This window comes from Phacochoerus africanus, chromosome 10 (genome assembly GCF_016906955.1).
Source record: "Phacochoerus africanus isolate WHEZ1 chromosome 10, ROS_Pafr_v1, whole genome shotgun sequence".
NCBI lineage: Eukaryota > Metazoa > Chordata > Mammalia > Artiodactyla > Suidae > Phacochoerus > Phacochoerus africanus.
In genome coordinates, this window is record NC_062553.1 from 96,545,835 (window position 1) to 96,688,972 (window position 143,138).

Consider the following 143,138-nt stretch of genomic DNA (forward strand, 5'->3'; position numbering starts at 1 on the left):
GGGACCTGCTGTATAGCACAGGGAACTCTACCCTAAATTCTGTGATGATCTATGTGGGAAAAGAATCTAAAAAAGAATGGATAGGAGTTCCCGTCGTGGCGCAGTGGTTAACGAATCCGACTAGGAACCATGAGGTTGCGGGTTCGGTCCCTGCCCTTGCTCAGTGGGTTAACGATCCGGCGTTGCCATGAGCTGTGGTGTAGGTTGCAGACGCGGCTCGGATCCTGCGTTGCTGTGGCTCTGGCGTAGGCCGGTGGCTACAGCTCTGATTCAACCCCTAGCCTGGGAACCTCCATATGCCACGGGAGCGGCCCAAGAAATAGCAACAACAACAACAACAACAACAAAAAAGAATGGATATGTGTGCAGGTATAACTGAATTACTTTGTGGTACAACAGAAATTAACATTGTAAATTAACTATACTTCAATAAAACTTTTTAAAAATGGGAAAAAAGGCCCCCTGGGGAGGCTTATTTGGGTTTCAAGTAATATCTTCCTCATCCCCACCTGGTGCCTTTGATACTGAGGAATCAAGCACACCTTAAAGGAAGCTATGGCCCTTTCTTTTAGAAATGAAGTTTTGCCCAATAAGTCTTCCCACGTTTGACTCTGACTATTGGCATTTGATTCAGAATCATCAGTTTCCACAAACTGTATTTTACATAAAACAGAGATACCACCAGCTTTAGTTGCCATGCCACAGGATCTTTAGTGGGCTATAGATGGCAACCTCGTGTTGGCCAGTAATTTCAACAGACATGCCTCTAGCACAAGGAGCTGGAAGTAAGCAGAAGCAGGGATTCTGGCAGAAGTACTGATCCCTAAGAAAGGCATGGAGGTTGGGGCAGGAGACCACAGTCCAATGGACAGTATCTGAAATGAAAAAGGTATATCTGGGCTCACATCAGCTATCATATCTTGGGGATCAGGTGTCCTGAACAGATAGGCGACAACAACTGGGCACAGGCAGAAGTTTACCTGTGGTCAAGCCCCAACCTGCATCTCATTTCCAGTAGCTGGATCTCTATCTGAATCACCTACCTGGCATTCAAGTTTATTTAAGCCCTTAATCATCTCCACAGAGTTTATAGCTATAACTCTGAATGCCAGACCTGAAGCAGAGGACCTGCTTCAGACCCCCTTATACTGCATCCCAGCTTTTATCCTGCATCCAGCATTTCTCAAAGACTCCCATGTTATGGTTCCATTACATGTGGCAACAAGGTGAGGAAGAGGCATCTATACCAGCTGTGTGACCTTGGGCAAGTTACTCTTATAAACTTCAGTTTTCTTCATCCAAGGATGTTATGTGGATTAAATTAAATAACAAATGCAAAATAGAGTACCTGTCACATAGTAAGTGCTCAATAAATTTTAAGGATGATGAAGAAAACAAGGTGAAAGATGGATCTTCTTAACGCTGGCCACATGACTGGAATTCAACCATACCATAATGGTTCTCAGCCAGGGGTTATTTTGCCTCCAGGGGACATCTGGCAATGTCTAGAGACTTTACTTATTGCATTAATTGAGGGCAAAGGAGAGGCATAGCGGTGTGCTTCTGACGTCTGATTGGTAGAAGCCAGGGTGCTGCTAACCATCCTTCAAAGCACAGCACAGTTCTCCTGCCCTCAGCAAAGACTTATCTGGTCCAAAATGACAATAGCGCCAAGGCTGAGAAACCCTGCCTGCCAGTAGCAGCATTCCCCTGACTTTCCCCAGCCTCTGCTATCAATATGCCCCTAGCTGGTGTCTGTGGCTGATCTCCCAGGTCTGGCCCATCCCCCTGGCTCCTGAGCTCCTACTCTGTAGGCTTCTTTGTCAAATGGCCACCAGGCTTCGTTGGCCTGAACTGAGTCCATAACAACAGGGATGGGGAGAATGACCTGGCCCTCCCTCTGACCAGCAACAGGCGAGAAACTGCTTCCTGCAGGCCTGTGGCAGAGAGCCACATGCAAACAAGGGCAGCAGCTCGTAGAACGTTCCACCCAAACTGGCTCCTCACCAGGCCAGACCATGAGTCACTACCACATGCTGCCGCCTCTCACCGTGACCTTTCTTTATCCCTTCATTAGCTGTAAATCTTCAGGAGCAAAACAGCAGAGAACAGACTGGAAAGACCTTGGCAGAATATCATACCTGGCAAGTGCCCAAATCAAAATTCAGAGTTAAATACCCAGGCGCTGAATGAACGCCAATCACACAGCAAACCAAGTCTCCCCAGAGCCATCCCCATGCACCAGACAAGTGGACAAACGGAACTCCCTCTCTTGACATAATTTAAATCATGTGGCAGCACTGGAGCATCATCTCCAGGAGAAGGAACAGATGTGTTTAGCAATACCCAGATGGCTAGGGACAAATTGAAGGACCTGTGTAATGTTTGCCCATAATTCATGCTTGCACCAAACCACACTGCACCCCTAAGAAATCTTTCTCATGTCCCTGATTCCTCTTGTGTCAAATGGAATTAATATTGTCTTCTGTGCAGTGTTGTGAGAAATAATTAACAAAGAGCATAGGTTATTAAATAGTTCTTTGGCTCTAAATAAAGCAAAACTGGATTTTTTGTTTGTTTGTTTCTGCCTTTCCAGAAGCAGACCATCATGCTGGGGAAAATGCCAGTGAATGGGGCAGCTGCCTTCTGCAGGGGAATTTACTCTGCCCAGTCTCACTAGAGTCATCTTTCTGAGTGTATTCTGACCACCTGCATTAGAAGCATCTAGAAAATCTGAAAAAAAGCAGATTCCCAGGGCTACAGCGACAAGCTACTGAATTTCTGCAGATGAGACTTTGGAAGATATACTTTTAACAAAATCCACATTTGAGATTTATAACCACTACCATTTGAGAATTTTGTAACAATGACTAAACCCTGGGATAGCACAGCCACCTTCACTATTTCCAGAAGTAAGAAGACCAGGTCCTTTGCCTTCTTTTCTCTGCTAATGTTGCCCCATCTTATGTAAGCAGAATTTCTGGATGAGACGGAACAAATTCAGAATGATTCATCTGAACTAAACTGTCCACCCTCACACTTATAATACTGACAGCAACAAATTGCCCTTCTGAGTTTTGTAATTTCTCTCAACATTTTTTAAGTTTAAAGGGACTGAGTGATTCCCCTTTGCTATTGGATGCCTGCCACCCTGAGCAAATCCCCCTCCCTCTCCAATCACTTGTTGCTAGGGAACTGATCACATATAGATCTGACCCACAATCAATCAATCCCTCCTCTCCTCACGCTCGACAGTTGTATTTAGTATATGTTCCACATATTCACATTCATTGTCCTTACAATGATCTTGTGAGAAATTATCTCCATTGTATAGATGAGGGAACAAACCACCAACAGGCAACATAGGTAACAGAACTGGTATTTGACTAAGCTGTTTGACTCTAACCCCAATGCTCTTAACAGCTCAAATTGAATAAACCCAATGCTCTAAGCTACTCTGCCTCCTACTGTCTCTAGGAAATTATAACTCTAAGTAGCCATCAATTGAGTATAGTTGTCTAGAGTTTAAAATCTCCTAACCATACCATTAGCAAGCATGGACATGCAGACCAACCAAAGTGAAATTATTTGACGACTACTAGACCATTCAGTTTCATTCATTACAGGTAACTCATGAACTTTTGAGCTAATAACAACAGCTAGCATTTGTTAAGCACTTGCTACTGCAAAGAACTGTTCTCAGTGCTTTAAGTATTCTAACTCAATGAATCCCCTCAACCCTCCTCTGAGGTTGGAGATACCACCATTCTCTTTTCACAACTGGGAAAATGGCAGCACCGAAGTGTTTAGTAAGGGGTCTGAGGTCATGTAGCTAGTAAATGGCAAGGCTGGAAAACATAGCTAGATAATACGGCTCTGTAACAAATACCTTAACTAACCTACTTTACTGTATATTCCATTATTAACACAGTGAGAGCCATACCAATGCAGACAGTTGGGGATGCGAGGAGGACCTGCTTTTCCTAAAGATCTTTCTAGCACCCTAGAGAATTCATATTGTTTTGAAATGGTTTCTAAAATGCCACAGAAAACAGTGACCCATAAAATACTAAACAATATGGAAGATAAAAGCTCTAAAATGATGTGGGATTCTGTTATAAATAAAGTCCCAGAACAAGTCCAGGTCTGCAATGTGCTTTCAACTAAGAGAGGGAGGAGTTTTGTTATGATTATTACAATCTAATTTAAAGCTGAAGCCAGGCTGGAGAAAAATAAAAATAAAAATAAACTCTCTCCTACAGCTGTCATCCTGGCTGTGGTCTCCAACTGTTTCGATCACTAAAACTCTGTATTTAATGGTCACTTTTATAACAAACACTAGAGAAACACAAAGCTCTAAATCAGAATTTATTTCTAAAGAATAGAAAGAAATGTGTTGAAGTGCTAAGGAAGGCCACAGAGAGATAGTGCCATGGTGCTGGCCTTCCTGGTGGTGATTATGACACAAGCACCACGCAAGACCTCGAACTTCAAGCTGGGACATAACAACCTTACTCCTGCTTGAAGGAAATTGCCAAGCTGAGCCCATGTCATTCCCAACATCTCAGCAAGAGTAGTTCAGTCCATTTGACCCAGACCTGAACCAAATGCTTCAGAATGGCCATCTTTCCCTGTTAGGATGTATTTTACATGGTGTTATTGCTACAGGAAGTAAATACTGCGTGTCCCAACTGAAAGTTTCCCATAATCCTCTTTAACAAAATTCCAGAGCATTTATCTGCTAAGCTCCAAGGATGTGCTGTGTCTCTATGTATGACATCTTTTAAATTCTTGAGCTCGGAAGAATATTCCAGGGATTCTACTCTGGTCTAGCACTAACTGCAGAACCAAAAAACCAAATGCTAAAGACCATATTTGGCCAGATGATGTTTTCTAATATTTTTAAAGCAGTGTGATCAAACTAAAATCCAGTAAATATAATACCAGCAAAAGAGCAAACGCCTCCTTACCCTTAAATCTCAACTCAGGTGTTCCCTTCTCCCTGACTCTCCCAGGTCAAGTCAGTCTTTCCCTCTTCTGGGTTCCCATGACATTCTGATATACCTCAATTATGGCACTGAACACCTTGTGTTCTAATGATCCTTCTTGGGTCAGTCTCCCTTACTATCTACACTACAGCTCCCAGAGCCAGTGCCGTATCATCCTAATGTTCTCAGAACTTAGAAGAAATGGCAAGTAGGCACCCAATAGATATTCACTGGACAAAAGAATGTGATCTAAAACTACGGGCAAAAAAATCATGAGTTCAATTCAAAATGATCATAACCCCATGGTACCGGGTCAACATTTTTGTGGTTCCATTTTCTGACCTGGCCGGGCTCTTGCCCTGTTTCTCTTCCACCATGCTCCTTACACTGAGACTGTTTTGGATTAGATATTCTGAAGCTGATGTAACAGATACAGAAGCATATATGTTTACAATAAATTGACATACTATTTACCAATTTCTCAGAGCAAGAAAATAACTAATTAGTACAAGGGTGCCTCATTTTCCACAAGCAAATTGAGTATAATTAATCTAAAACTGTGTCTTTTCTGCTTACTCCATTGATAGGGAGGCAAGCCTAGGTGGCCACTCCCAAGCAGAACACAGGAAACTGGGAGCAGGAGGGACCATTATCTCCCAACTCTGCATCAATACCTGCAGCTCCATCTAATATAAGGGCATCACCACTCTACTCCCAAGTTACAGATGACATAAAGTTCCTTATTGTGAGGCAAGGGAAGTTTCAGTAAAGGCGAGACCAGAAGAAATAAGCTCTGACCTTTGCTGCAGCATGCCTGTGTGTATTCCTGAGGTAGAGCCACATTCCAAAGTTCTCTCCTTTTCTACTGTACATTAATCTACCTTTATTTCCTAGATGACAAAGAAGATTTATTAACATGGGAGAATTCTCCAACCCACCTGCAAGTAGAAGGACTGTCTTTGTAGCCTAGTTCATAAATCTTTTATGATACAGAATCAGAGAATGAGTAGTGGGAAAGAGGTCCAGAGAGGTGTAGAAAAAAGGGGAGACTCTAATCAGAGGAGCTTGTTCAGTCTACATGATAAAGAGCTGGGAGGTGGGGTGTTAGAGTGGGTAAATCTAGTTGTTAGTGGATATGTTGGTTAAGTAGTGAGTAAAAAAGAATTGAAAAGGAAAAGAAGCAAGATTTTATACTATGTGGCTGGAGGATAAAAACAAGACCCAAGCAAAGACTGAAATCACTTTAAAATTATTTTTGATCTAGGCTGGTCTTACTTATAGGGAATTCCCTACAGAGATTGGACCATTTGGGCTCTCAGCTTGTTTTAGAGTTATATCTACTAATGCCTAACCCAGTAACACATTTCCAGTTTGGGAAACTTGTCTATGGTGAAAATCACTTTTCCACACCCTTTCTAATATAATCCATGAGGGAACAACTTGGATCCACAAAGGACAATTACACTTGTTCACAAGAAAATATGAAAATAACTTTTATGTTATGTACCTGCTATTGGCCAGGCACTGTAAAAACTGCTTTAAATGTGTTTGCTCCTTTAATCAGTAATGAATTTTTTTTATCCCATCTCATTTCAGAAAGCCTAAAAAAGTAGCTTAGAGGAGTAAGTAAAGCACAATAACATAAGTTGTCTAGTGGTTAGGACTCAGTACTTTCACCACTGTGGCCTGAGGTTCAATCCCTGGTCTGGGAACTGAGGTCTCACATTGAACTGATGCATGCTGTTGCCAAAACACAAAAAAACAACACACACACACATACATGCACAATAACACACATGAAAAGTGCAAGCAATTTAAAAGTCAGTGGAACCAGGTATAAGTCCAACACTACACACCAGAATGATGTGTCCACACTTGGACCACACATTTGGCTCCAGGCTTTCCAGCAGATAGTTCAAAGAAAGAAAAATCATCAGTTATACAAATCACTAAATCCATAAGATTAAAGCACAGCAGGAGAAGTGAAACTGTTCTTATTATTAAAGCCAAATAAGAATTTCTCCAGTAGAAGAGAACACTGCATGATGGACAAAACAACTTCCTCTGTAGCATCCTTAAAATAGAATTTCAAACACAAATTTCAAACGCCATTCCTTTTACTGACATTTGAATATAAGCTGATGATTTTATAACTAACTAAAAGCAAGTCTGAGCAGAGCATGGTTATTTCATAACCCTCTGAGTTGTCAGGAAAGAGGAAAACTTCCCTCTACCCTTCTAGGTTGGCTGGTCTAGTAACTAAATCGACATGAGTCAGATTAATGGAAGAAAATAAAATTTAATTTTGTACAGGAAACCCATGTACATGACAGTAGAGACCCCACATACATGACAAGTTCAAGACAGAACAGTAAAATGAGGTATATATGCCATCTCAGCTAAGGAATGGGATAGGGGTCTGAAGTTTGGTAATCAGATATTTGCTGTGCCTATAGTTGTGTCCACCTTGATAAAATTTATCTCCAGTAATAACTCTTTTCTGGGAAAAATCCCCAATTTAAATTCTTCTAGGTAGTTCAGGGAGAGGCAATAATTTCTCTTGAACAGGGTCTCAATTGCCTTTAACTCAAAATAATCCTCATGCAAAAGTGGCACTGAACCCTTACAAAGTTACTATTATTCTCTAACCTTCTAGATAAGGAAATTAAGACTCAAAGAGGTTAGCTGATTTGTCCACAAACACATCAAATGTGGTGCACACTCAGGTTTAGGGTTTGTACAGGGCTGTCTGATTCCAAAGCCCAAGCTCTTTGTACTACCTCTACTACTCTAGCAAAGCCAAACCACATAACAAAAGGATTCCTCCCCTATTGAAAGTTATTTTTCCTCCATAACAGTACATAGAAAGTAGGGTTTATTTTTATTTTTATTTTTAGGCCCACACCTGTGGCATATGGAAGTTCCCAGACTAGGGGTCAAATCAGAGCTGCAGCTGCTGACCTTCACCACAGTCACAGCAATGTGGGATCCAAGCCACATCTGTGATCTATGCCACGGCTAGCAGTGCCAGATCCTTAACTCACGGAGTAGGGCCAACATCCTCATGGATACTAGTAAGGTTCCTAACCCACTGAACCACAATGGGAACTCCTCCATGACAATTTTTTTTCTTTGTGTCGCACCCATGGCATATGGACTTTCCAAGGCTAGGGGTCAAATTGGAACTACAGTTGATGGTCTACACCACAGTCACAACAATGCAGGATCTAAGCCGCATCTTCAACCTACACCACAGCTCACAGCAATGCCGGATCCTTAAACCACTGAGCAAGGCCAGGGATTGAACATGTGTCCTCATGGATACTAGCTAGATACTAGCCATGATGGGAACTCTGATAATTTTTTTATAATTATTACTGCTATTAACTTTGTCAACCTGATGGGTGAAAATAATATATAATTTAACTGTTTCTTTAATTATGAATAAGGTTGGACATTGTGAAATATGTTTAAAATTTGACTTTTTATTAATGGATAGTTATTTTATATTAAGAAGGTTAATCATGGAGTTCCTGTTGTGACTCAGCAGGTTAAGAACTTGACATAGTGTTCATGAGGATGTGGGTTTGATCCCTGGCCTTGCTTAATGGGTTAAGGATCTGGCATTGCTGCAAGCTGTGGCATAGGTCACAGATGCAGCTCAGATCCAGTGTTGCTGTGGCTGTGCAGCTACAATTCAACCCTTAGCCTGGGAACTTCCATACACTAAAGATGCAGCCATAAAAAGAAAAGAAGGAAGAGAAGAGGAAGAAGGAGAAGAATAAAGTTAATTGCTTTTCTGCCATATATTTTTCAAATAAATTTTTTCAGTTGAAAAAAAGGGAGTTCCCATAGTGATTCGGTGGTAATGAACCTGACTAGTATCCATGATGACGTGGGTTCAATCCCTGGCCTTGCTCAGTGGGTTAAGGATCCAGGATTGCTGTGAGCTGTGGTGTGGCAGATGTGGCTTGGATATGGTGTTGCTACGACTGTGACTGTGGGGTAGGGCAGCAGCTACAACTCTGATTTGACCCCTGGCCTGGGAACTTCCATATGTCTCGGGTACAGCCCTAAAAAAGACAAAAAAAAAAGTATTCTCCTCCAAAGTCATCATGATCATATGTATTTCCTTCTCAAAAACACAGAAAACAGATTTTCTCAGGAGATCATATTATAAGCCTCTGTGATAAGAGAAGCGCTTATCAACTTTAGGTGGTCTTTTTTTTTTTTTTTTTGAAAAGAAAAAAATTATTTTATTGATGTTTTATACATTTTTTTTTGTCTGTGCCAAGGATAGTTTTTTTTTAATTAAAATTTTAAAAATTAAAGTATAATTGATTTTTTGTCTTTTTCTAGGGCCACTCCTGCGGCATATGGAGGTCCCGGCTAGGGGTCTAATCAGAGCTGTAGCCACTGGCCTCACCACAGCCACAGCAATTTGGGATCCGAGCGGTGTCTGCAACCCACACCACAGCTCATGGCAACACTGGATCCTTAACCCACTAAGCAAGGCCAGGGATCGAACACACAACCTTATGGTTCCTAGTCGGATTCGTTAACCACTGAGCTACAACAGAAACTCCTGTAGTTGATTTATAACGTGGCGACTTCTGCTGTAGAGCAAAGGAACCCAGTCATACATGTATATATTATGCATTCTCTTTTTTATATTATCTTCCATCATCATGGTCTTTATTCCAATGTCAGTGTGTATGTGATTATCTCTTTAACTATAACTGAAGTAGATAGCATCCATCAACAATTACAAGGCTTCAAAAGAGGCTGTGCCCTGAGGGTAGTAACCAAAATCTTGTTATGTTACAGGTGTCTTCCCCAGTGTTCCCCCAGGACAAGCCATTGAAGGCATCTCCCTTCTCCTATAGGATAGGATGATAGAAAGAGAGGCTCATGGGAAGAGGACCAGGAAAAGGAGGGTGAGAAGAAGCCTGGGTCGTATTGACAGGATCTTCAGGGCAGGATTAAGAAGCAGGAATGTATTATCCTTACTCAAGCACCAGAGGACCCACAGCCCAAAAAGTCCACAGGAGCAAGATGAAATAGCTCTGTACAGGCAGGAACAACTGGACAGCAGTGTTGAAGTTAGAAAAGCACAAAAGCTTTCTGGAATCACATTCCCAGCCCTACCCCAGATTACTGAATGAGAATCCCAGGGCCAACGTGACCCTGGGTGATTTTGATAGGCAGAAAATTTGAAAACCACTGAGCTAAAATTTGATGTGAAGCTTAGTTTTTTAAACTCACAAATATTTATTAAGGGTCTTGTATGTGACAGACTTTAAGCCAGACACAGGAAAAGAGGGATGAACAAAAAGACAAAACCTGGTCCCCAGAGATTACAGCTCAGTGGAGGACATAGACATAGACAAATAAACATACACTTCCAAACCTACACCTTTCCCTCCCCCTAGAATCAAGGCCCACAGCTGAATACACTGAATTTCCCAAGACCCAGGAAATTCAGTCCTAAGTATAAGGAGCTGTATTTCAAAAAGGCATAACCTGAAAGGAGGAAAGCACCCTCTTGTGGCCCTGGAGGTGGTGGCACCTGAAAGAATGACCAGTTCTAAAAAGTAGGAGGTTGGAGTTCCCCTTGTGGCACAGTGGAAATGAATCCAACTAGGAACCATGAGGTTGCATGTTCAATCCCAGACCTCGCTCAGTGGTTTAAGGATCCAGCGTTGTAGTGAGCTGTGGTGTAGGCCACAGAGGCAGCTTGAATTTTCTGTGCCTGTGGCATAGGCTGGCAGCTGTAGCTCCAACTTGGAAACCTCCATATGCCACAGGTGTGGCCCTAAAAAGCCAAAAAATAAAAATAAAAGTAAATTTTAAATAAAAAGTAGGAGGTTGCCCTGGGTCAGAGACCCTAAGTAGGCAGACCTAAAGCAGCTAGGAGTGTCAGCAGACCCTGTCTCTCTTCAATATAGAATCAGATACTTCGTGAGAAGATATTTTCCTTGTGTTCACTGCTAAGCAGTTTTACTTCTGGCCAGCTGGGTTCTCTGATGTGGAATCAAGTGACACATTCTACAGCCAAGGCATCAAGCTCAGCCCATTTCCACTCTCCCCACAGCTCTAACACACAGCAAGGCCTGGAACAGGGAAGCATTCAATAAATATACAGTGAATAAATAAATGAAGTGCACTATCCCATCGAGTCCAACATTGCCTGCTTTGTGGGATCTTGAGAAGACTAGACAAATAATCACAGTGGTTGAGTCCCTGAATTCTCTGAAAATAAATGACTTCTTAAAATATAAAATATAGTCTATGTCCCTCCTAAGAGTATCTATGAAAAGGATAATATTCACAAGGGATATACTTTGCGCTTGGAGCTAAGCCTGGCATGGCTTAATTTGCAGTAGAGTAACATGTAAATTTATGAGAATAAATTATATTATTTAAATGAAATTATAAAAATAAGAGTCGCTCACTTATATTCAACTTTCATGAATGCTAACACTTCTTGAAGAACATGGAGGTCTGATTTGTATTCAGACCTGAATACAGTATGAACCACAAGTGCCCAGAGACTGCTGATTTCAAGTACGTAGATAGGAAGCCCAGTCAAACACCAGCACAGTATATTTAGCATTTCCAGCACGTCTCCACTCAAGAAGCTGTGAGGAAATCAGCTCAGTAAAGGGCTCTGGGTTATGAGGTGGTGCTGACAAAATCACTCAACACCATTTCACAGAGGTCACCAGGAAAGAAGGCCAGAACAAGGAGGAAGAAAGGAGTACATTACAGGGTGTACAAGAGAAGAATTAAGAAGACAGCCAGAGAGAGAAAAGCACAGGATGAAAAAATTAAAGATTTGCTACAGCACTTAATCCACAGAATCCAAAAGTAAATAAACCAGTCAGCAGCCTCTGAAGGAGAAGGGAATTGATTTTGAGACATGTTGATTATGCCTCTAACTCTGAAGCTCATGAAATACTCTCTTGAATTAAGAAATACCAGAGGCTGAAAAGCACTTCTGGCCAAAGAGTTCATCCATCTGAGTTGAAGAGATCACAGCCCACAGGAGAAGAGATGGTTGGTGAAAGAGTCCGTCACTGAACAGCCACTATCCCTCAATGGATCCTGCTCCCAGAGCTGGGAGTCCTCTGTCTACCACATCTGGCTGAGCTCAAGGAATCAGCTTCAACACCTTGCACATGCAAGATGTTTGCAAGGGAGCTAATGTTGACCAGAGAAACAGCTTCAGTCACCTCCAATTAAGCAACATCATTCCTTCAATGTCCATTTTGGAAACCTATCACTGAAGTTTGCTGCATGCAATAATCCTACATTATTCTCAACCACCATCCTCATAAAATATATGGGAGAAATGGTCAAAAATATTAGCTTTGGAGTCGGAGACTCAAGGGTTTGAACTCTGAGTTTGTCAATTTGTAGCTGTGCAAATTGGGGCAAGTTTATTTACCTCTCTGAGCTTTTGTTTCAAAATGCAGATTATAATACTATCTATCACATAGAATTATAGTAAGAACCAAATGACATAAGTAAATCTTTTAGCAAATGCCTGGAAAATAATAAGCTTTCAAATTTTTTTTTTAGGGCCACGCCCATGGCATATAGAGGTTTCCAGGCTAGGGGTTGAATCGGAGCTACAGCTGCTGGCCTATTCCACAGTCACAGCAACTCAAGATCCAAGCCATGTCTGTGACCTACACCACAGCTTACCACAACACTGATCTTTAACCCACAGAGAGAGGCCAGGGATGGAACCTGCAACATCGTGGTTCCTAGTCAGATTCATTTCTGCTGTGCCACGCTGGAACTCCATAATGTGCTAAATTTTAAAAGAGTCTTGTTTCATCTCTCCTAAACATTTCAACCTCTTTGGAGAAATAGTTATTAATCGTCATTCTCTGTTCATAAACATTCAGTTAGACTCACATCCAAATGTCAAGTGTTCAGACCTGTAAATACTAAAATAATTTTGCCAGTAAAATTTCATGAGTGTCCTCATAAAGTGTTTCAATTAACTCCATTTTGCCAGATGTGATCTTAATCCATAAAACAGTAATTAAGCCAAAAAATTTGGTTTTGGTTTTCTTTTTATTAAGATTAAAATATCTTTGAGGACAGGATTGTGGCTTCCATTTCCTTCATATCCTATCCAATATTTGACAGGGTATTAAACCTAAATAGATGTTTAATATCTGTCTGATCAGGTACATCCTTGGTATCACTAACACAGCTATCATAGTCTCTAATTCAGGAAAAGAAACAAACTGAATCTCTTGCTCAAACTAAAGGCTAGGACTACAAAGTTATACGAAAATTTTCAGATAGTTGTTTCCATCAAAGCAACCACCTTGACGCCACTGTGACAACTTAAGACTACACAGAGAGAATGAAACAGCCTCCCTGAGTCCCCAGACCCAACATTCTCACCAGTCCATATAGTAAAAGGAGAGAACTTTCATACCGCTAAAAATTACCATACTAAACACCAATACAATCTACCTTTCATCAGTCTGTAGGTACACGTGAGATATCATTGACGATGGTATCTCCTTGTTCCCTCATGGATTCTGAATAGGGAAGGACCTCAACAATGCCACCCTTCTCCAGCTTTTCTAGTTACATGGTAGCTGCTAGTTGTGCAATTGGGGACAGTCTCCCTGACCTTTACTCCGCCCACCCCTCATAGCACACTTCAAGTCACAGAATACAGTCCCTTGCCAGTCTATGAAAAGCCTAAGTCTTTGCCTAGGGTTCTGTGCCTAATGTTCACAAACCTATAACCCACCAGATGCCAGAATGGCACCACATTCCTTTCAGGGCTCTTCTGACCACAAACCAGTACAGCCCTCACAGTACAGGGGAGAATGCCACAGTTCTAGGTGTTCTCACTTACCATTTACCTTTATGTCATAATATTGTTGCTGGACACGTACTCTAGAGTCAGAGCACCTAGGAGAGACTCCTAGCTCTTATACTTAGCTAACTCTGTTAACTTGGGTAAATACTGAACCTGTCTAAGCCTCAGTTTCCTCATCTATAAAATAGGGATAATACTATTATCTCAAAGGCTTATTATAAGGAATAAATGAGATAACACTAAGCAGCCAGTATAGTATCTGGCACATAGTAAACACTCGATAAATGTTCACTACTGTCATACCCTGAGAATGAATCATCAGAGAACTATTTAATCACTGGCTGCCATATCTAGCAAGGAAATTTTATTTATTTACTTTTTAATTTTTTATTGTTTGAACTTTTTATTTTAGCCATTTTGGTAACTTTGTAATGATAGCTTACTGAGGTTAGCAAGGAAATTTTAAAAGTAAATCTTTTTTATTTTTGGCCAGGTATTATTCTGGGTCATATCATATAATTTAATATTCACAACAATCACTAAAGTAAATGTTCTTACTGTCTTTATAGGCTCATTGAAGTTATTTAACCAAAGTTAATTTGTCTACATTAAAAAAAAAAAAAAAAAAAGCCAGTAGCTGCCAAAAGCCCCTGTTTTTATCTACTAAGTCACAGTGTCTCTCATGCTTCAGAAGATATATGAGAGCTTTTTATTGGTGCCATAACTACACTGAAATCAGCAACATACTCATAGGTTTAATCTACAGTCGAAAGAGTTGCCTCACTCCTGCCTGTTTCAGTGTCTGTCCACAGTTCATAAGGACACAGCCAACTATACAACTATCAAATTATCACCTCTGAAGTTTTATTTATTTTGAACTCAACAAAGATGTGTTTTTACAAAAGTAATCAGACATGACCCCCAGGCATTAATGACCTCCCAGCAGGAGTCCAGCAGTTGATTTATCTCAAAGACTTTGAACCCTCGGTTTTTCCAAGCCTCTTTGCAGGGAAAGGCTCTAAATCAATTAATTCTTTCTGAGACCCTGACTTCCTGAACTGGAGTTGGGGGCCCCTTGTTTAGAGAAGAAAGGGAAGGGGCTGGGACAAGGTATGTGTGGTTCCTTTCAGCCTCTGGTGTGGAATACTCACTAAGGCTGAGAATGTGGAGAAATCAGGCCCATCACTCAAGACTCTATCTATTCTCAGTTCTGTGCTCAATTATACCCTCCTTTTCAGTCTTCACCCATCAGGAGGTGTCATCTTTGATACTTCAGAAGGCTAAATCCCAGTAAGACATTCCCTAAATCTTTACAGACCTGTCCACAGAAAGGCACATTCAAGGGGTGCTCTGAGAGACTCCTTAAGAATCCTGTCTTCCAATTTCTGTATCCTTACAAGGGCAAGATACAAGTTCTTTACCGATTCTCATTTCTGGAGTCAAAATGTGTCATAAAACAGATACATACATTTCATGTGAAAGCATCTCCTTTTTTCCCTCAAACATTGTTATTATTACAATTATGCATCAACATTTGCAAACTGTGGAGTTCCCTTCATGGCTCAGCAGTTAACAAACCTGACTAAGATCCATGAGGATGCGGGTTTGATCCCTAGCCTCGTTCAGTGGGTTAAGGATCTGGCTTTGCCATGAGCTGTGGTGTAGGTCACAGATGCTGCTTGGATCCTGCATTGCTATGGTGTTGTTGTAGGCTGGTGGCTACAGCTCCAATTCAACCCCTAGCCTGGGAATATCCATATGCCGTGGGTGCAGCCCTAAAATAGCAAAAAAAAAAAAAAATTGCAAACTGCTTAGAATTCAACCCAAATAAAGACAATACATTCCTCTGAGTTCCTTTGGTATTATGTATGTTCCGCTATTATTTTTTTAATCACATGTTTTCCTATCTGTCTCTGTTCTTAAGTCTATAAATGCCTTAAAGCCATTTGTTTTCATATCTGTCTCCCCTGCCAGTCTGTAAATTTCTTAAGGGATGGAACTTTGTTTTGTTTATCTTTGTAGCCTCAGCAAAATGCTCAGTCTGTGAAATATAGTAGATAATCAACAAATATTTAAATGGATGGAATGAGGGGTGGACAGATAGATGGAATCTCAGAGACTTTGTGAAGAAGCAGGTGCTTGACCAAATCTAACCTGAATTTCTTGTTTTTATGATGTAATCTTTTCACTAGATAACATATTGAGAGACTATAAAAATGACAATACAATTAACCAACTTCTCCCACTCCTTTTCCCCTTTGTAGTTCCACCTAGCCATTCAAAGGGCAGAAAAAGAATCCCAGGCTTCTGCATCCAACTATTTTCATTACAGATAAGCATGTTTCTTCAAAAGGATTAGTTAGTTTCAAGTATAGGGGCTTTTAAAAGTACCTTTTAATTTTCTCTTGGAGAGTCCAACATTTCTGACCATTGCAATACTGATAATAATAATAATAAAAATAGCTGACATTTATTGAAAGGTACTCCAAGCCAGGTACTGTTTTATGGTTTTACTTATACTGTTTCATTTTATCCTCATCATGGCCCTATAAGGCGCAGACAGGCTAAGGTGCCCACCAAGGTAAGACAACTAATAAGTGTCAGAGCCAGAATTTGAACTCAAACAATCTACATTCAGAGCACTACTTCTTTAATCTAGTCTCTTTGATAAAATCACTACATTTTTCTTATGTAGCTATTTTGAGGGCTTTATTCTTAATTATCAACCACTTTCATTCCATCACAGATGTGAAATATTTCAAATATGTTGATGCAAATTATTATGCAGGATATATTTAGGAAGTAATTTTTATCCCTAAATTAATCCCATGAAATGGGATAGACGTCTATTATGAAGAATCTTTGAAATGAGAGCTCAGATGGGAAATTGAACAGGAAAGCACACGGAAACCCAAGGTGCTGATTGTCTTTGCTGACTATGACTGTACTGGCCAGCAGTTGCCCCTCAGAGGGAGCAGTGACATCACAGGGGATAATCCATTCAGTGTAAGATAACAGTCTTGATTAAATTTTTAAAAGGAAGAAAAGGAAAGTGTAGCCTCTGTACTGCCTACTTGAAGATTACAACATAGGCAAGAGGTTGATATTTTCTCTCACTGGCTGTTGAAATGTATCATATAACTTGTGCCTATTTAGGAATCAAGTTAAGGAAGGGAATTCCTACCTATGAATTCCTGGTAGCTGGGTTTATTAACATCTTGGGACATTAATGTTCTTTCTAACCTAATTATTCATGCTATTTTCAATCACAGATTGTGTCACCACCAACTTAGTCCAAAGACTAAAGTAAAAAACAAGCCTTGGAAAATTCCAGTGGCATACTCATCAAAGAGGGATATGACCTTCAAGAGACTCACTGAAATGCTTCCTCAAAGTCGGAGCATTCTCTGTTCCTCACATGCAAACCCAAGCATTCCCAACTCGGACTATATTTGCAATTTCAAATTCTTTACTCACCCCCACCTGCTTGGCAAAAGACTTTCCCTACTGGAACGTGCCACAACTTGTAGAAAGAACGCCATCCACTTAAGAACACTGCATTGACAGTGGTCATGAATAAGTTGTGCCAGGTGTTCACATGTCATGAATACCAGCCATGTTTGGTTATTTATAACACAAAGTCAGGACAATGGAATGCTGAGTCTTATGGGCTGCTTATCTGGTTGCTGTGTTGTATTTTAACTCATATCACAGACTAATTAAAGGCACTAAAAAGTATAACCTTTGGCTCATATTTTCAAAGGGGAGAGAAAGAAGGAGTTCAAAATGTACTGAATATCTAGTAAAGGCTAGGCCTTGTGCTGGAAGCTTTACTTATGTTACCTCTCTAATTCCCACTACAATCATATGAATGAGGTATTACTGTCCCCATCTTGCAGATAAGGAAACATAACCTCTGAAGGATTAAATTTCTTGCCCAGATAAGTGGTAAAGCCAGGATGGGAAACAGGACTGTGAAAATGCAAATTCCATATTTATTTTCACTACCCAATCAAAATTTCCCCTACATTGTCTAGTCCAGGACCAGGAGCACGAGAATAATGGTTTAAAAGATACAGCTTCTGCAGCTGGGATTCCTGGGTGTTCAATTTGCTCCATCATTCTAGGTGTATGACCTCGTCAAGTTACTTAAGCTCTCTAAACCTCAGTTTATCTTTAAAAAATAGAGATCACTAGAGTTCTCTTGTGGCACAGAGGGTTAAGGATCTGGTATTATTACAGCAGCTTGGGTCACTGCTGTGGTGCAGGTTCAATTCCTGGCCTGGGCATGGCCAAAAAAAAAGTAGAGCTCATTATAATGCTACCTCATAAACTTCAAAAATTTGATGACAGGAGTTCCCATCGTGGTGCAGTGGTTAACGAATCCAACTAGGAACCATGAGGTTGAGGGTTCAATCCCTGGCCTTGCTCAGTGGGTTAAGGATCCGGCATTGCCATGAGCTGTGGTGTAGGTCACAGATGCGGCTCGGATCCCATGTTTCTGTGGCTATGGCGTAGGCCAGTGGCTACAGCTCGGAGTAGACCCCCAGCCTGGGAACCTCCATATGCCGTGGGAGTGGCCCTAGAAATAGCAAAAAAAAAAAATTGACGACAACTATGACTAGGGCCATTTTCTTATCTACAAAGCCTCCTCGCCTGCTAAATAGAATAATAATAAGAATAGTTAACATTTATTGAAAACTTACTATAAGCCAGGCACTATGCTGAAGGTTTTACATGAATTATCCCATTTAGTTCCAACAATAATCCAATTAAATAATAATAGGTAACATTTCTTGAGCGCCTAATATATCCCAAGATCTGTTTTAAACCCTTTACTCATTTTAACTACCAAGTACTAGTAATATGCGTATTAACTGAATGGGACAGGTAATATGGTTGTCCCAGTTTTGCAAATAAGAAAATGGAAAGCTCAGAGAGAATAAGTATATTAACCATGGTCAAACTGCTAGGAAAATATGAAGCCATGTTAAAAACCGAGGCATCCAGACTTATGAGTGCAGGCTTAACTTTTATACTCATGTTCCTGAACCTGGGCTAGGCCATAAAAAGTGTCTAACTATACCTGTGCTTAAAGAGCTCCCAAAGGTATTCAAGCTGTAAGACCTATACATTTAACAAGTGAGGATACCATAATAGTCTGTAGCCAAATGACCAAAATACACAAAATATACACTTAGGGTCTTAGAAGACAAATGAGAAACTGGGGATGGTGGCCTGTGGGTTCTGGGGAAGGCTTCCTAGAGAATTTGTGGTTTACACTGAACCCAGAGGGGGTCCAGTCAGTCAGGAGGTGAGGAAGAGGGGAGTGTCTCAGGAAGGAGACCCACCAAGTGCAGAGATGTAGAAGTGAGCTTTATGTGGAGAAAAATGAGAAGACTGGCCTGACAAAAGATGGGTTTCATATTGGACAAAAGAGATAAAATCAGACATTAAGTAAGAACAAATTATAAGATCCTTGACAACAGTGATGAAAAAAATGATGAAAAATGAGACATCATTTATAAGAGGAATTAGGAAGCATTAGATTCTTAAGGAGGAGAGTTACCTGCTAAGAGTGCACTGTGCAGCATGGCTTAGTGTAGGGAGAATAGACAGAGGCAGGGAGGAGGCTCTGGAGGTGCCCAGCACAAGGCGGTGAGAGCCCTCGCTAACTAAAGTGATAGCAGCAGGAGACGGAAGCAAGAGTCCAAGCAGAGAGACCATGAGGACAAAATCAATGGGACTCAGTAAGAAACAGATGAAGGGGACATTTAGAGAATAGGTCTGTGATGTCAGGATCTGTGTCCAGATCAGTCAACGTCATATCCCCACACAAGGCTCTGTGAGCGACTAACTGACACACTGTAGATGGAGAAAATTCATTAAATAAATGAGTCATCTAGCCCAGGCCCCGCATTTTGGACATGAGGAAACAGATCCTGAAGGCTATGTGAATTAACCAAAATAATATGTATCTCCAAGCAGCAGAATCTAAACTATACCCCCAGATTCTGACAACTACTCCAGAATTTTTTCTGCTATAAACTATTCTCAATTTACAAAATCCTGGAGACTATATTACTGATATTCATAATAGATGTTGAGATCTGGGTAGAGATTATTGGGGTTCTTAGATAATATTAATTTGGTTTTAGATATGTAAACACTGATGTAATGACAGAATTTCTAATTAGAAATGTCCTATAAGAGGTTTTTAATCAGGGACTAGAGTAAAAGTGAGAATTAATGACTAGAAATAGATATATTTGAGAATCATAAACAGAACTATCAGTTGAAGGCACAAGAAATGTATTTTTATAACATCATGAATAAGAAATGCTTTCAGTTTCCCAATACTTTAGTTAAATATTTTTTATTCTACTGAAGAATTGTTGAACAAGCAGTGCACTTAACTGCAATCAGTATGTTAATGCCATTGGAATCACTTAATGTGCCCATGTTATCTTGATTTACCAGCATATACAATGATGCAGGGACTTCTGCTCTGGCCAGGCTATACTGGTGCCCTCTGAAAGCAATGCCAGGGCTCCAGATCTGTCTCTGTGGGTCCTGTTGCCATCTTTATTCTGTACTTTAGTTGGATCTTGCCAACTATTATGTCCAAAGGCAAAGCAAAATAATCTTAAAACTTTTCTGAGGAGTTCCCATCATGGCGCAGTGGTTAACGAATCTGACTAGGAACCATGAGGTTGCAGGTTCGGTCCCTGCGCTTGCTTAGTGGGTTAATGATCTGGCATTGCTGTGAGCTGTGGTGTGGGTTGTAGACGCGGCTCAGATCTCGCGTTGCTGTGGCTCTGGTGTAGGCTGGTGGCTACGGCTCCAATTAGACCCCTAGCCTGGGAACCTCCATATGCCGCAGGAGCGGCCCAAGAAATAGCAAAAAAAAAAAACAAAACAAAACAAAACAAACAAAAAAAAAATTTCTGAGCTCACGTATCCCCTTATCAAAGAAGTTTTAGCAGAATCCAATCTGGGATCCTCTTACTTACCCCATTAAGCAGTCATTCCTTCACCTCCATTCCTTCAGTACTTTAAAAATGTTTTGGTTACAGGATATGGCCGGTTGTTTGTAACTGCTTCTGTGTACCTCTCTTCAACTGGTCAAAATGTGTGTCTGTAAAAATAAGCCTTTTAATCTTCCTCATCTTTATGACATCAGTGCTGGCAGATGGCAGAAATTCATAGTGGTTAAAATCTTTTAACATTTGGGAATCTGAAGATTCAGGGCCATTAAGGTTGACCTATGTTATTCAACATAGTTTTGGAAGACCTAGCCATGGCAATCAGAAAAGAAAAAGACAACATAATAAAAGCCATTTATGCGGCATACGGAGGTTCCCAAGCTAGGGGTCTAAGCGGAGCTGTAGCTGCCGACCTACACCAGAGCCACAGCAACACAGGATCCGAGCTGTGTCTGCAACCTACACCACAGCTCATGGCAATGCCGGATCCTTAACCCCAATGAGCAAGGCCAGGGATTGAACCCACAACCTCCTGGTTCCTAGTCTGATTCGTTAACCACTGAGCCAAGACGGGAACTCCAAGAATTAATATTGTTAAAATGACCATTCTACCCAAGGCAATCTATAGATTTAATGCAATCCCTATCAAATTACCCATGATGTTTTTCACAGAACTAGAACAAATAATCCAAAAATTACTATGGAACCATAAAAGACCCAGAATTGCCAAAGCAATCCTGAGGAGGGGAAAAAAAACCAAAGCAGGAGGCATAACTCTCCCAGACTTCAACCAATATTACAAAGCTACAGTCATCAAGACAGTGTGGCACTAGTACCAAAACAGATCTATGGATCAATGGAACAGAATAGAGAGCCCAGAAATAAACCAGATACCTACTGCTAATTAATCTTTGACAAAGGAGGCAAGAATACAAAATGGGAAAAAGACAGTCTCTTTAGTAAGTGGTGCTGGGAAAACTGGACAGCTGCATGTAAATCAATGAAACTAGAACACACCCTCACACCATGCACAAAAATAAACTCAAAATGGCTTAAAAACTTAAACATAAGACAAGACACCATAAAGCTCCTAGAAGAGAATACAGGCAAAATATTCTCTGATATAAACTGTACATATGTTTTCTTAGGTGAGTCTCCAAAGGCAATAGAAAAAAAAAGGGGGGAGGACCAAATCAAACTTACAAGCTTTTGCACAGCAAAGGAAACCATTAAAAAAAGAAAAAAAAGAAAAAAAAAACTAAAAGGCAGTCTGTGGAATGGGAGAAAATAGTTGCAAACAATGTAACTGACAAGGGCTTAATCTCCAAAATATACAAACAACTAATTTAATTCAACAACAAGAACAACAACAACCCAAATAACCCAGTCAAAAAATGGGCAGAAGACCTAAATAGATATTTCTCCAAAGAAGACATAGAGATGACCAGCAGGCACACAAAAAAATGTCCAACATCACTAATCATTAGAGAAATGCAAATCAAAATTACAATGAGGTACCACCTCACACTGGTCAGAATGGCCATCATTATCAAGTCTACAAATAACAAATGCTGGAGAAGGTGTAGGGAAAAGGAAACCCTCCTACACTGTTGGTAGGAATGTAAATTGGTATAACCACTATGGAAAACAGTATGGAGTTTCCTCAGAAAACTAAATATAGAACTCACCATATGATCCAGAAATCTCACTCCTGGGCATATATCCAGACAAAACTTTCCTTGAAAAAGATATATGCACCCCTATGTTCACTGCAGCACTACTTAACAATAGCCAAGACATGGGAGCAACCTAAATGTCCATCAACAGATGAATGGATTAAGAAAACATGGTGCATATACACATGGAATACCGTGTATTCCACAATGGAATACCCATTTGCAGCAATATGGATGCAACTAGAGATTCTCATATTAAGTGGAGTAAGTCAGAAAGAGAAAGACAAATACCCTATGATATCACTTATATGTAAAATCTAAAATATGGCACAAATGAACCTATCTACAGAACAGAAACAGACCCACAGACCAAAAGAATGGATGTGGTTGTCAAGGAGGAGGATGAAGGGAGAGAGATGGACTGGGAGTTTAGGCTTAGTATATGCAAACTATTACATTTAGAATGGATAGACAGGAGTTCCCATCGTGGCTCAGTGGAAACAAAACAGACTAGTATCTATGAAGATTCAGGTTCAATTTCTGGCCTTGCTCAGCGGGTAACGGATCCAGCGTTGCTGTGAGCTGTGGTGTAGGTCACAGACTTGGCTCGGATCTGGTGTTGCTGTGGCTGTGGGGTGGGCCAGTGGCTACAGTTCCAACTCAACCCCTAGCCTGGGAACTTCCACATGCCATGGGTGTGGCCTTAAAAACACCAAAAAAAAAAAAAAAAAAAGAACGGATAGACAATGAGGTCCTGGTATATATACAGCACAGGGAACTATGTCCAATCACTTGAGATGGAACATAATGAAAAAATAATAAGAGAGTGTGTGTATAGATGTATGACTGGGTCACTTTGTTGTACAACAGAAATTGGCAAAACAGTATAAATCAACTACACTTTAATTTTTTTTTTTTTTGGTCTTTTTAGGGCCACACCCAAGACATGTGGAGGTTCCCAGGCTAGGGGCAAATCGGAGCTGCAGCCTCCACCCACACCACAACCACAGCAATGTCAGATCCAAGCCGAGTCTGTGACCTACACCACAGCTCAAGGCAATGCCAATCCTTAACCCACTGACCAAGGCCAGGGATCGAACCCATATCCTCATGGATCCTACTCAGGTTTATTAACTGCTGAGCCACAAAGGGAAGTCCTTAATTTAAAAAAAAAAATAAAAATTTTAAATAAAAAAAGATCGATCTAGTAGTTCATGGGAAGAATAAGCCATGTTCACACAGATTCATCCCAGCAAGAGGGAGAAATTCTTTCTCAGAGAAAACCACATGAACGTGAATAGCTAGGGAATGAGAATGATCGTTAAGTATATGTGGAAGGAAAAAACTGATCTTACTGGAGCAGAAGAGCAGAAATGCAATAGGAGGCAGATAGGTAAGCCTCATGGAAGGTCTGTATATTAGGTTCCTACTGCTACTGTAACAATTACAACAAATTTGGTGGCTTAAAACAACAATAATCTATTATCTTACAGGTCTAGAAGTCAAAATAGGTCTTACTAGGCTAAAACCAAGGCTCTATTCCTTTCTGGAGGACCTAAGGGGAAATCCATTTTCTTGCCTTTTCTAGCTTCTAGAGGCTGCCCTAGAGTTTGGCTCATGAATCTCTTCCAACTTCAAAGCCTCCGATGCGCATTATTTCTCACATCGCTACACTCTGACAATTTCTTCTGCCTCCTTCTTTCACTTTTAAGGATGTTGTGATTACCTTGGGCCCACTCAAACAATTCAAGATAATCTCCCCACTTTAAGATCAGCTGATTAGCAATATTAATTTTACATGAAACTTAATTCCCTTTGCCATGTAACCTAACATAGTCACAGGTTCTAAGGATTAGGATATGACTTTGTTGGAGGCCATTATTCTGCCTACCATATTTGGTATGGAATGGGAAGCTTCTATCCAGCTCCTTAAACCATATAGGCCACGATGAAAGCATAGTGCCCCAGACTGAGCTGCCCTAAACTGCCCACTGAAAAACCTTGTATAAATGAGTCATCATGAGGATTTTTTTTTCTGTTGTGCAGAAAGAATGTTTTTTAAAAATATCAGATATGTGAAGTTCCCACTGTGGCACAGTGGGCTAAGAATCTGACTGCAGCAGCTCAGGTTGCTGCGGAGGTGCAAGTTCAATTCCCAAGCAGGGGCAGTGGGTTAAAGTTCTGGCATTGCCACACTTGTGGCATAGGTCACAACTGTGGCTCAGATTCAATCTCTGGCCTGGGAATTTCTGCAGCTGCTGTTATAAAATTTAAAAAAAAAAATAGCATATATGCATTAGATGCTTCACTCACATCCATATAGACAGATAACAAGAACATTTGACTCCTTCTCTGTGTACAGATGACACTGAACCTAAGAAATGGCCCTGCTGTCATATGGTGGGATGCCCATATGTATAATATTTGGAATGATTTTAATTCATTTAGTGGGATCTGAGTTCCTATTACTCTGGTGGGTGGTATGATTCCCATGACACTGATTGGGCTGTGTGATTTTTTTGCTTTTGTATAACACTAATTAATAATGATAATATAACTATCTTGAATGTAGTTATCTTTCTTAGAGCTCAAAGGCTTTCATAGAATTTATTCTTTTTCTTTCAAAAATATGCCTATAGGGTTACCAGCCAGTATCACTATTTGAGATTAAAATAAGAAATAATTTTCCAACATCAGTGACAGGTATAAGGAAATTAATAAATACAATGATCTGATTGGAAAAATAGTCAAACCATTTGTATTCATATAAGCAGACTATAAATTGAAAGATGTTTGAAGTTTTCTGAGGTTGACTATTTTTATCTTTAAAGTACAGGTGACCACACTTGCATTCAACCATTCACTCTTTTAACAAGTGTTAACTCCCAGCTACCAGATACCATCTAGGCTTACGGATTCAATAAAAACAACACAAGGTCATTGTGCTCAAAGAACTTACTGTTAGTAAGAGAGAGACCATGTACTTATAACAAACATATTAACAAGCACATTATATTTTAGGCATTGAAAAGTACTCTGAATAAAAAGGAAAAAAAAACCTGAAGTTCCTTGGTGCTCTAGGGGGTTAAAGATCCAGCGTTGTCACCTCTGTGGCCCAAGTCACTGCTGTGGCTAAAGTTTGATCCCTGGACCAGGAAATTCCACATGCCATGGGTGCTGCCAAAAAAAGAGAAAAAAAAAATCAGAGTGGCAAGAGAGAGAAAGAGAAGAGGAATGTTATTTTAGTTAGGGTGGTCAGGAAAGGACTGACCAGATATTTGAATAAGGACCAAGCCATATGAAGAAATGAGAAAAGGGTAGCATGCCAATTTGATTCAATGAACAAATGTTAATTAAGTATAGGCTATGGGCCAGGAATCATTTATGGTACCAAGGAGAAAGCACATATAAAGATTCTGCCTGAGGCAGGACAAACCTGAAGAGATCAAGAAACAACTAAAAGTATATGTACAATTGTTACATTAATAAATGTCTCTCCCAAATGCATTCACGTGGTAATTATTCATCAAGTGAAATAATTACCAAAAACACAAAATCTTAGTGGTAGAGGTCAAACCATTCCTCTTCTAGATTACTGGCTTTTAAATTTTTTGTGACTGGATCACTCGCTTAAACAGAGTCTCATGAAATTCCACATATCAAACAAATAAAAGTAAGCTCTTCTGTTAAAGGATTTGTGGCTATCCATAGCTCTACTTATTCTGCCTCCCTGTAACAAGAGCACCATCCTTGTTATGCGGTGATATTAATTTCTTAGTTTTGATAACCATACCATGGTTGTATAAAATGTTAACATTAGGAGAAGCTGGGTGAAGGATATATAGGAGCTCTACATATACTTTTGCAATTCTTCTGTAAGTCTAAAATTATTTCAAACTAAAAAGTTCAAAGAAAAAAATCCCACTACCATCACTACTAGGCAGCCCACTTACGTACAGGGGCCATCATATGAAGCCATCAACCCTGCTGACTAGCCATGTCTTGCTGACTTAGCCTACCTATACAAAACCTTCAGAAAAGGGCAGTTCCTTTCTGGGTAGCCTATTTTAGTTATTAACCATCTTTCACACCAGAAAATACTTTCGTATGAATCTTTAAATCTTTCATACTCCAGGATAAACCCACTTTTTCCAAGTTTTGTCATCAGCAGATAATGAAATTGACTTTTACAAAATAATACTTTGTGATATATTTACTGACCACATAATTCTCCATCCACCTTCTTTATACAAATTAATAGCAAAGCCTTCATCTTTTCTCATAGGTCTTCTTTTCCCACATTTGAATCATTCAGTGGACTTGCCCTAAGTTCTTTTTGACCCTAAACTATGATGTACTTACCTTATTAACATTATTATTAGACTTTAAAAAATAAACAAACAGAAATAAAATTGAAACAGAAGCCTGACAGTGTCAAATACCTTGAGAGAGAGGGGTGTATTACCACTTAGACCTTATATACAACATTCCTATTTCGATATCATTGCTGTAACAACCTCAGTACATTACCATATTTTGTTTTTTCTTACACATTTTTTCACACCACTTATGACAGTTGTTAAGTCAAGTGCCCTAGGCATTTGCTCTTAACCAATGAACAGCCAGACTGGGAACTTCAAGTCTTTTAGGGAGTCAAAACTGCCAAAAATGTTCTCTCACCAGGAGACATATTCCCTGAATTATATAAAATAGAAATTTGTTCTGAAATCACTCACCTCTTATCAATGGACAACCAGGTAAGTAAACCAGCTAACTCTGTGACCCTGACTATTGGACCTCATTCCATGCTTTAGTTCCCCGTCTAATAAGTGAGGATAAGTGTTTACCAACTTCATGCGGGTTTTGCAAAAGTTGATTAATACTTATGAGGCACCAACTGATGAGAGGCCCTGGCTGTACCACCCAAGTCATCATAGGCTGTGGAATGCCTGCTTCCCACAAGGGCACTCCCTCGAAGCTTGGTACCATGACTGTAAGGAGACTTGCTGTGGCCCACAACTAGGTTGTGACCCAACTGTACTTTCAGACATGCACACTTAAAGCCAGTAAGGCTATCACCCCAAGCTGAAAAAGAGTTTTTCTAATGCTGCAGCCTCATGCACAAGGCACCAAAATAGCACTAGAAATACTATACCCATATTGCTTTATCCTAGACATCTGACACTTATAAAGCTGATGCCAAATTTCTTGTCACATATGTGTCTGGAAGCCTTCCGGCTGAGAGGCATTTCTTATCTTCTGACATTTCAGAGAGCTGCATGGAGCTAGACAAGCACAGATCCTCCTTCAAAAAGGCTTGAGGCAAATGCAAACATTCTTTTCAAGTGACCTCCACAGCCCTCATTGGAGGAGATCCAAGACACCCTTAATCCTTAGGACCTTCCCAATGTTTGAGTGTGCTTTTTCTAGTGACTAAGAACTGAACCACCCTGGTTTTCCAAGGTCATCTGATATGCCCATTAGCCAAATGAGGAAATGCTACTGCAGGCGAACCAACCAAACAAGATCAAACAATCCTCAGGGATCCAGGAGCCCAGATACTCTGTCTTTGGCGACACGGGCCACCTTCATCTATTAAAATCAGGCATCAGTTGGCTCTAATTGCAGTTGTGACTGACGCCCCCCAAACAGAAATTAACTAAGATTTTTGCACAACACAATAGTAGATTATTTCTAGTGCCTCCCTTCTCTTCTGAATTTGCCTCTACAACCTGCCAGACAAAGCAAGTGCCATGGAGACCCCAACCCCAGCTATTAAGAAACAGGGGTTTCTAATAGGAAAGTCCCTAAAGCAACAAGTGTCAGAATAACCTGGCTTTAAATGCAAATTCCTAAGGGCTCTATTCTAAACCTCTGAATCAGAACCTCTGGCAAATACGAACCAAAACATGCATTTTTAACAAATTCCCCAGACACTGTTTCTTGCTCTTTTTCTTTTTTTTTTTTCTTTTGTCTTTTTAGGGCCGCACCCATGGCATATGGAGGTTCCCAGGCTAGGAGTTAAGTCAGAGCTGCAGCTGCCAGCCTACACCACAGGCACAGCAACACCAGATCCAAGCCATGTCTGTGACCTACACCACAGCTCAAGGCAACACTGGATCCTTAACCCACTGAGCAAGGCCAGGGATCAAAGCCTGTGTCTTCATGGACACTAATCAGATTCATTTCCACTGAGCCACGATGGGAACTCCCCCTCTTTCTTTAACTTACATTTGCCAAGATTATTTTTATGCACGCTAAAGTTTTTAAAGACTGACAGAATTTTTAAGTAAATTAAAACTCACCTAAACCCTCGGCTCATTTTGGGAGAGTTTCTGGCCACAGGCCTATGGTTTAGTAGTCACTAAGTCATCTACTCTAAACCCACCCATAGGCAAACTACCACTGCACTCAAGAGGAAGGAAAGCATTTCATGATCTCCTCTTTTTCTGAGCTTCATTGTTCTCACCCCTTCTTCAGAATCATAAGCATTGCTATGTGATGATTCTGGCACCAGTTGGCTTTTACTGCTTAACTTTTTTTTTTTTTTTATGTTTTCTATTCTGCCATAACAGATAATACAAACTTGGCACAAATTTATTATATTACGGTTCTGTAGGTTAGAAATCCAACATGTATCCTACTGGGCTAAAATTAAGGTGGTTCCTTCCTGGAGACTATAGGGGAGAATCCATTTCTTTGCCTTTTCCAACTTCTAGAGGCTGCCCACAATTCTTGGCTCACAGCCCTCTTCCTTTATCTTCAAAGCCAGTAATGCTGCACTTGTCTGACTATTCTTCCTGTTTCCTTCTGACTCTCCTCTTCTGACCCTGCACTTTCACTTTTAAGGACTCTTATGATTACACTGGTACAATTCAGGTAATCTGAGATAATCTTCCCTTCCAACTCAAGATTCTTAATATGTGATTAAATCTGCAGGTTGCCATGTAAGGTAACATTTCCACAGGTTCCAGAAACTAAGATGGGCATCTTTGGGGGCCCACTATTGTGCCTACCACACTTTTCATCTATAATATGAAGGACATCTTCATCTGAGTTCCCCCAAAGCAGATCCTAAGACTAGGATTTGAGTACAAGTCCCAGGAAGCCAAGTAAAGGAGTGAGCAAGTCAGGCAGTAAGGAAGGAAAGCAAATGAGTTAATGAGCTAGATATCACTGCAGGCCACAGACTGAATACCTCCGAGGACTGTGTAGAACAAACTTTAGAATAGTCCCACAAAAGGGCAAAGAAACTGGGGCATTTATCCACCAATCCAATAATCTATTAGTTAGGAGTCATATTAAATCCCTGGCACTCCTGGCACTTCCCACCTCCCTGACTGTGGAAGGGCTCTGCAGCTACAGAATGACCTTGGCAGACACACACTAGAGGCTGTAAGCTTGTTCCATCCAAGGGGCCTCCAGAGTGAGCCAAAGGGCTAACAGCATCTGAATTAAGGGTTTGGTTTTCAAGGGAAGTGTAGCATTATGTATCAAAAGTTTAAAGATTCATATCCTTGGACCCAGCAATTCCACCTCAAGGGAATTTATGCTAAGGGCATAAATGCACACATAGACAATGATTATTTAAAATATTTTAAGGAATTGAAAGTAATTTAAATTTCCATTAATAGGGGATTGGTTAAATAAATTACAGTGATAAAACTGAATACTACTCTATAATTAAGCATAATGATGTCAGTGTACATTTATTGAAAGAGAAAAAAAAAAGAAAAAAGAAAGAGAAGCCATTTCCTGACATACTTATGAGTGAAAAAAGGCAGGTTACAAATAGCAAGTATATTATAAATCCATTTATGTAAAATTATGTATGTATAATATATGTGTGTGTGTGTGTGTATGCATAGCAAGATGGCTCAAAGAATGTTCATCAAAACTCTAACAGTAGTTATTTCTAAGGAGCAGATTTTCTCATCCTTTATACTTTCTGCTTCATATTTCTATGTATTACAAAACATTTTAGGGTAAACAATGTATTACTTATTAGTCAATCTATTACAAAGGTATTTTCCATTAAAAAAAAAAAGAATTCAAGTTGTCCTAAAAGCTAAGTATCTTTTTAAGTCTAATATGATAATGTTCAATGTGCTTATCTATACTTCTCCATTTTAAAACTGCATGATGGAGTTCCCGTCATGGTGCAGTGGAAACAAATCCGACTAGGAACCATAAGACTGAGGGTTAGATCCCTGGCCTATCTCAGTGGGTTAAGGATCCAGCGTTGCCGTGAGCTGTGGTGTAGGTCACAGACACAGCTCAGATCCCCTGTTGCCATGGCTGTGATGTAGGCCGGTGGCTACAGCTCCGACTCGACTCCCAGCCTGGGAATCTCCACATGCCGTGGGTGCGCCCCTAAAAAGACAAAATAAAATAAAATAAAACTGCATGAGGCCAGGGACCATGCATTACACAGAATGTTTAAGGCATATATATATATATATATATATTTGTCTTTTTGTCGTTTAAGGGATATTTTGAACACAGCAGGTACTTAATAAATACTTACTCTTTAATTGATTTTCATCAGTATGAAATTCAGTAAAACAACACACTGAACAAACTGGGTCACAGTGAAATTTTCACAATGCATAGAGATGACTCCTAATTTGCTAAGAGTCATGGTGTGGCCTTATCAGGCAGAGACTGGCTGCTGCAGGCAAGGGCAGGCCTGTCACTGGCTGGACACACCCACATCATCCCAGAGATAATATGAAGAGCTGCATTCCTCCTAGGCAGGAGTGAAAACCAAACCAATATGAGTACAGACTTGCGTTGTTACAGCACAAACAAGACAAGTAGGATTTGTGTCGATTTGCAAGGAATTGATTCAACAGGTTGTCCCCTAAACTCTAGGCCTTCCTCAGAAACTGCACTGCACTCCTATTATGCATGATGGCAGAGTTGAGTGCAAGCACAGAAAAAAAAAAAAGAAAAAAAAAGTGGGCACCAAGACATGGTGTATCCAGAGTGCAACAGGAAAAAGAATAGTTCGGTGTGAGACTTCAGTCTTCCCTCCAGACCTCACATCCCCCTTGCTAAAGGGGAAATTAATTTTCTTACTTGGTCAGGTTGCTCTTGGACTTTCTTTTATCACTTAGAATCTGAATAAGGAATAGACAGAGAGAAAATACAAAAATGGACAAGTCCCAGTTGATATATGTATTAAAGGGCTGAGAAAAGTGGCAAGAGGAAGAAGGATGGAGAGAGACCAGGGAATCACATAACATGGGTGTCAGGGAGAGTCTGCAGGATTGTGAGATGGTGGTTGGAGATACAAAGCTTTGGAGAGCACCTGATATCCATGTGGGAAGGGAATGATGATGATAGTGAAGAAGAGAAATTTTAAGGTGCTCCTTCCATATTAAGAATGTATAACCCATACTAAAATCTATTAAATTGTAGGCTTTGGATGGGTGAATTGTATAATGTGAATTGTACACAGAAAATGCATTCCCAGAAAAATGTGTATCCTCCCAGATAAATGCATACCCTACCTAGGCATTTTAGTGAGAAATTTAAAAAAATACTTAAATAACTCTAATTACTTTCTGGGTACCACATTATTTCTTTGAATTATTCTTGCACAGATACTAAGCCATGTGGGCCTTCAATTATATTTGGGTTATAATGAGCTAGAAAAAAGATCCTCAGATCCTAGAGGATCTAGTCCAAGCTTGCACTTCAAAAGTGAGAAAATGCAGCTGGAAAGGTAAAGTTTTCATTGTCACACAGTAGTAAAACTGGGAATACGATAGTAAAGTTGGAAACTATGGAGATCTGATTGCAGGTCTTTTGAAATCTACCACCCCACCTCCATCTAACACTCTTCCCACTACTGTTAACAGAAAGAAGCGATTTGAGGATAAACATGATTAGAACATAAGGTCACTATGCCCATGGCTCGACAAAGTTTTTCTGCCCTTTAGATGAATCAGTTAGAATGGTATCAATCCAATCAGTTCTGCATTGTCCAGCTAACAGTCCATGAAGACTCAGCCTTTCTGGCCCAAGCATGGAGAATAATCATTCCTCATAACAATGTTGCCTTCATCTCCCTTTGAAGAGCAACAGGAAAATGACAATAGGTACCATTTATTTAGGCACTTATCTATGTATCAACTTGGGCAGGACAGTCAGAGCCCTATGACATTAGAACTTGGAGAGTTCAATTTTTAAATAGGAATTTTAAAACCACTAGATGCCACTAATGTAAATAACACCCATCTGTGAATTACATCAGAAATTTACAAAGTTAATTATGGGATTGCATCTCTGATGCTCTCCCAGGATGGCTCTGGCACCTGCTATGTGCTAGGCGCTGGTCTAGACATTTTACATATGGCATCTCTTTAATCCTCATAATAATCCTATTACATGAGTATTAATCACCCCATTTTGCAAATCAAAAAACTGAAAATGTGATGAGAGCAGGACTAAACAAGTAAGAGACAAGTTCTGATGTCAATATAATATTCTTATGCCTCAAGAAGGATAGAATTCATGATGTGATTTAACCCACTGAGTGAGGTCAGGGATCAAACCCACATCTTCATGGATCCTAGTCGGGTTCATTAACCACTAAGCCATGAAGGGAACTCCCACACCTATAAAAATTTAAATAACCTATACATTAATCAGAGTAAGCAATGCTATGCTATAGAATAAACTGGAATCTCAGTGGCCTGACACATTAACAGTATTTCTTGCTCATGCAAAGTCTGAGGCAGATATTCAGAGTCCTTTAAGAGGATCAGGGATGAGATAAGGTGAGCATGGAAGATGGATAGTGCAGAATGTTTTCGATCCAGAGCATCAGATCATGCAGCCCTACCAAGGGAATACAGCACTTCCACCCACATTGTGCTGGTCAGAACTCAAGTCCCGTGGCCACCCTAACTGCACAGGCAGATAGGAAGTAGAGGAAAGCAAAAGAGTGGGCGAGCACCATACTCCCCACCTAAAAGAATTGCAGCTTTGGTTCTTATCTGTCAGTATATTAGTTAAGATTTAGCAACAACAATAAACACAAGTATTATGTAAGGAATCTCTTCTTCAGGACAGAACCAGAAAGGAAGAGACAGAAAAGAACCAGTGCAGAAATAAATGTACTTACCTTTTGTGTTGGGTTTTACCCAACTTGAAAGATCTGTCTACTAAACCTCATAGTTTCTCCAGCTCATTGCCCATGCTTCTAAGGGCTTTGGCTGTGTTATGAGTTAGACCTTATATCTTACAAGTATAAGTTCTCTCAGAAATATCAGAATTAAATCTGTTTGTTTTACTCATAAAAGCAAGTAGGCTGGGGAGGTAAAACTAAATTCTTTCCTGACAAGTTGACTGTAACAGATATTAATAAATTGACATATTTTTCCTTTATATGTACCATAAAACTCAATAGCAACAAAACAATGAATTACTCCCCTCAAAACCCAATAAATAAAATTTAAGGACGCTAAAAATTTTTAAATCATATATTTTAAGGAAAAATGATAATTTATTAAAACATTAATAACAGCTATTGGTACAGAACACAATTATTCTAGAAGTCTGGCTTAAAACTCTCCTCTTCACTCAGTCTACTGCTACTGTATTTGATTTTATCTCCAAAATCTCTCTTGAGTTCATCATCTTCTCTTAATCCTTCTATCCACATTGTGGCTGATTCCAACTTTCTCACCTAGAGTATCACATCACCTCCTACATGATCTCCTTGCATTCAATCTTGCCCACTTCCTCAATCCCACCTTAAGAAGCAATGAGCTTTAAATTGTAGGGTGCAAAGGAATCCTTTTAGAAGCTGGTCAAATACGTTGATTCCCAAGTTTGCCCTCAGAAATTCTGATTCAGTGGCTCTAAGGTACAGTTCAGGGCTCTGAATTTTTAAAAAGCACTGCAGATGGTAATGTGTGTGGTCCTAGGAGAAATGCTGTTCCATATAAAATCTCAGCAAGAATCTCAAATCCTCTGTTTAAAGCAATTCAACAACTTATTATTTACTACCACCTAGATTAAGTTCCAAGCCCTTTATTATGGAATATAAAGCCTTCAAGACCTAGGCCTTCAGTATTTTTCCAGATTCATATTTCACTATTCCTCCTCAAATCTCACACTTTTAGAACCACTAATGTCAAATTATTTGTATTTCCTGAGCACGCTGTATTATGTCATGACTTTATATTAGTCCATGCTATTCTGGCTACCCAGAATTTCCTTGTGCATTGTCTTTCTGATAAACCAGCATTTACCTTCCAAACTGAGCTTGAGTCATTTTCTTTGTTAATTTCCTTTGATATGCCATTAACTCTGTCAGAGTGAATGTCTTCCTCCTGTCTGATCCTGACTTTTTATGACTTCTATGACTGCACGTATTTGTTTACATTCCTCTCATTCCCTATCTTTTCATCATCTCACCTCCCCGCTTCATCTCTGCCTGGCCCATAGAAGGTACTAAATAAACATTGTTGGATCATCAGTAAACAGAATAATTGAGCTTCTTTGGAGATAGCAACACATAAAGATTCCTCTTTGGCTTGTTTGTTTCTTTAAGTTAAATATTTTAGTTCAATTTATAGTATTTTTTTTGTTTCCTACACTATTCAAATTAATTCTATGAATATTTTTTGAAAACCTACCATGCATGTCATCGTACAATAAAATAGTGCTTCCTAAAACCCTATGTTTATATACTAAAAACTGTGAGATTCAGGCTTTCTGTGTCTTTTATCCTCTACTGGTCTTAAATTAATTTTCTTATTTAACAAATGTCTTCTGTCCCAGTTAAGTGAGCTATTTAGCACTTTGGAGATATATTTTTTGAGATATTTATGCTACTAATAAATGTTTCACTCTAAACAAAGCTAAAATGTCTTTCCAATAGTAGAATATCGGGTAGTATTAAAATATTTCCATACATTTTTGGTTCTACCTAATGGGTTTTTTGGGGAAGTGCATGAGAAAGTTAATAGCAGCCTAATACTTTACCCACATCCCTAAGCAATCAATAAGTTATGCTGTTGGCTTATTTTAAGTGAATGACCTAAGCACCTAACTCATATCCTGACGGGAGACGGTTAAGTAATAGAATGGACAACTAAGGTTATCTCTGGATCTTTGTACTTAACACGAAGATTACCTCTAAATTCTGAAAGCTGCCTATGGCAGTTGAAAATGCCTTGATCACCTCCAGGTGAACTAAACAACCTCTTTTACATATTTTTTCAAAAGTTTAGCTCAGGATCTTAAATCAGCAAATAACAATGTATTTAAACACTGCTTCTTTATACAACTTCTTATACATTTTATTGTGTATATCTGTTTCTCAAAGGAGAAAATATTATCATAAAATAAAAAGCAAAACTCTTAAAGTCCCCAACATTCTGCAGTCTAAAATAATTTTCTAACAAGAGGAAGACAGTGCTTATTTTCAGTAGAAATTACTACTAATGTACTCTTTCTGACATCAAAATAGTAAGAATAATCACTTATCCTATACTTGTTGTAACAGAGTTATCTGGATGTGGTAAAAATAGCTCTAAGAATAGTTTTCACCCTAGCCATGAACCTATAAATTTCCCCTACAAAGATGAAAACTGTCCATAGCAATCAACAGCAACACTCCAAGTCTGACACTCCCAGACACCCAACTCCGTGCTGAGTGGCGGAAGAGTCCTGTTAGCATTAACCAGGAAATCACACAAAGCACCCACTCCCTCCTTCCAAAGGACAAATGTCCTTAATGCAGCAATGAACCAAAACCCAAAGCTGTCCCAGAAAATGCACAAATATGCTGCAAATACGCCCCTTGGAAGAATAAGCTTTTATAACGTTTAAAATCATTTGTAAGGTAGTTATATTACAAAAAATACAAACAGAAAATAAATGTTAATAATGTTAAGAACAAATTGGAACTTGACTCATACATTGCTAGTGGGAATATAAAACAGTTGACACTTTTAGCAGCTCCTAAATAAGTGAAACATAGAATTACCATATGACCCAGCAATTTCACACCTAGGTATATACCCCAAAGAATCAAAAATAAGGACTCAAACTGACACTTTATACATGAATATTCATAGCAGCATTATTCTCACCAAAGGGTGGGAAAAACAGAGATGTCCCTGAACAGGTAAATAAATAAGCAAAATGTAGTATATAAATACAATGGAATAATATTCAGCCTGATAAAGGCACAAAGTACTGATACAGGTTACAACACTGATGAACAAAAAGACATTATGCTAATAAAAGAAGCTAGTCACAAAAGGCACATATTGTATGATTCCATTTACATAAATTATCTAGAATAGGTAAATTTATAGACATTAAACAGATTAGTTGCTAAGGGCTGTGGAGAGGGTAGAATGGATGGGAGTGATGGTTTAATGTTTCCTGTTTCCCTTTGGAGGGATGAAAATGTCCAGAGCTAGATAATGGTAACGGTTGCATGATACTGTTAAAATGGTAATTTCATATTACATGAATTCTACCACAATAAAAAAAATTATTTGGCAACTAAATAAATTTTAAATATGTAATAAAGTTCTAAGAGACTCCACAGTAATAATACTTTTGACTAAAGTATACTAATTAATACAAGTATTTGTAAATTGCTTGAATTATCTAATGTCAGCCTTAATTGTTCAATTTTTAAGTAAATTTATAATTACAGTAGAATTTCAAAGAATCTTAAAAATAGAAGATATTTGGTCAATCTTTGTTGTATTAAAATGAAAAGTACAACACTGCAAAATCAAATAACATAAACCACAAATTCATAGTATTTTTGGTACTGTAAGATGATTACAGATATCTATGATTAAAAGCCTAAAAGATTACAAATTCTCTGAAATCTGAGAAAAACTAATGTTCTATTTTGAAAATGAATAAATGCTCAGCATGCCAAAGAATAACCTGCCTATATCATTACTCAGCATCATGCATAAATATGAAGATTCATCAACAGAATTTATGCTGAGTACTTATTATGTGTAACACACTATTCTAGGCATTGGAAATATGAAATTTATTAAGGCAAGGTTCTTGCCCTGAAGGGTCTTAAAAGTAAAACAAAACCCATGCATGTTTTACATATTGCAATTTTACCTATGCCAATAATGTCACCCGGAATAGCAGAGGGATGAAAAGGCAACCAGACTCAACAGTGAGTACAGATTAAAAACTTATTACTATTATCTTCTTAAGTGGTTTTTAAAGCAAAGCACCAATAAGTCAGCATCATTATGTGTCATCCAGACAACTGCTGAGAAATATCATATTTGAGTTAGATATTTGAGTTGGTAATCACTTTCTCCTAAACTCCGAAGCTCTGTTTTATTCATGTTCTGTCTCCTCAATCAGAAGAGTGGATAAATGTTAGGCTGTTATCATTTCAAGAAAGAAATTTTTGATACACAGAACCCTGTACCAGGCACTACAGATTACTCAGAATGCAATTACTTTTGTGAAATTTGCCATCTGACTGGGTAGGCAAAATACCCATCAGAACTATTTAAGAGCAATTATAGAGTGACATAAGATCTAAACACATGTGAGTCAATATAGTACAAATCAAATTTCCAACTGCTGTGAGAATGTGAAGCATGAAAGATACAACTAGAGCATTTACCTGATAGCCACTGCCCTTCTGACACATCAAGGCTATGGTTTACATGCTCTGTTGAAGTAAAAAAGCAATCCTAATCCTGACCTATTTTCTTCATATCACATGTAGGGGTCAGGGAGAGGAAATCCAGGACTTTAATGTCTTAATGTGTTGTCCAGCACTTTGGTAGGCATTTCTACTCTTAACCTCACAGAAACCCAAGCTAGATCATCATTGCCATTTTTCCTATTTAATATTGCCCAAGATCATGCAGTAACTAAATGTGATGGTTGAGGAAGAGTCGCTGGACTTAAGTATGATTTAAAAGACTATTTTTTCCACACTGTTTTGCTCCATGATGCCACACTCGTGACACCATACTCTAAGAGTTGTTACCCTAAAGTAATGGCTCTTTTTCAGAGGTGCTTCTCAGAATTACCCCAAGAGTTTTTTCAAAATATACATACTGAGAGCCATATCCCAGATGTATCAGTTAGAAATTCTAGGGCTGGGGCTTGGGCATGTATATTTCTAAAATTCTACCAAATAATTTTATACACCTGTCTGATTAAGAAGCTCTGCCTTCGGAGTTCCCGTCGTGGCGCAGTGGTTAACGAATCCGACTAGGAACCATGAGGTTGCGGGTTCGGTCCCTGCCCTTGCTCAGGGGGTTAACGATCCGGCTTTGCCGTGAGCTGTGGTGTAGGTTGCAGACGCAGCTCGGATCCTGCGTTGCTGTGGCTCTGGAGTAGGCCGGTGGCTACAGCTCCGATTCAACCCCTAGTCTGGGAACCTCCATATGCCGTGGGAGTGGCCCAAGAAATAGCAACAACAACAACAACAAAAGACAAAAAGACAAAAAAAAAAAAAGAAGCTCTGCCTTCAAGTATGCTGCCAGAGTAAAACACAGATTATATAATTCAAGAACATTTTAGACACTGAAGAACATGAATTTATAGATTAAAAGGTGAAACAAATGCCTGGGCTAACTGATGAAAAAAGATCCACATCAAGGCATATCATTATGAGATGTCAGAACACTGAGAAAATTAACATTGAAGAGATTTTTTTCTTTATTTTTGGCCACACCTGCAGCATGTGGAAATTACTGGGCCAGGGACTGAACCCATGCCATAATTGTAGCCAGCACCACAGCTGCAGCAACATCAGATCCTTAACCCGCTGAACTACAAGGGAATTTTTAGATTTTTTTTCTTAAATCATGTGTAAAGAATATGAAATCAGAATGGTTTTAGACATCTCAACAATTTTAGAAATGAGAAGTAAAGGAACAATGGCTTCAAATCAAAAGAAAACTATCTCCAATCTAGAATTTTATGCCAAGACAATTAGTCACAAATGAAGGTAATATAAAAAGCATCTTCAGACATGCAAGGCTCAAAAAATTACCTCGCACACCCTTTTTCAGGAAGGAGACTGTGTTCCACTAAAGTGAAAGAGTACCAAGAATGTTTTTTAGAAAAAATAAGACATGAGATACTTTCTTTTTTAATTTTTTTACTTAAGTATAATTAACATACATTATAATAGTTTCAGGTGTACAACATGATTCAATATTTTATATATTGCTAAATGATCATTACAATAATGCTAGTTAACTTCCATCACCATAAATAGTTGCAGAATTTTTATTCCACAATGAGTCTTTTAAGATTTACTCTCAGCAACTTTCAAATACAAAATTTAGTATTGTTAATAGTGACCATGCTATATATTACATCCCCATGGCACAATTATTTTGTAACTAAAAATTTGAACCTTTTGTTTGTTTAGATTTCACATGTAAGTGCAGTCATACAGTATTTGTCTTTCTCTGACTTCTTTCATTTAGCATAATGCCCTCAAGGTCCATCCATGCTGTCATGAATGGCAAGGCTTCATTCTTTTTTTTATGGATGAATAATATTTCATTGTGTGTACACACACACACACACACACTACATTTATATACTACATTTTCTTTATCCATTCAATGAACACTTCAGCTATTTCCATATCTTGGATATTGTAAATAGTGCTGAATGAATATAGGGGTGCATATATCTTTTCAAATTATGGTTTTCTATGGATACATCCCCAGGAGTGGAATTGCTGGATCATACAGTAGTTCTGCTTTTAGTTTTTTAAGAAACCTCCATAGTGGTTGTACCAATTTACATTCCCAAGAAGGCAAGAGGGCTCTGTTTTCTCCACATTCTCTCCAGCATTTATTGTTTGTAGACTTTTTGATGACAGCCATTCTGATTGGTGTGAGGTGATACCTCATTGTAACTTTGATTTGCATTTCTCTAATAATTAGTGATGCTGAGCATCTTTGCATGTGCTTTTTGGCCATTTGTATATCTTCTTTTAAGAAATGTCTACTTAGACCTTCTGCTCTTTTTTTCATTAGGTTGTTTGTTTTGATATTGAGCTGCATGAGTTGTTTGTATATTTTGGAGATTAATCCCTTGTTGGTCATTTCGTTTGCAAATATTTTTTTCCCATTCTGTGGGTTGTCTTCATTTTCATAATTTGTCTTTTCACAATTTCATAATTCATTGCTTAATTTGGGGATTCATTTGTTCTTCCTTGCCTAATTCCTTGAGGTTTAAAGTTATATTGGTTTTTTCTGTTTCGTTTTGTTTTGTCTTGTTTTTTGCTTTTTAGGGCCACGCCCATGGCATATGGAAGCTCCCAGGCTAGGAGTCAAATCAGAGCTACAGATGCTGGCCTATGCCACAGCCACAACAATGCAGGATCTGAGCTATGTCTGAGACCTACACTACAGCTCATGGCAATGGCAGGTCCCCAACCCACTGAGCAAGGCCAGGGATTGAATCTGCATCCTCATAGATACTAGTCGGATTCATTTCCACTGAGCTACAATGGGAACTCCCAAAGTTATATTGTTTCTTTGAGATTTTTCTTATTTCTCGAGGTAGGCCTTTATCACTATTAACTTCCCTGTTTGAACTGCTTTTGCTGTATCCCATAAGTTTTGGTATATTGTATTTCCATTTTCATTTGTCTCAAAATATTTTTATTTTGCTTTTGATTTCTTTGTTGATTCATTGTTCATGAGCATGTTGTTTAGTCTCCACATATTCGTGAATTTTCCAGATTTCTTCTTGTAATTGGTTTCTGGTTTCATATCATTGAGGTTGGAAAAGACTTGATATGATTTCAACCTTCTTCAATTTGTTAAGAACTGTTTTGTGGCCTAATGTGATTTAGCCTAGAGAATGTTCCATGTACACTTGAGAAGAATGTCTATTCTGTTGCTTTTAGGTAGAATGTCCTGAATACATCTTTTAAAGTCTATCTCACTTAATATGTCATTTAAATTTTACATTTTCTTATGAATTTTCTGTCAGGATGATCTATCCACTGATGTAAATGGGGTATTACAGCCCCTTATTATTACTGTATTGCTGTCTACTTTTCCCTTTACATCTGTTAATACTGCTTTATATATTTAAGCGCTTTAATGTTGGGCACACAAATCTTTACAAATGTTTTATCTTCTTGTGGCACTGACCCTTTTATCAATAATGCCCTTCATTGTCTCTTACTAAAGTTTTTGTGTTAAAGTCTCTTTTGTCTGACATAAGTATAGCTACCCCAGCTTTCTTTTGGTTTCCATTTGCATGGAATATTTTTTCCATCTCTTCTCTTTCAGTCTGTGTATGTCCTTACATGAGAACTGAGTCTCTTGTAGGTAGCATATAGCTGGGTCTTATTTTTGATCCATTCAGCTACTCTACATCTTTTGATAAGAAAATTCAGTCCCTTTACATTTTAAGTAATTGTTGCAGGGTATGTACTCATTGTCTTTTTTTTTTTTTTTTCCCCATTGTTTTCTGGCTGTTTTGTAATTCCTTTGTTATTTTCTTCTTATTTTTCTTTCTTTGTGGTTTGGTGACTTTCTTCAATGATATGTTTAGGTTACTTCTTCATTATCTTTTGTGTATCTCCTATAGATTTTTGCTCTTCAGTTATCATGAGGCTTACAAATAACAACTTATATTTATGAAAGTCTGTCATAAATTGATAACAATTTAAGTGTGAACACATTATAAAGCTCTACAGTTTTACTAACCCCAAACACAGATTTTTGTTTTTTATCCCATCTTTTGAGACCACCTTTTTTTTTTTTTTTCTTTTTTAGGGCTGCACTTGCAGCACATGGAAGTTCCCAGGCTAGGGGTCAAATCGAAGCTGCAGCTGCCAGCCTATGCAATAGTCACAGCAACGCCAGATCCAAAATGCATCTGCAACCTACACCACAGCTCATGGTAATGCTAGATCCTTAACCCACTGAGTGAGGCCAGGGTTCAAACCCACATTCTCAGAGATACTAGTTGGATTCATTACCACTGAGCCACAATGGGAACTCCTACTACACCATTTTACATAAAGGACTTGAGCATCCATAGGTTTTTATATCTGTGAAGAGTCCTGGAACCAGTTCCCTGCAGATACCAAGGGATGACTATATTACACTGTCAATCTAAATTTATGCTGTCCTTGTTAAGCTCCACCCTTCAAATTTAATAAATACGTAGGAATCTGAGGCCAACAATACTATGCATATTTATTTAGGAATTTTCTCAGAGAGAAAAAATGATGTAGTAACCTTTTAAAAAGAGAATAGACAATAATCTGGTAATAAATCTGTTGTGTCAAGGATATAAGAAAGAGCTCAGACCTTCTCTTTACAGTAAGTAGGAGATGCCACCTAACAAGACACCTGTTTTCCCTTTAGGACTATATGTCCATGTGGCCTTAGGTAAGAACGATGGTTCCAAGAGATTGATTAGAGTTGAAAGAGACAACCATAGCCACCAAGTTCTAAGTGAAATACTGTGGCTCAGGGAGAACTGCAGTGGGAGTATAAATATGTAGATTATAAACACTGAGAGCAGACAAGCTGATTTGTGACTGAGGCAGCTCCTAATAAATTTCTAGGTAACTTTTGCAACCTTACCAAACTAGCTGTTCCAAACACAACAGCTGTGGTGTCTGACTTAAACAGACTAAGTGATTAAGTCTTAACAAAATGAGGAGGAGTTTCTGCCATGATAACAAGCTATGGAACACAGTAAAAATGCTGGTACGGGCTTAAAGCAAGTGTTAAAAGGAACATGGAACACAGGGTAGGTATTCAGAAAGAAGCTGAACTGAATCCATGGTGAAGAATAGATGATATTTTCATCAATGTATTCAAGGTCAGAAAAATAATTGTAAACTTTAGGGCTAGAACAAGAGAGTACCTAACCCAAGATTCTCTTATGAAATATATAAAGAAAATGAAACCCAGGAAAGTTGTTTCTTGCCCAATATCTTATGAGATTTCTTTATTTCCTTTTTAGATTCTTTCCACCAGACAATTTGGCCTCCTCTAAATGAGTTTCTCAAGAACAAGGATTTCAGCTTTCTAGACCCTCCTTCCATTCTATCTCTGTCTAGAGATGGCTTTTGTGGGTATAAACTCTGGCCCCTTAGGCTTTCTCCCTGCAAGTCAACCCTTTCCTTACAGTTCCCATATATCATTCAAAGCAAGTAAATACTAATGCAACATGTTTCTCCCTTCATGACTTTACAGAGGAAGTAAAAAGCAACCAGATCTACCAGCAAATCATTTTGCTGCTCCAAAGATGAAGAGTCATATAAGCACCCCTTAAGGAGATTAAAACTTACTCCTCGAAGAAGATGAAAATATGATACACATGCTACAAAACAAATCTACCAAACCAGGTCTGCCAGTGGAAGAAAAAGCCCACACTGTATCATTGATAAATATTTACACTGAGTCTCAGGTAGGTGATTCACAAACATCAAGTGAGGAATTACTGTGAGAAAGTCATATGGATAATTTCATCTCATTTTTCGTAATATAAATGCCCTTCACTCTTCTAGCAAATATTTATTAAGCTTCTACTTTGTGTCAAGCACTGTTTTAGACACCAAAGATTTTTTTGATAGAAAAGCCAAAGTCCCTGCCATTAGTCACTCAAATACAAAGTCACAGTCCTGAGCATTTCTTCCAGGTCCTTCTATTATTCAGTATGCTACTTCCTTTCAGATGACTCTTTTATCCCTTTATCGCCTTTATGTTTGTTTCTAGAGCCAGCACATTGAGCTCAGGCCTTCATCACCTCAGCCTATACCAGTTTTTGAACTGATCTCCCAAATCTTCTTTAAATCCAAAATGTATATCCTGACCAGATTATAGTTTTGAAAATCCTGATTAGTTCTGATTAGTTCAATTCTCAAATGCTTCAAATGGCTCCATACAGCCTCCCTCAAATTCTGAGACTGTCATGTCTCAGTCTCTAAGTTCTGGTTCTACCTCTTCTGTCCAAATTTAATCAACAGGAATACTATTCAAAAGCAATTTTAACTGTATTAATCACATATCCTATACGGTTTCAAGAGAGAAAAAGATTTGTGAGACAAGCAATTCGTTCATTTATGTCGGTTAATTCCCTAGAAAAGTTATTTTAAATCAATATAAAGTAAATAGATTTAAAATTTCCCACAGAAACAATGTTATTACAAATATTTTCACTCCTTTCTTTTTTTTTTTTTCCTGTCTTTTTAGGGCCACACCTGTGGCATATGGAGGTTCCCAGGCTAGAGGTCAAATCAGAGTTGCAGCTGCTGGCCTACATCACAGCCTCAGCAATGTGGGATCTGAGCAGCATCCACAACCTAACCACAACTCACAGCAATGCCAGATCCTTAACCCACTGAGCGAGGCCAGGGATTAAATCTGTGTCCTCATGGATACTAGTCAGAGTCATTTCCACTGAGCCATGGCAGGAACTCCTATTTTCACTCTTGACTAAGAAACTAATGCCCAACAATTTTATTAAAGTCAAGATAGTGGGAAAAGTACTTCAAGTCAAAACAATGTCAGTAGGATTTTCTTTTCTGTGGAAATAGCTATACTTCTAACCAAGCAGCACCTTTTTATGGAACTGACAATCACCATTTATTGTCAACTATAAGTCACCTGCAGGACTCTAATTGGACCCCTAGCCTGGAAACCTTCATATGCTGCGGGTATAGCCCTAAAAAGCAATAATAATAATAATAATAATAATAAAACCACCCAAAGTGTGGTGTGCAAAGAAAAACCCAAAGAACGCAACACTAAATTTTGTCATGACTCAGTGGTAATGAACCTGACTAGTATCCATGAGGATGCAGGTTCAATCCCTGGCTTCACTCAGTGAGTTGGGGATCTGGTGTTGCTAAGAGCTGTGGTATAGGTCACAGATGAGGCTCAGATCCCATGTTGCTGTGGCTGTGATGTAGGCCGGCAGCTGTAGCTCTGGTGGTTCAAACCCTAGCCTGGGAACTTTCATATGCAGTGTGTGTGGCCCTTAAAAAAATACACACACACACACACACACACACACATCACCTCCATGTGCAGTAAAATATAAAGATTTATAAAATGCAATGGGAGCAATTCAGGTAATACAATCATAAGAATGCATTTAATATGATATGCTATCAAAACTTATACCATTTCTTTGCTTACCTGATAACTTCCACTTTATTTTCACTGCAGTAAGTCACAAGGTGAAAGACACCTTCTCCAAGGACACAGAAATTAGGAGGCTTACTTTGGGTCAATTCTGACAGCATCTTCAAGAAAGAGAGATCCAGGGCTACTTGTGACTTTTTTCAGTGATACTGACACAGAGAGACCTAAATTGTTGGTGTCCCCCTTTTTTTTCTCTCTCAGGAAAAATTTTCTTGCAATAAACTTAAAAGCTTAAGCATTAGAGATTAAACTGAAGGTCTTTGTGTCTTTGAAAATTTTCTTGAGTGGCAGTATCACTAGCATAATCACCTTATAATAACTAAAAGTAAGCCTCAATTAAATTTTCATTTTTTAAAATTTCTTGCCACTACTTACTTCACAGTGTTAAAAAAAAAAAAAAAAAAAAAAAGACCCAGAGTTCCCATCGTGGCACAGCAGAAAATAATCCAACTAGGAACCATGAGGTTGCAGGTTCAACCCCTGGCCTCACTCAGTGGGTTAACGATCTGGCGTTGCTGTGAGCTGTGATATAGGTCGCAGATGTGGCTCGGATCTGATGTTGCTGTGGCTGTGGGTGTAGGCTGGCAGCTATAGCTCTAATTGGACCCCTAGCCTGGAAACCTCCCTATGCTGCAGATGTGGCCCTAAAAAGCAAAAAATAATAATAATAATAATAAAACACATAAAATAAAAAATAAAACCACCCAAAGTGTGCTGGGCAAAGCAAAGCCCAAAGAACTCAGCACTAAATTTTATTTGAACCAAGTCTGAACCAAGCAAAGCAAGTTTCTCCACCTGGGTCACGACTGAGCTGTAGCTTATAGTTATGGAAGGCAGCCAGCCTTCAACATCTAATCAGTCATTTGGGTGAATTTTAATAGATATTGCTAGTGGTTAATTTTTTTGACAAATACGTAGAACTGTTAAACACAAATGTTTTTGTTCCAGTGTGTATCAATAGCCTTTAAAATGTGTGTGCCTATGGATCAGTAGCGGATTTGGCAATTTCACTTATAGTAATTCTTTTTCCTAAGGAAATAAGCATCAAGTAGGCAAAGAGGTATTTATAAGAATGTTCACTGTTTAAAACAATAAAAAAGAAAATAATCTAAGTGTTAATTAATAAGGAAATAACAACTAAGGATACATCTAGGCAATGTAAAACTGTCCTAGACTGGGTTCCAGCCAGAAAGCAGAGGCCAAAAAAGTTTGTGGTGAGGAGTTCCCTTGTAGTGCAGCAGGTTAAGGATCCTTCATTGTCTCTGCAGCACCTTGGGTAGCTGCTATGGCAAAGGTTTGATTCCTGGCCTGAGAACTTCCACATGCCAAGGACACAGCCAAAAAAAGAGGGAGGGTGGGTCTTGTGTTTAGATAGTTTCTTTTGAGAAGTGAACCCTATAGGAATATTAGTGAGGGAGCAGAAGGAATGGGAGGAAAGGAAAAAAGAAAACCCAACATAAAGGTGAATTATCAAACCAGAAACTATGAGAAACTAGAGCTTGATTTGACTGGAGGCCTCTAAGGAAGCATCAGAGAAAGAATCAGGGAGCATTTATCCACGGCTCTCATCCCCCACTGATAAAGGTTTTCACATGACCGACTAACATCCTCACACTTCAAGTCCACCCATGCGCAAGTGCTAAACAGATCCCCACAGGTAAAGGAGGGGTATGAAAAGCCCAGGGCAGACGGAGAAATACTTGGTACAGATAAAGCAGATACATGTAAGGTAACACCTGTGTAAGTTGTGGTGACTAAATTAATAAACATAAGAAATTTTTCTATAAAAAAGGTTGGAGTTCCCGCTGTGGCACAACATGATTGGCTGTGTCTTGGGAGTGCTGGGACACAGGTTCAATCCCTGGCCAGGCTCAGTGGGTTAAGGATCCAGCACTGCCACAGCTGTGGCTTAGGTCGCAACTGCGGCTCAGAACTTGATCCCTGGCCTGGGAACTCCATATGCCATGGGGAGGCCAAATAATGAAATAAAATAAATAAATAAATAAAAATAATTAAAATAAAAAAGGTAAAACCTGTGCAATGGCTGGAGTAAAACTGGGCCTGAGAGGATATGAGGTATGAGAGCTAGAGGTGTCTAACAAAAATACCAGGTGCCATAAGAGTGATGATTTTGTTCCATTATCTACTGATATGAAAGATGTCTACTACTGATAAGAGAAAAACAAAGAAACTATAGCAACTTACAAAATATATACTACATATACGGATCATGATCCCATTCATTTTAGTTAGTTAGCTTTAGTTTCTACTAACAGAGTCCCTCAAGGTAGATTTTAAAGGGAAGGGGGTGGTTTAATGGAAGAATCATTGGAGCAATAAAGGAAACAGGGATCTCCAAGGTACCATGGTACAGACAGCCCTCAGGGGGAAGGAAAGCCTCTGCACTTGTAGAAGCTGATACTGAATTCTCTCTCCACTTCCCTCTCTCCCACTCACAACCTAGTTCTTCTCTTCCCTCATTCTCAACTAGCTCCTTCACCCTATTCTTTGTACCTCTGAATCTCTGCTTCCTCAACTAAAACATGGCTTCTCTCTCTTTATAGCCTTTATGTCCCACTACTATTGTACTGGGCATTTACAGGTGGCATCCACTCTGACTGGTAGATGAATATGCCATATCATTTGTCACATATTTTCAATATCAACTCTGTATACACACAGGCACACACACACACTTATGTAATATGCATTTATGGAAGAAGAGAAGAGACATGAAAGGAAACAGAGAAGAAATCATCAGAGAGAAAAGAACCTGAATCCCAGCCAGTGGAGGAAACTATAACTGTCACTGCACACAAAAATACACAGTTTATGTATACAGCAGCAAGACACACACAGAGGAATTTCCTTCAACCCAATGCCAGAAATAACTCTTTCTCCTTTTAGCCTATATATAGAATACAGTTAGGAAAAGGAAGAGAGAATATGATGAAATTTATTCTCTCCATCTCCAGAGAATGTGTATTTCCCTGGTTAAAGGTGAGGAGAAAATAGCTCATTAATATATCTTTCTACAACTTATCGAAGCAGTCAGGTACTCAGACTCTTATAATTAAGTATATGAGAGCTAGGAAGCATTAAGCTCTTGGAGTTCTCGTTGTGGCTCAGTGGATTGAGAACCTGACACACTGTCTGTGAGGATGCGGGTTCACAGATGCAGCTTGGATCCATTGTTGCCATGGCTGTGGCATAGGTCTGCAGCTACAGCTCCAATTCGACCCCTAGCCTGGGAACTCCCATATGCCACAGGTGCAGCCATAAAAAGGAAAAACAAAACAAAACAAAAAAAAACCTTTCACAGTAGCCTCAACTTTAAGAATTAGATGATGTCCCAAGTTTCCTCATAAGAAATCTGAAGGAAAAGACCTTTCTTATTCATCTTTGCATGTCCTAGCACATAGTAAATAGTCAGTATTAGAAAATAATCTATTAAGGAGTTCCCATCATGGCTCAGCGGAAACAAATCTGACTAGGAATCATGAGGTTGCGGGTTCAATCCCTGGCCTTGTTCAGTGGGTTAAGGATCTGGCGTTGCCGTGAGCTATGGTCTAGGTTGCAGACTCGGCTCGGATCTGGCATTGCTGTGGCTGTGGCGTAGGCTGGCAGTTGTAGCTCCGATTAGACCCCTAGCCTGGGAACCTCCATATGCCACAGGATGCAGCCCTAAAAAGACAAAAGACAAAAAGAAAACAATCTATTAAAATTTCAAATACTTTAATTAATAACTGGTATCCACTGTGTTGGCCCCTATATTCATCATGAATCTCCTTAAAGGAACTACCTGCCCACCAATTTCAGCCACATGGTTTGAATGACTTGTCATCACCTTTAAATTTAGAGTAAGGCATGACTAAGTTAATCAGCAGATTCAATCTCCTTTTTTTTTGTCTTTTTTTTTGCTATTGCTTGGGCCGCTCCTGCGGCATATGGAGGTTCCCAGGCTAGGAGTTGAATCGGAGCTGCAGCCACCGGCCTACGCCAGAGCCACAGCAACGCGGGATCCAAGCCGCGTCTGCAACCTACACCACAGCTCACGGCAACACCAGATTGTTAACCCACTGAGCAAGGGCAGGGACTGAACCCGCAACCTCATGGTTCCTAGTCGGATTCGTTAACCACTGCACCACGACGGGAACTCCAGATTCATTCTTCTTACACAAAGTGATTAAAGAATGAGTAGATGACCTACTTGAGGCACTGAGAACCAGACCCAGGACTTTTGGTCATCTGCTGAGAATGAGAGGTCTTCTCCTCCCCAGTAGACTTAAAGTCTTGGCAACATGAAGCCTTTGGAGGCTGCAGTCTTCTTCCAACTATGAAGGAAGATTCTGTCTAAGAATGAGGCCTATATGTGGAAGAAAGAGAGAAGCTGAGGTAAAATACTGCCCTGGAGATATTTCTGGAACACCTGTGTCAAGCAACAGGTAAGCCAGTCACTGCACTTTACCTGCCAGTTACATAAGCCAGTAAATTCCCTTTTTGATTAAAATCATTTAGGTTAGGCTTTCTTCACTTTCAACCACAAGAAACTTAAGTGATACACATTTATACATATAGACAGTGATTCGTTTCTATGATTTCTTCCAGGAATATATATACATCAGATTCAGTCAGAAATAGACCTTGCCAATAAAGTATTCTGTAAGAGGGCCTTTTTTTTAACCTTGTTTTGAACACTCTGGACCTCTAAATTTTGAGTTTAATCAATTAAATTGGATCCTTACAGTATAGATATTTATTTATAAAAAGACCCTACATGATCTAAATTTAAGAATTTTATAAAGACAGATTGATTGAGAACAATAACTTATCTTTTGGAATGAGGCTTATAAACAAAAATGAGCACACTAAAAAATATTAACTAAATTTGGCTACCAAAACAGTCTACATTTTTGTCCAGATTTCCCTTTTCTTTCATTGTCCAAGCCAAATCTCTTTTTCATATTAGGTATAGGGTAGCACATTACTTCTTGATATCAGGACCCTTATTCACATCCATTATGGTTATTTGCAGTCTCTGGCTACAGTGCCTTTACATTCACTTTAAAATACCAAGTCCTTTATTAATAACATTCTTAAAGAGGTCTCACCAGGCCTTCCTAGTACTTCAGACAATTTTTAGCTCTATGGTTCTTCCCAATTTAAAAACAAAATGAATTTCACAAACAGAATTGAAATGTCAAATTTTACTACCATCTGGATTTAAAGACTATAAGAAAAACTAGGTTTGGGTTGTTTTATTTTTGTAAGCCAAAGTGAATGTATTACCGTACATTTGTTTTCAGATCATTTACCTCTCAATCCTGCATTTTACTCCAGGGGAGTAAGGTATTCAAATGAAAAAAAGAGGAGACCATCCAGAAAATTCTAAGAGGGAGCCTATAAAACTCAGTAGTTGCATTTGATATAATGGAAGAAAAATCTTCCAACTCCTCTTCATCATCATCATAAGGATAAACCCGATCTGCTCAGAGCACTGAATTTAGAACCATGAATGCGAGCTAACAACTTGGCTCTGCTCCTCTAGGGGTTACAGTCTCATCTAAGTACAGACATAAAGGATATATTATAGGGACAACTTAACAAAGGCTTTATGGTCCATCTTTTAAAGCATAATGCAGCTCCAGTGCCTCCAGGGAAGGAGAAGAACAGCAGCAGCTGAGATACATCAGGAGGGACAGATCTGACAATGGAAGAGAGACAGGTGAGTTTAAGTCACTCCTGGCTTGAGCAGCAAAAACATTATCTCAGGGGAAGAGCCCAGGACTGTGACACATGCAGAAAGTAGCTGAGTAATCCCTTACACTAGAATAGCTCCTACAAAGCACATCATTTGATTCTCTCCAGAACCCCAAAAAGACGCAAGTTGAGGACTTGTGGACAAAGAATGCTGCCTGCCATTTCAGTAAACAAAGGATATTGCCTCCATCAAGCCTCCAGCCACTCACAAGGTTATACCCTGAGGGGAACTCAGGACTGAGATAAACACATAACTGGCCTGACACTTAAGGTGCATATCAAAGGAACAGCTTCAATAGACCCAGACTCTTGCATCTCCCCATACATAGAAAAGCACTAAATTCATTAACTAGAGATGTCTGGTTTTTAACTAGCAGTAATTTTTTGATGTTCAACTGCCTAATTTGGTTGGTGGGGCAGGCGTGGGGCTTGCTTTTTGCTTTTTTTCAAAAACTCTTATACACCCTGGTTCTTCCCTTATCTCTTTGGAACAGTCCCTCAGAGCTATCTGAGAAGTTGTAACCCAGGCTTAAGTCCTCAGTAAGGAGGGCAAGAAACTGTCTGAATGCACAGAAAAAAAATGAAAAGGAAAGGTGATGTGTATAGAGAATGAATTGAAGTCTACGAAGACCTGAACAGAGAAAGTAGCAAAAAGGTAATCTAAACTGAGCAGGGCCCAGATTACACAGAGCTGTACACTGTGCTAAGACTATGGTTGTTATCCTAAAGCAACAGAAAGCCAGCAAGGGTTTTGACTAGAAGAGTGACATAAACAGACCTACTTTTATGAAAGATTATCCAACTCCAGAGAAGAAAACGAACATAAGGGAGGGAGGGCAGGCCTAGAGTAAAGACCAATTGAAAAGATATGATAATAGTGGGGCTTGATTCAGAAGAAGTTGTACTTATAAGAACACTAAATAAAACTTACCCAAAAACTCCATCTTGGGAGTTCCCATTGTGACTCAGCAGGTTATAAACCAAACTAGTATCCACGAGGATGTGGGGTCAATCCCTGGCCTTGCTCAGTGGGTTAAGAATCCACCATTGTCATAAACTATGGTGTAGGTTGAAGATGCTGCTCAGATTCTATGTCGCTGTGGCTGGCAGCTGCAGCTCTGATTCAACCCCTAGCCTGGGAACTCCCGTATGCCACAGGTGTGGCCCTAAAAAGCAAAAATAAATAAATAAACAACTCCATCTTAACTAAAGGTAGAAACTTATCCTCTCATAAAACAGGAAGGTCCAAGGAGTGGGCTTAGGTGCAGCTGGACCAAGGGATTCACATGAAGTTAACAGGTCTCCCCTTCATGACACAAATCTATATTGGAAATACATCATTTGTGCCTGCCCAAAACCATTCTCATATTCTTATAGTTTTCCACATTGTGAATCCTGCCTTCCAAAAGTAGAATATAAAAAATTACATTTACCAGACTGCTTTGCAGCTAGAGTAAAAGCGTATGACCTAGGCTTTGCTGAGCAGATACAGCCATACAAGATTTGAGTGTAGCAGTGCTGGCCTTGTACTGGGGGACTGATTTTCTGACTATAATAGTGGTCAAGTTTTCTTATTCTTCTGGGGCATCACTGACACAGATTTTGCCATCATGTTCAGGGTTGGGGACATGTTAAGTAGCAGAAGGTAGTAGGAATGGTGTTTCTGGTAGAATAATTTTTCAATGAGGTTAGTCAGTGTTCTCAGCTATACTATTCCTGGTTGCTAAGTACATGGCAGTGAAATAACAAGCATGTTTTCCAGTCATCATGGAAATTCTTCAAGCTATTTAATATTTTTAATAAATCCATTTTGTTTAATTTAGCTGGACTATTGGAATTGATTTTGATGTTCACAACCAGGAATGCTAACTATTATACCACTCACTTCTTGGCTACTTTTATGTGTTGACCTCATTCTTCTAAAGCTGACTTTCTCCACATGGCAGAGAAAAGGACCACCAGAAGCTATTAATTGGCATGGCATTTTACAGCTCCATGACTCTAAAAGCAAGTCCTTTTTCACTTTAAAACCAAATAAATAAGCAAGGGGAATAATAATAAACTGCCATTAATATAGCACATTAATATATATCACTAATAAAACAGATATCCTTCAAGATATTCTGTATATATTAATTCATTTAATCCTTACAATATTTCTAGGAAGCAAGTACTATGAGTTTCCCTCATTTTTCAAAGAGGGAAATGATACAGTACATTTCCAAAGGTCATTTCTCAAGGTCATACTTCAAGGAAATGACATAATCAGAATTTGAACCCAAGCAATTTGACTCCAGAGTCTATGTTCCCAATGCTGGGATGTTCCAGCACAGAGGTTGAGTAAAGAACAAGGACCAGCAAAAGTCCAAAATTTCAACCCATGTGATAAAAGGAATATCAGAGAAAATCTGGAGAAAAATATGGTGGTTTATAGGAGAAAGAGATTCCAAAAGGCAGGAGATATTTATCTGCTCCACCAAGAATCAGCAGTTACTAATCAAAATATGTCATATATTCAATTATATTTAAGTGAATTATCAAGAGATCTTCATGTAGTCACAGCATAGGTTAACCGGGTTTCACAAGGCTGGGTCTTTGCAAATGAGTTCTATGGAAAGAGAGAGGGCAATGAAGTTCAGCTTTTCTGCAAAGATGTGTTATTACAATGCCAGATTATGGAAACTAGCTGAGCAAGAAGGAAAGTGACAATATGAAGATGAAGGGAAATTAAAAAAAAAAAAAAATAGGGTCAATGGCTTGAATGTCCCTACGGTGTCAGAGAACAGTTCCAAAGGAACTGGTAGGAATGAGACTGATGCTCAGAAGGTGGTGATCAGGGAATGGGATGATGCCTGCTGTCCAGAGATTTTTGAAGGAGGAGAGGCTACTGGTAAAGAATAATAATAATGTTACCGTGTAACAATGAGAGTGGCAATATGGGCTGTAGTGGGATGAAGGAAATTACTGAAGTTGAAAAGTGCAAGAAAGTAAAAGACCAGAATCTTGAGTAGATCATCTACAGAGATAAGAAAACTAATTGTAGAAATAAATAAAGACAGTAAACTATATGACACAGTCACCAAAGTATGACAAGAGATGGCAAAGATATTCTCGAAGATGATTTAGGAGAGATGTTAGGTGATAAATCTAAAGACATGAGCTCAATGAACTTGGGGTCTTCAAACAGATGGCTTAGAAGGATCAAAAGGAAACAAAAAGACACCCACTCTACTACAAGTCCTGGGGCAAATAAGAGGTGAAAGAAAAGACATCTTCCATTTGAAAGGGACAGCCAGGTTTCAGCTAGAAGAAAAAGGAATGCAAACACTCAGAGAAGAGTCTGGGACATAGGATAGCAAGCCAGAAATTCCAGAGAGTATAATGAAGGAATTGGAAAATCATGGGAAATATTAGGGGATGGAGTCAGATTAGGGAGGTAGAAAGTCGTATGTCAAGATAAACAACAGGTGGTGATGATCTGGGAGGTTGCTAACTGAGATAACTAGGATATGGGGTCTCGTTGGGAGTAGTCCTGAAAAACTGAAGGAAGGTGAGTAACCACTGTCGTCCAGAGTATTTAGCTGGGAGGTGTGGAGTCATTATTTAGTGTTTCATCAAGGGTGTTTGGGCCTGGGGAATAGAAGAGGGACTCCTTTGGAAACAGGTCATTTTAGGCAGTAAACTGTTCAATGAGCAGTGCTAGCTGGGGAAGGAGCAGTTTCACCGGGAATACCAGTTGCTCTTGAGACCTGCAGACTCTGTTCTCCCCCTTCATTGCACTATTGTCACAACCTGAGCACCAGTAGGCTGATAGTTGCTCCCCCAGATGGGAGATGCAGACAGAAGGGCCACAGTCTATCTCAGGACAGAAAGTTCTTTTTTTTTTTTTTCTTTTTAGGGCCACACCTGTGGCATATGGAAGTACCCAGACTAGGGGTCGAACTGGAGCCATAGCCGCTAGCCTACAACACAGCCACAGCAACACGGGATCAGAGCCTCGTCTGCAACCTACACCACAGCTCACAGTAACACCAGATCCTTAACCAGGGATCTAACCTGCATCCTCATGGATCCTAGTCAGATTCATTTCCACTGAGCAATAACAGGAACTCTCAGAAGAGAAAGTTCTACAGCAAATGGAAAATGAGGCCAGGTGAGGAGCTGTAGCCACTAGTTTCTCTTCTTCTGAAGAGGTAAAGGAGAATAACCGTTTTCTTGTCACCAGGAATTCTAGCCTTCAGCATATAAGTATAAATGATCTGCCTACATGCAAAATGTCAAATGAACTTCAATGATATTTAAAACTTTAGATAATTACTCCTCCCTTATAACCTTTGCTCCCAATCCCATCAAAACAAAACAAAATACAGGTAGACAAAGACCCATGATAGATAGATAGATAGATAGATAGATAGATAGATAGATAGATAGATAAAGAAGGAAGGAAGGGAGGGAGGATGGGACTGGAAGGAAGGAAGGAAAGAATAGGATAAGCAGACTGAAAGATGGATGACAGATAATAGATGAATGAGAAGAGAAAAGGAAGAGAACAGAAAAGAGGGGTGGGGGGAGGAGAGAAGTGGGGAGGGGAAGATAAGTAAAGATCTAGGTAATGCTTTGAGGGCTAAAAAAATATTTAGCTATTCTTTGGATTAATCCAGTTCCATAATCTTGTGAAAAGGATAATCTTATTTAGAAAGCTAATTAGCAAAATGAAAGCTAATTTCCTAATTCCTCAACATCCATATCTAAAAAAGCAGTACAGGAGTTCCCATTGTGGCTCAGCGGTAACAAACCCGAGGAGTATCCATGAGAATGCGGGTTTCATCCCTGGCCCTGCCCAGTGGGTTAAGGATCTGGTATTGCAGTGAGCTGTGGTGTAGGTCGCAGACACGGCTTGGATCTGCTGTTGCTATTGCTGTGGTGTGTGCCGGCAGCCACAACTCTGATTAGACCCCTAGCCTGGGAATATCTGTATGCTCTGAGTGTAGCCCTAAAAAATAAAATTAAAAAATTAAAAAATATAAAAATAAAAAAGCAATACAGCTTCCAGACTAAATGTAGATTTGAAGTATGAAAGGCCTAAAGGAAGAGTTAGAAGGCCACTCTGGGATTGTCTTCCTAACCTCTGAGTCAGAACTGATTTTAAAATTCCTGAGCTAAAAGAATCAGTTCAGAGGCAAAGCGAGAGAGTGCTAGTCCAAAGATCTGCTATAAATAGAAATGAACTCTGCTCCTGCCAGGAAAGCAAGATTTCTAAATCAGGGTTAATCTCACTATTATGACAAGGAACTGGCATTGCGTCTCAAGAAGGATCAGCCAGTGGATTGTGGCAGCTCAAGAAGGAAATCAGGAACAAGTTTCAAGGGCCACACCGAAGGCCCTGCAGTGAGTTGATTTTCCCAGTGGCTCATAAGACACTCCCTAATCTCCTGTAAATAAGCACTGCAGTTTTATTCTTGGTTATAGAACCCTTATGACATTCCAGAGACCCAGATGAGAAAGTAGACATATCCTAGACCGTAAGTTCTCACACTCTGATGTACCTCTGAATTCCCCAGTGAGAAGTGTCAAAATGGTAAACTCCTAGCACCCAGCCCTCAAAGTCAATGAATTAAAATACCTTACCTCACTTCATCCTTGTGTTCGATCTTTGGGGAAGATGTTGTTCTCATCCCATCTTACAAGTGAAGAAACTGAAGCTGATGAAAGTTAAGTAGCTTCGACAAGTCACTCTACTAATGTATGATAAGGCTGGACTTATGTGCAGGATCCTGTGTTGTATCAACTATGCTTACAACCATGGGGGGGATGGAGTCCTGAAATTCAGAAGAAAAAAGTTGATTTTAAAAGTTGGGTGGACTTCCTCCCACTGATCAAAGTTGCTTTTTTATTAAACACTACACTCACACACAAACATACACACAAAACTATTCTGCACTTTTTTTGTTTTGTTTTGCTTTGTTTTTGTTTTTGTTTTTTGTCTTTTTGCCATTTCTTGGGCTGCTCCCGAAGTATATGGAGGTTCCCAGGCTAGGGGTCTAATCGGAGCTGTAGCCACCGGCCTACACCAGACCACAGCAATGCAGGATCTGAGCCACGTCTGCAACCTACACCACAGCTCATGGCAATGCCGGATCCTTAACCCACTGAGCAAGGCCAAGGATTGAACTCACAACCTCATGGTTCCTAGTTGGATTCGTTAACCACTGAGCCACAACGGGAACTCCTATTTTGCACTTTTTAAAGCAGAATAACAGGTATCCCCCCAAAATCAGAACTTGTTAAAAATTCTACAATATTTAAAAGAAAGTAAACTACCCCCAAAAAATTGTGACAATTATTCCTCCTAGGCACAGAATTATTTATGTAGCTACCACAACTCTTAAAACAGTGCTGGTGCAGGGTGACATTTGCTGCATTAAAAAGAGGGAGAACTCTCCTGACCCTCTCAGGTTGATTATTCCTTGATTAGTCAATCCAAAGTAAGCATTTCAGACACTATTGCACAACAGCTCCATTGTGTATTCCAAAATATTTGTATGGCATGACACACTTGAGCTACAGTTACTTATGTTAGGTTTAGATCCACTTTAGGGCACACATGGAACTATAATCTAGCCAGAATTCCAATTAGACTTTTTTAGAATCCCCCATCCCCTCCAGCCTCTTCTCAAATGTTTGTTATCCTACTTCCTCTCCTTTCTAGCATCCTCCAGCATTTTAATCCCCATCCAAATGTACTCTAGCTATCAACCATCTTATTTCACTTAATCTATTTCTTTAATGTCTCTAATGTGAATAAGCATTCTTTATGCTTTAAACCTCACATACTGACTGTCCTGTTTTCTAAAACTTTTATTTAATAACCTCTCCTAATCTCAGGTGAAGCCCATTTGATTTCCCCACTATCTGCTGTCCCTCTTCATAGTTGTCTGTAGACCTAAAGGATCCTCCCCAATTGCTTCAGAATCAGGATCCATATTTTCTTTCATACCCAGTCCTCCACCAACATCCTTGGATCTTCCTATGCAGGTGGGAAAATTTGTACTTATTGATGACCCTGGCAGGACACTGGCTTCCCTATTCTTCCATCCCAGCAAATTGTTTTCATTCTATCTCAGCTTCTTCTCAAAGGATTTGACTCCTATAGTCAAACCTTAGTTTTCTTTATCATTCATACTATCCCATTTCTAAATTCTTTAAGTGAATTTCAATTCACCCTTTAAAATCATAACCTGCCATCTCATCGACTTTCCTATTCTTTCATCACCCTGCCCTTTGAATTTCATAATAGCCCCAAATCCTATAATCTATGTTAGTTCAGCTTGATTTGCTTTCCTATACAGGCTTGTTCCATGGTCACTGCCTCCCTAGAATCCCCTGTTCCTTGGTCTCCTACCCTTCCCACTTTGTCAATCACTGTCTCTCTATCCCCGTGTTTACTAAACTATCTCTGTCCAATGCCTCAATTTTTTCACCCACTTATTCCTTAATTCTAAAAAATCTGGCTTCAATACACACTGCTATGCTGATGCTACTTTCTTCTTATTTTTCTGTAATTCATCTAACCAACTCACCAAAAAATTGAGAGACGTTCATTTTTCATATACTTGCTCATTCTGCAGCATCTGACATTGTTGGCAAGATAAATATTTCTTCCTTCTAGTTCTACTTCTCTCTCCTCTTCTGCGAAATGATGCTCTCCTGATTTCTTTCCTCCCCCTAACTGAACTTTATCTATATTCTTCTGGGCCTTTTTCCTCTTCCCCTGACTCTCCAAAGCTTGGGTGTTTCCCTAGATTGTATCTTCATGTTATTTTCACCCTATAACTCTTCACATATGGACCTAATCTCTCCCTCATTTCCTTATGCGGTAAGACTTTAAGTTCTTACTAGAATAGGACCTAGCACACAGTAGATGTTCAATAGTGAGGAGATAAATGCACTGTGAGAACATGAGCAAACCAATTACAGTGCTCAGTTTCACAGTGCTGCTATGTGAACTGAATGGTGGTACAATATATAAACTTACCTAGGAACTAGAAAATAATAGGCATAAAGATACAACATTAATACAAATAAATCTGTTGCATTTCTTTATACTACCAATGAAATATCAGAAAGATAAAAATTTTTAAATCCTATTTAAAATCACGTTTAAAAACACTAGGAATAAATCTAACCAAGGAGGTGAAAGACCTATGTGCTACAAACTATAAAATACTGAAAGAGGAAACTGAAGAAAGAGAAAGACAAATACTATATGATACCACTTATATCTAGAATCTAATATATAGCACAAATGAAACTTTCTACAGAAAAGAAAATCATGAACATGGAGAATAGACTTGTGGTTGCCAAGGGGGAGGGGGAGCGAGTGGGATCGACTGGGAATTTGGGGTTAATAGATGCAAACAGTTGCCTTTGGAATGGATAAGCAACAAGACCCTGCTGTATAGCACAGAGAACTATATCCAGTCACTTATGATGGAGCATGATAGTGTGAGAAAAAGGAATGCATATGTGTATATGTGACTGGGTCACCTTGCTGCACAGTAGAAAATTGACAGAACACTGTAAACCAGCTATAATGGAAAAAAATAAAAATCATTTTTTAAATTTTTTAAATAAATAAATAAAAGAAATGTGTAAATTGCTTAGCACAATGCCAGGCACATAGCAAGTGCTTGGTGAATTCACCAATATAAGTTAAATGGGATCTATTTTCAAAAAAAGTAAATATACCCTGAGAACACTAAATAAACTACCTTCCACACGTTATGTACCCAAGTACGTCCTCAGGCAGCCAGGAAGTAGCCCTGGACTTCTGAAGGCAGAGGTTATAAACTGGTAGCTCACAAGTATTTGCCCTATGAGTATAGTTTCTTGGTATAAATAGTGTTGTTGTTATTGAGTCAGTCACTACATCTAAAAATCAGGATTTCACGGAGTTCCCGTCGTGGCTCAGTGGTTAACGAATCCAACTAGGAACCATGAGGTTGTGGGTTCGATCCCTGGCATTGCCCAATGGGTAAAGGATCTGGCATTGCCATGAGCTGTGGCGTAGGTCGCAGACGCAGCTCGGATCCCACGTTGCTGTGGCTCTGGTGTAGACTGGAAGCTACAGCTCCAATTAGACCCCTAGCCTGGGAAGCTCCATATGCCGCAGGAGTGGCCCAAGAAATGGCAAAAAGACAAGAAAAAAAAAAAATCAGGGTTTCACATTTCTAGCTTCTTTTGAAGAACTGGAGTATCTGGTAATAGTGAACTTGCCTTCCTGCATAGCATCAACAACTAAAGGTTCCCCTTACTGTTCCCATCACTCTCTATTATCTTTATTCAGTCTGTTCCACTCATTTACACTATATCCCTCACCTCTTTAGGCATTTCAGTTTTGACCCCTGTCCTAGGGGATAAGTACAGCTCTTCATCTCCATTAAAGAAAGCCTCTACTTTCCCCACCACATATAGAAAGCCTAAGAAAGAAGTAACAGAGAGAAGCGGAGCTGAAACATGGAGTCAGAGGAGACTTAATTACATCATTTGATCCCTTGATCCAGCTCTTCCTGAAACCCCTTCATTGTTAGACCTCCCAGTTAAACAAGCCATTAAATCCCCCTTTTTATAAGTATATATGCATATATCTGGATATATGAATATACATATTTATTTATTTATTTTAAATACCCCCCCCTTTTTTTTTTTGGCTGCCCTGAGGTATATGGAGTTCCCCAGCCAGGGATCAGATCCAAGCCACAGGTGTGACCTAAGCCACAGCTACAGCAACACCAGATCCTTAACCCACTATGCCAGACTGGGGACTAAAGCTGGATCCCAGCACTCCCAAGATGCCACCAATCCTGTTGTGTCACAGCAGGAATTCCTAAATCCCCTTTTTTAAAACTGAGGTGGTTTTATTTGGATTTGTGTCGCTTGCTACCAAGAGACATAGTCATTTCTATGACTAAGGTAGCCAACTCATCCTTGTTTTATCACTGGAAGTCCCACATCCCTGGAAAACTCTCAGTCCTAAGCAAACTGGGATGGTTGATCAGCCTAATTCACAGCAAAGCTATGGTTCAAAGTCATTCAAATAGCTGCTATCAAAGCCTATGCTCACTACCTCTTCGCATCTCTCACTTTCATTTCCAAAATTATTATATTATCAAAAAATGGACCAGATCTTTGCCTTCTAATACCATTCTCCTACAAAAAGAACCATGACTCCTTGGAGAAATGGCTGATTCCAAGGCTGGAGCAGAGACTACATAAGATAGCCTGGAGCATCCTCTAGTACTAGAAAGAAAGGAAGTGCCCAAAAAACAAAAATGATGGAGGCACATCAGAGACACAGCAACTGAAAGAGTTCCCAATGGCCAAAATTCGAACAGTTTGAGCAACAAAACAAATAAGAATTTTATTATAACCCAATGTATAAAATAAATATTAATGGGTTCATACTGATATAAATAAATGATTGAATAAATAAATGAAAAGAAACTAATCTCCCTTACAGAAGAATTCCAAATAATTTATGACAGTCCCCCTTCCAAGAGGTGAAACTTAACTTTCCACCCCATTACTCCCTTTAGTGTAGGCTGGCGATAGTGACTGGCTTCCCAAAGGTAGAGTGTGGAAAAGAAGGGAAAAGTAACTTGCAGGAGAGCAAACCCAATCACTTTGGCAAGGTTAACATCAACATAATAAATCATGTTGACAGTATGTAACCTTAACATAATGTAATGAAAATGCTGTGCTCTTCTTCCCAAAAACCCTTGACCTCTGCCAAACTATGAGGAAAACATTAAAGAAATCCAAACTGAGGGAGGTTCTTCCAAAAAACACAACTAACACTTCTAAAACTGTCAAGGCCATCAAAGACAAGGAAAGTCTGAAAAATTGTCACAGACCAGAGGGTGCTAGGGAGATACATTAAGTAAATGTAATATGGTGTCCCAGAACAAAGGGAAGGTCATTAGAGGAAAACTGGTGAAATGTGAACAAGGTATTAAGTTTCGTTAATAAGAATATACCAATGTTTATGTTTACCTTGTGACAAATGTACGAGTTAAACAATAGGGGAAATAAGAGGTGTATATAAGAGTTCTCTGTACTATCTGTGGAACTTTTCTGAAAATCTAAAACTGCTATAAAATTTTTAAATTATTTTTAAAATAAAAGACCAATTCATATTCTAAAGAAAAGCCCCACTATGAAGAATGATATAGCTTCATCCATTTCTAAAACTTAACATAAAAAAATACTTTATAAAACATGGATTTTATGTATTTTATAAATTTTCTATATAAAGTAACAGTCTAGTGTCATCTGTCTGGACAACTTTTTTCAGTATAATCTCAAGTTAGTCGTACCATAAGATTTGATTGACCTCCTTACAGTTTTGGTTCTTTTTATACAGATGGCCAACAAGCACTTAAAACAATGCTCAACATCTCTGATTATTAGAGAAATCCAAATCAAAACTACCATGAGATACCACCTCACACCAGTCACAATGGCCATCATTAATAAGTCGACAAATAACAAATACTGGAGGGGGTGTGGAGAAAAGGGAACCTTCCTGCACTGTTGGTTGGAATGTAAGCTGGTACAAACCCTATGGAGAACAGTATGGAGGTACCTTAGAAATCTATACATAGAACTACCATATGACCCAGCAATCCCACTCTTGTCTCTTTATATCCAGACAAAACTCTACTTAAAAAAGACACATGTACCCGCATGTTCACTGCAGCACTATTCACAATAGCCAAGACATGGAATCAACCCAAATGTCCACTGATAGATGACTGGATCAGGAAGATGTGGTATATATACACAATGGAATACTCCTCAGCCATAAAAAAGAACAAATTATGCTGTTTGCAGCAACATGGATGGAACTAGAGATTCTCATTCTGAGTGAAGTAAGTCAGAAAGAGAAAGACAAATACCATATGATATCACTTATATCTGGAATTTAATATACGGCACAAAGGAACCTTTCTACAGAAAAGAAAATCATGGACTTGAAGAACAGACTTGTGGTTGCCAAGGGAGAGGGGGACGGAGGGGATGGGACTGGGTTCTTGGGGTAAATAGATGCAGAATGTTGCCTTCAGGATGGATCAGCAATGGGATCCTGCTGTGTAGCACTGGGAACTCTGTCTAGGCACTTATGATGGAACACATAATGTGAGAAAAAAGAATGTATACATGTATGTGTAACTGGGTCACTATGCTGTACAGTAGGAAAAAAAAATATATATATATAAATAAATGATAAAAAAATAGGAAAATTAAAAAAATTGGTTCTTTTAATCATTCATTAAACTTACAAACTAAATTAATGCTTATTCTTACATGTCTTGGCAGAACAAATTAATACTATCTGAACAAATTAATAACCTTGGCTCCTAATTCCTGTGATTTTGGCAGGCTATACTTTGAGTTTCTAAAGCCTATACACAAAGGAATCCTTAGGGAGGGATGTGCTCTCCTATCAATATACAAATGGAGTTACCCTTAATGAGTGTTAGAAGAATGCCCCAGAGGAAGAGCAGACCTCATCGCACCTTCTTGTCAAAGCAATGAGAAGCTGGCCCAGTGCCCTAGTAAGAGACTTGGAGGAAAACACAAAACACAATCCTCACAGTAAGGAAGCAAGTCATTCACTCAACAATGCTTTTCTTAACACCTGAGCTAAGAATACGGAAATGAAAGAAAGTAAGGGTTTCCATTCTTACTTCAGGGGCAAAATAGCAACACGTTAAACAGGAGGTATAGAGATGTTAAAGAGATGAAACTGAGTTCTTGAAATATGCAGCTGAGCATTCAACTGGCACATCAGAAGCAGGCCTAAACATGCATTTCATGAACAAACACTGAGTAGAAGGCCTAAACATGCATTTCATGAACAAACACTGATCACATTCCTCCCATTGATTGCCTCTTTTGAGCCCAGCAAAGGTTGCAGAAATGATTAGGACACAGTCCATGCCCTCCCCTGGCTGTCTGGTAAGTGGGATAAAGGAAGTACACCATTTTCTTCCTTACAAGTACAAGCAGGAAGTAGAAGTTATTATGTCCCTCAAGAAAAGTACAAAGTGTTCCTGGAGGTCAAGGAGGAAAACATTAAATCTAGTTACAAACAGGGAAGTAAATAGCATTTTGAAATAGGCTTAAACTGTGGTACAAACTAAAAAGGTTTGAATGAGAGTATTATAGGCAAAGGTACAATCTCAGCAAAATCACTCAAGTTTTCCTATTTACTTAGGGTATATGTAACTCTCGACAAATGCGGCTTTTAAAAGGAGCCAAGATAGATACTAAGTCTGAAGGGAAGAGTAGGATAAGGTGCATATTTATGTGCTCTTAACACATCTCCCCTCAGGTTGCTTATCAATTGTAAGGGGGAAAATAGTAACTATACTGTGGAGAAGTTAGATAACACTTTTTTTTTTTTTTTTTTGGTCTTTCCAGGGCCACACCTGCAGCATATGGAGGTACCCAAGTTAGGGGTCTAATGGGAGCTGTAGCCACCGGCCTACGCCAGGGCTTTGAAGTTTTATGGAGTCTTTTCTCTAAGAAAAGTTTTTATTTTGAAATACTTTAAAACTACAAAAAGTTGCAAGGATGATGCCAAGAACTCCCCCCCACCCCCGGCTCCTATCCCCTTTACTTGTAGGCACTGATTTTTAACATCTTGCTACATTTGTTTTATTACTTGCTTTCTTTCCCTATAGATGTACATATTTTTTTTCTGAATCCTCTGAGCAAGTGGCATACATCATGCCCATACACTCTCTGATTCTTCAGTGCATTTTTCCTAAAAAACATGGATGTTCTTTTGTGTAATTTCAGTAGAGTTATTAAATTCAGGAAATTTAACATGTATATAATACTTTAAATAACATATAGTCTATATTTCAATTATCCATTGTTACAACATTGTCCTTTTCTAGCATTACCTGCTCTAGTTCAGGATTCAGTCCAAGACCATGTACTGTGTTTAGTCATGTTGTCTCTTTTAGTTTCCTTTAATCTGGAAGAACTCCCCATCTTTCTTTATCTTTTATGACATTGACATATATGAAAAACATGGGCCAGTTATTTTGTATTATATTCCTCTGTTTGGATTTGTGTCATGTTTCAAGATTATATTCAGATTTCTTCATGAGGAAATTAGATGTCTGGCTAAGAAACTACAAAAGAAATGTTGTGTCTTGGAATTCCTGTAGTGGCTCAGTGGTTAACGAATCTGACTAGCATCCATGAGGGTGCAGGTTTGATCCCTGGCCTTGCTCAGTGGGTTGGGGATCTGGCGTTGCTGTGAGCTGTGGTGTAGGTTGAAGACACAGATCCTGCATTGCTGTGGCTGTGACACAGACCAGCAGCTACCACTCCAATTTGACCCCTAGCCTGAAAACCTCCACATGCCATGTGTGCGGCCCTAGGGGTTTTAGAATAATTCTGTGGAAAGAAGTAGTCTTCTACTGCTTTAGATGTCAAACTTATATGGATTGAGATTCACTCAAGACAGAGGACGTTTTCTATACTTTAAAATTTGGAGTAAGTTTTGAAAATTGTTCATCAACACACTGGTACACTGCCAGACAACAGTCTCTCTCTTTCTCATACACACACACACAAACACACACACACACACCATTCACCAAGCCTGAAGAGAAAGAAAAGGATGCACAAGGAGCCAAGCTGACAGACTATAGCTGTGTTGACTCACTACCAACTCAGTTAAAAAGCTTTTCTAGTTAACACAAACCACAGCAGACCAAACTTGCCCGTGCTCAGATGCACTGGTTTTAGCCAATATGTCTTATTCTTACAGAACTTCCAAGATTTTAATATAGAAACTGCTTAGTTTAAAAAGATATGTATTTTGACTCTAAATATGTCTGGGGCTTGAGCATCAAACAACTGAAGAATAATTTTGTATGTAATGATAATTATGTCAGGCTAAAGACCAACTGGAGCAAATGATTATTAACAAGGAACACCAATTAGTAATTTCAGTAATTAGGAACTGGCTGTAAAGGATAAGAAGAAGAGCATGTGACTTTGTGAAACCTTATTTCAGTTTTTAAGGAAGCATGTACACTCTTACACATGAAGATGTATCTTTGCTGAGAAATGGAAAGTGTATGGATATATGAAATGTGAGATTTTGAATTCTTACTAATACACACTAATGAACAAGGGTAAAGTTTTCAAAGAGTTTCCTAGCACAAGGGAACGTCCAGGGGTGAGGGAAATTACATCACATCTAAATAATATATATGGCTTTGAAATTGGTTACATGGGTACCTGCATTTGAAGAAATTCACAAAGTATTCACTTAAATATCTGTAAATTACTCCATGTAAGACATGCCTTGAAAAAGGCAACAGAGGAGTTCCCATCGTGGCTCAGTGGTTAATGAATCTGACTAGGAACCATGAGGTTGCGGTTCAATCCCTGGCCTTGCTCAGTGGGTTAGTGATCCAGTGTTGCCGTGAGCTGTGGTGTAGGTTGCAGACTCGGCTCGGATCCCGATTGCTGTGGCTCTGGTGTAGGCCGGCGGCTACAGCTCCGATTGGACCCCTAGCCTGGGAACCTCCATATGCCACAGGAGTGGCCCAAGAAATGGCAAAAAGACAAAGAAAAAAAAAAGAAAAATGCAACAGAAAGCACACAAGATCAGCAGAACTACTGTCACGAACTAGTTCTGTGTGCTTAAGCAAGTCATATAACCTCAGTTTCCTTATTTGAAAAACAATTGTGTTAAATGATCTCTTTAACACAATCACTAAATTCTTTACCAGCTTTAAGAGTCTAATTGATAATTTTTTAAGTAGCAACAGTTTATGGAAATTAATAACTGACTGGGGACTTTGACAATTTCAACTTTAAAAGTTTCAATTACATTAATACATGAATACATTATCATTATAAATGGAAGTTCAAGTAATATAGATAAATGTTTTCTCTAGCCCTTTCTCATAAGCCTAGAGGCAACCTGTCCTGCCAGGTTTTAGTGTTTTCTATGAGGTTTTTTTTGTTGCTGCTGCTACAGAGGTAGTAAGGCTCTCCAGCTAGGAATGAAGACTGTGGAGTAGTGCTGCCCAGGTCCACAGCCCAGCAGCACCAGTAGCCAGGGAAGACCTTGTTGAAGTCACTCATATCAATGAAAAAAAAAAAAAAATGTTGCCTGCCAGTTTAAACCAAGGATGATGCAGCCCTCAGCCACTGCAGCCACCCTCAACGATACACCCTGAGGAGACTCAAGATGAGAAAGCACAGGATACTGGCTCCAGATAGCTGAGGAATGAAATCATTCCTACATATCAGAGGAATGATTTTGGTGAGCCCCAACTCTTGCATCTTTCCATACATGAAAAAGCACTAAGTTTCAGAACTTGAGATATCTGGTTTTCTTTAATTAACAATAATCTTTTGATGTTCTGACTGCCTGGTCTTTATTAAAAAAAACTCCTATATATCCTGCCTCCTCCCTTACCTCTTCAGAGCTGTCTCTCAGAACTATTTGAGAAGCTACGTCCCAGGCTTAAGTCCTCAGTTGTGTCTGCCAAAGAAAACATAATTCTCAACGTTTAGATTGTGTATTTTTTTTTCAATCTATATCCAAAATCCCTGTGCTAGGATAGAAAGTCCAGAAATAAACCCATGTACTTAAGGTCAATTAATCTATGACAAAGAAGGCAAGAACGGAGGAAAGACAGTCACTTCAATAAGTGGTGCTGGGAAAGCCGGACAGCTACATGTAAAAGAATGGCTTAGAACATTCTCTAACACCATACACAAAAATAAACTAAAAATGTATTAAAGACCTAAAAGTAAGGCCGGATACTATAAAACTCCTAGAGGAAAACATAGGCAGAACACACTTTGACATAAATCATAGCAATGTCTCTTTGGATCCACCTCCTAGAGTAATGAAAACAAAAACAAAAATAAACAAATGGGACTTAATTAAACTTTAAAAGCTTTTACACAGCAAAGGAAACAATAACAACAAAAAAAAGAATGGAGGAAAATATTTGCAAAGGAAGAAACCAACAAGGGATTAATCTCCAAATTACACAAACATCGCATACATATCAAAAAAATACACAACCCAATCAAAAAAATGTGTGGAATATCTAGGAGTTCCCGTCATGGCTTAGTGGTTAATGAACCTAATTAGCATCCATGAGGACATGGGTTCTATCCCTGGTCTTGCTCAGTGGGTTAAGGATCCGGCATTCCATGAGCTGTGGTGTAGGTCGAAGACAAGGCTCGGAACCTGTGTTGCTGTGGCTATGGTGTAGGCCGGCAGCTACAGCTCCAATTAGACCCCTAGCCTGGGAACCTCCATATGCCATGGGTGTGGCCCGAGAAAAACGGAAAGACAAAAAAAAAAAAAAAAAAAGGATGTATTATACCACAGAGGGAATTAAAGTCAGTATTAAAAACAAAAAACAATGGAGTTCCCTGTCGTGGCGCAGTGGTTAACGAATCCGACTAGGAATGATAAGGTTGTGGGTTTGATCCCTGGCCTTGTTCAGTGGGTTAAGGATCCGGCATTGCCGTAAGCTGTGCTGTAGGTTGCAGATGCGGCTAGGATCCCGCGTTGCTGTGGCTCTGGCATAGGCCGGTGGCTACAGCTCTGATTAGACCCCTAGCCTGGGAACCTCCATATGCCGCAGGAGCAGCTCAAGAAAAGGCAAAAAGACAAAAAAAAATGTATGGAATATCTAAATAGACATGGCTCCAAAGAATAGGGACAGATGCCCAAAAAAGCACATGAAAAGATGGTTGACACCACTAATTAACAGAGAAATGTAAACCAAAACTACAATGAGGCATTACCTCATACCAATCAGAATGGCCATCATCAAAAAATCTATAAACAATGAATGCTGGAGAGGGTATGGAGAAAAGAGAACCCTTCTACATTGTTGGTAGGAATGCAACCACTATGGAGGGCAGTAGGGAAGTTCCTTTAAAAACTAAATATAGAATGACCATATGATCTTATAATCCCATTCTTGGGCATTTATCCAGAGAAAACCATAATTCAAAAAGATATATGCATTCCAGTGTTCATTGCTCCACTACTTACAATAGCAAAGACAGAAGCAACATAAATGTTCATCCACAGAAAAATGGATAAAGAAGATGTGATGTGTGTGTGTGTGTAATGGAATATTACTCAGCCACAAAAAAAGAATGTCATAATACCTTTTGCAGCAGCATGGATGAACCTAGAGATTATCTATCATACTAAGTGAGATGAGTCAGACAGAGAAAGAGAAATATCATATGTTATCACTTATATGTGAATTCTAATTAAAATGATATAAAAGAACTTATTTACAAAACAGAAACAAACTCACAGATCTCAACATCAAAACTTACAGTTACTATAGGGGAAACCGTGGCTGGAAGGGATGAATTAGGAGGAGGGAAATAACATATACACACTACTGAATAAAGTAGATAATTAATAAGAACCTACTATGTAACACAGGGAAATCTACTCAATAATTTGTAATAACCTCTATAGGAAAAAATGATGGATATACGTATAACTGATTTTCTTCGCTATAGAAGACCTGAAACTAATACAACACTGTAAGTCATCTATACTTCAATAATTTTTTAAAAAAAAAGAAAATTAATGGACCAAAAAAGTTTGATGTTTTGGTAGTTTTAAAGTAGTATTAAAAAAATGTTCAAAAAAAAAAAAAAAGGAGTTCCTATCGTGGCGCAGTGGTTAATGAATCCGACTAGGAACCATGAGGTTGCGGGTTCGATCCCTGCCCTTGCTCAGTGGGTTAACGATCCGGCGTTGACGTGAGCTGTGGTGTAGGTTGCAGACGCGGCTCGGATCCCGCGTTGCTGTGGCTCTGGCACAGGCCGGTGGCTACAGCTCCGATTGGACCCCTAGCCTGGGAATCTCCATATGCCTCGGGAGTGGCCCAAGAAATAGCAAAAAAAGACAAAAAAAAATGTTCATGGAAAAAAAATTTTTTTTAAATCCCTGTACTTCAGTTTTCCCAACTCAAAACAGCATCAGGAGTTCCAGTTGTGGCTCAGTGGTGGTTAACAAACTCGACTAGTATCCATGAGGATGCAGGTTCAACCCCTGGCATTGCTCAGTGGGTTAAGGATCTGGTATTGCCACGAGCTGTGGCATAGGTTGCAGATGCGGCTTGGATCCCACATTGCTGGGAACTAGCAGCTAGAGCTCTGATTAGACCCCTAGCCTGGAAACCTCCATATGCCTCGGGTGCAGCCCTAAAAAGACAAAAGACAAAAAAAAAAAAAAGACACAATAAAAATAAAAATGAAATAAAAACAGCAACAAAAATGGCAACCATTCATTCATAATAAAATATGTACACTTGGGAGTTTCCGTCCTGGCTCAATGGTTAACGAACCCAACTAGTATCCATGAGGACGTGGGTTTGATCACCGGCCTCGCTCATTGGGTTAAGGGTCTGGCGTTGCCATGAGCTGAGGTGTAGGTCGCAGACACGGCTTGGATCCCACGTTGCCATGCCTGTGGCGTAGGCCAGCAGCTACAGCTCTGACTCGACCCCTAGCCTGGGAACATCCACATGCCGCAGGTGTGGCCCTAAAATGACAAATAAATAAATAAATAAATAAATAAATAAATAAATATAGTTGAAGAACAAGTTATTTATTTATTTATTTATTTTGCTTTTTAGGGCTGCACATGCAGCATATGGAAGTTCCCAGGCTAGGGAATAAATCAGAGCTGCAGCTGCCAGCCTATACCACAGGCACAGCAACATGGGATCCAAGCCGTGTCTGTAACCTACACCACAGCTCATGGCAATGCCAGATCTTTAACCCATTGATGAGGCCAGGGATTGAACCCGCATCTTCATGGATACTACTAGTCGAATTCATTTCCACTGAGCCACAATGGGTACTGCAAGAACAAGTAATTTAAACACTCTAACTCAAAGTCACTCAAAGAGCTGCATTAAATACAAAGACACTCAGGGAAATAGGTGTCTTGGAATATTTAATCATTAGTCTTGAGCTAAAAAATTTCCTCAGTATCATTCAGTGCACCTTGTAGATGGAAATCAGGCCCATCAAAGTTCTGTTACCAACATTTCAGATTTTTCTTTAATATGAAAAGGACTAAATGGGTAAGGGTGGGATGAAAAATGAAATTCAACAGAGCCACATCCAGTCTTTTCTCTGCAGGTCTGTTCCATCACTAAAAATCACCAAGTAGTCATGATACCTGAGGAGCCAAAGACAGCCTAAAATGTTGCAACTCACGGCCTAATGAATGACTGAGCTTTGTACCACAAAATGTCGCAACACAGGGCCCAATGAATGACTAGGTTTATTGGAGGAGGTACAATTTGCTTACTCTACTATTCACTCTGCATTTATACTGTCAAATTTTTTCATTTCCTAATGCAAAATCCTTTAATGAAGGAAAAAAGCCTACCTGGTCAAATTCAAATTTATTATTTCAGTGACAAAGACAGACATGGAGACTACACTTTCAACTGACACAAGCAGGAATAAAGTACTACATTTTCTTCCAATCAATTTTTCACCTTTATACATCGTGATAAAATCCTGTGCCAAAGGTTCTTGATTCTATCAATGTGAAAGTGCTCTGACGCACATTTAGTCCACAAATCAACAGCCTTAAATATCAAAAATGCAAGGACCCTACCTATGGATTTGCAAAGCTCCCAGCTATTTGGGACTGTTTGCTTCCATGACAATCCACCCTGCACAAAGTGTACCCATGTAGTGCCCTGCTAGAGATAAGAGAGACCAAGGGGGTGGGGAGAAAAGCCTGGTCTTGTCCTTTAACCAGAAGCAAGCATGCTTCCCTGACCTGAACACCATATCACTGTGTTTCCAAGAGCAACAGCTGACCTCGGATAGTAGAGTGAACTATGGCCTTTGTGGTGTGATTTAAAGATCCCTTTGCCCCAAATTTGCCCTCGCTTTGGTTTGAAACTGCCTGAAAGGCGATATTTGAGACTTATTCCTTTAAGACACATTGTCTTTGAATGCCAATATCCCTGGGACATTTTGTTAATGCAGTAAGTTATCAATTAGTCATTCCCAGGATGACATGTGTTCATTTCATCCATTACTTTCTTTGTACAAGCTGGCTAGTAGCGGATCTAACCAAATCTAGAGGATCAGTTACTGGGTTATGCTTTGTTATTGCCATTCTATTTCATCTTTTGACTCAGAAGAAGAATTTAAAGGGGAAGCAAAATGATTTTGGAGCATGGGGCTCTGCCATGGAAGGAAGGGGAGAGAGAGGAGAGAGAGCGGGCAGCTGGAGGACAGCAGGAGGGCCCTGATGGCACAGGGTGAGCAGAGTATTCCAGGAAGTGAGTTTAAACTCAAAAATCCCCAATATTTCCCAACTTTGGGACCAGCCTACTTCAGGGAATACTATTCCAGATCTGGACAATGACCTACAGTTGCATAAACTCTGCTTTTCTTTCAAATTAGTGCCACTGGGATTAATGAAGAAGCAATTTTTTTGGTGCATAAACTGAATTTTAAATAACCCAATTGCCACATGGAGAAAGCACAAGGAAAATTTCTAAATGCACACGCAACCTATCATGTATATAATTATTGCAATAAGGAAGAATTTTGAAGTTTCAAGTGACACAGAGAAAATAACCCCATCTATACATTTCTTGCCCTTCACTGAGGCAAAGGGCTGTGGCAGTCTTCTGTATGATGACATTGGGTGGGGAAGATGATCTTCCTACACTGGTCTGACCTCCTGTGCTACACTTCATCCAGTCATTGCCACAGCTGTATTCAGAGTAGAATAAGAACAGGACCTGCCTGGCTGCTATTCTCCTGAAGACGGAATTGCCGGCCACCTCTCTCCAAAGGTGGGCTAAGCAAATGTGTGAGTCGACAGCTATGAATTTGCTTCAATAAACTATTGTTTCCCAAATCTGCCAGGATTGTAGAAATTATCCAGGGTACTTGTTTAAACCAAGCAGTCCCTCAGATTCTGATTCAATAGGTCTGGCAAGGACCCAGAAAATTGTGTTTTTCACCAGCATTTCAGATAATTTTTACAATTAGGCAAGTTTTATAAATACTAAGATAAGAAATCTGCAATTCCAGAAAGAAAACTAGGAAGAGGGAGAGGTCAGAGGGAGTTGTTTCTCCATTGAGCTTGGAAATGAACACTGTTGTTCCTTTTGGAGGATAAAGTAGATTATTACTCCAGGCCCTATCCACTGCCTATTTTGAGCTGAGAAATTTTTTTCCTCTTTTTTTTTTTCTTTTTAGGTTGGCACCTACAGCATATGGAGGTTCCTGGGCTAGGGGTCAAATTGGAGCTATGGCTGCTGGTCTTCACTAAAGCTGCAGCACACACCAATAATATCTAAGCCCAGATCTGAGCTACGTCTGCATCCTACACCGCAGTTTGCTGCAACACCAGATCATTTAACCCACGGAGCGAGGCCAGGGATCGAACCCACATCTTCATGGATACTAGTTGAATTCTTAACCCTCTGAGCTAGAACAGGAACTCCTGAGAACGTCTCCTAATGTCAACAGTACATAAGAATCCAAGACAAATAGGAGACTTCAACTCTTATGTGTAAATGCCTATTAAAACCCACAAACCCACTACATACAATGAAACATGTAATGAAAACCTAGTCTCATGCAGCTATCCTTCTAGAGGCTGGTGATAAAGTCATAGCCCACTACTACCATCAAACAAAAACAGAAACAAAGATGCATCTCAATACAATAATGGTGTGGCCAGAGTTTTGAGATAACAGATTAAGCTTGCTAATACAGCAAGTTAAAATGTAGGTACTACTAAGAGCAAGCTTGAAGTATAATCCTCAAATGGGACACAACTTTTCACAAGAATTCCTCTACCACAGAACTGCAATAGGAACACCATCTGGTAGCTTCACAAACACATGGCCTAGGCCTGGAAGAGAACACAGGAAGATAAAAAACAGTAATTATATGGAGTGGTAGAATTATAAGCAAAGTTTTTCTACATGTATTTCCTTGTTATTTTAATGTAGATGTGATAAGAAACTAATAACTGTTGATTCATACTTGTTATTAAATATTCTTTAATCACTATTTTGTCAAAAAGCAAATTTAAACATTCCCTAATGAAAAATGAATCAGTTTACTAATTGCTTCTGTTAATGGAGATATTCTATCAACATATTTCTTTGTTATAAACTTCATTTTCAGACAGAAATAACATGAGGCAATGAGAGTTATATCCCAATTTCAGACAAAGTATTTAATACAGTATGAAAACAGAATTAAATGTTTATTAAAACAGCACTAGACATTCTGAAAAACATAAAATATGCAACAGAAGTCTCTGGGGCAGACAGAAGGGAGAGGTTTAGTCAAGGGGATGAAGATCCAAGCGAAAAGAGTAGGAAGGACCAGATACATAGGAATTAACTGCTACAGTGGCCAGGGTCTTTGCTGCCATCCTCACTGGCTCAGGCGGTGGGGAGGGGAGCCCAGGTCTCTGGAAAGTGCACTGTGATCAGGCCCAGGCATCTTCTCCAAAGGACACCAGGGCTCTCTGGCAGAAATGTACAGCTGGAACCTCATAATCTGTCTATGTTTTGATAGAGAAAGAGGGGGAAAGTGCCTAGAGGTAGGAAAGGGAGAATTATCACAAAGAGCATCCCAGGCTTCTGAAAAAATAGTTTGGGGGCCTAAGAATGAGGAAACAACTGACATCAGAGACTAGCCCTGTGTTGGTGGGGAGAATCATGGCCAAGAGAGGGAAATGGCAGAGAGAGGAAAAGATATAGCTCCCCAAAGAGAAACTGTGAAGACTTGCAGCCTTGCTGCTCTGCAGCTATGTACAGACAGAGAAACTGACATACAGCTGCTGCTGTCGGAGGGTCCTCAATGAGGGAGCTCTCAGGCAGGCCTGGCTGAGCTTGTGCTCTCCTGACTGGCATATCATGAGGATTTTCTTGTTTGACCACAGCTGACTATCACAGGATCTTTGCTTCCAGAAAATTTGTTAATGGAGATATAACCATTTAAAAGAAAGACAGGTGGGAATTCCCTTCGTGGCTCAGTGGTTAACGAATCCCACTAGAAACCATGAGGTTGCGGGTTCAATCTCTGGCCTTGCTCAGTGGGTTAAGGATCCGGTGTTGCCGTGAGCTGTGGTGTAGGTTGCAGACGCGGCTCGGATCCCGAGTTGCTGTGGCTCTGGCGTAGGCCAGTGGCCACAGCTCCAATTCGACCCCTAGCCTGGGAACCTCCATATGCTGCGGGAGCGGCCCAAGAAATGGCAGGGAAAAAAAGACAATAAATAAATAAATAAATAAATAAACAAACAAACAAACAAACAAACAGACAGGTGCTCCAGTCCAGGCCAATGGGAAAAACTGAACTTACACATCTCTCCCAAAGTTTAAAAATATGACATCTGAAATTTGTACTGAAATTCAAGGTGACTTTTTTAAAACTTAACTTTCCAAGGAATGGTGGGAATCCTAGATGACAACTTTTCTGATTAATATTTCCACTAAAAAGAATTAAGTTGGAATCAACTAGAAATTTCTCTTTTTATACTTTGGTTTGAGGTTTGATGTTCTCCTTATCTTGAGAATAATTATTGAGTTTTGCCTTACACCTAATGAAAAGAACAAAATCTATTTTAATTTTAGAATTTACTCTGACCCAAGAGTCAGTCAGATTTCTCCAAACCCTTATCTAGAATACATCTTTCAGTTTTAAATGAGACTTTTGACATCTCCTGGCAAGGTTGACACCTTAGGTCAAATACTACCTCCCTTGGTTATACTTCCCTACAGTTGCCTTTAGTATGGTAATCAGCAGTTTGGGAAACAAAAGAATTGTAGAAGAATTTTAGAAACTAGAAAATCTAGATAAGTGGTCAATATCTGAGGAGATAAAGAGAATCTAAGTCCATAAACTCGAAGATACAAAGTGATTTTATGTTGTTATACATTATAAAATAACAGCTCTCATGTACTGAATGCTTATGCTGTGCTAAGCCAATGTCTATATAATTATTCTAAATGATTTCATCTCCCAATTCCCATAACCACCTGTAAATTTGATGGTGTCACCTTATTTTACACTTGAAGAAATAAAGGCCTAGAGAGACCAGATCAAGGCCCATGGCCACAGAGCTAGAAGGTGGCAGAGACAGGATTTGAATACCCCTGACTCCAGAGTCTATTTGCTCAGCACCAACCCTGCCCCATCAATGTAATATACTAGACACTCCAGGACTGTCTTCTCCAAGGGGCCTTCCTGGGCAGCATCTTCACCCCACCTCCTCTGCTCTGAATTGCATCCTGTCCTGTGTGTTTTCAGAGCCCTTTACCAAACTGTCTCCCAATAAGGACTGCACATTTCTTGAAGGCAGGGTCCATGGCTTACTTATCTTTATACCTTCAGCACCTACCAAAGAGATTGAGAAAGAGCAAGAGCTTACAGGATGTTGAAATAAGAGATATCTAGGGAAGATGCCAGAATTAAACATTTATTATCCTCATGCAAAATCTAACAGATTTATACTTTCATTTTATACAACTGGCATTACTAGTTATTCTTTTTATAATGCTGATAGTTTATATACAGGTATATCTCATTTTATTGTGCTTTAATTTATTGTGCTTTCCAGATATTGCATTTTTTCACAAATTGAAGATTTGTGGCAACCTTGCATTGTCAGATGAAGGCCAGCATTTGTTTTGTTTGTCTTTATAGGGCCACATCACAGTATATGGAGGTTCCCAGGCTAGGGGTCAAATCAGAGCTGTAGGTCTACACCACAGCCACAGCAACACGGGATCCAAGCTGCATCTGCGACCTACACCACAGCTTACGGCAATGCTGGATCCTAAACCCACTAAGCGAGACTGGGGATCATACCTGAGTTCTCCTGGATGCCAGTCAGATTCGTTTTCACTTAACCACGACAAAAACTCTAATGAAATATTTTTAAATTAAGGCATGTACATAGTTTTTTTAGACATAATACTATTAAATACTTAATAGACAACAGTATAGTATAAACATAACTTTTACATGTACCGTGAAACCAAAAAATTCATTTGACCAGCTTTATTGAGATATTCACTTTATTATAACAGTCTAGAATCAAACCCACAACATCTCTGAGGTATGCCTGTAAATGAGTTGATTCTATTTGCAAGTAATTCTGCTACCTTAACAGCTGTAGTAGGCAACTGTAACAGTGAAGGCATCAACAGTGGCCAAAGGAATGAATAAAAAATAAATATACATTGTATATTAAATAAAGTGGAACCAAATGCTAATTGTTGATTAAAAATGAACGCTAAGATGTAACCAACCACAATGAATTTTTTTTTTCTTTTTTGGTGGTGCCTCAGCATATGGAGTTCCCAGACCAGAAATGAGATCAAATCCACAATTGCAACTGAGCTGCAGGTGTGGCAACACCAGATCCTTAACCCACTGTGCCAGACCAGGGATCAAACCTGTGTCCCAGAACTCCAAGAGGTTTGTGCCACAGCAGGAACTCCTGAAAAGGCCTAGAGCATTATGTGACAGTGCACAAGAATTCATATTCTTCCTATAAATGTCTGGTTCTCCTGCCCCTAAGTGTTTCAGAGAGTGACAGAGAAAGCTCTAGCTTAGAAGAACTGTTTTGTCAAGTAAAAAATGGCCTCAAAAGTATTTACAATTCTCATTTGCTCATTCTTACTATTGAAAAACAGTGAAAATGCTCATGAGGACTTTAAATAAAACTTTCATTACATGCAAAGGAAATGGTATAAGCTTCACATTAAATTGTCTAGTTTCTTAGTTAAGTAAAGTAAGGAAGTATTCAAGATAAGGCTGACACACACCCTTCCCAGTGGTGATCTGCCACTCCCAGATTAAAAACAAAAACAAAAACTGTAATCGAAGCCGATCTTAAGCAAAGCAAGGTCCTGGCAAAATGCTCCATTTCCTCCTACAAATATCCACAGCAGGGCTGTACCAAGCCATTTCTGCACCAATAATTTTCTTGGTCATTAAAGTATTTCCCTCTCTCAGGCTCATGGGCTCCCTCTCTTCATCTCTCTCTCTCACTCTCTCTTTCTCTTCCCACCCCTTCTCCCTTTGTCCCTCGCTCTCTGTCTCCATCTCTGTCTCTGTCCCTCTTAACAGCTTTTCATTCACTTGACATGTAAGCCCTGCTATAAGTACCTAGACACCTAGCAGTAACCAACTCTCCCAGCCATGCCTCCCTGGCAAGTTTCCAGATAAGAAAGAAAGAACTCCTTTAAAAGACGATGGTGAAGACCGCCAGAATGTCCACCTAACGCTGAACATTCCAGAATTCTTGAAAGTACAGCTGACCCATGGAGTTCCTGTCATGGCACAGCAGAAACGAATACAACCAGGAACCATGAAAGTTGTGGGTTCGATCCCTGGCCTTGCTCAGTGGGTTAAGGATCTGGCATTGCCATGAGCTGTGGTATAGGTCACAGACACGGCTCAGATCCTGCCTTGCTATGGCTATGGTGTAGGGCAGCAGCTACAGCTCTGATTACACCCCTAGCCTGGGAACCACCAAATGCCATGGGTGCAGTCCAAAAAGACAAAAAGAAAAAAAAAAGACAAAGTACAGTTGACCCTTGAATAACACAGATTTGAACTGAACAGGCCCACTTATATACTAACTTTTTTTTTTCCTTTTTATGGCTGCACCTGCAGCTTAGGGAAGTTCCTGGGCCAAGGGTCGAACCAGAGCTGCAGCTGCAGGCCTATACCACAGCCATAGCAACACTGGATTTGAGCCACATCTGCAACCCAGGCTGCAGCTTATAGCACCAGATCCTTAACCCACTGAGCAAGGCCAGGGATCATACCCACATCCTCACAGAGACAATGTCAGATCCTTAACCCACTGAGCCACAATGGTAACTCCTATGCAGACTTTTAAAAATAATAAATATTACTGATCCACAGTTAGCTCAATCCACAGATGCAGGATAGCTCATATAGACAAAAAGGATATAGGGAGAGCTGGCTTTAAATTAAATGTAGATTTTTGACTGTGCCAGGATGAAGTCCCAATGCACCATTCCCCCTGTTCAAGGGTCAACTGCTATATTTAAAGAACCAAAAAATGTCAAACTACTACAATTCTTCTGGTAGTGCTACCCATTGTGTTGCCATTTTAAGCTAGACTAAGGAGAATACTTGAAGAATTCTAAATTCTAGCTCCCCTAAAAATGTCCATTGGTCTAGCATCCAAATTTGTTATTATGTCAGAAAGCCATTGCTTTGGCAGCTATTCTGCAGCTTATGTAAAATGAGTCAGGGTGCTCAGTCCAGTTCCAGACAACTGGTGTACAGGTCATATATCACCTGTACTGGGGACAGCTCTGGACTCAGAGTGTCCTCCCTGAGGCTTGGTGGGTGACAAGATAGGCCAGAACAAGGAGACCCAAAACCCTGCAGATATAGACAGAGCCCATAGGGAGAAGCGTCCCAAGAGGGATGGCTGGTCTGGGAGATTCATTTGTTTATTACAATAAAATAATTGAAAGTACTGTTGAACTAGAGGAATGACTCTATGTGTTTGCAGGGTTGTGGGGAGACAGCAAGGCATTAGAGTCTGACAGGAGGGGACCTTTAAAAGCTGCACAGATCCTGGTATTTTCCCAGCCCACAGAAAAAGATGTGGGGTCCCAGGTAGCACACCAAGCCAAGGAGGGACCAGCTGAGGCTTGGTCACAGAAATGGCAAAAAAAAAAAAAAAAACTAAACAGTCATTGGTCATAGTGAAATGAGCCACATCAGAACTTTAGACTCTTTCTTTTTTTCTTTCTTTCTTTTAAGTGGCCGTACTCGCAGCATATGGAAATCCCCAGGCCAGGGATAAAACCACACCTCTGCAGCAACACAGGCTGCCACAGCAGGGTTCTTAGCCCACTGTGCCATGGCAGGAACTCCACATCAGATCCTTTCAAGAATTAGTGGTGGTATGGATAAACAAAAACATAAAACTATATATGGGAGAAAAACTCCAGTTTAGAAATTATAAAGTCGGGTATATTGTTTCATGTTTACCCCTTACAATTATGTGACCTTTAGCAAATCACTTGACCTTTTTTCAGCCTATTTCAGCAATTTTAAATAGAGACAACAATCATTATACCTACTGCACAAGGTTGTAAGAATGTGATAAAAGGACAGATGTGAATGCTGTTTATAAACCACAGTGCTCTAGACCTGTGACCCACCTTCTTTTCTCTTTTGTTGCATATCCAAGGGATGCTCCGAACTTGCAAGAGGAACAGTGGCTGACAATGCTAGCATTCCACCATGGAGGGGAGTGAGGAAGCACCTGTGCTGGGTTAATATCAGAATCTGTGCAGCTCTTAAAAGCCCCCTCCTGCCAGACAGTCCTGCTGTCTCTGCTCAGCCCTACAAACACACAGTGAGATTCAGTCCTCTAGGCCAACAGTATTTTTGATTACTCTATTGTCAATAAGATATTTGACTAGTCTATTTTAAGTTGTAACTGGAGACCTAGAGATGCCAAGGCCCACAGATGTGCTTTCCTTGGCCTATAGTGTGTACCTCTGCTCCCTTCCCCCCCCCCACCATTACATATATTCTTTAGTATTTAATATTTAAAAATCATATAGCTCCCATGAAATTTTAGTTTTCTAGCTTCCCTCAAAAAATCAAGATCTAGCAACACTGGGTCTGGATTCCCACAACTCTCAAACTCTAGGGAGCATAAGAATCACAGGAAGAGATTGTTAAAACATAGACTGCAAGACCCCATCCTCAGAGTTTCTGATTCATTAGGTCTGGAATGGAACCGAAAAACTGCATTTCTCACAAGTTTCCAGGTGATCTTGATGCTGTTGGCCAGAGATCATACTCTCAGAACCCCTGCACTAGATTCTCACCTGGAGATGAGAAATCCTGTTAAACAGGGATGCACACTCCAGTTTGCCAAAGGCCACACCACCTCCTATTGTCAGTGACACAAATATTCATTGTCAATTATTATGCTTACTCTGTTTTTTTCCCTTTACAGGCAAAGCCACTTAACTACTAACATGCCTGGCCTCTAAAGGCATTCGAGTTAACAACCTCCACTACTTGAGGGCAAAAACTCTGCTTTCTACCCTCACTTCTCCCTCTTTCACCCCTAGTTCTGTCTCTCTCTCACACATACACACTCACCATTCCACACAGTGTCTTAAACATGGCATTATGTTAGTTGATTTGAAAACTTGCATAAAGTCTGAACTTTTCAAGGCCGGAGCTTGAAGGGACAGCAAGACTATTAAGCTAGGAACTGGTCTAGGCCTCCTTGCTGTTGTCTATTGGATCCAGATCTAAGAGCAGGTGTATGCCAGCTCAAATGTGGAGGTGGGAGGCAGGAATGAAGATGATTACCTAGGGTCAGAAATAAGTTCTCCTGGAGTTCCCGTCGTGGAGCAGTGGTTAATGAATCCGACTAGGAACCATGAGGTTGCGGGTTTGATCCCTGGCCTTGCTCAGTGGGTTAAGGATCTGGCGTTGCTGTGAGCTGTGGTGTAGGTCGCAGACGCAGCTCGGATCCTGCATTGCTGTGGCTCTGGCGTAGGCCGGTGGCTATGGCTCCAATTAGACCCCTAGCCTGGGAATCTCCATATGCCGCAGGAGCGGCCCTAGAAAAGGCAAAAAGACAAAAAAAAAAAAAAAGTAAGCTCTCCTGAGCACTACTTCTATTTAACTTCTCAACCCCAGTACTTAGCCCCAAATCTAAAATTAGTTATCATCCAGGAATACTGTCAGTTGAGCAATTCAACAAACTACCTTCACTAATTGGTTTCATGATCACCAGCTTAAGGGCAGGGGACAAGCCTGGGTGATAAACCTGGATCCCTCTAACTTTCTTCTCTAAGAGCCCATTAATATGACCTGGAACAAAGAACAAATTCTGTGAATTCCTTTTTTTGTTGCTTTTTTTTTTTTTTTTTTTGCTTTTTGGGGCTGCACCTACGGCATATGGAGTTTCCCAGGCTAGGGGTCGAATCGGAGCAGTAGCTGCCGGCCTACACCACAGCCACAGCAATGTCATATCCAAGCCATGTCTGTGACTTACACCACAGCTCACAGCAATGCCAGATCCTTAACCCACTGAGCAAGGCCAGGGATCAAACCCACAACCTCTTGGTTCCTACTCAGATTCGTTTCCGCTGAGCCACGACTAGAACTCCCAAATTCTGTGAACATTTCAAAATCCACCAAAATGCAGGCCAGCCTCTTCTCCCTAGTGTCTACCCCCAACCCACACATGTTCTATCTTGGATCCTTGGTCCTAGGCCAAGGTTTGTGTAAAATGGCCTCAAAATTAATTTCCACTAAGAGTTTAAATGTCTCTCTTTTCAATAATGAAATATGTGCATTCATTCCAGAGAGCTGTAAAGGATTTCAGTCTTTAAGGCCAAGAAATTGTATCCTTTTTTTACAGGTTGACAGCTAACAAAAAGAGTTTGTTTAGCCAAAAGGGACAGCGAGGTAATTTGTGAAGACTTGACCTCATTAAAATATTCTTGAAATGTGACCAAAAGGGGAAAAACATCTAAATTAACTGTTAGAGGCCTATCCTGTGTCAAACTCAGAGGAGTATTATTATCACTTCCATTTTATGGAAAAGGGCCCTAAGGCTTATAACAACCTCGCCAGGATTCTACAGCTGTAATCAAAGACAAAATCAAACTCACTCTCAAGCCCACACCTTCCCCATTACCAATTTATCTTCACTATCCATGTAAGTGTTGTATCAAGGGCATATCTTCCCTCTAAACTGCCTCTCAAAAGCTTAAGAACTCAGAGGCTGAAAATGGCCCGAAACTCAAAATATAAAATAGAAGATCCCATGGTGATTGCTTCTTAAAACTAGGAGAAAGAAACAAAATTAGCCAATAGTAAATCAGAGCAAAGATATACAAACAAACTTTTCTAAGTGATAAATGACTGCCAGGCCAGTAAGCCTTTGCTTAAATGTAATAATAAATCTCAAGAAAGAACAGATCTCACAGAAGGAGACTGAGAGGAAGTAGCAAAGGTAAAAGAGCCTGAGACAAAAATCATCAAAGCCCATCAAGCACCCACCAAAGAGAGTCTTTATTTATTTATTTATTTTGCTTTTAGGGTCGCACCCCGTGGCATATGGAGGTTCCCAGGCTAGGGGTCAAATTGGAGCTACAGCTGCCAGGCTACACCACAGCCACAGCAATGCAGGATCCAAGCCACATTTGCGACCTACACCACAGCTCACAGCAACACCGGATCCCCAACCCACTGATCAAGGCCACAGACTGAACACACATCCTCATGGATATAGTCGGGTTCATTAACCGCTGAGCCACAAAAGCAACTCCACCAAGGAGAATTTTGATCTGCTGTTCCAGTCCTTAATGAAGAAATGCCTAAAACCTGTCAATTTCAGGAAGGCCAAAAGCCATAACAGGAAAGACCAAGAGACTTGAACACATACAAATTAAACATTTCTATAAGGTTAAGGATGCTTTTAAAAAATTAAAAACTGGGAGTTCCTGTCTTGGCTCAGTGGAAACAAATCTGACTACCACCCATGAGGACTAGTCTCTTGCCTTGCTCAAGTGGGTTAAGGATCTGGCGTTGTCATGAGCTGTGGTGTAGGTTGCAGACGCGGCTCAGATCCCTCGTTGCTATGGCTGTGGCACAGGCCAGCAGCTACAGCTCTGATTCAACCCCTAGCCTGGGAGCCTCCATATGCCACGGGTGGTGCACCCTAAAAAGACCCCCCCCAAAAAACTATATTAAAAAGTGAATGAACCAAGAAGAGGAGAAAATATTTGAACACATGTCAGAAAAAGGGTTAATATTGCTACTACCATAAACATTCCCCATCTCCCCCCTTGCCCTCTCCAAAATAATGATCAAGAACAATCCAACAGAAAAAAATTAATAGGAGAGGAAACGAATAGACAAATCATGGAATAGGAAATGCAAATATCTCAAAAACACAGAAATATTCTCAGTTTCAACTGTAGTCAGGAAACATGCAAATCAAACAAAGGTACACTGTTTCTACTGACCACAGTGCCCAAAAAAAACCCCAAAATCTAAAACTATCAGTATCATTAGGATTAGTGAGGATATAGGGAAATAGACACTGGCCCATGTTTCTTGGGGGTATAAGAATGCTGTATAATCCTTAAAACATAATTTGGCTGTACTGTAATAAAAATAAGTATGCCCTTGGAAGTTCCCTCAGGGTGCAGAGGATTAAGCATCGGTGTTGTCACAGCTATGGTGCGGTTTGCAGCTGTGGCATGGGTTTGATCCCTGGCCCAGAAACTTCCACATGGCACAAGAGCACCAAAAGAAAAAAAAAAAGTACGTTCTCTGACCTCAAATCCCACTTTGGAGAATTATATACTGAAGCATTTTAAGTGGCAAAAAACAACTTCAACATCCATTAACAGAGGGATGATTGAATAAATTCTGGACATCCATATAAACAGTGTACAATTATTAAAAAGAACAGGAGAATTCCCGTTGTGGCAAAGCAGCAATGAATCTGACTAGAAACAATGAGGTTGCCATTGGATCCCTGGCCTTGCTCGGTGGGTTAGGGATCTGGCTTGCCATGAGCTATGGTGTAGGTCGAAGACGTGGCTTGGATCTGATGTTGCTGTGTCTGTGGCTGTGGCCGGCAGCTACAGCTCCGATTAGACCACTAGCCAGGGAACCTCCATATTCCACAGGTGAGGCCCTAAAAAGACAAAAAAAAAAAAAAAAAGGAACAAAAATAACATTCATTATTTAGAAGACAGTAAAAGGTAGCGGACTTGAGAGCCACAGTGCTCAAGTTCAAATTGCTGCTCCCATTATCTGTGCAAGCTTGGCAAATTAATAACATCTGAGATGCTCATCTATCTACTGAGGATAACAGTACCTACTTCATACAGTAGTTGTAGGCTAAATGTGATAAAGCATAGGGCCTGGCATCCAGCAATACTGGATATACTGCTGGGGGAGTGGGGGAGAACTGTACAAACTGAAGAGCAGAGATCTACTTTAGTTGAAGGTATATATATTTTAAAGCACACTCTGTATGTATGTGTGTGGTGATGAGAGGAGAGGAGAAAGTTTTAACTCCTTCTTTGCATATCTCTGTGTTGTTTGGCTTGTTGCAAAGAACATGTATTGCTTTTATAGCTTGGAAGACTAATCCAATAACATTTTTTGAAAGTGGCATGTGTGAGAGTGCTAGCAGGAGTGAGGGGTACTAAAGCATAATTAAAGACTGGGAAGTGGGAGTTCCCACTGTGGTGCAATGGGTTAAGAACCTGACTGCAGCAACTTGGACTGCTGTTGAGTCACAAATTCAATCCTCAGTCCCTAGCAGTGGGTTAAAGGATCCGGTATTGCTGCAGCTGCAGCATAGGTTGCCGCTGTGGCTCAGAGTCAACCCTGGCCCAGGAAATTCCATATGCTGCAGATGTGGCCACAAAAAAAAAAAAGAAAAAGAAAAAATTGGGAAGTGAGTCTGGAAGCTGAGAAGTTCAGTCGATCTGAGGCAGAGCATGTGCAATGGAGGGCAAGCAAGTATAAGGCTGGGAATGGGTAAAGGAAGGATAATGTGTTCTTGGAAAAGGACTGTGGACTTTCTCCAGATATTCATGGAAATCCTTTGGAAGAGAGGAATACAAAGTATTGGCTGTACTCTGGTATGATGAACTCTGCCCCTCCACCAAATCAGAAACTTTCAAAAGCTCTGTTTTACTCTTTATATATGGATAAAATCCAGACCTACTTAGGTCCGTGAGTCTGGTAGCCAGGATTCTTATCCCTCCTTGTCCCAGTCTCACTGAACGACTTGTACATAGAAAGCTCTGCTCTCTCCAGCTTCCAGACCTTTGCTCAGGCTATAGATTCTGATAGCAGTGTCCTTCCCCCATACCTTTCTTGTTCTACCTAGGTAACTCCTCAGAGCTCAGCTCAAACACCACATCTCTTGGGAAGCTCACCATGATCCCCCAAGGCTCAGTTTCCCTTCTAGATTCTCCTACATCAACATGGCACTAAACTGAAAAAAGTAATTGTGTCACTGATTTGTAACTGTCAGTTTATTGTCTGCCTCTCCAACTAAACTACAAATTCATAAGGGCTGGAACTTAATAGTATTCAGTTCCTAGCAGAGAACACAAAGTCAGAAATCACAAATATTTGTTAAATAAATGAATGTCTTGAAACACACAAGCCATCTCTTTCCTCTTTCTTCTATCACTGTGTCCCCAAAAGTTTCTCATTTAGTTCCATATCTTATGCATGTCAGCCCACAGGCAGAAAATCCACAAGAGATCATATCACTGCAAGTCTGGGTCCATGAGACAATTACATTGCTCACTGAAAACTAATAAACTGGCATAGGGGTTTTATATGTCAATCTTATACTTTGGTTAATGCAAGTTCTGTCCTGGAGGGAAAAAACCTCCATGTGCTGGCAAAAGCTGAAATGTGACCATTTAAAACAAAGGGTCACAACTGTGAACTATGGCAAATTATTATTAAGGTAAAGGCATCTTGGGGGGGCCTTCCTTGGCTACATGTGGACCTTGACTCACTCACTCATTCAGCAAGTATGTAATAAACCCTCACTAAATGGCAACCTTCGTTCCATGCTCTGAGAATATAACAAGGAATAAGACAGCCCTATCCATCATTCTACTGGGGGTTAGCAGAGGGACAGATAATAAACATGCAAAAAATAAAATACTTTCAGGCAGTACTAAATACTGTGAAGAAAATTAGGCAGGATAAGGAATAATTAGAGTTAGGGAGAAGGGGTGACAACTCTTTAGATGTGTGGTCAGGATAAGCTTTCTCTGCAAGATGAATATTTGAGCTGAGACCTAAGTAATGAAAATGAATCCGCCATGAGAAAATTAGGGGAAAGACAACTCCAGACCTGAAAAAGAGCAAATGCAAAACCTCTAAGGTAGGAATGAGCTTGGAGCATTGACACAAAGATAGAGAATCAATTTGGTTGAAGCATAATGAGCAAGGAAGGTAAGTTGAGAGCAATCGGAGGGTAGGTGTAGAACAGATCATATGGGTCATGATAAGGAGCTTGGATTTTATTCTAATTGCACAAGGAAGATATTAGTGAGGTATAAATTGGAAAGTGATAGTCTGAGTTCTACTAAGTGGTTAATGATAGAGAATCAACTCTAGGAAGGCAAGAGGGGAAACCAGGAGCCAGACAAGAGGCTACTGTCATGGTCTAAATGAAAGCTGCTAATAGTTTGTACCAGAATGACCGCAGCAGACATGGTGAGAAGTGGTTGGTCTAATTTGGTTGTTTTGGGGCTTTGGGGTTTTTTTGTTTTGTGTGTGTGTTTGACTGCACCCACAGCATATGGAAATTCCCAGGCCAGGGACTGATTTACACCATAGCTGCAGCAATCACTGTGCCAAGTCAAGGATCAAACCAGGGACCTGAGCCACTGCAGCCAGATTCTTAACCCACTGCACTGCAATGGGACTCCCTAATTTGGGATAGTATTTTGGAGGTAGGGTCAACTGGAGTTGATCTTAGATTGGATGTTGGAAGCAAAAGAAAAGGAAGAATCAGAATTGTGATCTTTCAGTTCTTCTAATCAGAAATTCCTGCACCTGCTTAATGTTAAAAATCTGTGTTCTGGAGTTCCTGCCATGGCACAGCGGAAATGAATACAACTGGTATCCATGAGGATGCAGGTTCAATCCTTGGCCTCGCTCAGTGGGTCGGGGATCCAGCATTGCCATGAGCTGTGGTGTAGGTCGCAGACATGGCTCGGATCCCAGGTGGCTGTGGCTGTGGCTATGGCTGTGGTGTACAATAGCAGCTGTAGCTCCAATTCGACCCCTAGCCTGGGAACCTCCATATGCCTTGGGTGCGGCCCTAAAAAAGCAATAAAAAGAAAAAAAAAGTCTGTGTTCTGCTGAAGAACTTCCTTTCAGTAACCATAACAAAGTCAAAGCCAATCAAAATTTCCACTAAGTGTATGACAATATTTGAATTGTGCATGCCAATTTATTACAGGATTCGAGAACAGTTTATTCTGCATTAAACTAAAGCTTTTAGTTCCTGATTATTATTTTTAATTTTTGCAATCGAAAAAGCAGCTTATTTTCTAAAGACCCAAGTACTTACAAAAACAAAGATTTGTGTCCTTTTAAAAAGTGCTACCCCAAGCAATCTACAGACTTAATGTGATCCCTATCAAATTACCCATGACGTTTTTCATAGAACTAGAATAAACAACCCTAAAATTTATATGGAACCATAAAAGACCCAAAATTGCCAAAGCAATCCTCAGGGGGAAAAAAAAAAAAAAAAGCAGGAGGCATAACTCTCCCAGATTTCAGACAATACTACAAAGCTACAGTAATCAAAGCAGTGCTGGTACAAACACAGATATACAGATCAATGGGACAGAACAGAGAGCCCAGAAATAAATCCACACAACAATGGTCAATTAATCTTCAACTCAAAAGGAGGCAAGAATATACAGTGCAGGAAAGACAGTCTCCTTAGCAAATAGTGCTGAGATTGGAACACACCCTCACACCATTCACAAGAATAAACTCAAAATGACTTAAGGACTTAAACATAAGACATTATACCATAAAACTCCAAGAGGAGACCGTAGGTAAAACATTCTCTGACATCAACCATACAAATAGTATCTCAGGTCAGTCTCCCAAGGCAATATAAATAAAATAAATAAATAAACAAATGGGACTTAATCAAATTTACAAGCTTTTGCACAGCAAAGGAAAACATTAAAAAAAAAAGACAAACTACAGAATTGGATAAAATATTTGCAACAATGCCACCAACAAGGGTTTAATCTCCAAAATATACAAACAACCCATACAACTCAACAACGAAAAAATAAACAACCCAATTGAAAAATGGGCAAAAGACCTAAAAAGACATTTCTCCAAAGAAGACATACAAATGTCCAATAGACACAGGAAAAGATGTTCAACATCACTTATTACAAGAGAAATGCAAATCAAAACTACAATAAGGTACCACCTCACACTGGTCAGACTGGCCATCATTTAAAAGTCAAAAAATAGGAGTTCCCATGGTGGTGCAGTGGAAATGAATCCAACTAGGAACCATGAGGTTGCAGGTTGGACCCTTGGCCTTGCTCAGTGGGTTGAGGATCTGGTGTTGCCATGAGCTGTGGTGTAGGTCGCAGATGAGGCTTGGATCCCATGTTGCTGTGGCTGTGGCATAGGCTGGAAGCTGTAGCTCCAATTCTGCCCCTAGCCTGGGAACCTCCGTATGCTGCGAGTGCAGTCCTAAAAAGCAAAAAAAAAAAAAAAAAAAGTCTAAAAATAGCAAATGATGGAGGGAGTTTGGCAAAAAGGGAACCCTCTTACATTGTTAGTTGAAATGTAACTTAATGGAACCATTATGGAAAACAGTATGGAGATTCTTCAGAAAACTAAAAATAGAATTACCAGATATTCCAACAATCCCACTCCTGGGCAGACACCCAGACAAAACAATGATTCAAATGAACATGCACCCCAATGTTCATTGCAGCACTAGCTATTCACAATAGCCAAGACCTGGAAACAACTTAAATGTCCATCAACAGATGAATGGATTAAGAAGATATGAAACATATATAAAATGATATATTAATCATAAAAATGAAATAATGCCATTTGCAGCAACATGGATACAACCAGATTATCACACTAAGTGAAGATAGAAAAAGAAAGACAAATACCATACAGTATCACTTACATGTAGAATCTAAAATATGGTATAGATGAACCTATCACAAAACAGAAACAGACCCACAGACATGAAGAACAGACTTGTGGTTGCCAAGGGGGTGGAGAGGGAGTGGTATGGATTAGGAGCCTGGGGCTAGCAGGTACAAACTGTTATATTTACAATGGATAGACAGTGAGGTCCTCCTGTACAGCAAACAGAACTATATCCAGTCTCCTGGGATAAACCATAATGGAAAGGAATATTTTTAAAATTTTAAAAATAATGCATAGGGAGTTGCCTGGTGGCCTAGTGGTTATGGATGCAGCGTAGTCACTGCTGTGGTGCAGACTCAATCACTGGCCTAGGAATATTTGCAAGCGATGGGGATGACCAATTAAAAAAAAAAAAAAAGAATGTATATATGTATATAACTAAGTCACTTTGCTATACAACAGAAATTAACACAACATTGTATATCAATTATACTTTAAATAAATAAATAATTTAGGAATTTTTTTAAAGTGCCATTTCCTTGAAATATTAGAGATCTATAGGCCCAGAGCTTCTACTACAGTTGTCACATCTTTATTTTGCTTTATAACCATAACTTATTTTCTCATATAAGGGCCATATTTTATATCATAGTTTTATATATATCAAAATCAAGGCTTAACAGGCCAAGTACCTTATAACTCAGGAAGAAACAGAATGGCAAACTTCATTTCCTTAGAGTCAACCCCCTAATATAGTCACTCACCTTTTACAAAAATCTGGCAATAGTGTCTTTTTTTTTTTTTGTCTTTTCTAAGGGCCACTCCCATGGCATATAGAGGTTCCCAGGCTAGGGGTCTAATTGCAGCTGTAGCCACTGGCCTACGCCAGAGCCACAGCAACATGGGATCCGAGCCACGTCTGTGATCTACACCACAGCTCACAGCAACGCCAGATCCTTAACCCACTGAACAAGGCCAGGGATTGAACCTGCAACCTCATGGTTCCTAGTCGGATTCGTTAACCACTGCGCCACGATGAGAACTCCCCACAATAGTGTCTTGAAGAACTAATTGTTTAAGGATGTGGAGCAATTCTCTTTCTCCTGAACTTAACTCTTCTGATTTTTTTATATGTATATTGACCAGTAATAGTCAATATACATATAAAAACAAACTACACTCATTACTGTAGACAAATTTATGAAATAGATACAAAATATTAGGAAAAACATGCAAGACTGAATATAATTTCATGGCTAAAAGAACATAGGAAAAGTCACAGTAATACTTGTTGTGTTAATAGTCATAGCACTGTTAAGGGCTGAGAAGGCTTAGGAGACTCAGTAAAGCACATCCCTCTTCCTACCAACTTGTGAACCAACTGAAAAATAGGAAAAAGAATAGACAGCTAAGAACTATCACTCTTACTGATAAAGCTGATGCTGGAGACAAAATGGTAGCAATGGACCTCCCAACACTAACCCCAAACCAGGCAGACTTACCACTGAGTTGCTAACTGACAGAGCAGGACAACAGAGACTCTCCCTTCCATTCACTTCAAAAATTCATCCTTACAAATTTTGCAGCATAAAGGTACAGACCAAAAGTCATGATTCCTGATGGTAACCTGGTTCCCAAAGTAAGACTAGCCAAAGGGCTGAGCTTTCTCTAGATGGTTTCTCACTATCTAGTGTCTTACTCGATGGGGAAAAGGTAGGGCTGGCCTAAGAGGCCCTGAGTGTTAATAGAACCCCCAACAATTATACCACATTTCCCAACTAATTTTTGTTTTTCTTTTTACGGCCACGCCTTCAGCATATGGAAGTTCCTGGGCTAGGGGGTGAATCAGAGCTGCAGCTACAGCCTATACCACAGCCAAAGCAACACAGGATTGGAGCCACATCTACAACCTATGTCACAGCTTGTGGCAGTGCTGGATCCTTAACCCACCAAGTGAGGCCAGGGGTCAAACCTTCATCCTCACAGACACTGTGCTGAGTTCTTAACCCACTGAGCCACAATGGGAACTCCCTCCCCACCTAATTTTATCCTCTTAACCTAGCAATCTTTAAACCAGAATTAGTTTGGGATTCTACAAGTACTTTACAAGGGGAATATAAACACAGATAATTTTAAGGAAATCATTCAATTTATTCAACTTTCATCTACTCTCCTAAAACCGAGCGGTCTAAAATATGACTGAGGTTGAGATGTCACACAATTCAACGTATCCAGTTCTCTCTCTCTCTCTCTCTCTCTCTCTCTCTCTCTCAGGCTCGCTTGCAGCATGCAGAAGTTCCCGGGCCAGGAATTGAACCCATGCCACAGCAGTGACAACACCAGATCCTTAACCTGCTGAGCCACCAGGGAGTGTCCCTAATTTTCTTTCATTATGTTTTTTTTTTTTTTAATGACTGCATCTGTGGTGTATGGAAGTTCTCGGGCCAGGGACTGAATCCAAGCTGCAGCTGCAACCTATACTGCAGCTGCATCAATGCCAGAGCCTTTAACCCACTGTGCCAGGTTGAAAATTAAAGCTGCGCCTCCGCAGCTACCCAAGATGCTGATGCTGAGTTCTTAACCTGCTGCACCACAGCCAGAACTCCCCCAATTCTCTTGTGAAATCATTCTATCATCACTTATAAAAGACAGGCAATCTCTCACGTATTCTAGATCTCCCATGTGCAAAAAGCCTCTAAGTCACCATATAAGGGAACGATTCTAAATATTGACGTCAATATTTAATATAACCAAGGTATGATAAGCAGGAGGATTTCCTGGCTATCCTTATCTTAAATATATTTCCATTAAGAGAAAATCATGGCGGGGTTCCCATCGTGGCTTAGCAATTAATCAACTTGACTAGCATCCATGAGGACACAGGTATGATCCCTGGCCTCGCTCACTGGGTTAAGTATCTGGCATTGCCGTGAGCTGTGGTGTAGGCCGCAGACGCAGCTCAGATCCTGCGTTGCTGTGGCTGTGGTGTAGGCCAGCAGGTACAGCTCCATATGCTGCAGGTGCAGCCCTAAAAAGCAAAAAAAAAAAAAAAGAGAGAGAGAGAGAGAAAAGCATGGTGCTAGAAATTGGGTATGTTGGTCTTTGTTGGGGTTTTTTGCATGTTTCAGATGATTGCAAGGAAAAAGAAGTTTAAAAAATTCAAAATTTTCTTCCAAAAGATCAATATTACATGTAAAAGGAAAATATATCAGAGATATGTTAATGTTCTTTAGTGATTTTTGAACAATTATTCAGACTCATGGAAGAAAATACTTTCACTAATTTTCACATAAAGATTACTGAATACAGTCAATGTTCATTTTTTTACCCAAACAATTCTGTTCATTATCACTTGTTAATCATTTCTCACCTCATTATTCATGCTCATCTTTTATGTAATAAACTTAGATTTAAATATATAAACTTTTGTTGTAAATAAAGCATTGAACAACAATTAATTTATTCATCTGTTGTAAACCCTACACCTAATAGTCCTAAACATGTTTTCTTATTCTGTTACCTAGCAGAAAATTACATTTACAGGAGAGAGGGATCTCCCCACTGGAGAGAGGGATCTTCATCAATTTTATTAAGAAACATATTTTCAATAAAATTTTAGGAGTTTCCTTGTGGTGCAGTGGGTTAAGATTCTGGCATTGTCACAGCTGCAGTGTGGGTTCAACCCCTGGCCAGGGAGCTTCCACAGGCTATGGGTACGGCCAAAAAATAAAGTAAAATAAGATTTTAGTTCTCTCCAGTAATCATTTACAGAATTTATAATGTAGTTATGATCGATTATGTATTACTAATGATAATTATAAAAATGCAAAAAAATTTTTGGCACCTAGAACATTTTGGTTATAGAATTTTTTTAATATACATAAATTTTTATTGCAAAAAAGAATGATATGGTAGGAGTTCCCTAGGGCCTAGTGGTTAAGGAATCAGCATTGTCACTGCTCTGGCACAGGTTCAATTCTTAGCCCAGGAACCTGTGTATGCCATGGGTGCAGACAAAAAAAGAAAAAAGGAATGATACGATAAGCAATAAAATACATCTCTCTCTCTCTCTCTCTCTCTCTCTCTCTCTCTCTCTATATATATATATATATATATATATATATATATTGCTTTTTGCTTTTTAGGGCCACACCTGTGGCCCTAAAAAGTTCCCAGGCTCAGGGTCCGATCAGAGCTGCTGTTCTATGCCACAGCCACAGCAAGGAAGGATCCAAGCTGTGTCTGCAACCTACATCACAGCTCATGGCAATGCTGGATCCTTAACCAACTTAGCGAGGCCAGGGATCAAACCCATATCCTCATGGATACTAATTTGGCTCATTGCCACTAAGCCACAATGGGAACTTCCATGAAATATATTTTTAAGATTTCCATGGGGAAGTAGAATAAAAATACAAATTCAGAGAGCAAAAAAAATAATGCAAAATTTCTGTTAAAATAGATGTTGATGAGTACTCAATTTCTATGGGATTTAATTTCATTAAAAGCATTTTTAAGTGACATAACCCTTTTTATTTTAAAATATTCATATTTTGGAGTTCCTGTCGTGGCTCAAGGTTAATGAATCCAACTAGGAACCGTGAGGTTGAGGGTTCAGTCCCTGGCCTCGCTCAGTGGGTTAAGGATCCAGCATTGCCATGAGCTGTGAGGTAGGTCGCAGACTCAGCTCACCTCCCATGTTGCTATGGTTGTGGCATAGGCCAGCGGCTATAGCTCCAATTAGACCCCTGGCCTGGGAACCTCCATATGCCACAGGTGCGGCCCTAAAAGGACAAAAATAAATAAATAAATAAATAAAATATTTAGGAGTTCCCATCGTGGCACAGCAGAAACGAATCTGACTAGGAACCATAAAGTTTTGGATTTGATCCCTGGCCTTGTTCAGTGGGTTGAGGATCTGGTGTTGCAATGAGCTGTGGTGTAGGTTGCAGACTTGGCTTGGATCCTGGGTTGCTGTGGCTGTGGTGTAGGCCAGCAGCTGTAGCTCCGATTTGACCCCTAGCCTGGGAACCTCCATATGCCACAGGTACAGCCCTAAAAACTTAAAAAAAAAAAAAGCTGAAAAAAACATATTCATATTTACATTACACCAGAAATTACATCTTTTGAACTAATGAAAAAAATTTTTACATGTGAATCTAAAAATTATTTTGGGTTGTATGTCAGTAAAAATATATAAAGACCACTTACCACTGAGATCAATTTGGGATGTGGTTAGCCTCTTAGGTAAGAAGTCACTTTTTTTGTGGAATCTTGTGGGGCTACCGGTAAAGTCAGGTGTTGTCCCCCAAATGCCCTGAATGGGTCAGAACATACATCAGTTAAATTGGCTCCCATGCTATTCTGTACCCAAAACTAATTCACAACCTTTTTTATTACCACCTCAAATTATGTGCCATTACCTTGTTTAAACATTATCAAGAGTTCTAAAAAATCAAATAATAACAAAAATATTCTAAAAATTAAGAGCCAAAAAAAGTCCTCAATTTGCTTATGACCCCTTCCCAACATGAATTTTCCAGCAAGAAATGAAAAACTCAGAAATTACATTACCTTGTACTGAATTACAACCCAAAGTAATCAGTACCAACTTTATACTAAAATTTTAAATTATTAACATTCAACATTGAACTCTCTCGTGCTTGTAAATTAAAGTTCAAACAACAGGCTTAATTACTCTCTGGCACTGAACGTGGCTCCCAAACCTGAACCTTCTCTTCCTGCAGATTTAGATATATAACAGGGCCTATCCTGCTAAGCTTACTCCCTTGGCCTGGGCAGAACCCCCTTGGCCCAGGCAGACCCCTAAGAAACTTGTGGTATGAAGCAGCAAAGCAGAAAGCACACTTTCTGTGGGCGGCCTGGCTCCCATGAGAAAGGAAAGAGGAAGAAGGTGAGCTTCACAGTGCCAAACTTACACATCAGGAAACTTGCTAGAAGCGCTGGAACAAAGTATTGAGTGTTATGTTAGTGGCACCCCCTCCATGCTTCAGGAAACATCTGATGTGGGAAAGAAGTGTTTTCCCCTAAAATAGAGAAACAGAACAGAATTACAAGAAACAATCTCTCTTATTTAAGAAATATTATTGCACTCAAATTTCTAAGCTGTGTTTGCTGGGAAATTCATATTTTAGGGTTTTATTTTTTGGGGTTTTTTTATGTCTTTGGGTTTTTTTTTTTTTTTTTTTTTTTTTTTGCTTTTCAGTGCTGCACGTGTGGCACATGGAAGTTCCCAGGCTGTGGGTCAAATCAGAACTGCAGCTACTGACCTATGTCACAGCTACGGCAACACAGGATCCAAGCCACGTCTGTGGCCTCAAGGCAATGTTGGATCCTTAACTCACTGAGCAAGGCCAGGGATCAAACCCACATCCTCATGAATACTAGTCAGGTTCGTTACCCCTGAGACACAACAGGAATCCTTACCTTAGGTTTTTACGACCATAGTGCCCTACTTCCCATACCAATTTTTGTTATAGTTGATTTACAATGTTGTGCCAATTTCTGCTGCACAGCAAAATGACCCACTCATAAATATATGCATTCTTTTTCTTATCCATACCAATTTTTGTAGTAGTAGAGATTAGGCTTTATATGCTACCAAATAACCCCAAATATCTCAGTGACTTAGAATAGGAGAAATGGATTTCTTGCTCATACAAGAATGTGTTAACTGAAAGCTCTTTTTCACTTTGTCCTAACTCTAGGATCCTGGCTGATAGAAGCTGCCACCGTATGAAACACTGTTGGGTGGTAGATAAAGAAGGCCACAAATTGTCACTCTTCTCCCCAATCCCCATCAAGAGGTGGAATTTATTTCTTCTCTCCTTGAAACTGAGCTGGCCCTGTGAATGCTTGAACCAGTAAAATGCGTTATTCCCAGGCTTAAGGCCTGCAAGCTTTTGCACTTTTGAGAATCCTGAGGCAACTTGTAGGAAGTCAGGCTACTCTTCAGAAGAAGCAATGCAAAGTGAGGCCCTGGAATAACACTGGAAAAGGGAGCAAGGCTTGGCCATTCTAGCATCCTAGTTGAACTTCCAAATTACTCCCCTGCCTGGAGTCATATGAAAGCCCCCAAACCATATTAGACAACTTGCCTAGGAGCCCATGCAACCCACAAAACCATTACCGATAATAAAATGGTTACCATTTTAGGTCACTAAAATTTGGGATGGTTTGTAATGCAGTAATAGAAAACTGAAACATTCTGTCAGTGTGCCAAAAAGAAAGAGCACGAGAAACTGCACAGGTTCTAAAGCTTTTGCTTGGAAGTGACACAGATCACTTCAATCACATTTCAATGGTCATGCTGAGCTCAAAGGAATAGGGAAATGCAAGTCCACTGTGTGTATGGGAAAAGAAATGGAAACATTTGTTGGCTATACAAAATCTCCCAGAAAGATTAGGCCTAGAGAGGTACATTTTCCATGGAGTTGACAAGTCAATCAGTGAGTAGATGAAATGTCAAGGAACAAAAAGTAACAAGAAGAAAAACAGAGATGACAACAGATGCTTGTAGATGACCTCTCAGTAAGGCAGGGATGGATAGAAGGAGGAAAGGAGGGTGAAAAGGAGTCAGAAAGGAACATCTACAGAGGCAAAAGAATAAACCTTAGGATCCAAAGGACAGTTTCAAGAACAGAATAGTCAAAACAAAAGCAAAGAAGGACAGAATAGTCAAGAAGAACATAAAAGGTCAAAACTGGTGGTATAGCAAGGAATGCATATGGGAGTTCCCACTGTAGCTCATCAGGTTACAAACCCAACTAGTATCCATGAGGATGCAAGTTCTATCCCTGGCCTCGATCAATGGGTTAAGGGTCCAGCACTGCCACAAGCCATGGCATACGTCACAGATGTGTCTTGGATCCCGAGTTGCTGTGGCTGTGGTGTAAGCCGGCAGCTGAAGTTCTGATTCAACCCCCAGCCAGGGAACGTCCATATGCCTCAGGGGTGGCTCTACAAAGGAAAAAAAAAAAAGAAAGGAATGCACAGAAGTTCAAAGAAGAAAGAGATCAGTGTGTCCTGATAGAGACACAAGCCTGGTACAGAGGTAGAATTAGAGAAGGAATTTGGAAAGTAACAATCTGGATGGTTGGAAAGGAGAGAGATGAGCACTCTTAAGTGACGAAATAGTAGTCTTGGGGGGGAATGAACTTGGCCACTAGTAAGAATAAGATTATGTATTGTAAAGGAAAACATATCATTCTAATAGAGGACATATGTTTAGACAGGAGTAACAGAAAAGCGGATTAGGTTTGCTGTGGAAGGGGGAGTCAGGGAAGCCATTTGTAGATTCATGAAGGCCTTTGAGTTCCAACTGAGTTTCTGAGATAGCTGAGCACCCCTGTAGATAAGCCAGTGGTTCTCAACCAGTATCATCTAAAGGAGTATGTGTTGGGTGGAGGGAAAGAGGGATGGTTTTTTGTTGTCACAATGCCTGGGGTTGCTACTGATATATTAGTAGGAAGAAATCAGCGATGCTAAATTACAGCAGTGCATACCATAGTCCTGCATAAAAACTGCCCAAGGCCAGATAAATGCTAAATAGTCATGGCAGTCCCATGCTCCTTGTCAGTTACTGCTTTAGGGGCTAGCAAGTGACCCGGATTTGGTAAATAAAATATAAGGAGTGGCCTGCTATGAAACCTCCTGGGTGGCTTCTTCCTATCTATTGATGTTGTCTCAACCATATGACACTTGGGACAGCTGTGTTCTCCTTAAAACCAACCTCTTTCCAATCTCGTTGTTTCCATTATTGGCATCTCCATCCTCCATTTCCTTTTACCAGGTCCTAAAGCAATTCTGACTTCTCTTAACCTTAGGATGACCACTCATTAAAATGCATCTTGAGACAATCTTATTTAACTCCTATTTTCTCAATGGAATTAATAATGCCCCTTTCACTTCCAAAAAAGTATTTCAGATTGGAGGATAGACTAAACATGGTCACTTATTTACTACTAACTAAACCTTGTTCACTCTGGCTAAAGAAAATACCTCTAAACTAGGGGTCACTAAACTATGGCCTGTAGGTTGTTTTTGTACATCTGTAAATGAAAAACTTTTTTTTTTGTCTTTTTGCCTTTTCTAGGGCCACACCCACGGCATATGGAGGTTCCCAGGCTAGGGGTTGAATCGGAGCTATAGCTGCCAACCTATGCCAGAGCCACAGCAACGGGGGATCCAAGCCACGTCTGCAACCTACACCACAGCTCACAGCAACGCCGGATCCTTAACCCACTGAGCAAGGCCAGGGATGGAACCCGCAACTTCATGGTTCTTAGTCGGATTCGTTAACCGCTGAGCCATGATAGGGAAGGTTTTACAGAGTTCCCTTCATGGCTCAGCGGTTAATGAACTCAACTGGGCTCCATGAGGATGCGGGTTCAATTCCTGGCCTCGCCCAGTGGGCCAGTGGGTTAAGGATCCGGTGTTGCCATGAGCTGTGGTGTATAGGTGGCAGACGTGGCTCAGACCCCTAGTTGCTGTGGCTGTGGCATAGACCAGCAGCTGCAGCTCCAATTCTACCCCTAACCTGGGAACCTCCATATGGCCACAGGTGTGGCCCTAAAACAACAACAACAAAAAGTTTTACATTTTTAAATGATTGGAAAAAAGTCAAAAGAATGCTATTTCATGATATCTAAAAATATATTGAAGTTTCAGTGTTCATAAAGTTTTATTGGGTACAGTCATGCTCACTCCTTTAAATACTGTCAATAGAGGCTCTCTCACTACAAGGCAGAGTTCAGTAATTATGACAAATATGCCTAAAATATTAATATCTGGCCCTTTAAAAAAGAAAAGCCTGCAGACCCTTGCTCTCATAGCACAATTAGTTCTGTGAGCCCTCACTTCTTGCACAAATACGGTAGCCTACTAACTGGTTTCCCATTCTTTTCCCCATTCCAATCTTTCATACTAATCCCAGTAGATAATCTCTCTAGAGCTCTCATCTTGTCACTTGCCCCTTCAATATCTTCAGTGGCTTCTCCAAAACCGGCAATATAAAGCCCAAGCCCACCCCTTGATACAAAAGACTAAAATTTCAGTTTTCCAGACTTTGCCCCTCTTCAGTACTTAAAGCCAAAGTGGACCACTTACAGTTTCCCTAATATGCATACCATACTCCCCCACGTCTCTCCTCCATCTCATCAATTCCTCAAGATTAAACGGAAACCGTTACTCCCCTGATACAACCTTCATTCACAAGAGTAGTTTACAGCAGCTTGGCGGGGCGGGGCGTAGACTGAGACGCAAGAAAAACAGACTCAGGCCTAAGGGAGTATGTGAAATGAAGAGAGCGCGCGTGAGGTGAAAGATCCAGAATGAGGCTTCACAGGTGACACTTATACCAGAATTTTAAGGACTTGAGGCTAAGACTCTACAACGCCCAGGTAGATGAAAAGAAACTGTAAATAAAGTTAAACTAATGAATTGAAGGGCCACCTTTTCCCATCTACTTCCCTACCGCCCCAGAAATTACGACTTAAGGAATAACGACCTTTAGACTGAAACCTGAAAGAAAACTGGACAAGAGTAGCCTTGGCCAAAACCACTGGGGAATGGCTACTCGTTGTCGCAGACAGCACGTAGATTCCTTTTGCCAAACAATTCCAATGCGGGTTCTATGTACACTCTCTGCGCCAGGAGACTCCAGCTCGTCGCCAAAACTTCTGGCGGTAGCTTTGCCTGAGCGCCCACGCTCATAGCTTCCGGACAGGCGCGACGGCGTCCAAGGGGAGAGACACCCCTCACCGGTTTGCGAAAGCAGTTAATACTATGCCGCGGCCTCGCACTAGCCACTCGTGCCCTCAGAAAGAAATCCGGGACCGCCCCGCCTCAGCAGCAGCCTCGGCGCACGTGAAGCTCACGGGCGGAGCGACAAGCGACAGGCAACCGCTCGCGAACACCAACCCAGGCCTGGGAAGGGAAGAGACTTCTGGGCGCACGCGCACAGCGAAGGGACTGGGCGGAGCGTGCCTTCCGAAGGGGTTGCATTGGAAAGGAGAGCGCGTGGCGCCCCGGAACCCGCGCACGCGCAGTAATTTTGCCCCGCCTATGCGCGCGCGCGTCCCGCGCAGCATCTTTTCAGCACCGCCCCTTCTACTTCAACTAGGAGAGATGACGGGCAAGAGCAGGGAAGTGTGGGGCGAGGTAGGCGGGGCGCCGCACGCGAGCGTGGCCTGCAAAAGAAGAGAGGTGGAGGGAGGGATCCTAGACAACGTTACCCCGTCAACACCCAATCGGGAGCCCATCTGGCCCCGCCCCCTACCCTCACGTTATTGGCTGAGAGGCCCCCATATGGGCGGGGCCCCCGTGAGGTTGGGGCGGGCAGGGGGCGGGGAGGAGGAGGAAGGCGCTGGCGGGCAGTGATGGCGGCGGGTGATGGGGACGTGAAGCTAGGCACCCTAGGGAGTGGCAGTGAGAGCAGCAGCGACGGCAGCAGCGAGAGCCCAGGCGGCGCGGGAGAGGCAGCAGAAGGGGGCGGTTGGGCGACAGCGGCGTTGGCGCTTCTGACGGGGGGCGGGGAGATGCTGCTGAACGTGGCGCTGGTGGCGCTAGTGCTGCTGGGGGCCTACCGGCTGTGGGTGCGCTGGGGGCGGCGGGGTCTGGGCGCCGGAGCCGGGGCAGGCGAGGAGAGCCCAGCCGCTTCTCTGCCTCGTATGAAGAAGCGGGACTTCAGCTTGGAGCAGCTGCGCCAGTATGACGGGTCCCGCACGCCGCGCATCCTACTCGCGGTCAATGGGAAAGTCTTCGACGTGACCAAAGGCAGCAAGTTCTACGGCCCGGGTGAGGAGTTGGAAGGGGAGGGTGAGGACCCCCTGCAGCTCAAGCGCGACCCCCCTCTGATGGGAGGGCTCGTGGGCACCGGGTTAGTTTGGCAGCCTTCTCGACATCTGGACCCCCGCGCCTTGTCTGCCGCACCTGAGACAGCCCGTCCCAAACCCAACCCAGCCGCGGGCACCTCCAGCGTTTCTCCCCCGAAGTCGGGGTCCCAGTGTTGTCCCAGGAACCAGCTCTCAGTTCTCATCTTTCTCTCTTCCCAACTCTTCTCGCAGCTTTTTCTTGTGCTGAGTTTTAAAAAATCCTTTTAGTTGTCGTCAGTCACCTTGGCCCTCAGACTGTAGCTCCTGGGATGGTAGTGGGCAGGAGAGAAGGAAAATTTCTAAAGTAGGGACCTAAAGTTTTTGGCCCTGTAATTCACAGCTTTCCTTTCTTTACTTTTTTTTTTGCCACTGATGTCCCTTTTCCCTCTACTAGTCCTCATAGGGCCACGTTTAGGTACACGTAGCTCCAAGTCCCAACCCTCTATGAAGTCCGGGTACATAAGCAACACTTCGACCTTAAAAAAAAAATAGTTTTAGTATGGAGACGCTTTCCAAGATTAACAATGAATGTGAGATGAAGCATACCAGAATGCAGATCCTAGTAAATACTGGCAAGGGTATTCGCCCTGAGTTTTGGGGGTGGAGCTCATATACCCAGCAGGCATGCCTGTCCGGTTTCTTTCTCTTTTTCTTTCTTTCTTTTTTTTTTTTTTGGTAGTAGGAAGGCAGGTATTCAAATACACGTTGATTATGACTTATTGTATTTTCACTGAGGAAAGAAAAAGAGCTATAAATTCATACCCCACCCCCACCCCCACCCCGCACCAGTTTTGCAAGCCAAAGGTTTTTGGAACTTTGCGTTTAGAGAGCTGTGTATATTTAGGTTGCTGGTTTAGAAACCCTTCTTTTGCAATGTAGTTATAACATACATTTCCAGATAACACCAATAAACTTCAGACTCATGGAACCTGTTGGCATACCATAAAATTGAGCAACATTGTACATGCTGGTTTTGTAGTTATTCTAAATTTTTAAAAAGTGGCTACAATAAAAATAATAAAATTAGAGACTTAAAGTGACCTGTTATTCAAAAGAATACATCCAAGCCAGGGTAAGTCTAAAAACAAGTTGATTTCCTCTTAATCTGTTAGTATGTGTGATTTATTGACAATTGCAAATTAGTATATACTTCTGATTTCTGTGCTTAGTGGCAGGAAGATACTTTAGAAGTGCTTTGGTGTGTTGTTTGTTATTTGGAATAGAAATAAGAAAGTGGAGATTCTTAGTTGCTTGTATTTTGTGTGCATATCTATGTTCAATGCAAGTCATAGATAAACTACTTGCTTCTGGTTAAGTAAAATGAAAACCAGAAGTCTTCCAACTCATATCAGCTGAAATAGTTAATTTTTTTGTGTGTTTACTTAAAAGAGCTTGTGGGATAATACAATACGGCCAAAGTACATTATTTAAACGGACAGACCAAATTAAATATTTTATTTGATATATTTTTTAAGTCAAGGATTCGCACAGTATGTGTGTTCTGTGGTTAGAAATTGTGTACAGGTTTAGATTTTTAATATAGCGTTTACCCAACCAAAAATGTCTGCCTCTATAGTCCCTATCTAAAATGACAATGAAGCAACCAAAATATTAGTGCAAAGAAGCATACTAGTCTTCACACATTATGCCTTGCCACTATCTGAAAAAAAAAAAAAAGTTAAGAGAAACAGTCATAGACACAGTTTGGCAGTATCCAGTGGCAAAAGTTCTGCAACAGACATTTTACAATTAAGATAAGAGTAGTAGTTATTATGTAGATAGCCTTTGTGTGGCTTGAGCTAGTGACGGAGTTCCTCAGATACAAGAGAAGTCAGTTTTAGGCTAACTTCCACCGATTTCCAGTCCTGATGAAGAGGCTGAGTGATAATCAATTATTTCATTATAAGTATTTGATTAACAACCTAATAGAGATATTTGGAATATTTCATTATTGAAAGGAATCTTAAAGGTAGCCAGAACATCTTATTGGGCTTGGAATATGTTGATATCTCACATTAATAGAAGATATAACACTTGCCAAAAGTCTTCAAGGTATATTTCTGGTTATGAAAACAGACGTAAGTTCAGTTTTGGTTTTAATTTTTTTATTTTCACCTTCAAATCAACTAAGAAATTTTGTAGCAGGATAATTCAGAAGCAGTAATCCTTATCTGAGACTTTTAGTAGCTTGAATGAATTAAGGCAGCCAGAAAACCTAGTTTCTATGCCTAGCCAATATCTACTCCCGTTTCTCAATAATAGAGTTGAAAGTTTGTTTTGTGAGGCTTTTTCTCTGTTGAAAGTATTTTTCTTTTTAGTCATAATTTTTAAAGTTTGGGTTCTTAAAAAATTAAATATTGGCAGTTTCATTTAATGGAGTAAACATATATTGGCAAACAGTTGGCATTGACTACATTCATCGATATTAAATTTAGCACAGTTCAGGCACTTGCCCAGAGTTTGAGGAAAGTGATCATGTTGGAAACAATGAATGTGGGAGGGGAAAGAAAACCAGATTTGTTAAGCAGCTACTACCTCAAATCCATTAATTTGTCATCTCCACAATGCTTTTAGTTACTCAATAAGTTTAGTGAATATTTCTATCTTTCAGATGGAGAGCCCAAGTGTTAGCAATTTGGGGTAAATTGGTTTGGGTCACACAGACATGGCATTCAAACACAGATATATATGACCACAAAGTCTATCTACTCTATTTCAGGTAAACTGCATTCTGGAATAAATTTACAGAGAATCTCCCTGCTTTATTTTTTTATACCTTCTCCTGGTTCCCATAAGGATTTAAAGCCTCAAAGAAAAATACTTTCAATGCTTTATTGTGCTGCTTAATATAGTAGATATGGTTGGAGTTCCTGTTGTGGCTCAGTGGGTTAAGAATCCACCTAGTATCCATGAGGATGTGGGTCTCATCCCTGATCTTGCTAGTGGATTAAGGATCCGGCATTGCTTCAAGCTGCCATGTAGGTTGCAGATGCTGCTCAGATCCCACATTGCTGTGGCTGGGGTAAAGGCCTGCAGCTCCAATTCTACCCCTAGCCTAGGACCTTCCATATGCTGCAGGTGTGGCCCTATTAAAAAAAATAATAATAATAATATATATTATTAGATAGGGTAGCCACAAGCCACATGTGGCTTTTTAAATTTAAATTAATTAAAATTACATATAATTGGAATTTGAGTTTCTCAGTCATATTAGCCACATTTCAAGTGCTTAGTAGTCACATGGCTACCATACTAGACAGCACTCTTGATAGAGTATTTTCATCTTCCAGTAGAGTTCTGTTCAATAGTGTTAATTCTAGAATGAGGACAGAGTAGAAGGAGGAAGAAACTCCACTTTGAGCTTATTATCTCAATTTTCAAACAGCCGTAGCAGATAAATATTGTTCCCATTTTACAAATGTGGAAACAAACTCAGAGACGTTTTGCCCCAAATCAAAGTTCTATGGCAAAACTAGAACTCAAACTCAGTCCAACTGGCTTCACAAGCTGTGTCTTTCACTGTATCACAACATAATTTCACTTTCTAGTTTCATAATAGATGAAGAAGACTCCAACAGATAGTATAATTTTTTAAAAACCTGAGGTAGGAGTTCCCACTGTGGTGCACTGTGGGTTAAGGATCTTGTGCTGCCAAAGCTGTGGTGTAGGTCACAGCTTTGACTTGGGTTCAGTCCCTGGCCCAGGAATTTCCATATGCAATGGTGCAGCCAAAAAATTTTTTTCTTAATAAATAAAATTTGTAGGTAGTATTACTGCAATGGAACTCCACCAAAACAGTGGGTTTTTTTAATTATTTAGAATTGCAAGAAATTACTCTATACAATTGACCTTTCTAATGGTTATCTTCATTTCTGATATTTAGTTATATAGCTTCCCCTTTATTCCATGTACAGTATTCTTTGACATATACCAAAGCTGTTTTCTCCAACGTACTATTTAAATTCCACTGGAAAGAAAAAGTACTGCTTGAGATAACTAATATTTAGGAGACGGAGGAAATGAGCATATATACCTTTCTTGCGTTTCCTCCTGTTTTAACTTTATGTTTAATATGTTAACTTTTATTTATAGTTTGCAGAATTACAGCTGAAGCAAGAGTTGCAACATATAAACAAACCTATTCTTTCATGAATGTCCTATTGACACTACCTAGCTCTCATCCTAGCTTCTTGCTTTGAAGCTAGCTGGGTCTGTAGGGCTAATGCCATACACATTCATTCCCTGCCAGTCAAGACAAAGGGATCAGCTAAATTGTATGATGAATTTTGATACTCTGTTCAAATTTATTAGTTATTTCTAGATACCTACTTGGTTGGCTCCTCTGAGTTCAACATCATTCCATTGTTTTTAATCTGAGGGAATTATATTTGTATTAAATACTACCACAAAGTATAAAAGGAAGGCTTAATATATGAGATCAGAAGATGGTACTGAAGTTGGAGGAAAAGAGTAGATTTAGTAACATCTGAAGTTGGCCATTCTGGTTGTTTTAATAGTTCAATAAGGTGACCTAGACCACTCCTTCCCTATGTACCTGTGACAGACATCAATAAATAACTGCTGTGCTCTTAGAGCCTGCATCCTGTCTCAGGATCTTTAAAACAGGATTTCATCTCCTGTTTTCATCTCAGGCAATTTCTTCTTGGAATTTAAAAGTGGAGATGAAATCCTGTTTTAAGAAGGAATTGCAGAGTTCCCGTCGTGGCTCAGCAGTTAATGAACCCGACTAGTATCCATGAGCACAAGGGTTGGATCCCTGATCTCACTCAGTAGATTAAGGATCATCCCCTGCCATGAGCTGTGGTGTAGGTCACAGAAACAGCTCAGATCCCGCCTTGCTGTGGCTATGGCATAGGCTTGCAGCTACAGCTCCAATTCGACCCCTAGCCTGGGAACCTCCTTATGCCACGGGTGCAGCCTTAAAAAGTCAAAAAAAAAGAAGGAATTGCTTGAATTTCATTGTATTGTTGCCTAGATAAGATGTTTTGAGAAATGAGAGTTCTCGATGTCTTCAAAACATTTGCTTCCCTACCCTCATAGAATTTATGAGGAAAATCATCTGTTGAGAATGATGATCAGCAAGTATTCAATAAATGATTATACTCTGTAATTAAATATGATGTGAAAGGGACTTGTCACTGGATCCTTAACCTGCTGAGCCACCAGGGGACTCTATCCATCCTTTTACTTTCAACCAATCTATTTTTTTTTTTCTTATAAATAACATATACTTGGGTTTTTTCCATTAAATTTAATATCAGTATTGTTTTTTAACAACTCAATCAGTTCATATGTTTTGTCACTATGAGTGTTAGCTTTATTTCTACCGTCTTATTTAGTAGTTTTGCTATACTATTCTTTGCCTTTTCTCCCACCTTTTTTTCCTTCTCAGATTGGTCCTGCCAGTTCTTTTCAGACTGATTTGGCTGTATTCTGTTTCTATTGGTGATTTCATTAATAAAAAACTACCATGTATACAAATGGGGACGATGTCCACTGGAGTTGTGTAGTACACAGCCATAAATTATGGCCCTGGTTAAAAAACTTTAATCCTTCCCCCATCCCATTTTCTGTTTATTAGACTTGTAACTTTTTTGTAACAGTATTTAAGTTTACCAACATAGTTACCATTTTCTTTATTCACTGTCATTTCTTACATCTGTCTCATTTCTTTGTTCAGGATTCCTTTTTTTCCCTCATTTATTTATTTATTTATTGCTTTTTAAGACTACACCCCTGGCTATGAAAGTTCCCAGGCTAGGGGTTGAATCGGAGCTATAGCTGCTGGCCTGCGCCATAGCCACAGCAACACAGGATCCACTGAACGACGTTGGGAACTTGATTTTCATTTTAGTTAGGTATATCTAGATATAAGATTTTCATTTTAGTTAGGTATATCTAGATATAAGATTGTTTTTACCTTTTTTTTCATTTTTAAATTTTTATTTAATAATGTTCTTTTGATTTGTGCCAGACTAAAATCTGAAAATGTTCATTTATTTTAGAAAATTTGAACCCATTATCTCTTCAGTTATTGCCTCCCCCATTCTCATTTTTTCTTCTGAATCTTAGTAGATACACATTAGCTTTCCATTCCATCCTTCATGTCTCTTAATCTTTATGATCCATCTCTTAATTTCTTAATGATTTTAAGAAAACATACTGTATCTCTTTAACCTGCTTCTGTTACCTTATTCTTAGGATGTCATTTCTCATATTTGTTCTGTGTGCTCACTTCTCCATGGTGGTTTGTTTCTTCATACAGTTAAACTCATCTTCAGCAATTGCTGTCTTTTTGTTTCTTGAATATTTTCTGTGATGTGCCATGAGCCCTGGATTGTGGAAGTATGGGGTATGTCCCAAAATACAGCCTCACAGAAGTTTAAAAAGGAAAAAAAAAAAGTTTTATTTGGTAATACATGGCCAGAATAGAAAAATTGTAAAGGCTATATAGTGAAAAATATTCTCCTTCCTATAAGAAGCCACCATGTTCCCTCCCTGGAAGTGAGGAACCAGTCTCAGTATGGAATATTGTTGCAGAGCAAATCTCTGCAAGTGCAAACATGTGGATATGAACTCCCCATCCCCACTCCATGCACTAATTGTAGCATACTCTTCAAATCTATAATATTTTAATATACTGAGAGCCTATCATATCAATATAAAGTGAGCCATTTCATTCTTTTCGATTGTATGACTATATCATACCAGTCAATTTTAACAAACATTTAGGTTGTTTTCCACTCTTCATATTATATGATACTGCTCTAAATATGCTTGTACATAACATTTTAAGCATGTGAGTAAAATCATAATTATCTTTAAAATAAATTCCTAGAAGTAAAATTACTGAGTCTTAGGGTATCGACATTTTTTATTTGGATACTCATTTCTCAAATTGCCCTCCAGAGAAGACCAATTTGTATTCACATGAAAATGCCTATTTCTTACCCTCTTGCCAGAAATGTGATATTAAATTTGTTGGTCTTTGTCGATCTGAGAAGTTAAAATAGTATTTCAATATTAGTTCAATTTACACTTCTCTTTTTCTTGGTGAGGTTGGACATCTTCAAATTTTTGAGTCGCTTAGGTTTCCTTTCCTACAAATTATGTTAATATATTTTTTGCCACCGTTTTTCAGTCATGACTATTTTATAGCTGCTAAGTTTTATATCATACTTAAAGCCTTTTTGCACTTAAAGATTATTTGTAAAAATCTGTGGTCTCGATACTTTTATGGTTTTGGTTACTTTGGGAATTTATTTCGTTTTAAGGCCAAATAAGGATCCAACTTTTGGTTTTTTTTACAAAGGGCTGTTCAATTATCCCAATACCATTTATAGAATAATTTATTTTTCCCAGCCTTTGCTGTATTACCATTACTGTTTGCTAAGTTCCAACAGATTTTTTTAATTTTTTTTATTTTTTATTTTTATGGCTGTACCCACAGCACATGGAAGTTCCTGACCAGGATTGAATTCGAATCTCAGCTGCAGCAACACTGGATCCTTTAACCCACTACACCACGGTGGGGACTCCTCCAACAGATATTTAAATCCATGCAATTTTTTCACCTTAGAATTCTCTTTCTCTGTGTGCCTTGTAAACTCAGGCCCCACTCCACGAATGGAACAGGCCTGGAGTTTTAATTTTTCAAATCCCCTCCTCCTACCCCAGCTGTGAGCCCTGGGGCCAGCCAGGCCATCAGCTCAACCCACAGTATTACTGAGAGCATCCTTCCCAATTTAAATTTTAGAAGCAAGGTTGAGTTTTCAGTTCCTCTTAGAATTATGGTAGTCAAGAGATTATCTAGTTTGACCTCCAATTTTAGGCATGTAAAATTTGCTCAATGTTGAATGTAGGGTGGGGCCTCAAATGCAAGTTGATTTCTTTAAGAGGTATTCTCAGAGTTCCTCTGTGGCTCAGCGGGTTCTGGCATCATTGGTATTATGGCTTGTGTTGCTGCTGTGGTGCAGGTTCAGTCCCTGGCCCATGCTGTGGGCATGGCCAAAAAAAAAAGAAAAAGAGGTATACTCCAGTTTTACCATGCTACATTCTAACTCCTAGGACTTCCTAGAACTAAGTATAAAAAAATATGTATTAGTTGGATTTCATTTAGTCACTTGTACATATTGTCTCCTGGGCCCATTATAATTTTATTTGGAATAAATTACTCAATACCAAGAATTACTAGTTGTTGTTTTTTTTTAACTTGCTTTATGGAGTTGCTGTTGTGGCGCAGCAGAAATGAATCCGACTAGAAACCATTGGGTGGCCAGTTCGATCCCTGGCCTTGCTCAGTGGGTTAAGGATCCAGCATTGCCGTGAGCTGTGGTGTAGATCTCAGGTGTGGCTCAGATCTGGCATTGCTGCGGCTGTGGTGTAGGCCAGCAGCTATAGCTCCGCTGTGGGCACAACCCTAAAAAGACCAAAAAAAAAAAAAAACTTGCTCTAACAATCACAGAAGATAACTGTCAAAACATGCCAGAAAACTGGGCTGATTAAAAACAACAAATTACAAAAAAAAATTAATAATGAACTTAATTAAAAGTTTGTGTCTTAGGGCTGTGGTTTTTGTACCATGGGAAAAACTTCATTCTGGAATTTTCTCCTCTTCATAACCACTAATACAGACACATAATAACCCTAATAGTCACAGAATTATCTGTTACATATTTTAGATGTTGTATTTACTGCCTCCTGGAATTTTCTGCTCATTAAATTATTTTTTAGGAGTTTCTGTTATAGTTCAATGGGTTAAGCACCCAACATAGTGTCCATGAGGATGTGGCCTTGCTCAGGAGGTTAAGGATATGGCATTGCACAAGCTGCAGCTTGGATCTGGTGTGGTTGCGTCGTAAGCCAGCAGCTCCTGTTCAGCCCTTAGTCCTGGAACTTCCATATATTGCAGGTGCATCCCTAAAAAGATTTTTTTAAAAGCTAGATTTTTTTTTTCTGGCTGCACTTCAGCATGTGGGAATTCTCAGGCCAGAGATTGAACCTGCACCCCAGCAGTGACCTGAGCCATAGCAATGACAATTCCAGATCCTTTAACCATCACGTCATTAGGGGATTCTTATTTATTGATTTTTGAACTTTAAAAATTTGTACCATACGTTGTGTTAGCTCTTAAAACTATTAACGAAATCTGAATTCTAACTATTAAAATGTCATTTTTAGTATGTTTAACAATGTCATGGAAGTAAGATTTATCTTTAAAATGATGGCCTCAAATATTTTTTTGTAAGTTCATTTCTGTTTTGACTGAATTGTGCTCATTTTTTGTAGCAGGAATTTTCTTGAAATTATAAATCTAGTTTTGCATTAGCATTATATTTTAGTCTTTGATAAAGCAAGAGTATAATTCTCTTAGTTATTACTGAAATGTTAATGTCTAAATAAGCCTTAATAGTCAAAACAGTAAAAGTAGTTTGTATAAGCTAGCCTTTATTTTTATTTTTACTAAATTATACCACACCTAAAGACCTAATATCATTTAAAATTTGCTTTCCTTGGGTAGTTCTCTGTTACTGTAGTAGTATGGATACCCAAGTGTAGTTATCAATATGGGAATCAGTAACATTTGAATCTGTTATGTAAGGGGAGTTGTGGAAAGAAGAGATATTACTGACTGACTTCTCAGATAGGGTTCTGATTGTGTTAGGGATGCAGAGAAATATACTTTAATTGGACCTCAAATCCCCCTTTGTCTGAGCATCTCATCCTTGTCCAACTGTAGTTCTTAATCTTGATTTAGGTTCTTTATGGTCTTACAGGAAAAGTAAAGAAAATTGTTTTCAAAAAGACCTTTTCGGAAGCTAAATGCTTCCTGAGGGAAATTTGAAACACATGGAGAGAATAGTTTAATATAGTTAGAGGGTGGGGAAATATGTTAATCACTGAATCATTCTTTTCTATTCAAGAGTTAACAAAACATCATCTGTCTAGAATTAGACTTGGACTATTGACTGCTGACTCAAGTTCACTCTTACTAAGTTAGCCAAACCAAGAAAATAACATGTTTTATGAAGTTTTGTTTTCCTAAGGGAAGTTGGCAGAGAATTTTACTAGAGAATGCATTGCTATATAATAGAATACTCAAAGTTGGAGGGTATTCTGACTCCTTTTTTTATAATGATCATCTTTTCTTCTCTCCTCTTTACCATTTGGATGTGCTTTATAGTTGATACTCGGAAGGTATCCTGAAGTCGATTGACTTTTGCAGGCAAGGGAGGTAAATATTTATAACACAATGAAGCTGTTGATTTCTATAGTTTTTTTGTTAATGTTCTTCCATTTTCATTTAACAGGTATTCTGAAATAGCCATTCTCCTGAAATTTTGTGATTAGTGAAATGCTGCAGTTTTCAGGGTTGTCAGTCCATCTTTCAGTTTGTGAGGTCTCTGGATGTTTTCTCAAGATGTGCTCTGTTTGAGGTAGTTAAAAAGTGGAAATCTTCCCAGTTTTTTCAGTGATTTTAGACAAGTCATTGTATGCTTCTGCTTCTGTTCATCTGCCAAGTAGACAGGGCAAAAACGGTCCATTTCACTTTGCAATATAGTGAGAGAAGAAAGTGAGATTATTAGGAAATTCTTTAAAAAGTTGAAATTCTCATTTTATATTTATAGGTTTTTATAGCCCTGATCGGTTTTATTTTTCCTTTTGTGTGTTTGACTCATCACTGTTTTGTAAGCACTCATACAGTCAGCACTGAGACCATATAATGGGATTTTTCTTCATTGTTGTTTCTCAAGAAAAAATATCACTCAAGTCCTGTGTGTGTGTGTGTGTGTGTGTGTGTGTTTCCTCCATCTCCTGAAAACAGCCATTGCCACAAAGCAGAGAGTTATACCAAAAATAAATAAATAAATAAATAAAACCACACCTGCTTTAAGATGGGCTGCTTTTCTTTTCCCTGGGGACTCATCTTGCTTAGTTTTATTTATTTTTTTATTTTTATTTTTTTTAATTTTTTTTAAATTTTTTTGTCATTTTGAGGGCTGCACCTGCAGCATTTGGAGGTTCCCAGGAAGATCTGCGCCAAGTCTGCGATCTACACCACAGCTCACAGCAACGCCATATCCTTAACCCACTGAGCAAGGGCAGGGATCAAACCCGCAAATCTCATGGTTCCTAGTTGGATTCATTTCCTCTGCGCCATGACGGGAACTCCTAGTTTTTCTATTGTAGTTGATTTACAATGTTTCTTACTTAGTGTTAAAAGTTAATGTTTCTCTAAAATAAAAACTTTAAAGAACTTCAGATTTTGCTCTTTAAATAGAAACAATATTGAATTTCTTTCCTTAAATGCTTAATCATACCCTTTTGAATGTTATTTGAGATACAGGGCAAAGTTTGGCCAGTTGTAAATAGTGTCCCATTTTCTTATATAGAAGACAAATTTAAAAGTATAAATGGTAGCCTAAGTTTACATTAATAGAATGATTAAACAAATTATAGCTATATCTATTCAGTAGGAAAATATATGACCATTAAGTGATAATTGTGATAGTCACCTAATATTAAGTAGTGTATGAAAAATAATGGGAAAGCAGCATAAAAAGTACTTTACTGGAAGTATTACCTTTATATTCATGTTAATATATTAATACCTAATAATGCTACTTTTTAAATTTATTGCTAATGCCACTTTTGGTTCCATGCAATAAACTTTTCAGAGAATGAGCTTTTTGCATCCAAGGAACTTTAGGGTGCAGTACTTTCCGTAATTCAAATTAATGTTTATAAATTTTTAAGTAAATTTCTGAATTCTATTCTTTATAGATACTTTTCTGACACATAACAATTTCCTGAATGTTTTCAAATATGAATATGGGTATAATCATTATTTTGCTCATTTAAATATCAATTTCCTTTTTTTTTTACTTGTGTACTTCTCATTAGAAAACTTTATTTTGTTAACTAGAGAATACAGTCTCTTACTGGCCACTCTGTTGCTCATAAGAGTTAAGCCAGTAATTTAGTTTTTAAATTATTTTCTCTAGGAGTTCCCATTGTGGCTCAGCGGAAACAAATCTGACTAGTATGCATGAGGATGCAGGTTTGATCCCTGGCCTCACTCAGCGTTGCTGTGAGCTGTAGTGTAGGTCACAAAAGCGGCTGTGATTCCTCATTGCTATGGCTGTGGTATAGGCCAGCGGCTACATTTCCGATTCAACCCCTAGCCTAAGAACCTTCATATGCCGCAGTTGCAGCCCTAAAAAGACAAAAAAAAATATTTTCTATAAATTACTTTTGACAGAGTTCCGTTGTGGTGCAGTGAGTTAAGGATCTTGCATTGTCATTCAGCAGCTTGGGTTGCTGCTGTGGCATGGGTTTGATCCATGGCCTGGAAATTTCAATATACCGTGCATGTGGCCAAAACAATTAAATTAATAAATTACTTTTGTCATGTATGGATAACTTTGAGACTCAAGGAAGAACTACTTGTAAAATTATGTATTTTGAAGTCTTTTTTTGGCATGTAATTTTTTTTTTTTTAATGTCATCTTTTTTGGGCCACACCCTCAGCATGTGGAGGTTCCCAGGCTGGGGCTCAGATTGGAGCTGTAGCTGTCAGTCTATGCCATAGCTACAGCAGTGTGGGACCCTTAACTGTTAGCATGTAATTCTTAAAACAGCATTTTAAACAGAGAAATCTATGTGGTCTGCTCTGCAGCCTACAATAAAGGAAGAATTAAGTCTTAAAAGGTTTGTACTATAAAATCTTTTTTTTTTTTTTTTTTGCTTTTTAGGGCCATACCTGCCACATATGGAGGTTCCCAGGCTAGGGGTTGAATTGGAGCTACAGTTGCCAGCCTGTGCCACAGCCACAGCAACGCGAGATTGGAGTTGCATCTGCAACCTACACCATATATAACTCACAGCAAAGCTGGATCCTCAGTCCACTGAGCCGGGCCAGGGATCGAACCCGCAACCTCATGGTTCCTAGGTGGATTCATTTCCCCTGCACCATGATGGGAACTCGTGTATTATAAAGTCATTTTTTAAAGAGCCAGACAACCAGTTACATGAAATAAAATTTTCCTCTCCATTCCACAGAAATGTTGCCACTGTTAAGTGCTTGGTTTGTATTCCTGGTGTTTTTTTCTTTGTGCTTATTGATAGCTATGTACTATTTCATTAAAGTAATATGTAACCAATTTTTTTTTTCTTTTTTTTTTTTTTTTGCTTTGTAGGACTGCACCTGCAGCATATGGAAGTTCCCAGGCTAGGAGTCAAATCGGATCTGCAGCTACTGGCCTACTGCATAGCCCCAGCAACGCCAGATCCGAGCCATGTCCGTGACCTACACCACAGCTCATTGCAACACTGGATCCTTAACCCACTGAGAAGCCCACGGATTGAACCCGCATCCTTATGGATACTTATGGGGGTAGTAATGACTGAACCACAATGGGAACTCCAACAGTTTTCTTTTCAATGAAAAGTGTTTGGTCAAAAGGCAGGCTTCCAAGAAATTTCTTCTCATTATCCCATCTAGTGTCTGTGAATGTTTTGAAATTAAGGCTGTTTACAAATACAAGTCATGAGGCTTCTTTGATTTGACTTTTCCCTTTGAGACACTCCAAAATGTTGTTAGGTAATCTGAATAATTCCTTTTTTTCTCCAGCGGGTCCATATGGAATATTTGCTGGTAGGGATGCCTCCAGAGGACTGGCGACATTTTGCCTAGATAAAGATGCACTTAAAGATGAATATGATGATCTCTCAGATTTGAATGCCGTACAAATGGAGAGTGTTCGAGAATGGGAAATGCAATTTAAAGGTACCTTCATTTTGTTGGGTTCTTTGCAAATATTAAATTTATGGCCAAAAAAAATGTACACTATTTCATTAGTCTTTAAGAGACTAAGAATACCATTTTCATTGCTGTCATTATTTGATGATAAACATAGCTATCAATATTATTGATTATTATTATTTATAAAATCCATATTTAAAAATTGACTTGTTATAAACTATAAAATTAATTTCGACATCTTTACTCTTAGAAGGCTTGTTCATTAAGGTATAATTTTTTTAACATAGCTTATATTTAAAACTGAATTGATTACTGATACTGATACCGTAATTTTGGTGTGTTCCAAAATGATTTTATTGATCTTAGCCTCAAACCATAAAGAAAAGGTGTCATTCTCCTTTATACTCTTGTGGCACTCTGGACAGCGGTTTATGTGACCTGTGGATCCATTGGAATAGTTCTTCTTGCTTTTTGGCACATATACTGGATCTGCTGTATGAAGCAGTTCTCCTATCTTATCCTCTTGGTTTGTCAGTTAATTCACTTAATCTGGGTACAAATCCTTGACCAAGAAATGACTAAACATGTTATCACATTGGACATAATGATGTTCTCAAACACCTGCTCAAATAAAACAAGCTACGTAACAGAAACCTAAGAAGAGAGTTTAACAGCAGAAAGAAAAATAATGACTAGGGGCCACACACAAAGACCTCAGAGTACACAGGATAATAAGTTAACAAATGAATTTTTATCTTCTCATTTGGTTTGTTTTCTTTGGGACCACTAGCATGTGTCACATTTTCTTCCCAAGAATATTTCCAGGTTAAATCTACTCTCCATGTGATTTTTCCACATCATGTACTCTTCTCTCCACTTCTTCACCATTTCCATCACCATTTTTTTTTTTTTTTTAAAAACAGCTACACGTGGGGCTTATGTAAGTTCCTGGGCTAGGGAGTCCAGTCAGAGCGGCAGCTGGGGCCATAACCATTCTAACACTGGATTTCATCCAAGCCACATTATGCCACAGCTTGGCAAGGCCGGATCCTTAACCCACTGAGCAAGGCCAGGGATCGAACCCGCATTCTCACAGAGACATCAGATCCTTAACCCACTGAGCCACAACAGGAACGCCACTATTTCCTTTTTGTGGTCTTCTCTAGTCCAAACTAGGGTTCTGTACAAAATCCAATATGTTTATAGATTTTAAATAAAGAATTATTCTGAGACTCACAGTGCATGTTGGAGTTAAACAATTTTCAAAGTACATGTCCTCAGACATATTCCAAGAGCCTGGCATGGGTGACTCCAAGATGGGTCCTAGGTATGCATATTTTTTAAAAAGATCTCCAAGTGATTCTGAAGCAGTGTTCTTGATTAAGAACTGGTTGTATGGGAGTTTCTCTTGTGGCTTAGTGGGTTGAGCACCCTACTAGTATCTATGAGGGACACAAGTTCAATCTGTTGCTTCACTCAGTGGGTTAAAGATCTGGTGTTGGCGCAAGCTGCAGTGTAGTTCACCAACGCAGCTCAGATCTGACATTGCTGTGGTGTAGGTCAGCAGCTGCAGCTCCAGTTCATCCCCTGGCCTGGGAACTTCCATATGCCACAGGTACAGCTCTAAAAAGAAGGGGGTGGGGGTTGGTACTGGTTGTATGGAGCAATCTCCTGCAGAGCTCAATTCCCAAGCTTTATAAGTTCTCTGATCCTGTTTTCTTTTGTTCAAGCCTTACTTGAGTACAAAGACTGGACCAGGTAAGCAAAAGGAAAAACTTAGCTTGTTCTATATGACTCTAAAAGAAGCAAACACCTTCCCTGCTATATAATGGAATAGTGAAACAAATCTGATCACTACTGATTTTCTTTTGATGTATCTTTCAGAAAAATATGATTATGTAGGCAGACTCCTAAAACCAGGGGAAGAACCGTCAGAATATACAGATGAAGAAGATACCAAGGATCACAATAAACAGGATTGAACTTTGTAAACAACCAAAGTCAGGGGCCTTCAGAACTGCAATTCTTAACTCCCTTTCACAGAATGTCCAGCGTCTTTGGGTTTGGTTCACCTGCTGCAAAAAACATTCAACAGATTGTTTGTACAAGCTAAATGAGTCTCACTATGAAGATTTGAATACTAGACATTATTTATGCTGCCAAATTCTTTTGTTGCAGTTGTTTGTAATGTCTGGTGGGGCTTCTTCATCCTGAAAAGGAGACAGGGATCTTTTAAAGAGCAAGAAAGTCACAATATTACTTTTTCCTTTTTTTTCTTTCTTTTTTTTTCCCTTAAATCAAAGACAACCTGATATGTATTTGCTACCTAACTGTACAAATTTCCTCAAAAAACAACAAGTGATTCCTGTTTCATGTGCTGTGTTTTTAACAGTGAGGGAGAGAGGAGACCTGGGGAGGAGAGGTGAGGGTGCACATTAATTTGAGTAGTTAAGGCTACGAAACATTAAAATATGAATTCCCAAACTTTTCTTTTGGGGTTTTGTCAGGGAAAAGAAAAAAACTTTATTTCTAAGAAATCTTTGGAAATTAGAAGAAGTGGATTTAAGTCAAAGCTAATTTCCCAAAAGTAAGTCGTTTGAAACTAGTTTTCATCCCTTTCCTTCCCCTAGATCAAATCAATATTAATTGTGCCTTATTTCACTTACATAGACTTGAATTATTTTTAGGGAAAAGCCCTTATGTGAATTCAGAAGTCACTACAAGCAGCATTGAGACTGAAGTTGGAATATTCTGTTGACTGCAAAACCTTGATATCATTCTGTGTGTATAGAATGTAAAAGGAATACTCAGTGTTACTGCCGTATATGTTAATATACACAAACTTAATTAGCATTGTTAATGGCCAAATGGATTCTCCCATGCTTCTCTCTTTTCAAAAAAAAAAATTGAGAAACAAATCAACAACTCTATCCCCCAACAGCTGCCTAATTTAAGGAGTCTGACTCTCACATCTCACTGGTGTGGGTGCATGGGGCTGTAGTGTGGATGTCGTATGGGTGTGTCAGAGAGTGTGTGAGAGTACCTTGGAAGGGACTCTGCAGATACTGTAAATACCCATACCATTTTAATAAAGCATGTACCGTAAACCAAAATAAGCTTGAGTTGGACTTTATATACAAACTATAAGCCAGTGCATTATAATATGGTGGTCAAGATTGTGCACCTGATTCAAGATAAGGAAAAATCTTGGACGTGAAAAGCAGGCACTGTTTAACCAAGTTGTACACATTGTACCACATTCACTGTAACTTTAGGAAGAAATTCCACTTTGTGGAACATTCTCAAGAGATCTGAGGTTATTCAGGTAAGAACTGATATATAAAAATGTACATATTTTTACTTTATATTTTGATGCCAACTGATTATACTAGAAGTACTAGCACTCCAGTGGTAGTTATTGAACACAAAACAATAGAGGATATTATACTGATAGGTATTAAATTCTTCTGTTAGTTTGAAAAAGCCCTTACTAAAAGCCCTATATATGTCCATTTGATTTCATCATGCCTATTTCAGTTCTCAATTGGAGACAAACTATGCCAAAAAAGTCACCAGTTAGAAAAAAGAATTTTGCTTGATGGGTATAAGATACACAGAAGCCATCGAAGAAAGAGGAACTTTTAACTGCAATAATAAGCTAAAGTATGTAAGATACTACATTCTATTATATTCAATCTTGGAACATTTTGTAGAAAATAATGAACTTCAGCCAAATCCTTGCTGAAGACTGGTTGCAGCAACTGAAGAGTGTTGGTAAATGCTTTGTGTGTTTTTATGTAAAATATTTTCTAAACAGATTTGTTAAAGTATGTGTTGCCCTCTGAAGTAAACTGATATATAATATATATATATGTCAGTTGAGCCTAAAGTTAAGTAAATCTACATTTGTGAATAGAGAAACTAAATATTCAGTAAAAATTATGCAGTCTGTTAAGAAAAATGAGTAATTTTGTGTTTGGAATTTGAAATAAACAGTGTTCTATGGACAATTCCTCAGTTTCAGTTGAGTGTTCTCATTCTCAGGTAGTTTGATAGCCAGTCACTGAGTAAAGGGGTGGGGGCTGAGGTATTGTTGCTGTTTTCCCTAACTTAGGTGATTATTAGAACCATGTGACATATTTACAATACAAATTCAAGTTACACAAATGACCCCTGAACAATAGGATTTGAACTGTTTGGGTCGTTTATTTGCAGGTTTTCTTCAATAAATAGGTACTACAGTACTTCACAATACACATTTGGTTGAATCTGAATGTGGAACTGCAGATTCAGAGGGCTATTTGGGAATTTCACTCAGTGGGTGGCAACCTCTGAACCCCCACCTGATGTTCAGGGGTCAGCTGTGTTCTCTGCCACCTACTTAAAATGACTAACTGTAGATAATTTGGGCCTGATTCTTTGTTAAGATTTTTTGGTTTTAGTTTGTTTTGGCTGCAGCTACAGCAGGCAAAAATTACCAGGCAGGGATCAAATCTGCACTGCAGCTGTAACTAGAGCGACGGCAGTGGCAATGCTGGATCCTTAACCCGCTGAGCCATGAGGGAAGTCCTGTATTTGGTTTTGTATCATTCTCTAAACTCCCATAGCATTTCTGAGGTAAAAAATAGGGATTTCACATAAAAATTTGATTTTTTAGGGAGTTCCCATTGTGGCTCAGCAGAAATGAATCTGATGTGAAGACGCAGGTTCGATCCCTGGCCTTGCCCAGTGGGTTAAGGATCCAGTGTTGCCATGAGCTGTGGTGTAGTTTGCAGACGCAGCTCAGATCTGGTGTGGCTGTGGCTGTGGCATAGGCCAGCAGCTCTAGCTCCAAATAGACCCCTAGCCTAGGAACCTTCATATGCCGCAACTGCAGCCCTAAAAAGCAAAAAAAAAAAAAAAATCATAGGGGTTCCCTGGCAGCTCAGGTTAAGCATCTGGCATTGTCTGCTGTGGTGCGGTTCTCTGGCCTAGGGATTTCCACATGCCATAGGCACAGCCAAAAAATAAAATTTATAAAATTTGTTAAGTTGCTTTGAGCATAGTGGAAATAAGTTGAATATTGTAATGATGATTCTTTTTCTCTAATGAATTAAAAGTAACAAATATTCAAAGATAGCTTTTAAGTATGTAGGTTCCATTAAGGTCAGACATCAATTAGGAAGGTGACATTAATCACAGATAATGATCTATCTTTTACGGCAAAGAAGTTCATGAAAAAAAAGTTCAAGTGAAATCCACCCAACTCTTACTGTTTTAAGGCAAGATTCCTCATTCCCAGGCAATGTCAGAAAAACCTGTACTTTCTTACACACTCCTGAGTCAGACTTTGAGGAGTCCCTGGGCTAGATTTCAGCTTTGCATTTTTTCTACCATCCCTAGTGACATTTGGGCTGCCTGGGATTACTCCATTCAGGAGAGCACTTGATGTGCTATGAACACTGATATATTCACAAGAGATTTTTCTGTCTTAACTGTATTTGCATAGGGCCCAACTAAACCAAATTGTAAAGTTTAAATATTTCCATACTTTTGAAAACATGATTTATAATTCCTCCATAGTATTGTTAGTAAAAATGAAGGATAATATATATATATGGTATGGTGCCTAATGGGTTAAAGAGCAGTTTGGAAGATAAATTCAACAGAATTTAACTGCTTTTGTACAGTTATGATAGTAATACATATTCAGTGTACATAAAAGGATTGAGAAAATAAGACAACCAAAAATTGAGTTAAGCAAAGTTAACCTTTTTCCACATCTCTCCTGACACACAGGATCATAATGCATTCTCTGAGGCTTCAGACTTGAGGTATCCATTCAGTTGTGCAGGCCATTTCTACCTGGAACCTCAACTTGAAATTGTCATCTTCCTCCCAGACTTGCTCCCACTCATATTCTCCTGTAGCTGTTGCAATATACTCCCCTGTCTTGTCTTCCTTCCTACTTCCCTTCTTGTTCTCATCAAACTCAGTCACTGTTGGCAGTCTGAAACGAATTTGATCTCTTTGTTTCTTTCTTAAAGGCCTTCAGTGGCATTTTACTCCCTATTTCAAGACAAAGTTTAGGCCCTCTTCATCAGCTCCCACCGTACTATCTGCTGCATAAAATGACATAGCTTCCAGAATATACCCTTCCCTACTTACCCACTCCATTCTTAAGTCTGTATTATACTCTTACCCACACTTTCCCAAATTCACTGCCCTCCTAGCTAATTTGTTCAGTGTTAGACACTCACACTCAGACTCAATGCCCCCAGACTAAATTAAAGAGCCCCAATTCCATGCCTCCTTAACTTCACACATAATTCTTTGTCACTAAATTTACTATGTTATGTTGTAATCTATCTCCCCTGATAAGCCAGGGATCAGGGCCATGTTTTACACTGTTTTTCCTAAACTTAGTACAGTGCTAGTTAGACACATAGTGTTTGCTCAGAACTTTTTGTTAGGTAAGTTCATAAAATGAAAGGGTAGACTAGTATCAATGGATTTTAAGTGGAGGCCCCAAGGAAACACTAAGAACTGAGAAAAGAAATATAACAAAAGAACTGAGAAAAGAGCCTATAAACTGCATCAGAGCAGCACCTCTTCTTGGTTTTGTTTGTGGCCTTGCAAATAAGATTGAAGAGGTTTTCGTGCTATTAAAAAAAAAAAGTGGGAGAACTACTGGACTAGATGATCTCTAGTCCCCTTTCAACTTATGAATACAATTCAAGGGGAGAACTGTGCAGTCTTATTTATATCTAACAATGCAATATGACTACAAAATAAAGATCTGTCTTCATGATACAACTAGATGAATGTATAAGCACCATGGTGCAACCTTGCACCAGATGCCTATCTAATCAAAACCTCAGGAGCAACAGCTTACAGGTTTTGTTGAAGGGTGACCAGAGGAAAGAACTCCTAAGTTTTTTTCTTATAACTGAAAGTACTCTTCAATGCCTTTCAAATTCCACCTGAGGAGTTCTTTGCTTCCTCCCGCTACGCCCCACTGGTCTCTATCCTCACCACTCCCATCACAAAGGCACTGACTACAATTCCTAGTCTACTCCAGTGATAATTTAGAAAAAAGCAAGTTAAGGTGAGAAGCAAGTTTAAATTTGATCTTGCCAAAGACAAACTTCAATGTAACACAAACATAATGAAAACACTTCCATCTGCTCACTTGCCTGGAAAGAAATGCCTTATTTGTAGGGGAAGATCTTTGTCCTTACAACACTGCTAATGGTGAATAAGGAGACAAAAGCAAGATAGGAATAAATCACCTTTCAAATGTAATAAATACAAGAGTAAGCATTTTAATTCCTTACTTGTTTCAGCTGGGTCTGTAGAAGAGTTTAGGCCTTGATTGGAGTCTGCTGCCTTCTAGTGATCCTGATCAAGTTTCTGAACTTCTGTGAGCCTTATTTTCCTCAAAGAGAGGAAATAAGAAAAATAAGATAAAGGCCGCCAACTCCACGACATACTACACTCTTCCCTCCATCCTCTACTCTGTGGTAGCAGAAAGACATTTCTTTAAAAAAAAAAAAGACTTTATGTTGCACATAATTTTCTTCTTATTTAAAGTTAACATTTTTGTTGATTAAACTGTTCTAAGTCTGAAAAATGATTAGCTTTTCTCAATTTATCAGTAACAAAGTATTGATATGTTTACTAACAGAGCATCAACCCAACACTCAAGTTAAGTGATAATGCCAGAAGTTCTAGATCCACATTTATTAATATTCTCACATGCCCAACTCATCCTTTATTTAGAATCTAGATTCAGGTGGAGGTTACCCTGAAATCATTTGCATAACTTGGTTAATCATTTTTAAACTTGCAGATGAGATGTCAGAACTGAATGATTATATTCAATTGAAAATACCTCATTACTGATCGCCTTCACTATAGAACAATATGCATATTGTGTATAAGTTAACGATCTTTTTTTTTTTGGCCTTTTTAGGGCCACACTTGTGGCATATGGAAGTTCCCAGGTTAGGGATCGAATCAGAGCTGTACCTGCCCACCTACACCACAGCCACAGCAATGCCAGATCTGAGATGTGTCTGCAACCTTCACCACAGCTCACGGCAACTCCAGTTCCTTAACCCACTGAGTGAGGCCAGAGATCAAACCTGCAGCCTCATGGATACCAGTTGGGTATGTTAACTGCTGAGCCACGAAGGGAATTCCTTAAGTTAACTATCTTTAGGAAAAAAAATGTAAATGCTAAACTAGAGCAATAAATGCAGTATCTTTACTGCTTAGCTTCACAGATTTTCGGGGGTTTTTTGTTTTGTTTTGTTTTGTTTTTTTACTTTTTAGGGCTGCACCCGTGGCATATGGAGATTCCCAAGCTAGGGGTGGAATCGGAGCTACAGCTGCCGGCCTATGCCACAGCCACAGCAACACAGGATCCGAGCCCTGTCTGCAACATACACCACAGCTCACGGCAACTCCAGTTCCTTAACCCACTGAGCAAGGCCAGGGATCAAACCTGCGGCCTCATGAATGCTAGTCAGATTCGTCAACTGCAGAGCCAGGATGAGAACTTCCAGCTTCACAGATTTGTATGCATTGTTTGTTAACCTTATTTCAACTGCCATGAAATAATTCAGAATCATCTCACAACCCAACCTGTGTTAAGCAAAACTGTCGATTAGAATGGCTAAATATGTGTGAATGTACTATTCAAATATTTTCCACAAAATGACTGACTCTGTCAAATTAGAATTAGAGTAATCCTAAGTGAAAAAAATCACCAGACTGATATATATCTAACATTTATTCTTGAGCAGTCAGAATTTATTTCAAGTTAGACTTGACTTATGATAATTATGTGTCAACTTGGCTAGTCTCTGATACCCAGTTGAAAAACTAGTCTTACTGTTGCTGTGAAGGTATTTTTGTTTGCAATTTAACATTTACAATCAGTTGACTTTAAGTGAAACATTATCCTCCATAATGTGGGTGAGCCTCATCCAATCAGTTGAAGACCTCAATTGTAAAGACTGAGGTTTCCCAAAAAAGAGGCAGTTTTGCCTCAAGACTGCAACACAGAAATGCTGCCTGAGCTTTAAACCTAATGACCTGCCCTGTAGATTTCAGACTCAAGAGTGAGACATTAACTCTTACCTGAGTTTCCAGCTGGTCAGCCCTATAGATTTCAAGTTTACCAACCATCGCAACTGTGTAAGACAACTCCTTAAAATAAATTATTCTTTCATTTATCTATCTATCTAGCTATTGATCAGAGTATATAGACAGAGGAGATACAGCTATATAGATTATATATATATAATCTCCAATGATTTAGATCTATGTTCAAAGATTTACATATTATCTCTCCCTATTTATCTATCTATCTATCTAACCTCCTATTGGTCTTTTTCTGTGGAGAAGTCTTTTTTTTTTTTTTTTGTCTTTTTAAGGCTACACCTACGGCATATGGAGGTTCCCAGGCTAGGTAGGGGTCAAATTGGAGCTGTAGCAGCTGGCCTACACCACAGCCACAGCAATGCAAGATCTGAGCTGTGTCTGCAATTTACCCCACGGCTCATGGCAACGTAGGATCTTTAACCCACTGAGCGAGGCCAGGGATTGAACCCGATCCCTCAAGTTTTCTAGTCGGCTTTGTTATCCACTGAGCGATGACAGGAACTCCTGGAGAACTCTTAATGTGCTACTATTTTCTAGTTATTAGTACATATAAGACTTAAAAAGTTTTTTCATTTTTGGAGTTCTTGCCATGGTGCAGTGGGTTAAGAATCTGACTGCAGGATTTCCCATCATGGCTCAGGGATAACAAAACTGACTAGTATCCATGGGGGTGCAGGTTCCATCCCTGGCCTTGCTCAATGGGTTGGGGATCTGGCTAGCAATGAGCTGTGATGTAGGTCGCAGACCTGGCTCAGATCTGGCATTGCCATGGCTGTGGCGTAGGCCAGCAGCTACAGCTCCGATTCAACCCCTAGCCTGGGAACTTCCATATGCCGAGGGTGGGGCCCTAAAAAGACAAACAACAACAACAAAAAAATCCAACTGCAGCCTGCAGAGGTCAGGGTTTGATCCCCAGCCTGGCAGAGTGGATTAAAGGATCCACCATTGCCACTACTGCAGCATAGGTCACAGCTGTGGCTTGGATTCAGTCCCTGGCCTGGGAACTTCCATAAGCTGTGGGCGCAGCCATAAAGTTAAAAAACAAAGTAAAATTTAAGTTTTTTTCATTTTTGTAATTAAATGACAAGTCCCTTCTTGATTTTTAGTTCAGTACTTGAAACTTGATCTGATATGGCCATCTGAGCTTCCATTTCTAACTATGAAAGACATTTCGGTTATGAAATATAATGCTTTTACCAATATGCCTCCCATTGGTCCAGATAAAATCTGAAATAGCTTTTTATCTAATTTCTGAGATAAGATTTCATCAGAGGTTATAAGGCTGACAAGGAAAAAGATGAACGCAATTAATCCTTCTGCTCTCAAATATACCAAAGTCAATGCAAAATTTAGAAGAGCATAATCTAGTAATTTTATTTGAAATCCCTTCCACTGACCCCAAGATTGATTTTTTAAAATATTTTAAAATCATTCTTTAATAAATTTAACAAAAGTAACATGAAATGATTATATTTGGGGGAAAAGAAAATTCAAAACATGGCCGCATGTTCAACCCTGCCCAAACTCCAATTCCTGATTCTTCTCCAAAAATAACCATTATTTTCAGTTTAGTTATGTATCCTTCTGACCTTTTTTCTAAGCAATTGCATTCATATAGCTGTACCTGTGGAAATATTGCAAAGCTTATGTTCCAAAATCTGCACATGAACTACCTGAGTTTAAATCCTAGCTGTATGACTTGAGGCAAGACACTCAACTTCTCCATCCCCAGTTTTCAAGTCTGTAATATGGGGATGATATTACAGTACCCAATTCATGGAGATGTTGGGAGGATCAAATGAGTTCATCTGGGAAGTTCCCATTGTGGCTCAGTGGTAACGAGCCCTACTAGTATCCATGAGGATGCAGGTTAGATCCCTGGCCTCACTCAGTAGGTTAAGGATCCAGCGCTGCTGTTAGCTGTAATGTAGGTCACCAACATGGCTCGGATCTTGCATTGCTGTGACTGTTGTGTAGGCCAGAGGCTGTAGCTCTGATTGGATCCCTAGCAGGGAACCTCCATATGCTGAGGGTGTGGCCCTAAATTTTCTTTTTTTAAAAAATAGTTTATTTCTTTTTCAGTGAACTAATATGTCTGGGGGGGTGCTTGGTAAATAAAAAGCATTATAGAAATACTTGTACAGATGTCATATTCATTACTCCCCTTGATAGCCTCCATTCATTTCTGAGGTTTGCCTTACATTTACTAAAGATGGTGACTCACCAAAGATGTAAGCAGTCATTGGCAAAGTTTTCATACTCTGGCTGTTCTATTTCTCCCTTCTTCCAATAACTTGAGTTGCTGCCTCACTGCCTTGAATGAAGCTGCTTGTGTGTTTAAATAAAGGCAAGGGGGGAAAATGGTTGGTAGGGCTGAGGTGATGTTTACATTGCAGTTCTTCTTTTTGAAGTTCCCTTTTCAAGCGCTTGTCCTCTTTGGGATCCAAAAAGGATTAGGAACTGCTGCCACCTCATATCATACTGTCATTGACCATCCCCAGAGGGTTAGGTGAAAGGGCAATGGAAAGGGGGCAAAGGGAGATGAGGGAGGTGCTTCTTGGATCTTCCTGACGTTACCGTCAGGCTGCTCTTTAAGTGGATTCCCTTGTAGGCACAGCACCTGGCATATCTCCTGGCACAAAGCAGGCTTTTGGCAAATGTTTGCTGATTAAATGAACAGATTAATCCTTTACTTGTCATAGCAGGACAAAGCCTATTTCACATTTTTAAAAGGTGAGGGAAGGGTTCTGTATTATCAACATCTATTTATATATCTCTCCTCTCTCCCTCTCTTAGATCCTCACCCAACGGCATGAACTCTTAGGAGCAGAAATTAAATCTTATCTCTGTGTCTCTAGTCCTAGGACAGTATCTGTTCATAAATATTAATGAACAAGTACATGAATGAATGAATAATTTTAGCTAAATTAGATTTGTCCTAAAGCAACACTTCTTAGGTTAACTGCAGTAACACAAAAGCCCCTGAAAGTGCTCCAAAAGGCATGAGACCTGAGGTGAGGATCATGCCATCTTCCTCTGTGGCAAACCCACCTTTATGAGGCTGGGTCAGAACCAGTCAGTTTGTGAATCCTTTAAGCACTGGGAACCAAGGCAGATGTGCCTGGGGCATTCTGCTGTTTTGCCATCCACCAAGGGAAATACTGCTCAGTCTTAACCAGATGGTCCTTGAGCTAATATTTCTTCCCAGTCACATGTCTGAACTGATGCAACTGTGTTCCAGAAGTTATAAGAGCAAAGTTGCTGGCAGTCGTAACTGAAAGAACCAATGCCATATTTCTGTTTGTGGCAAAGGTTTTCACAACAATCAGCCTTCTTAAGAAGTATACACACAGCTTGCCTTACCAGGCCCCAGTGGGAGACAGAGCACAAAGCCATGGAAAACACTGTCTGCACTGTGAGAAAATAACATCACCCTCAGCACACTTGCCAGGGTGCTCAGAGGATGACAAACATATACTGTGCTTTACAAGAAAGAGGAACCAGAGTTCCCATCGTGGCTCAGTGGAAACGAACCCAACTAGGAACCATGAGGCTGCAGATTCGATCCCTGGCCTTGCTCAGCAGGTCAAGGATCCGGCATTGCCATGAGCTGTGGTGTAGGCCAACAGCTACAGCTCTGATTAGACTCCTAGACTGGGAACCTCCATATGCCCTGGGTGTGGCCCTAAAAAGACAAAAAAAGAAAGAAAGATGAACCAAAATCTAAGTCCTAGTGAGAGTTTTCAAGTGGATTCCAAGGCTAAATGAATGGTGTATTTTTTCACCTAAATGTAGCTAGTAAAAGAATAGGATGGAACATTCACGTGGACCTAGCAAAGACAATGACTTTTTTTTTTTTTTTAAATGGCCACACCCAGGGCATATGGAAGTACCTGGGCCAGAGGATTGAATCTGAGCCACAGCTGCAAACTACACCACAGCTACACCACAGCTGCAACAATGCAGGAGTCTAACCCATTGCACTGGGTCAGGGACTGTAACCCATGCCTCAGCAGCTACCCAAACCTCTGCAGTCTGATTCTTTTCTGTTTTTTTTTTTTTTTTTTTTTAACTTTTCAGGGCCACACGTGTGGCATATGGAAGTTCCTAAGCTAGAGGTCCAATCACAGTTGTAGCTGCCAGACTATACCACAACCACAGCAATGCTGAATCCTTAACCCACTGAGCAAGGCCAGGCATTGAACCTGAGTCCTCATGGATACTAGTCAGGTTCCTAATATACTGAGCTATAATGGGAATGCCCTGGATGTGGTAATTAGAATAAGGGTATTACAAAGTTCTGGTCGTGACGCAGCAGAAACGAATCCGACTAGGAACCATGAAGTTGTGGGTTCAATCCCTGGCCTCGCTCATCTAGTTAGGGAACTGGTGTTGCCGTGACCTGTGGTGTGGGTCACAGACATGGCTCAGATCTGGTGTTGCTATGGCTCTGGCGTAGGCCAGCAGCAACAGCTCCAATTAGACCCATAGCCTGGGAACCTCCGTATGCTGCAGGTGTGGCCCTAAAAAGATAGATAAATAAACAAACAAACAAATAAATAAATAAAGGCTTTTAACATTTTCCTCTACACTGACCTTGTCTCTGTACATTAACTTTGCGGTCACGAGGACTTCTCTTATCGTTACCTTTAGCCAGAACTTATCTTGCTAAAACAAATCACAGACTGTGAACTTCACATAAAAAGGAGACAATTTCACAAGTTTTACCCATTTAGGCCTAAGATAAATTATGGCTCTAGGCTATTCAAAAGTCATGCTCTTTATAATATCTCCTCATACAAGGTAGGGACTAAGTGTATGGGGCTTTAAAGATGGGTTTCTTACCTGAGTATCTGCCAGGAGCTAAAGCAGCCAAGAAATAACTTTCTGGAAAGAGTCAGGCAGACATCCTCTCTGCAAGCTCTCATATCTGTTGAAACATACCTCACAAGGACATGAACACTTTTGTTCAACAGATCCCCTTTGCAACCATATGGAACAGTTACATATTCAAAGCGTGTAGTTGAGAATACGATACATAGAATTTCTTTCTTTCCTATAACCAAATGCAATCTCTGTTTCATACTTGCATTTACCTTTGTCATAGGAGTCAAATCAAGCTACAGCTGCCGGCCACAGCCATAGAAACATGGGATCCGAGTAGTGTCTGCGAACTATACCGGAGTTCATGGCAATGCTGGATAATTAACCCACTGAGGGGGGCCAGGGATTGAATTCTAAAGGATTGTTTATGCAGACTTAATTATCTTACCATAACACAATAAACTTAGAAATTAGCAACCAAAGAGTACCTTTAAAATAACCTCTTCTATTTAGAGGACTTCCCATCGTGGCTCAGTGGTTAACGAACCCGACTAGCATCCATGAGGACTCAGGTTCGGTCCCTGGCCTCGCTCAGTGTGTTAAGGATCTGGCCTTGCTGTGAGCTGTGGTGTAGGTGACAGATGTGGCTCGGATCTAGTGTTGCTGTGACTGTGGCAGAGGCTGGCAGCTGTAGCTCCAATTTGACCCCTAGCTTGGGAACCTCCATATTGCTGTGGGTGTAGCCCTATAAAGACAAAAAAAAAAAAAAAAACTCTTGTATATAGAAACTGAAAAATATTACTAAATATTAGTGTCACATTTATTGCCTTATAATAGGAACACTATGTATATGCCAAAATCTATGAGATTCACCTTTTCAACACTTAGGAAATTTATAGCTTTACATAAAATTTTAGGAAATAAATATTAAATTATCTAGGTCTTTTGGTTTGGGCTTCCTGGAAGTTGCAATCAAAATCATGCTCATGATAGTTCCCGACATGGCTTAGGGGTAGTGAATCCAAAAAGTATCCATGAGGATGCATTTTCGATCCCTGATCTTGCTCAGTGGTTTAAGGATATGGCATTGCTGTAAGCTGTGGTATAGGTCACAGACAGGGCTTGGATCCCAAGTTGCTGTGGTGTAGGCCAGCACCTACAGTTCTGATTGGCCTGGGAACTTCCATATGCCTCCAGTGTGTTCTTAAAAAAAAAAAAAAATGCTAATGATATCAGACCCTCAGTTTTTGCAAATGTTGCCATCTCTCTCACTCTTTTTTTTTTTTTTTTGTCCTTTTAGGGCCGCGCTGGCGGCATATGGAGGTTCGCTGGCTAAGGGTCTAATCAGAGCTGTAGTTACTGGCCTACGCCAGAGCCACAGCAACACCAGATATGAGCTGCATCTGCAATCCACACCACAGCTCACAGCAACACCAGATCCTTAACCCACTGAGCAACGCCAGGGGTTGAACCTGCAACCTCATGGTTCCTAGTCGGATTCGTTTCTGCTGCACCACAACAGGAACTCCATCCCTCTTATTCTTGATTGATTCTGAGAATCTGTGGACCTTCTCTTAAACAACTACAGAGAATGTCTGAATGTCAGGCCATGTAAGATTTTATGCAATGAATTCTCTCTTCAACTTTAAAAAATAAATTCAGTTTTAAAATGGTCATTGTGGTGAAAGAATTCCCCCCACCTAGTTAGTTAACACATCCACCAGGCTTCCACTTAACTTTATCAAAAGTCCAATTAAGGAGTTCACTCTGCGGCGGGTTAAGAATCTGGCTGTACTATTCACAATAGCCAGGACATGGAAACAACCCAAATGTCCATCGACAGATGATTGGATTCGGAAGATATGGAATATATACACAATGGAATACTGTGCCATAAAAAAGAATGACATAATGCCATTTGCAGCAACATGGATGGAGCTAGAGAATCTCATACTGAGTGAAATGAGCCAGAAAGACAAAGACAAATACCATATGATATCACTTATAACTGGAATCTAATATCCAGCACAAATGAACATCTCCTTAGGAAAGAAAATCATGGACTTGGAGAAAAGACTTATGGCTGCCTGATGGGAGGGAGAGGGAGTGGGAGGGATTGGGAGCTTGGACTTATCAGACACAACTTAGAATAGATATACAAGGAGATCCTGCTGAATAGCATTGAGAACTTTGTCTAGATACTCATGTTGCAACAGAACAAAGGGTAGGGGAAAAAAATGTAATTGCAATGTATACATGTAAGGATAACCTGACCCCCTTGCTGTACAGTGGGAAAAAAAAAAAAAAAAAAAAAGAATCTGGCTGTAGTAGCCCAGGTCTTTGTGGAGGCATGGGTTTGATCCCCAAACTGAGCATTGGGTTAAAGGATCTGGCATTGGTGCAGCTATGGGTTCAGTTGCAGCTGCAGATTCATTCTTTGGCCTGGGAACTTCCATATGGTGTGAGTGCAGCCATAAATAAACAAACAAACAAAGGCCAACTGAAGGAAATATGCAAAGAATAGATTTTGAAGAGCATACTCTATTTCCTTAGTTATCTCACTTCTATCCTGGATTACCAGAGAGTTATGTCTGGAATCTATTATTTTCCTTCAGATCACTTTTTTTTTTTTTTCTTCCCAGGGCTACACCTGCTGCATATGGAAGCTCCTAGGCTGGGAGGTGTTGAATCAGAGCTGTAGCTGCTGGGCTATGCCACAGCCACAGCCACACCAGATCTGAGCCACATCTGTGATCTATGTCACGGCTTGCAGCACCACTGGATCTTTAACTCACTGAGCGATGCCAGAGATTGAACCCACATCCTAATGGATACTAGTTGGGCTCTAAATCTGTTAAGCCACAATGGGAACTCCGAGAACACCTTTTTAAAACTATATATACAGTTATATCTTTGGTTTCTATAAAAGAATGGTAGAGGAAACCAGTGACAGAATCTACTATTGTGTTTATCGAGGAATGTTATTAAAGATGTTCATGTGCATATAGTCCAGCAATCCCACTCCTGGGCATATATCCAGAGAAAACCAGAATTCAAAAAAATAAATGTACCCTAATGTTTATCACAGCACTATTTTTAATAGCCAAGACATGGAAGCAACCTAAATGTCCACTGACAGATGAATGGATAAAGAAGATGTGGTACACATCTACAATGGACTATTACTCAGCCATAAAAAGAATGAAATAATGCCATTTGTAGCAACATGGATGGACCCAGAGATTATTCTAAGTGACCTAAGTCAGACAAAGACATATAGCATATGAGATCACTAACAGTAAAATCTAATAAAATATGATATAAAGGAGTTCCCATCGTTGTGTTGCAGAAACAAATCTGACTAGGAACCATGAGGTTGTGGGTTCGATCCCTGGCTTCGCTCAGCAGGCTAAGGATCCGGCCTTCCCATGAGCTGTGGTGTAGGTCACAGATGCAGCTCGGATCCCACGTTACTGAGACTGGATTTAACCTCTAGCTTGGGAACCTCCATATGCCGAGGGTGCAGGCCTAAAAAGACAAAAAAAAAGTCCATGTGGCAACTGATGCCCACACATGAAAACCCACACAAATATCTAATAGAACTAACTAGTAAGAAAAGCTTCCTTTCACCTAAGTTGTTATAGCTTTAATGGAATGTGAGGTTTTAACCTACCATGTTTCTTTTTTTACAATAGCTATTAAGCAGCTCAAAAAATATTTGCAGCTCAATTTTAATAACCATAAACTACTTTATTGACTTATAAATTTGCATGCTATCCTAGCTTTATAATTTTTTATCTTTTATTATAGTTGATTTACTATCCTAGTTTAAAAAAATTTTTTTTGTCTTTTTTAGGGTCGCACTGGAAGCATATAGAGGTTCCCAGGCTAGGGGTCTAATCAGAGCTGTAGCCGCCAACCTTCACCACAGCCACAGCAATGCCAGATCCTTAACCTGCGGATCAAGGCCAGGGATCAAACCCGAGTCCTCATGGATGCTAGTTGGGTTCCTTAACCACTGAGCTACGATGGGAACTCCAAAATTTTTGCTTTTTAAATTTCCATTTATGATAAGGTTAAAATTCTTATAAATTACCTTAATTCTTTTATAGAATGAAGTAAGGATATATAAATTTAAAAATTAAAAAAAATTGATATTTTGGGGAGTCCTCAAACTAGAATATAATCTTCATATAAGGCAACCATATGGTCTTCCAAGCTGGTGAGTTATATCTGACAGATAGTTTTCACTCCATTTAGCGCTTTTCAGTTTTCAGGACAAGAACGTTATCCACAGGAGTTCCCATCATGGCACAGCAGAAACAAATCTGACTAGGAACAATGAGTTTGCAGGTTCAATACCTGGCCTCACTCAGTGGGTTAGGGATCTGGTGTTACCGTGAGCTGTGGTGTAGTTTGCAGACATGGCTCAGATCTGGCATGGCTGATGCTGTGGTGTAGGCTGGCAGCAACAGCTCTGATTAGTCCCCTAGCCTGGGAACATCCATATGCCATGGGTATGGCCCTAAAAAGCAAAAAAAAAAAAAAAAAAAAGAATTTTATCCAAAAAAGTGGATTATCTGAATAGTCTCAGGCTCTCTAAAGGTTATCAACTGAGTATAAGACAGGTATCCTAACATTAGGTGTTTCTTGCAAACTCTGTTAACCATTCCTTCAGGGGTAACATGAAGGGCACATAGGAAAGAAGACAGATGCTCCCCAAGGGGCCCAAGCCACTCCTCACCTTCACTAGACTGCTATTGTACACATAGCAATCCTCCTTCTCAGGGTGCCACAAATTAGATCATTTTGATAGCTGCTCCTCTCAAGGGAAATGAGATTCACCAAATCTGGTCAGATAAGTCAAACTGCAATTACTCCTTCTACACAGAGACTTAATGGTATTACAATGTGATTGTAAAGAGTCATAAAAAAAAAAAAGTATTGGCTTTCAGTGCTTTGTTTGTTTTCCAGTAAGTCTAAAAGAAAACTCACTTCAACTGCCTAATAATAATGAAAACATTTTAGTGTCACCTCTTGACATTCTGGGCCCAAAATATAGAAGCTAGTTTCTTTCCTCTCCCCTCCTTTTCTATTTATTAGGCATTAAATCACTAAATGTATGCTTCCTGGAGAAATCTTTGATATCAAAATCCTTAATACATGGAACAATCTCGTAGATAAATCTCTAAGATTGATCACATCTTGGGCTACAAATCAAACCTCGGTAACTTTAAGAAAATTGAAATCATATCAAGCATCTTTTTTGACAACAACACTATACGACTGAAAATCAACAACAAGAAAAAACCTGCAAAAAACACAAACATGTGGAAACTAAACAACATGCTACTAAACAACCAGTGGATCACTGAAGAAATCAAAGAGGAAATTTAAAAATATCTAGAAGCAAATGACAACAAAGATACGACACTCCAAAACCTATGGGATGCAGCAAAAGCCGTTCTAAGAGGAGAGTTTATAGCAATACAAGCCTACCTTAGGAAACAAGAAAAAAGCTCAAATAAACAACCTAACTTTACATCTAAAGCAGCTAGAGACAGAAGAACAGACAAGACCTAAAGTTAGCAGAAAGAAAGATATCATAAAGATCAGAGCAGAAATCAATGAAATAGAAACAAAGAAAACCATAGAAAAAGATCAATGAAACAAAAAGCTGGTTCTTTGAAAAGATCAACAAAATTGATAAACCCTTAGCCAGACTTATCAAGCAAAAAAGAGAGAGGACTCAAATCAATACAATTAGAAATGAAAAAGGAGAAGTAACAACAGACATCACAGAAATACAAAGGATCATAAGATTCTACTATATGCAACTATATGCCAATAAAATGGAAAACCTAGAAGAAATGGGCAAATTCTTAGGAAAGTACAATCTTCTAAGACTAAACCACTATGAAATAGAAAAGATGAATGGACCAATCACAAGTGCTGAAATTGAAACAGTGATTAAAAAACTTCCAACAAACAAAATTCCTACACCAGATGGCTTCATAGGTGACTTCTATCAAACATTTAGAGAAGATCTAACACCTATCCTTCTGAAACCATTCCAAAAAATTTTCAGATGAAGGAACACTCCCAGACTCATTCAATGAGGCCACCATCACCCTGATACCAAAACCAGACAAAGATTCCACAAAAAAAGAAAACTACAGGTCAATTTCACTGATGAACATCGATGCAAAAATCCTCAACAAAATACTAGCAAACCGCATCCAACAAAAGGATTGTACATCATGATCAAGTGGGATTTATCCCATGGATACAAGGATTCTTCAATATCTGCAAAACAATCAGTGTGATACACCACATTAACAAACTGAAGAATAAAAACCATATGATTTCAATAGATGCATAAAAAGCCTTTGACAAAATCCAACCCTTCAGAAAGTGGGCATAGAGGGAACCTATCTCAACATGATAAAGGCCATATATGACAAACCCACAGCGAACATCATTCTCAGTGGTGAAAAGCTGAAAGAATTCCCACTGAGATCAGGAACAAGACAAGGATGCCCACTCTCCCCACTACTATTCAACATAGTTTTGGAAGTCCTATCCACAGCAATCAGAGAAGTAAAAGAAATAAAAGGAATCCAAATTGGAAAGAAAGAAGTAAAACTATCACTATTTGCAGATGACATGATACTATACCTAGAGAATCCTAAAGACTCTACCAGAAAACTGCTAGAGCTCATCCATGAATTGGGCAAAGTTGCAGGACACAAAATTAATACACAGAAATTAACAGCATTTCTATACACTAACAATGAAAGAGCAGAAAGAGAAATTAGGGAAGCAATCCTGTTTACCATTGCATCCAAAAGAATAAAATACCTAGGAGTAAACCTACCTAAAGAGACAAAAGACCTGTACTCTGAAAACTATGATGCTTATGAAAGAAAACAAAGATGACACAAATAGATGGAAAGACATACCATGCTCTTGGATTGGAAGAGTCAATATTATCAAAATGACTATACTACCCAAGGCAATCTATAGATTCAATGCAATCCCTATCAAATTACCAAGGGTATTTTTCACAGAACTAGAACAAAATATTTTAAGGTTTGTTTGGAAGCACAGAAGATTCATAATAGCCAAAGACATCCTGAGAAAGAAAAACAGAGGTGAAGGAATCAGGCTCCCTGACTTCATACTATACTACAAAGCTACAGTCATCAAAACTATATGGTACTGGCACAAAGACAGAAATATAGATCAGTGGAACAGGATAGAAAGCCCAGATTTAAGCCCACACACCTACAGCCAACTGATCTATGACAAAGGAGGCAAGAATACATAATGCAGAAAAGACAGCCTGTTCAATAAATGATGCTGGGAAAACTGGACAGCCACATGTAAAAGAATGAAATTAGAACACTTCCTAACACCAAACACAAAAATAAACTTCAAATGGATTAAAGACCTAGATATAAGACCAGACACTATAAAACTCTTAGAGGAAAACATCGGCCACACACTCTCCAACATAAACCACAGCAATGTCTTCTCAGATCCACCTCCCAGAGCAGTGCAGTAAAAACAAAAATAAACAAATGGGACTTAATTAAACTTAAAAGTTTCTGCACAGCAAAGGAAACCCTAAACAAAATGAAAAGACAACACACAGAATGGGAAAAAATACTTGCAAATGAGTCGACTGACAAGGGATTAATCTCCAAAACGGCCATCACTAATATGAGAAAATCTTTGTAAATGAATCAACTGACATGGGATTAATCTCCAAAATTTATAAACTCCTTCTGCAGCTCAATACCAAAAAAAAACAAACAACCCCATCAAAAAATGGGCAGAAGATCTAAACAGACAATTCTCCAAAGAAGACAAATGGATGGTCAAAAAATACATGAAAAGATGTTTAACATCACTCATTATTAGAGAAATGCAAATCAAAACCACTATGAGGTATCAGCTTACACCAGCCAGAATGGCCATTATCAAAAAGTCTACAAACAATAAGTGCTGGAGAGGGTGTGGAGAAAAAGGAACCCTATTACACTGTTGGTGGGATTGCAAATTGGTGCAACCACTGTGGAAAACAGTATGGAGATTCCTCAGAAAACTAAAAACAGAACTACCATTTGACCCAGCAATCCCACTTCTGGGCATCTATCTAGAGAAAACCATGATTCACAAAGACACGTGTACTTCAATGTTCATTTGCAGCACTATTTGCAATAGCCAAGACATGGAAACCACCTAAATGTCCATCGACAGAGGAGTGGATCAGGAAGATGTGGTACATATACACAATGGAATATTACTCAGCCATTATAAAGAAAGAAATACCAGCATTTTTAGCAACATGGATGGACCTAGAAATTATCATGCTAAGTGAAATCAGTCAGACAATGAGACACCAACATCAAACGCTATCACTTACATGCGGAATCTGAAAAAAGGACAGAATGAACTTCTTTGCAGAACAGATACTGACTCACAGACTTTGAAAAACTTTTGGTTTCCAAAGGAGACAATTTAGGGGGTGGGGGGATGCGCTGGGGCTATGGGATGGAAATACTATAAAACTGGATTGTGATGATCATTATACAACTATAAGTGTAATAGATTCATTGAGTAATAAAAAAAAAACTTTAGGAGTTCCCTTGGTGGCACAGTGGTTAACAAATCTGACTAGGAACCATGAGGTTGCAGGTTCGATCCCTGGCCTTGCTCAGTGGGTTAAGGATCAGGCATTGCCGTGAGCTGTGGTAGGTTGCAGACACTGCTGGGATCTTCCATTGCTGTGGCTCTGGCGTAGGCTGGAGGCTACAGCTCTGATTCGACCACTAGCCTGGGAATCTCCACATGCTGCGGGAGCGGTCCTAGAAAAAAGCAAAAAGACAAAACAAAAAACAAAAAAAAACTTTAAATGATTTTGAATGGGAGAAGGATGACATTCTAGGCAGGAATAAAATAAAGACATATTTGGAATCTTGAGATGATCCATTGGGAAAACTATGCTGGCATTTGGTGTGTGGGGAATTAAAAAGGAATGATTAGCAAATGAGAACAATTAGGTATCACTATGCACCTATTAGAATAACCAAAGGCAAAATACCAAATATTTGTGAAGATGTGGACCAATAAGAACTCTCATCCATTGGTGGTGGGAATGCAAAATGGTACAACTTATCTTGAAAGACAGTTTAGAAGTTACTTACAAAACTAAACATGCTCTTATTATATAATTTAGCAATCACCCTCTTTGGTACTTACCCAAAGGAGCGGAAACTTATGTCCACACAAAAACCTGCACGTGGATATTTGTAGCAGCTTTATTCATAATTGCCAAAACTTGGAAGCAACCAAGATGTCCTTCAGTGGATAAATGGATAAATAAACTGTGGCACATCCAGACAATGGAATACTATTCAGAGCTAAAAATAAATGAGTTCTCAAGCCATGAAAAGATATGAAGGAACGATAAATGCATGTCAATAAGAATCCAATCTAAAAAGGCTACAAACTATATAATTCCAACTATATGATCTTCCAGAAAAGGTAAAACTATGGAGACAATAAAAAGATCAGTGGTTGCCACGGTTATGGGGAGAGATGAGTAGATAGAGCACAGATGATTTTTAGGCAGTGAAAATACTCTATATGATATTATAATGATGGATACATGCTATTGTACGTTTGTTCAAACCCACAGAATGCAACACCAAGAGAGAACTCTAAAATTACCTATGGACTTTGAATGATTATGATAAGTCCATATATATTCATCCTTGGTCCAAAAAAAAAAAAAGGTACCAGAAAGTTGAGTGATCGATGTTGATAATGGGGAGGCTATGCATGTGGATGGGCAAGGGGTATATGGGTAAACTATACCTTCCTCTCAATTTTTTTGTAAATCTAAAACTGCTTTAGGGGAGCTCCCATCATGGCTCAGTGGCAATGAATCTGATTAGTATCCATGAGTATGCAGGTTCCATCCCTGGCCTTGCTCAGTGGGTTAAGGATCTAGTGTTGCTGTTAGCTGTGGTGTAGGTTGCAGATGTGGCTCGGATCTGGCATTGCTGTGGCTGTGGTGTAAGCCGGCAGCCGTAGCTCTGATTCGACCCCTAGCCCGGGAACCTCCATATGCCGTAGGTGTGACCGTAAAAAGGCAAAAGACCCCCCCCCCCAAAAAAAAAGTTTCCAAAAACAGTGCATGAGATAGAGTCTTTGCCATTGAGAAATTCACAAATGGTGAAAGAGTATGAGAAGAACCCAGTAAAGGAACTGTTATAGTAGAATGCTTAAAAAGAAGTCTTGACGTCCAACGATAGCATAGAAGATAGAGCAATCAAAGAACAATACAAAATCCTTAGGTGTATTCAGAATTTTCCAGCTCAGAAAATTCTTTAAAGCTTACAATAAGCCTGTGGGATGGATACTGTTGTTCCAGTTCTTAACCAAAAAAAATTTGAGATCAACCAAATAAAAGTATAGGTTCTGGAGGTGATAGACTGTTTTATTTCTGTTTTTTGGATTTTTTTAGGGCTGAACACGCGGCATATGGAGGTTCCCAGGCTAGGGGTCAGATTGGAGCTGCATCTACTGGCCTACATCACAGCCACAGCAACACTGAATCCTTAATCCACCAAGCAAATGGATACTAGCCAGGTTCGTTAACCACTGAGCCACGATGGGAACTCCTAGACTGGGTTGTAAATTCTGGCTTTGCAACTCATAACATTAAGTCCTTAAGCAAGTTGTTAACCTAAAATTTAGTTTCCTCACACAAAAGACTAGATTCATAACAGTATCTTCCACACAGAATTTCTATGAAGATGTAATGGAAAATGAAAGCTTTCTCATGGAGTCAGGTAAATAGTGAGTAGTCAATATCTTTTTGTTCTTTTCCTTCTTATTCCTCAACCTTCTCCACGAAGCTGTCTCCAACTCACTCCTCTTGTTTCAGCCACTCAAGGCCTGTTCCCTTCTTTCCAACTAAGATTGTGATTATCTTCTGAACACTTGTGTGTTCCTTCCTATCTTTTAAAGCAATTAGCCCATTATTTTTACGTTCAAAACTTTTTTATAGTGGTAAAATATACATAACATTTTAGGATTTTTAACTGCATAATTCAGTGGCATTGGGTACATTCCTAATATTGTGCAACAATTTGTTTCTAAAACTTTTTCAACCCAAGCAGAAATCTTATACCCATTAATCAGTTACTCCTCATTACTCCTCCTTCCAGCCCCTGGTAACTTGTTTTAGTTGTTTCTATGAATCTTCCTATTACAGGTGCCTCATCTGAGTGGAATCATACAATATTTGTACTTTTGTGCCTATTTCCTTTCATTTAGCATACAATTTTCAAGGCTTATCTATGCTGTGGCATGTATCAGAATTCCATTCCTTTTTTAATGACTGAATAATATTCCATTCGTTGTTTGTCCATTCATCAGTGAACATTTGGGTTAGTCCTCTTCCAGCTATTGTGAATAATGCTCTATGGACACTGGAGTACAAATACCTGAGTCCTTGTTTTCAATTATTTTAGGTATATACCCAGAAAAAGAATAGCTAGGTTCTATGGTAATTTAACATTTAACATTTTGAGGAACTCCCAAACTGTTTTCCACAGCAGTTGTACCATTTCTACATGCAATGCACAAAGGTTCTAATTTCTCCACATTCTTACTAACACTTGCAATTTTCTGCTTTTTTTTTTTTTTTGTCTTTTTGCCTTTTCTAGGGCCACTCCCGTGGCATATGGAGGTTCCCAGGCTGGGGGTCTAATTGGAGCTGTAGCCTCTGGCCTATGCCACAATCACTGCAACCCCAGATCTGAGCCAAGTCTGCGACCTACACCCCAGCTCACAGCAATGCCGGATCCTTAACCCACTGAGCAAGGCCAGGGATAGAACCCACAACCTCATGGTTACTAGTCAGATTCGTTAATCACTGAGCCATGATGGGAACACCACAATTTCCCTTTTAATTTTTGTTTTTATAATAGCGATCCCAATGGGGATGAGTGGTATCTTGTGGTTTCAAGTTGCATTCCCCTAATGACTATTGATATTAGTCAGTTTCATGCAAGAGTCTCTAGTTCCATCCATGTTGCTGCAAATGGCATTAGTCTGTCTTTTTTTATAGCTGAGTAATATTCCATTGTGTATATGTACCACATCGTCTTAATCTATTCCACTGTCAATGGACATTTAGGTTGTTTCCATGTCTTGGCTATTATGAATAGTACTGCAGTGAACATAGGAGTGCATGTATCTTTTTCAGTGAAAGTTTTGCCCAGATATATGCCCAGCAGTGGAATTGCTGGATCATATGGTATCTCTATATTTAGATTTTCTGAGGTAACTCCATACTGTTTTCCATAGCAGTTGTACCAGTTTACATTCCCACCAACAGTTGAGGAGGGTACCTTTTTCTCCACATCCTCTCCAGCATTGTATTTGTTATTTGTTGACTTGTTAATGATGGCCATTCTGACTGGTGTGTGGTGGTACCTCATTGGAATTTTAACTTTGATTTCTCTAATAATTGGTGATATTGAAATTTTTTTTATATGCCTATTGGCCATCCATATGTCTTCTTTGGAGAAAATGTCTATTTAGGTCTTCTGCCCATTTTTCAGTTTGGCTGTTTTTTTGTTGTTGAGTTGCATGAGTTGTTTGTATATTTGGAGTTTAGGCCCTTGTCTGTTGCATCATTGCAAATATTTTCTCCTATTCTGTGGGCTGTCTTTTTTTTTTGGCTGCACCCACAGCATATGGAAGTCCCCAGGCTAGGGGTCTAATTAGAGCTGCACCTGAAGCCTATGCCACAGCCACAGCAATGTGCAAGATCCTAGCTGCATCTGACCTATACCACAGCTCAAGGCAAGGCCAGATCCTTAACCCACTGAGTGAGGCCAGGGATCAAACCCGAAACCTCATGGTTCCTAGTCAGATTCATTTCTGCTGCATCACGACGGGAACTCCTTGAATTGTTTTTGTTGTTGAGTTATAGGAGCCTTTACATATTCTGGATATTAATCCCTTATCAGACCTATGATCTGCAAATATCTTCCCTCATTCTGTAGGTTATCTCTTCATTCTTTCCGTAGCATCATTTGATGTACACGAGTTCTTTATTTTTATGAAGTTGAATTTACCTGTAT

The 143,138-nt window shown here is 39.6% G+C and overlaps 1 protein-coding gene and 1 long non-coding RNA gene across 3 annotated transcripts; one reads left to right on the top strand and one right to left on the bottom strand.

Moving 5' to 3' along the window:
• Positions 1-50,797: 50,797 nt before the first annotated feature.
• Positions 50,798-101,315, bottom strand: LOC125138194 (uncharacterized). 2 transcript variants are annotated; one of them, XR_007137597.1, is made up of 5 exons: positions 100,844-101,315; positions 96,255-96,362; positions 95,527-95,632; positions 57,082-57,272; positions 50,798-51,397 (listed from the first exon to the last, which is right to left on the bottom strand). It is a non-coding gene; the product is annotated as an uncharacterized LOC125138194 (long non-coding RNA). The 2 variants fall into 2 exon arrangements; XR_007137598.1 differs by lacking the exons at positions 50,798-51,397; positions 57,082-57,272 and adding an exon at positions 74,017-74,458.
• A 348-nt stretch (positions 101,316-101,663) lies between these two features.
• Positions 101,664-119,108, top strand: PGRMC2 (progesterone receptor membrane component 2). The gene is made up of 3 exons (XM_047798902.1): positions 101,664-102,132; positions 115,864-116,019; positions 117,880-119,108. The coding sequence occupies exons 1-3, from the start codon at positions 101,715-101,717 to the stop codon at positions 117,975-117,977; spliced, it is 672 nt and encodes a 223-aa protein (XP_047654858.1). The 5' UTR covers positions 101,664-101,714; the 3' UTR covers positions 117,978-119,108.
• Positions 119,109-143,138: the final 24,030 nt, after the last annotated feature.

Excerpts from the sequence above, each read along its gene's own strand:
- PGRMC2 (XM_047798902.1), top strand. The coding sequence starts at position 101,715 with ATGGCGGCGGGTGATGGGGACGTGAAGCTAGGCACCCTAGGGAGTGGC. Across the intron at positions 102,133-115,863 it reads CAGCAAGTTCTACGGCCCGG|CGGGTCCATATGGAATATTT; the intron begins GTGAGGAGTTGG and ends TTTTTTCTCCAG. Across the intron at positions 116,020-117,879 it reads ATGGGAAATGCAATTTAAAG|AAAAATATGATTATGTAGGC; the intron begins GTACCTTCATTT and ends TGTATCTTTCAG.